At 41.4% G+C, this 144,179-nt stretch overlaps 3 protein-coding genes, 1 non-coding gene and 1 pseudogene across 4 annotated transcripts in view; 3 read left to right on the top strand and 2 right to left on the bottom strand.

Annotated features, from left to right (window-relative positions):
- SLC26A8 (solute carrier family 26 member 8) overlaps positions 1 to 35,054 on the top strand; it is a 73,635-nt gene extending 38,581 nt beyond the window's left edge. Inside the window, exons 7-19 of the mRNA XM_068960857.1 lie at positions 3,934 to 4,016; positions 9,211 to 9,358; positions 10,300 to 10,413; positions 15,640 to 15,717; positions 20,970 to 21,065; positions 22,385 to 22,491; positions 22,573 to 22,642; positions 23,034 to 23,126; positions 23,232 to 23,363; positions 28,661 to 29,026; positions 32,709 to 32,763; positions 32,864 to 33,048; positions 34,338 to 35,054. Coding sequence (XP_068816958.1) covers positions 3,934 to 4,016; positions 9,211 to 9,358; positions 10,300 to 10,413; positions 15,640 to 15,717; positions 20,970 to 21,065; positions 22,385 to 22,491; positions 22,573 to 22,642; positions 23,034 to 23,126; positions 23,232 to 23,363; positions 28,661 to 29,026; positions 32,709 to 32,763; positions 32,864 to 33,048; positions 34,338 to 34,757 — 1,947 coding nt within the window. The 3' untranslated portion in view covers positions 34,758 to 35,054. The remainder of the gene's footprint in view (positions 1 to 3,933; positions 4,017 to 9,210; positions 9,359 to 10,299; positions 10,414 to 15,639; positions 15,718 to 20,969; positions 21,066 to 22,384; positions 22,492 to 22,572; positions 22,643 to 23,033; positions 23,127 to 23,231; positions 23,364 to 28,660; positions 29,027 to 32,708; positions 32,764 to 32,863; positions 33,049 to 34,337) is intronic.
- Positions 35,055 to 38,148: 3,094 nt separating this feature from the next.
- Positions 38,149 to 43,520, bottom strand: LOC138069676 (suppressor of cytokine signaling 5-like; annotated as a pseudogene).
- Positions 43,521 to 53,279: 9,759 nt separating this feature from the next.
- Positions 53,280 to 125,301, top strand: SRPK1 (SRSF protein kinase 1). Its single transcript, XM_068961051.1, is given in 17 exon segments — positions 53,280 to 53,312; positions 53,314 to 53,337; positions 53,339 to 53,883; positions 90,177 to 90,295; positions 91,115 to 91,223; positions 92,411 to 92,498; positions 93,561 to 93,648; positions 101,105 to 101,211; positions 102,183 to 102,348; positions 105,219 to 105,244; positions 105,671 to 105,884; positions 106,266 to 106,685; positions 107,406 to 107,506; positions 112,954 to 113,061; positions 117,800 to 117,869; positions 121,330 to 121,422; positions 122,842 to 125,301. Coding segments are annotated over 17 exon segments (2,496 nt in total). The 3' UTR covers positions 123,027 to 125,301.
- An 8,606-nt stretch (positions 125,302 to 133,907) lies between these two features.
- On the bottom strand, positions 133,908 to 142,485 carry LHFPL5 (LHFPL tetraspan subfamily member 5). Its single transcript, XM_068961010.1, has 5 exons — positions 142,074 to 142,485; positions 137,870 to 138,178; positions 137,552 to 137,715; positions 134,476 to 134,502; positions 133,908 to 133,922 (listed from the first exon to the last, which is right to left on the bottom strand). Exons 1-5 carry the CDS (start codon positions 142,483 to 142,485, stop codon positions 133,908 to 133,910), a joined length of 927 nt encoding a protein of 308 aa, XP_068817111.1.
- Positions 135,492 to 135,563, top strand: TRNAC-ACA (transfer RNA cysteine (anticodon ACA)). The gene has a single exon. It is a non-coding gene; the product is annotated as a tRNA-Cys (tRNA).
- Positions 142,486 to 144,179: the final 1,694 nt, after the last annotated feature.

Here is a 144,179-nt window from a genome sequence, read left to right as displayed (position 1 = left end):
TCTCTGTCCATGGGATTGGTCATGCAAGAACACTGGAGTGGGTTGCCATTCCCTTCTCTAGGGGATCGTCCCGACCCAGGCATCAAACCCAGGTCTCCTGCATTGCAGGCAGATTCTTTACTGCCTGAGCCACCAGGGAGGCCCAAAATGTGCACTGTGAGGCAGCCAGGAGGCAAACCTGGAACCTTCTGATCCGTCCGCAGTCAGACGCATTACCCGTTGCACCGCTGGATAAATATGGCTCTTTTTTCTTTTTGAGAATATATTTTTTTAATGTTGTCTAAATGATAACATTTCTTGTTTCTTTTAAGAAATCTAGGGGATTTCCCTGGCAGTCTGCTGATTAGGATGCCTCGCTTTCACTATGGATGACGCAGGTTCAATCCCTGGTCCAGGGAACTAAGATCCCACAAGCCATGTGGCATGGCCGAAAAAAAAAATTTTTCTTTTTAAAATTTATCTTGTGCAGTTATATTTGACATTTTGACAGTAGTAAAGCCATTTTCATAAATAAAGCTCAGGTTTTTAAAGTCAGCATTTCTTACAAGGATCGCTGAATCTTTGGGCATCCATGAGAATTATTTTCCCTTTAAGAAGTGTTCTGTGACCGAGATATTTAGAATTCACCATGTGCTCGCCTGTATCTTCCAGCTGCCCTTGTAGTTAAGCAGGACCATGTGACTTTGGGGCCAAAGCATATGAAAACAGGCATGAGTCCCCGGTGTTCTTTCTTCCCCTGCTGTAGTGATCGTAGGGGCTATACATTGAGATGATAGAGTCTCCAGGTGGAATTAGCCTAGATCTCCAAGGCACTGTTTGCAAAGAAGCTGCCCTGAAGAGACACTGACCCACAATGGACTTCTCATGGGCAAAAAAATAACTTTCACGTGTTAGGGCACTAAGATCCCATGGTCTGTATATTGCCACAGTATAACTTATTCTATGCGAACTAATCCAGAGCCACACTCTCCATGATTGAAAGAGTATGGGAATTGCTTTGGAAACGGACACCAAGCTCTGTCTCATAACTGTTGTCTACTTCTTGAGGGGTACATTCTTTCTTCCTTGGAATAGTTAAAAAGCTATCAGTTAATAAAGGGCAAAGGTGAATGGCTGCTTTTACAAAAGGCCTTCCCAAACACTGTACACAAAGAGTGGAGCCCTAGAACCCGGGACAGTGTGCATGAGGAGTCTGGGGACTGGAGTCAGGGGCAGCCGCTCCTCACGGAACCCAGACCAGCTGCTGCGTCTTGGGAAGCTGAGGCTTCGGAGTGGCCAGCAGATGGCATCTGTAACACAGGCGTCAGTGCACTCTGTCTATCTCTGTTTCTCTGTCCCTCTTTCTTGCCAGCTTTATTCAGGTATAAAACTGTAAGATATTTGACGTGTGCACCAAGACGTATACATTGTAAAAGGATGTCTTCCATCTAGTGAATTAACACAGCCATACCTCATGTACTGATCCTTTTTTTTTTTTTTCCTGGTGAGAATATTCTCTCTTAGCAAATTTTAAGTATATAGTACAATGTTATCAACAATAGTCACCATGTTTTATGTCAGATCCTTAGATCTTATTCATCCTATAGCTGAAAGTTTGCACTGTTTCTTCAACTTTCTTAATGCCCTTACCCCGCAGTCGCTGGCAACCAACTTCTTGTCTGTTAGCTATATAAAGATCACAGAGCTTCTCTGTTGGTTCAGATCTTCCTTCCATTCTGATCTGTAGGCTTCCTAGGGGTCATCATCTGATCAGAGCATCACAGGTAAACCAACTACTCTTTGTTGGTATGAGTCCAACTGTTTTCTTTTTCTTTTTTCTTTTTAGATTGCACATATAAGTGATTCCATGCAGTATTTGTCTCTCTCTATCATAATGCCCTTAAGGTCTATCCACATTTTCCCAAACCAACCCTTTTTTAAGAGACATCAGCAGCAGGGATCATAGTGATGTCCCTTTAAGCAACCTCAAAGGCTTTAATGTTAACATTCAGTTCAGTTCAGTCGCTCAGTCGTGTCCGACTCTTTGCGACCCCATGAATCAGGGCTATTAGGAAAGGAGAGAAGTAAGTGGATAGAGGATGCTGTAGGTTGACTGTGGCTCACAGACTGGTTTGTGAGCCACAGTTAAGATGTTTCTTTGGGGAATGCTATAAATAATTAGGATGCACCATGAAGTGAAGGGGGGGAATAAACTGAGCTCCAGCCATAAATGTTGGTGGAGACTTTGAATTATTGCAATTTAGGCATCAAACTTTGTTGTGACCTGATTTATACTTGAAGGTTATTGAAGTCTGCAATACATTACTATGCTTCCTTGATGGCTCAGTGGTAAAGAATCTGCCTGCCAATGCAGGACACATAGGTTCAATCCCTGGGTGGGGAAGATCTCCTGGAGAAGGAAATGGCAGCCCACTCCAGTATTCTTGCATGGGAAATCCCATGGACAGAGGAGCCTGGCGGGCTACAGTCCATGGGGTCGCAAAAGAGTCAGACACATCTTAACGACTAAACAATAACATTACTTATACACGTGTCAAGTCAAGTGACAGGGAACATTTTCTGCTACATAGCAGGGATTTAAAATCGGAAAAAGACAAGACCTCCATGTTTCCCCTGGAAATGAAGGAAGTACAGGACAGAGGATGAGAGCTGCTGTGGTGTAGGTGGTGAAAAGCTCACAGCACCCCCTCAGAAACTGCTCAGATGTGCTGGAGGAAACCCAGCAATCTGTCCTTCAGATGGTAGTCTCAAATCTTAAGGGAAAATTTCAAGGCAATATTTGAGATCCAGGTTTAAAAAAAATAACAAAACCTGACAACTCAAGAGTTCCACAGATATGAGAAATTGTATATACTGTATATTCATAATTAATGTATATGTGTGTATTTGCATATGTATATATTCAAGCTGTATAGCAAACACCAAAAACAGCACCACTGGTAGTTGTCTTTGGGTGATTTATTTCTGTTTTTAAACTTTTCATATTTTCTCTATTTTCCTTTATGAGCAAGAGTAACCTTTATACTGGGAATAAGAGTTTCTTGGCCACTTGCCACACTTCTTGTCCCTTAGCTATATAAAGATCACAGAGCTTCTCTGTTGGTTCAGATCTTCCTTCCATTCTGATCTGTAGGCTTCCTAGGGGTCATCATCTGATCAGAGCATCACAGGTAAACCAACTGCTATCCTGGTCAGTATCTGGCTGAACTCTTAGAGTAGATGCTGGGAAAAGATTTATGTGTTAGTAGGGGGAACAACGTAAAGCAACTATATAATTATTATTTTAAAACTGGGGCATTGACTTCTTTTGTCTCTGCCTTAATTTGCTCTAGTGTGAGATCTTTATAAGGTGTAACAGCTTCTAGGTTGTCTGTTTTCATTCTAGATGAAATGGAAGGGACACTTGGCATTTCAGAAGGAAATGAACAGAAAGGAAAAAGCAAGCAAGTAATTGCTTTGCTAAAGCAATTTTTTTTTGTATGTGCTATCAAATGCTGCCACCTTATCGACAATTATTAATGATTATCAATACATGTCAACAATCCCCCGAAGGACTTATGTATATTAAGACAGTGTACCTAGATTTTAGAACTTTTAAAATTGAAGCCTTGGTACAGCTATTACCTGAAAGCATGTTTATACTTGGTCCAGATGTTTAAAGTTGGTGAGGAAAGAGAAGTCCAGGCCATCCATTTGTTCCCGTTATAATACTATGTCAAACGTGCAGTTGCTTTTCATTCTGGTTATGTTGGAGCCAAAAGAGTCAGGAAGGTCTTCTGCATTTGTTGCGCCACAGAACTGGCCCTGCCTCTTTCTCCAGCCTCCATGCACAGGCACTGCCATATATTGCCCTGTCCTGCCAGAGACTGTGGGCACCTCTGCTTTGCATAATATTTAGGTGATCACATGCCTTTTCTTTTTAAACTCCTACAGATTCTTGGCTTTGCTGCATTTTCAAACAAGGTAAACATGGCCACGGAAAACAGCCTGATGCTCATTGAGATGATACCTTATAGGTTGGTAATTCCAGTTTTCAAGACTACTTTCTCCTTCCTGTTACCTCCTCTTAGCCTCTGACCACATAGCCGGATTTGTATCGTTGACCAAAATCAATAGCATGCCAGTTATTTCTCCCGCAGAGACGGGTTTACTTGAGATCAGCAGAGAATTGCAGTTTGGGGTGTGCAAGCACGGCAAGTCACATGCAAGTCCTCCTACAGCAGGGGAAGAGGTTTTCATAGAGGGAAAAAGAAAACTGGGGAGGGGGGGTTGGCCAAGGTAAGCAGAGTCTATGGCTTTTCATTAGCTGAGTCTTTGGCCCCGCAAGGAGTCTTTCTTCTTCCTGTTGGGCTCTGCAGTGGTCTCAGGGTGTGAGTGCTCCCCCTGCTGGTCTCCAACTCTACTTAATTAGTTTCTATGTATTAAAAAAAAAAATTTCTCAGGTAACAAGTCTCTGCTGCTGCTGCTGCTGCTGCTAGGTCACTTCAGTTGTGTTCCACAGGCAAATTTGGGTCATGGACTCAAGTTCACTTTAGAACAGAGGTTCTAAGGGACAAGCCTGTGTTTCTTCTCTGGACAGCCTTTGACTCTCTTCCCATGGTTGAGCCAATCCTCTAACCCAAGTAAACTGGAAAACCAGGGAGACTCCTGTATTTTTCTCGCAGCACATCATGAACCTTCTCAACCTCCAAACCTGTCTGATTACCCTCAGGGATGGGACAAGACATAGCTCTGTTTTCCAAGCCTCTCTCCTGGGGTTCAGAGTTCAGCATCCCTTCTGTCTTCACCTACTTAGACTGACTCAGTGTCCTTGAGCTACATCACTTTATCACTTTCAGTGGAAAGCCTTCTCCAAGTAGTCTGGCATTACAGAGTTCTTAAGGACCTGCAATTAATTTACATTATGGTTCCTACCAGTGAGTATGGGGCCTCACTCTTGCTTCTGTTAGGGAATTATTTCTTTCACCTTGACCAGATGAATCATTTTAGCTAAGAAAGGCAACATAACACAGTTTCTTGACTCATAAGAAGGTTTTTGAGGAGCATTGTTCACTTCCTCATGCTCTTCAACAGAGAATATAGCAACTAGTCAGTGATACCACTTAACCTTCAGCATACAAAACGGATGCTACTTTGATGCAGCCAGATAATCTCATATACTACCACTTCTCAGTGAAATCTGGTGATGACTAAATACATTTAAAATATTGTTCAGTTTTTTTTAAACTGTGAGCAGACAACCTAGGTACCAGGAAATGCTATGGAAAATAAGTCTCTGCCCTCTGCGGAAAAATGACAAGAGCAACAATGAGACTGATGCTTTACATAATTATTTTATTTCATTCGTTCCTTGTAGTATTACTACAAGATATTCTTTTTTGGCTGAGGAAACTAAGAGTTACCAAGTTTAAATTATTCATCTACTTCTCTGAAAGTAGCATTAGAGCTACTTTCTGAACCCATTTCTATTTAATTCCAAAATCTAGTATAATAACCCCTCTACTATACTTAGTATTGCTGCTGTTATTAATGACTTCAAAACCACACAGTTAACCTCTGCTTATATTTTATCATAAGATTCAAGTGTACAGATAGAGAAAAAACATTTCAGAAATTTAATTTTAGGTATTGCTTTTAACCTCTCTTTACTGCTTATCTCGGAGAAGGCGATGGCATCCGTCTCCAGTACTCTTGCCTGGAAAACCCTATGGACAGAGGAGCCTGGTAGGCTGCAGTCCATGGGGTTGCGAAGAGTCTGACACGACTGAGCGACTTCACTTTCACTTTTCACTTTCATGCATTGGAGAAGGAAATGGCAACCCACTCGTGTGTTCTTGCCTGGAGAATCCCAGGGATGGGGGAGACTGGTTGGCTGCCGTCTATGCGGTCGCACAGAGCTGGACACGACTGAAATGACTTAGCAGCAGCAGCAGCAGCATTGCTTGTCTATCCAAGGTTGCTAGAGATTAGGAAAATTGAATAACTTATGTTAGTTCCTTCCACATCCACATCCCTCTTTAAATGGCTAACAAAGAACTGAATGTACAGAGAACACCAGGAAGGAAAAAGCAGTAGGTTTGTACTATTAATGTTACCATACTAAATATTTAAGGTTTACTGACACAAACTTGGGCAATAAATTCATGAAAATTAAAATCTCTTGTGTATAATGAGACACTATCAACAGAGAAAAAAGACAACTCATAGAAGAGGAGAAAATATTTGCAAATTATGTATGATAAGGAATTAATATCCAAAATACATAGAGAACTCCTAAAACACAATAGAAAACAGACAACCTGATTCAAAAAGTGGGGAAGGAATTTGAATACACATTTTTCCAAGGATAATATACAAATGGCCAATGAGCACATAAGATGCTCAACATCACTAATCATTTGGGGAATGCAAATCAAAACTACTGTGAGATACCACCCCATACTCATTAGGATGGCTACTGTTTTAAAAAAGACAGAAAATAACAAATATTTGATGAGGATGTGGAGAAAATGGAACCCGTGTGCACTGTTAGTGGGAGTGTGAAATGTACAGCCACTGTGGAAAGTAGTATGCTGATTCCTCAAAAAATTAAAAATAGAATTGCCATCAGTTCAGTTCAGTCGCTCAGTCATGTCCAGCTCTTTGCGACCCCATGAATCACAGCACACCAGGTCCATCACCAACTCCCGGAGTTCACTCAGACTCACGTCCATTGAGTCGGTGATGCCATCCAGCCATCTCATCCTCGGTCATCCCCTTTTCCTCCTGCCCCCAATCCCTCCCAGCATCAGAGTCTTTTCCAATGAGTCAACTCTTCACATCAGGTGGCCAAAGTATTGGAGTTTCAGCTTTAGCATCATTCCTTCCAAAGAACACCCATGGCTGATCTCCTTCAGAATGGACTGGTTGGATCTCCTTGCAGTCCAGGGGACTCTCAAGAGTCTTCTCCAACACCACAGTTCAAAAGCATCAATTCTTCAGCGTTCAGCCTTCTTCACAGTCCAACTCTCACATCCATACATGACCACAGGAAAAACGACAGCCTTGACTAGACGGACCTTAGTTGGCAAAGTAATGTCTCTGCTTTTCAATATGCTATCTAGGTTGGTCATAACTTTCCTTCCAAGGAGTAAGCGTCTTAATTTCATGGCTGCAATCACCATCTGCAGTGATTTTGGAGCCCCAAAACATAAAGTCTGACACTGTTTTTACTGTTTCCCCATCTATTTCCCATGAAGTGATGGGACCAGATGCCATGATCTTTGTTTTCTGAATGTTGAGCTTTAAGCCAACTTTTTCACTCTCTTCTTTCACTTTCATCAAGAGGCTTTTTAGCTCCTCTTCACTTTCTGCCATAAGGGTGGTGTCATCTGCATATCTCAGGTTATTCATATTTCTCCCGGCAATCTTGATTCCAGCTTGTGCTTCATCCAGCCCAACGTTTCTCATGATGTACTCTGCATATAAGTTAAATAAGCAGGGTGACAATATACAGCCTTGACGTAATCCTTTTCCTATTTGGAACCAGTCTGTTGTTCCATGTCCAGTTCTAACCGTTGCTTCCTGACCCAGCAATTCTACTTCTGGAAATATACTTCCCCCAAATTATACTCCCCCCAAGAGCAGTATCTTGAAGAGATATTTTTGCACCTATATTCATAATAGCGCTACTCACAATGAGAAACAATAAATGTCCATCAGTGGATGAATGAATAAACAGAATGTGTTATATCCATCCAATAGAATATTATTGAACCTTGAAAAGGAAGGAAATTCTGGCATTAACTACAACATAGATGAACCTCAAGGGCATTATTCTAAGTGAAATAAGCCAATCACAAAAAGACAATTACTATTTGAGCCCACTTATCTGGGGTACTTAGTAGTCAAAATCATAAAGACAGAAAGTCAGGTGTTTTTTTGTCAGGCTGGAGGGAGGGGGGAAATGGAGAGTTATTGATTAATAATCATAGAGTTTCAGTTTTACAAGATGAAAGAACTATGGAGTAGATGGTGGTAATGGTTGCATATTATGAATGTATTTAAAAACCGCTGAACTATACATTTAAAAGTGGGTAAAATGGTAAATTTCATGTTATGAGGATTTTACCCAGTTTTTAAAAAACTGGATAAGAACAGAACAATTTTTATAAAGGACAATGACTAAAATTATAATTGGAAAGATTTGAGTCTGACTAGAAGGGAATACATTGAGGTTGTAGCTCTAAACCATCTTAGATATGATATCTGCCTATTGCTAACCCACTGGTACGATCTCAAATAGTGTAAATAAGCCATTTTTCATCAAGGTTTGTAGTTTAGCCTGCTCTATTTGTTGCCACTGGCGCTTAGAGAAACCTCAAACTAGAAGATAAGCACATCATGTTCTCTTAATGGCCTTTGTAACTGGTCTTGATTTGCTGGCAGTTTTGGCAAGCTGCTGCCTCAGTGTCTTTTCTTATCTCTTAATTTTTTGAAAAAAGGTCAGGCCTGGGACTTCCCTGGTGGTCCACTGGTTAAGAATCCTCCTGCCAGCCTGGATGGGAGGGCAGTTTGGGGGCGAAGTGCATGAGTACTCATTCATGTCCAATTCTGCGAATCCATGGACTATAGCCCACCAGGCTCCTCTGTCCATGGGATTTCCCAGACAAGAATACTGGGGTGGGCTGCCATTTCCTACTCCAGGGGATCTTCCCAACCCAGAAACCCAACCCAAATCTCTTGCTTGGCAGGCAGATTCTTTACCATTGAGCCACCAGGGAAGGCCTTAATTGGCTATACCTCAATATAAAATTAAAAGTTAAAAAAAAAAATCCTCCTGCCAATGCAGGGGATACCGTTTCGATCCCGGGTCCAGGAAGATCCCACATGTGGCAGGCCGACTGTGCCCATGGGCCACAACTACCAAACCAGTGCTCTAGAGCCGGAGCGCCGCAGCTACTAAAGCTCCTATGCCTAAAGCCTGAGCTCTGCAACAAGGGAAGCCACCCGGTGAGAAGCCCATGCACCACGCTAGAGAGTAGCTCCCGCTTGCTGGGACTAGAGAAAGCCCACATGCAGCAATGAGAGCCTAGAGCAGCCAAAAATAAATAAATGTTTAAAAGGTGTCAGGCCTTTTGATATGGATGATGAAGGTATGATGAGAATAGAGGGGGGAGGTGCCCATAATGACTCCTGCTACCTAGGAATAATTCCACCATTTTATTCCAGCTTCCTGTTTCCTGTAACGCCAGATATGAGCAATCTTACTGAAGTTCTTGCAGAATCGTTCTCCTTAGCTTTAGTGAGCTCGTTTTTGCTCATATTTCTGGGCAAGAAGATCGCCAGTTTCCATAACTATGATGTCAATTCCAACCAGGTGAGAGGACAAGCCTTTCTATTACTTTCTTGGACCCTTTGATCTTTGTTCTCTAACCTGAGCCTTCTGCTAAAATGAAGACTGTAACCAGAGAGTCACTTGGACCACTATTTGAGCTACAATTAAATAAGGGAGAAGTGTGACATCCTTAACTCTGAAGCTACCTGAAATAATATGCATGTTGTTACTCTAGAATAGATATGGGGTAGGGAGGCATATGTTGTTAAGTTGGCAGGGTTCCTCTCCTCTCCTTTTAGCTTCCTTTCCACCAAGTCCTCAGAAGTCAACCACATACCAAGGCACAACAAGAAACGCAGTGGAATGTCAAAACTAGGCTAATAGCATAATTCAGTTGGTTTCCCAGAAATAGTCATTGTCACTTTTTAAAAAGAGTCTCCAACCATTCTGAGTTTGGCCCATTCCCTAGAAATCAAAAAGGAAACATGGGGACTTCTCTGGCAGTTCAGTGGTTAGGACTTGGTGCTTTCGCTGCTGTGGCCCAAGGTTCAATCCCTGGTCAGGGAACGAAGATCACACAAGCCCCTTGGTGTGGGCTGGTGCCTTGTGGTTAGGATCCCAGGCTTTCACTCCAAGGCCCAGGTTCCATTGGTGTCCCGCTTTGACTTTAGGATAGTATAAAAGGAAGCAAGAAAATAGTACTTTGTGTCTCTCTGTCATCCTAGTGATCATGTGAAAGAGAATAATGAGGCAAAAGTCTCGTTTTCTCACTTTGAGGGCTTTTCTTGTGATCTTCAGCTAAAGTGAAGAAATCAGAGTTGCCATCCTTCAGTTCTTTCCAGTAATCTTTCAGTGTTATTTGAAGTGATATAAACAACCCTATCTTCATATACAAGAAATAACAGTGTAACTTTAGTGCAAACTCAAGTCAGCCTTCTTCGTCGACAAACAGCGGGCCTAAAGTATTTGCCATTTCTTTACAGGATTTAATAGCCATTGGCCTTTGCAATGTCGTCAGTTCATTTTTCAGATCTTACGTGTTTACTGGTGCTGTTGCCAGGACCATTATTCAGGATAAAACTGGAGGAAGACAACAGGTGTGTGCAATAGAATTTGATCTCTAATATAGAGATAATTATATCTGTTTATATGTATATTCACAGAAGGGGATTATATATTAGTTTAACCTTACTGCCGTTTTACAGTTATGCTTGTTGGGAGAGATTTGTATTATGCTTGCTGGATCTCATGCTTGGCTTAATTTTTGCTTAGCTTTTGTCTTAAAAGCTATCTGTCAATGAGGAATTTGAAGATCATTTTCTGTAAAAATATTATTGTTAAAGGCTTCTATATATTAGCCCATAAGAAGCTACTTTCCATGTAGCAAAGCTAAAAGATAATATTTCAGGTAAACCAACTATCACCTATTAACATTTTTTTTCTATGGGGAGATATATTCTCAGTCCTAGTCTGTGAAAGTAATAAGATAACTCTCGCCTTCTTGATAGCAGGACTAGAAACTTTTCTAACTCCTCAAAGGATATGGCAGGAGGCTCTGGTCTTTGTCTAGGTGAGCTTATGGAATTTACGTTCATTCTACCTTTGTGTAAGAGAAAATTGTCTAGGTCAGATCCTCTTCAGGTATCCTGAATTAGTAAACTAAATATACGGGGATATGGAAGGGAAGAGGGAAAGAAGAATGGTGGCAAAGTTTTAAAGGCAAGCTCTCTGTCCAGTTTTCTGGGATGAGATTTTCTAAGTCCAATATTCATGCATTTTAGACTGACCAGATAAAAGTTACAGTTTACAACATGAGAGGTATCCCATCTCAGTTACGTAGCATGAGTAAGTGTCAAAGAACTATCAGAATTGAACCTGGAATAAGCCCATGGACTGAGTCAGGGTTCAGGAGGCAGAGAAGCAGAAGCCAAAGACAAGCTGGGGCCACAGCAGCACAGCGGGGGGCGGGGGGGGGGTCACTGTGGTCAGAAAGGAAAGTGTCAGGGGCTTCCCTGGTGGTCCAGTGGCTGAGACTTTGCCTTCCAATGCAGGGGGTGTGGGATCAGTCTCTGGCTGGGAAGCTAAAATCCCACACATATCTTGGAGCCAAAAAACCAAAACATAATGCAGAAGCAATATTGTAACAAATTCAATAAAGACTTCAAAAATGGACCACATTAAAAAAAAATCTTAAAGTGTCAGAAGAATGGACACAAAACTCGAATGGGGAAAGAGAGTGTCCCAGCTTATGGGTGAACTATCAGGTGAAAGCTAATAAAAGAAGACTGGCCAGTGGTGAGAGCACGGGTCTAGAGTGTGTGATTTTATGTGGACTGAGTTTTGTTGTCAGAGAGTTTCTACCGAACACACTGGCCTTTAAGGGGTAGCGCTTCTGCACTACTGTCTGATCAGAGAAGGAAGATGAGTTTCGTTAAAAAACAATGATGTTCTATGCAAGTGAAGTCAAAATAAGAGGAGTTTATGATAAGAAGAAATGGAAATAGCTTTTCCAAACATCAGTTCCCTTTAACCTGTGACCACACGCTTTGTTTATTTAGTATACAAGCATAACAAATTTGGGGAGAAAAGATGTACATGGTGGGAAAAAAATCACAGTGCAAGTAAAATTAAGTGCAGAATAAATACAATAAATGTTAAAGTGCCATAAATACTTCTGGAAGGAGAACGATGGAGGAAGTGGGGCTTTTCTGGATCCCCATAAGAGGTTTAGAATATGTGTAGATGGAGGGAAGGAAGACGGGCTTCAGTTCAGCTTTGGCTTTGCCTTTAGCCTGTTGGGCAAAGTGACTCTCGTCCTGTTTTCTGCTGTGGCTTCCTTCTCCCCTGCCAAAGACATCTCTCTCTGTGGCGCAGTGGCCCTTCACAGGGAAGCATGTCCCTCAGGATGCTGGTAAGCTCTTCCCCAAGACCCCGACTTGCCCAGGGCAAATCGCCAGTTCAAGCAGAGAATGTCCCTGGCCCCTGACCCTCCACATTTGAGCTTCCCCACCTCCAATCCGAGTTTCTGATCTGGACTCAATCAGCCTTCTTCATCCCCTAGCAGGGGTTCTTCTCTCTCCCCTTCTTCTCTTGGGACTTTTTAATTAAGTCTGACTGAGAACACCCTCATTTTTTCAAAGCTCCCCAGGACTGCAGGAAAGAGAAGCTCAGGGGCTGGCTCTATTTGACATGACCGGCCACCAAGAGCCACTTACGTGTGTGTGTATGTATGTCTGACATACATAAACACTGTGTAAAATGCGTCTGGATTTCACTTTAATTTCTCCCTGTCTAGAAACTTGTCTTCACTGGTTGCAGCAAAACCAATCAGCCCTTCCAGCCCTGGCCTGAACCTTAAGTGATGGCAGGCCAGCCGAACTGCCCTCCCTCTTCTAGCTGGTCCACTTCTGATCCTGTGTTTCCCTCTTCTCTGTGATTGTGCTCCTTTCCTTGTTCCCTGCTTTCCAAAGATGAGCCTTCTCGCCTTGTCCCCAAGCTCCCAGAACTGCTTTACGCTATTCCTTTTTTTTTTTTTAAGTTGGAGCTTTACAATGTTGCGTTAGTTTCTGCTGTACTGTCATGAGTCTGTTTTATGTTTACACATAACCCCTCCCTTTGGGATCGTCCCCAACCCCCTCCCCAACCCCAGGTCATCACAAAGCACTGAGCCAAGCTCCCTGTGCTACAGAGCAGCTCCCCACCAACTATTTTTCATCCAGTATGTATGTAGCATGTGTCAGTCCTACTCTCCCAGTTCGTCCCACCCTCCTCTTCCAGGTCTGTGTCCATGTACGTGTCCATTCTCTACGTCTGTGTCTTTATTCCTGCCCTGCAAATAGGCTCATCTGTACCATTTTTCTAGATTCCACATGTATGCATATGCATTTATGCATTTGTTTTTCTCTTTCTGACTTACTTCATTCCCAGAACTGCTTTTAAAACTGAGTTATTATTTTTAAAAAAGAAAAGAAAGAAATCATCACAAAAGGAAATGAGTTGCATTCTCTTTAGAGAAAACAAATGGGGCTGTGGAGAGAGCCTGGATTTTGGAGTCAGTTGGTCAGGTGGATTGAAACCTGACCCGGTAGCTCCTAGATGTGTGACCCTGGGAAGTTACCTTCACTTTCTGGGGCTCTAGTCCTCATCGATAAGATGGAGATAGGATAACCTTTCAGTTGTGAGAATTAGACTGGATGACAGCAGAGCTTCTACCCCAGGTCCCTAGTGTGCTGGTTGGGGTATGGTAATGTTCTGTCCACTGCTGGTGGAGCAGTTGTTGTCTGAGGCTCTTCATGTCACTTGTGGCTGTGCTTTATGAGAACTCACATTGCGTTGAGTCTCCGGGAAGAAGGTAGGGTCAGTCTTGGTTCAAGAAAGCCTGAAAAAGTGATGGAAAATCAGAGCGGAAAAGCAAAACATGCGTGAGATGTCAAGTTGTATTAATACATGCTTGCTGCCTCTAGGCCCCATTCATGCGCTGAATCTGGGATTCTGAGACTCACCATGCATCCTCCTAAGGCACAACGCCACCAAGGATGGCCCTCTGACCCCAAAGCCCACTCCTCCCGTGTGCAGCCATGAAAGTGAAAGTGAAAATCACTCGGTCGTGTCTGACTTTTTGTGACCCCATGGACTATGCAGTCCATGGAATTCTCCAGGTCAGAATACTGGAGTGGGTAGCCTTTCCCTTCTCCAGAGGATCTTCCCAACCCAGGATTGAACCCAGGTCTCCTGCATTGCAGGCGGGTTCTTTACTAGCTGAGCTATCAGGGAAGCAGCCTTGGGGGACAGACAATTATTGGCAGGCCTCCCTGAGCAGCCAGATTTATGGGATTTCCGTGTTTGGTCTATCGTCATTTTAAACTAGGTTTTATACAGCTAATTTTGGTGTCTGTATGTCTTTGTTCCCCTAAAAGTAATCCAAAGAACTCTGGAGGAAAGGAGTAATAGGAAGGAGAAGTCCTGATATGGTTTCCTGTGCTAAGCAAAGCAGTTTCTTCTATAGTGCGAGATCACCTGAAGCTAGACCCTAAAATTTAGTGTGGCAACAGGCTGAGATATACACTGGCTGGAGAAGCTTATGGTTACCTTTTTCAGTTCCACAGTGTATAAAATGTTTGCCACAAGAACTTCCTGAGTTTCAGTTACAGTGATCCATTTTCCTGAATTCTTCTGCCTACATTCTTCTCTCAGGGTTCAACTTTTCCACATTAGGTTGGTCCCATAGCTGTGAACCAGTCGGGGTGGGAAAAAAAGGAAGCAGAACATTGATTTCATTGCAATTATTTTCAGTGACATGTTTCTATGGCAAATAGCAGTGAGCATTGAGAGAGAACCCAGTAGGAAGTCTTTTTCACACCTAATAAAAAAGAGGAAAAAAATTAGACAATCATTGCCGCATGGTCACTTAATGGTTTAGATTTAAAGTTGCTTGTTTGTGCTAGTATGTGCTGTTGTTTTGATTTGTGGCTACAGTTTTATCCCCCCCTCCACTCTTATCACCATGGGAAATTACACTGCTTTGTATGATTTTTTTCTGTTTAAGTAGGGACTTAACCAATGGAAGTTTATCAACAGAGGATATAATGAGCTCAAGATTATGTCCAGGGAGCCTTAAGGTTATAAAGGGAACTATGTTGTTTTAGCTTTCTACCTGTATCTGACAATCTGAAGCACTGCTTCCCAAGTAGTACGAACCCAGAGGAGTCAACCCAGCTGGAACAGAATCCAGAGCTGCTATCAACAGCCCTGACTCATGTTCATTAAACTTTCTTTTTCTTTTTTTTTAATGGCATTGAGGCAGAGAGAAGCAAAAGTAGGAAAATCAAAAGTGAATATCATGGTATTAAGATGAAGCACCACTGAAGCTGTTAGATGGGAAGCTATCCAAACCCCAAAAGAGCGAAGTGGAACAGTTGGGATTTTAGGGCTTTCAGTGATGGGTCTACCAGGGCTTTTTAAAACTATTCAAAGAAGGTTGAAGTTCGGAGGAAATGAAGGCCAGATTTTAGGAGACTTCAGATTCACAGCACAAAGCAATGGCAAAATAGATTCAGATATCCAAGCCCATCTGGAACTTTTCAGGAAACCTTGATACATGCAGTCAATGAGTATTTATTGAGTACCTGGTGTGTGTTGAGGATTGTGACAACTGACAGTGTCAGCTTTCCGAAAATGCACTGATGTTAGCTGGTCATACATACGCAGCCCCTTCTAAGAAAGAAACAAAAATGACATGCTTGTCACCAAGCAGAAGGCCTCAGTTGCAGACGGGGACCAGTCCATTCCTGATGATCTCTCTCCAACTGGCTCTGTCTCCTCAGTTTGCATCTCTGGTAGGCGCAGGCATCATGCTGCTCCTGATGATGAAGATGGCACACTTTTTCTACAAACTGCCAAACGTAAGTGGACCTGATCAGATGCCTGAGTCAGATCACGTCTTGGTGGGGACATCTCTGAGGGGAACTGCATTCTGCTCATCTCCAGTGGTTGCCCCAGCCTCTTTCTGGTTCCTTTCCTTTAAAATAACTGCCTCTACCATACAGGATTTCCCTGGTGGCTCAGATGGTAAAGAATCCACCTGCGATGCAGGAGACCTAGGTTTGATCTGTGGGTTAGGAAGATCCCTGTGGGAGGCCATGGCAACCCACTCCAGTATTCTTTTTTTTTTTTTAATTGAAGGATAATTGCTTTACAGATTTTTGTTGTTTTCTGTCAAACCTCAACACTCCAGTATTCTTGCCTGGAGAATCCCCATGGACAGGATCACAAAGAGTTGGACACAACTGAGTGACTAAGCACCTCACAGGACTAGGAGTTAAACACGATAATATGTATAATGTAGAGAGAACAGTTTTGAGCTAATCATAAGCGCTCAAGAAACAATTGTGATTCCTCTCATCCTCATTAATCTTTTTTTAAAAATTGCTTTAGCTATAAAGTAAGCTTTTAGAAGTAAGGATTCAGTTAAATATGACCAAAATAGACTTCAGATGCCAGAACGCCCATTACCAACACAGGCTTGGAAACTCATTGTGCATTCATGCCATCTGTTTTCCTAAACAGTTTCCAGAAGTCCTTGTTCTGCATTCATGTGAACTCAATCTCCCTACCGCTCCCACCCTGCCTTTTGGTCAGTTCACAACACTAAAAGTTGAGTTTTAATTCTGTATTCAGCTAGAATGCCTCTATGTACTTACATGCCATTTCTTCCCTTTGTGTGAAAAGAATGATGACTTTACATTTAGAGATGCCAGTTGCATTAATTACTGACTGTAATCAATTTGTTCTAAGTTACAGTATAGGTCAATGCCCAGTGTCCATGATTTCTTTTGAAATTTCCTCCAGGTTCCCTTTAGTCATTTTTAGATAGTACTAAGATGGGGAGGTAGGGCTTCCCTGGTAGCTCAGTGGTAAAGAATCTGCCTGCAATGCAGGAGACCTGGGTTCAATCCCTGGCTTGGGAAGATCCCCTGAAGGAAGGGCATGGCAACCCACTCCAGTACTCTTGCCTGGAGAATAACATGGACAGAGGAACCTGGCGGGCTACAGTCCATAGGGTCACACAGAGCTGGACATGACTGAAGCGACTAAGCAGCAGCAGCAAGGGAGGAGATTTTATTCCTGGTCCAGCAGCTTGGTTACCGACTGATGTAGCAGTCCCTAAGCTGGAGTGGTTGTAAATATTATACCCATCCTTTTGAACATGTTTGGGACTTCCCTGGTGGTTCAGTGGTAAAGAATTCGCCTGCCAAGCAGGAGACGCAGGTTCAATCCCTGGGTCAGGAAGATGCCCTGGAGAAGGAAATGACAACCCACCCCAGCCCAGTATTCTTGCCTGAGAAATCCCATGGACAGAGGAGCCTGGCAAGCTACAGTCCATGGGATTACAAAAGGGTTGGACACGACTTAGCAACTAAACAACATTTCCACCTGGTGACTATCACGTTTCAGTAGAACAGGACCATCTTAAGCCTGTTGCTGCCTTTGGTTCTTGTGATTCAGGAATCTTGGAAACCAGCCATGGAATATATGCATGGTGGGTGGGATTAAGCTTGTGTTTATCACACAAGCTGTCTTTTGATTCCCAGCAGAAGTCATCTCCAGAATGGAGCTTATGCAGCATCTTTGGAGCTATAACTCTTGGGAGTCTATTTTTGGTGGGCCACTCACCAATTTACTTTGGACAGTGATATTTTTCCTTTATAGCCTGAAGAATCAGAATTTTAAAAAAAAGAAATCTCAAACAAAAATCTGTCCGAATTCACTGCAGGATAGTGATAAAAGTAAGGCTTCCCAGATGGTTCAGTGGTAAAGAATCTTCCTGCCAAGGCAGCAGATGCAGGAGATATGGGATCGATCCCTGGGTTGGGAAGATCCCCTGGAGAAGGAGATTGCAACCCACTCCGGTATTCTTGCCTCAAAAATCCCATGGACAGAGGTGGGTTACAGTCCACCTTACAGAGGTGGGTTACAGTGGGGTTCCAAAGAGTCACACATGCATGCATGCACAGTGATAAAAGCAGGTAAGCCCCTCCTTACAATAAATATGTTGGGGATAGAACAGCCCCTGCCTTTGGCCAACCATGTTCTAGCACGTTATTTTTACATCATCTAGTTAGGATGTTGCTGGGTGAGAAAATGCGAACACAATCTGATCAGTGGAATAACCGAATTTCTATAACCGTGGCTCTCTCTGAGGATTAAACTATGAATGATTCCTTCCTGATTTTATTGGAGTATAACTGCTTTACAATGTTCTGTTAGTTTCTGCAGTACAGCATCGTGAATCAGCCATATGTATACATATGTCCCCTCCCTGTTGAGCTTCCCCTCCCATTCCACCCCTCTAGGAAGCACCTATCCTTCCTTCTGTGAATGACTATGGGTAGTTTGTTGCAAAATTCTTGGGAGAGTAATTGGTAGAGCATCCTGGCAAGGATCTCAACTAGTGAGCAAGGGACCCAATATACATTTTTTTAAAATGTAATACAAATAGTGTATTCAATATTGTTCCAATTTTGTGTGGAAAAAAAATACATAGGCTATACCAAAATGTTATCTCTTGTATGATGGGAAATATATATAAATTCAATTCTTCTTTGCACATGAGCATGTTTTATCTTAAATATTCAGAAAGGTAAAATTTTTATTGTATATTTCATGAGAAAGATTTGTTTCCCTGTCATACTCTGTGTGTGTGGTCAGTCTTTCAGCCCTGTCCAACTCTTTGTGACCCCATGAACTGTAGCCCACCAGGCTCCTCTGTCCATGGAATTCCCCAGGCAAGAACACTGCAACAGTGGCCATTTCCTGCTCCAGGGAATCTTCCCGACCCAGGTATCAGACTCACGTCTCCAGTGTCTCCTGCATTGGCAGGTGGATTCTTTACCACTGAGATACCTCAGGAGCCCTCATACTTCATACCTCAAGAGCCCTCGTACTTCATACCTCAAGCCAAAAGTCTTATAAAGTTGAAGTTGAATTTCTTATCTTTCCTACCACATCTCCCTGCTAATTGCAGAAATTTGGGGAGATTCTTGACTGGTAAGAAGATAAAGCTGCAAAACAAGTAATTTCTGCTGACTTCATTTTTGTTCCTCCTGCCTCTGCTGACTTGTTGCATCCAACTGGTCACTGAGTAACCTCAGAGAACCAGAGTCAGCCTGGGTCCAAGCCACTTCCAAAAGTGGGATCAGCTCTAATTGGCTAGATGGCTATGAAAAGGATGAGAAACGTTTCTTAGAGTATGTGAGATTTTACTTTGAGGCCCTGATGATTTTATACCCCTATGAATATTGATCTTCATTTTCTTATACTTAAGACACTGTCTTTCCATTACGAAAGGAGACATGCTTACTTTTTAAACTTTGGAAAATTCATAATAGATAAAAATCTATTTTTTAGATAGATTGGTCACACACTGAGGTGGCAGTCCCTGAAGCCACAATCACAAATAAACCACTATTAACATTTTGGCACATACCTAACCCATATTATTCTCTATAAACGGATAGTATTTACTTTGTATGTTGTTGTTAGTCACTAAATCATGTCTGACTCTTTGCAACCCATGAACTGTAGCCTGCCAGGCTCCTCTGTCCATGGGATTTCCCAGACAAGAACATTGGAGTGGGTTGCCATTTCCTTCTCCAGGGGATCTTCCCAACCACAAGGATCGAACCTGCATTTCCTGCATTGGCAGGCAGATTCTTTACCACTGAACCACCAGGGAAGCAGCCTTTCCATTGTGTAATTGTGATCTAACTGTACACACAATCTGGTATTCTTGTTAACTTCATATATAACATGATACTCTTACTATCACTTATTAGTCAGTTTAAATTAGTTTATCTGAGTTTTTAAATTATAAATAACACAACAATGAGCAATTTTGTACATCTGCCCTTTTCTATATTTAGGATAGATTTCTAAGGGGAAAACAAAAGTTCTGTATGAAAGCATAGCAATCAGTATTTCTTGCTCGGTTCCTTCAGTCATGTCCAAGTCTTTGCAACCCTATGAAACTGTAGCCTGCCAGGCTCCTCTGTCCATGGGCTTTTCCAGGCATATACTGGAGTGGGTTGCCATGTCCTTCTCCAGGGGATCTTCCCAACCCAGGGGTCAAATCTGCATATTTTAAGTCTCCTGCATTGATAGGTGGGTTCTTTACCACTAATGCCCCCCTGGGAAGCCCTAGTATTTCTTAATATATTGCCAAATTATTTTTCAAGAGGGCAATACCCATTTTTAATGGAATGTCCTCAGTGGTTTAAATTTGCTAATTTAATTTGATGGACCAAAACAGTGGTATCTCACTGTTGAAATAATCATAGTACATCAGGATTAGGCTTGGGATAAAAAAAAAACAACACCAAATTGAAACTATTTCAGAATTTCTGTGAGTGGAAATTCTCTTAATTTGTCATCCCATCTGAGAATGGTTTCTAAGCAACATCAGTCACATAGGTTATGTCAAGCAAACTCGACAAAGCAAGGTCAAATAAGCACAGAATAGGACACATGGCCAAAGGCGCCAGCCTTCCTCTGGGCCTTGCCTCATCCTTACACCAAAAGTGACAACATGGAAACGGAAGGGACTAGATGATCGTAACTTGTGGCTACTCTTCCTCCCACCGTCTGTGTAAGTAACCAGCGATCTGACTCTAAAAGGGGCATGTGGGAACTTCCCTTGTGGTCCAGTGGTTAAAACTTCGCCTTCCAATCCAGGGGGGTATGAGTTCAATCCCTGCTCGGGGAGCTAAGATTCCACATGTCTTGCAGCCATAAAAAACCAAACCATAAAACAGAAGCAATATTGTAACAAATTCAATAAGGTTTTTTTTAAATGGTCCACATTCAAAAAAACTCTAAAATAAACGGGGCTTTTGAGAGCTGTCACTGGAAAAATGAGTCACATGGCCTTGCTGTGTCTTGTGTGTCTGACACATTATAAAGGTGAGCAGAGACAAATGTGGAGAATACTTATTTGATTGGACAGTGAGTTGCAGCACAGACCTGGTATTTGTATGCAATATTAGTGCAGAATACCTCTGTGTGGCAAGGCTGACCAAATCTCTGTGGTTCCTTGGTGGAAATTTGGAAGCTTTACCCCTGAAGGGAAAATGAAGCAGGGTTTATTTTTTCCCCACAGGCTATAGTGGCTGGTATTATCCTGAGTAACGTCCTACCCTACCTTGAAGTTGTTTACACCCTACCCAATCTGTGGAGGCAGAACCAGTATGACTGTGTGAGTGTAGATGCACTGGGGAGGTTGGGAAGGATGGAGGGGAAGCCGGCCGAGAGAGGAAGAGAACAAACGGAAGTGATCAACGTGAACCCGCTATCTGATGCGTCTCTGCTGTTGCTCAAAAAACGGGAGTCAAGGTTATTTGGTGCACAGAAATACTGAGACCCTATTCCAACTATATGAAGTTCGATGAAACAGAAGTAATTAAGCAGCTGCAGTTACACACAGATCTAATAAAAAGGGTTCATCATACATGGCATATTTGAATGGCTTTTAATCCGGTTAATAGAACTACATTCCAGGAGAGGGGAAACAAATCCCAACAAGAGAAGAGGGCGTCTTGCCAGGAAGAGTAACTGATGGCAGTGCTCCCCTTTTCTCTAGAGAAGAAAACTAGAGGACATATAGGGGAAATAGCAAGAAGTGAAAGATACGGGATGATGATGCAATGAGAGGAGAGGAACCCGGAAGAGGAAAGAGATCATTTTTGGATCCAGGTCCCTGAGACGTTAAGAGGGGAATGGGGTCCAGTGTACAGTTAGAGCTTCTGGTCTTTGGAGTGGAGACAGCACTTCCAACAGCCCTGGAGAGAACAAGGGAAGGTTGAGTGCAGAGACTAACAAACAAATGGCAGGTGGAGTAAACAGTTAGGGATTTTCAACCCATCTTCTTTTTTAAAAAATTGTCTATTGGGGCCTAGTTGATTCACAATGTCACGCTAGTTTCAGGTGTACAGCAAAGCAAGTCAATTATACATAAACAGGTATCCACTCCTTTAAAAAACTCTTTCCCCATATACGCAGTCGCGTACGAATGTCAGTCCCAACCTTCCAGTTCATCCCGCCTCCTCAGCCTACCTTCTTTATGGAAATGAAAGTCATATCACCTGCTGAGAGACGCAGTAGGTGGTGGGACAGGGGCTTGAAAAGGATGTTAAAGATTCCTAATGATTTTCATGGGTCTTAAAATAGCAACCAGTAATTTGGTGAGTGTTTTGGGTTGCTTTCCAAACAATATGTCTAATCTCAATAAATTCTATAAAGCAGATATTATTACCCCAATTTTTCACAAGCAGAAACTGATGTTTTAAGAGAAAATTAAAGAGAGATGTGGCCGAGAATGCATAACAGAATTGCTAGGCAGCCCTGGGGCCCAGTCGTTTGTGACAGCATCAGTCCACGTGGCTGTGGAATTTGTTCTCTAAATGCTGGGTGTTGGGAGAGAAAGGGGAAAGGTGAATTGAGGAAGAGGACTTGTGATGTTCTCAGGTCTCCTTGTTGTCACGGTCTCCCTTTCTCCTCCTTCCTCTTTTCCGTAAGCTCATTTGGATGGTGACGTTCATGTCTGCAATTTTACTGGGACTGGATATTGGACTAGTCGTTGCAGTAGCTTTTGCCTTCTTCATCATCACTGTTCAGTCACACAGGTACTTTGTCTGGGGTAATAGGAGGTGGGCCACATCAAGGTGAGGCAACTGTGACCTAAAGGCCAACGCATTTCCTTACAGAACTAAGATTCTCCTCCTGGGTCAGATCCCTAACACCAATATTTATAGAAGCTTCCAAGACTATCGGGAGGTAAGAATCCAAATGAGTCCCATCCTTTGCCCAAAGGATGGGATGGACCAGGCCTGCTGCTTAGTTTTTCTACCAAAAAAAAAACCTAAGCGCCTTTGTTCCTCTCTGCTGCACTGCAGATACGCATTTACAAAGGCGGGGAAAGTGACGCAGCCAGTTAAGGATAATTTTAAATGTACTTCAGAGGGAGGAGGGCCAAGAAAAAGAGAGGTGTGAAGAAATAAGAGGGGAAAAGAAGAAAGCAGGGGGTGAAAACCAGAGGGAGGAATTTGTTAGTTCTTGATGCTTATAAAGAACACAGATTCTCCAGGATGCTCTAAGGATTATTTTTCCCTTACTCCATAAAAGAGCTGAAAAATTGCCCTCAAGGGTACATTGATTTGTCTTGCAGGTTGCAAACATTCCAGGGGTGAAGATCTTCCAGTGCTGCAACGCCATCACATTTGTCAATGTCCACTACCTCAAGCGCAAGGTGTTAGAGGAGGTGAGGGCTGTCCTCTGCTTCTCCCCACCTGCTTCCCTCTCCGTCCCAGAGTGTTCTCCCCTCCCCTACTCACCACTTGAATTAGACCCAGCATTTGTCTTTCAGATTGAAATGGTAAAGATGCCTCTTACAGAAGAGGAAATTTATACCCTGTTCAGTCCAAATGAAGAGGGCGCACAGCGAGGAAAGATTTGCCGGTGTTACTGCAACTGTGATGAACCAGAGCCATCGCCCAGGGTTAGAAACACCTCTTCCTTTCTCCTACATTTTATAAAGAAATGCACTGGTAGAGTTTTTTCTTAAATTATTTATTTGTTTATTTGTATCGTTGCACTGGGTCTTCGTTGCTGTGAGCAGACTTTCTCTAGTTGCAGCAAGCGGCTGCTATCTAGTGCACAGGCTTCTCATTGCAGTGATTTCTTTTGTTGCGGAGCACAGACTCTAGTGTTCTTGCCTGGAGAATCCCATGGACAGAGGAGCCTGGTGGACTACAGTCCATGGGCTTGCAAGAGTTGGACACTGCTTAGCGGCTAAACCACCACCACCACAGACTTTAGGGAACACAGGCTTCAGCAGATGTGGCACATGGGCTTAGCTGCCCTGTGGCAGGTGGGATCTTCCCAGACCAGTGATTGAACCAGGCAGGAGGATTCTTATCCACTGTACCACCAGGGAAGCCCCGCACTAATAGTTTTCTAAAAAAAGAATGAAAAGAAAATCTAAACCCCTCCAGGGATTTTAACTCATAGATGAACCATGAATAATCAGAAATCTCCGTTTCTACTCAGAAATGGAGACAGAGGTTCCCTTTCAGGATCTTGCCCTGAGAGTAGGAGGCGGGAGGAGATGTCTCAAGCTCTGACTCCCTTCTCGACGACCAGTGGCTTATCTGAGCTCAGAGCACAGTCTGCTTGTTGGGATCGTCACTAGTTCCCTGGTTGTCCCTGTTTTCCTTGACTTCAATGTTAGCTCCCTGGCTGTAGATTTCTGAGAATGAGTGACTGAAAGATTGTTTCCTAATTTGCAGCAGGGTTAAGGGCAGGGTCAAGCTGGCTGGGGTTCCCAAGGATCTGTCAGGGTCTCCTGATAGCACCCTGTGACCAGGGAAATGATGATGTGGTGGGGAGGGCAGAGAAGAAGACAGGCTTCAGAAGATTATTCTAGCAGCTGAGTTAAAGTGCTCATTCATTTCCAACTCAGACTTGGTCTAAATATTCCCTTTCCCCAGAGCAGGGCTGTTCATTTCCATCTTTGAGGACTTCATGTGTACCTACACCCCGGAGTGGCTGTATCTACACACACACACACATCCATGCACCCACACACATTTCCCATCCCCCTCCTCACATGGGCACCGACAAATACAGAGCATGAGCTTGTGTGTGTGTGAGAGAGAGACGCAGCATGGACTGTAGCCCATCAGGCTCCTCTGTCCATTGGATTTTCTAGGCAAGAATACTCGAGTGGGTTGCCATTTCCTTCTCCAGGGGATCTTCCCATTCCGGAAATTGAACCCACATCTCCTGCGTCTCCTGCTTTGGCAGGTGGATATTGAGCCACTCTGGGAAGCCCATTCGCATTCCCATACAGCTGAATGGAGCATGCTTCTCCTGAGCTCCTGGAAAATACGAACTTCACTGCCGAGAGGACTAACTCTACTAGTAGAATTAACACTGTCTCTGATTTTTATTTTGCATCCACATTGCACTGAATATGGTAGAGAGTGTTTATAGGGCATCGGAGAATATATTTCAGAGTAGGGTACAATCATCTAGTATTTGTTGGGCTTATACTAGGTACCCCAGAACTATGACACTATGAAAAAGAAAACCAAATGTTTAGGGGCCTCTGCCTCTAAGTCTTTCTTCTTAGTTGTGGTATAAAGCAGATAACATAAAATCTAGCAGCTGAACCATTTTTCAGTGTACAGTTCAGCAGTGTTAAATACATTCACATTGTTGTGCAATCATTACCACCATGTATCTCCAGAACTTTTTCATCTCGAAAAACTGGAACTCTGACCCATTCTACAACTTGGCATTTCCCCTCCTTTCCAGCCCCTGGCAACCACCATTAGACTTGCTGCTTCTGTGAATTTGACTATTCCAGATACCTCATATAAGTGGAATCATACAGTATTTGTCTTTTTGCAACTGGCTTATTCCATTTAGCATAATCTCCTCAAGGTTCCTTTGGGTTGTTCTTTATTTTAAAAGTTTTTCGTGGAAAAATCTGAACAGATACAAAAGTAGAAACAAGTCTAATGAGCCTCTATGTGCCCACCAACCACTTTAAGATTTATCACATTATATTCAATCATTTCATCAATACCCCTACCCACCTATAATCCATCAAAATCACAGGATTATTTTGAAGCGATTCATGGAATTTTAGGTCAACTGAGGGAATTCCCTGGCAGTCCAGTGGTTAGGACTCTGCGCTTTCACTGCTGCGGGCCCAGGTTCAATCCCCGATCAGGGATCTAAGATTCCACAAGCTGTGCCGTATGGCCAAAAAAAAAAAAGAAACAAACTGGAGAGACAACACTCTATTAATGTGACATTTAAGGGTTATTATTGTATTTTTTCCATCCAAAAATATACATTATTTCCCATCTCTGAGATTTAGATGTATGATATAATCAATGGCAATATTATAGTTTAATTTGCAGTGTTTTCTTTCTTGATAGCACGAAAAGTAGTGGTGATGAAAACAGGGTGGTGAAGCACAGTGAAGCATATTGCTGTGTTCTAAATTGTGTGTCTGTATTCTCACAACTCTAAGACTCCAGGTGAAGAAAGATGGGCATGCACTCAAAGAGGCAGGGAAACATCACGGTAGTGATGGACTTAACCGGGCAGGAGAGAGAAAATTGGATTTACGTCAGGTAGGAGAAAAGAGGACTCCCAGTCCATGAATAGGCTTGGGCAGAGACCCTGAGGTAAAAGTGAGCACGGGGTTGTCAGGGTAGGGGCTTCCCCAAACACTCAGCAGTAAAGAGTCCTCCTGAAATGCAGGAGACATGGGTTTGATCTCTGGGTCGGGATGATGCCCAAACACTCCAGTTTTTTGGGTTTTTCTTTTTGGCCTGAAAAATCTCATGGACAAAGCCACCTGGCAGGCTACAGTCCAAAGGATCACACAGAGTCAGACACGACTGAACTACTGATCACAAGCACGTCAGAGTAAGAGGCTTGGCCTGGGCAGTAAGTTCAGGCAGACCCAGAGGGAGTGGATTGTGAAAGCTCTTGAAGGAGTGTAGAGCAGATGGAGAGGAGTGGGGAGGCTCTCGGAGGTTTATTTTTTAGTATTTATTTTTCTGTATTTATTTGGCTGCCCTGGGTCTTCATTGCAGCACGCGAACTCTCAGTTGCAGCATGTGGGATCTAGTTCCCTGACCAAGGATAGAACCCAGGGTCCCTGCATTGGGAGAGTGGAGTCTTAGCCACTGGACCACCCAGGAAGTCCCTCAGAGGTTTATTCTGCCTGGAGAACCTTGAATCTCCCCACCACTGAACCCCACCATCAGCTGTCCCCCCAAGGCCTGGCCTCAGTGACTGTCAAGACTTGGGGAACATCTCTCTTCTTTGAACTGTAATATTATCACTTGTCCACACCATTTTTAGCAATACAGTATATACTATCATGTATAATTATCTTTACATTTTCCCCTATTTTTAAAGTTTATTTCACAAGCAGCATTATTAGATTTTTCTTGAAGAAACATCATCCCAATGTATACTTCTGTAGCAAACAAATTCTTCATTTTCCCACACGCCTTCCAGTTCTTGTCCATATTTGCTGTTTTTGCTCAGTCGCCAAGTTGTGTCCAACTCTTCGAGACCCCATGGACTGCAGCACACCAGGCTTCCGTGTTCCTCACTATCTCCTGGAGTTGGCCCAAGTTCATGTCCATTGCATTGGTGATGCCATCCAACCATCCCATCTTCTGTTGCCCTCTTTTCCTTCTGCCTTCAATCTTTCCAAGCATCAGGGGTTTTTTTCCCAATGAGTCAGCTGTTTGCATCAGGTGGGCCCAAGTATTGGAGCTTCCGCTTCAGCATCAGTCCTTCCAATGAGTATTCAGGGTTGATTTCCTTTATAGGTTTTTACTCATCCTTTAAATGGACATATGCCCTCTCCCCAGGTAGAGTCTGGCCGCCATGACCGCAGAGTCAACATTCACCTCTTTCTTACCATTGTATTCCTGAGGCTTGGTTCTGTCCTTAAGCAATGCCAAGCACCCCAGGCCCATTAGGAGGGTGAGAGGAGTGGAAGGTAAATACAGCCATGCTTTAGGAACTTCTGTCTTCTTGAGGAAGTTTGACAGACAACAGTTTCACTGATAAAAAAAGGAGGGTTGAGAAAAGGGACTGATGGAAGACATACTGGCTTGGCCAAAAAGTTTGTTCAACTTTTCCATAAGCAGTTACAATCCAATACTTCAAAGTTATAGTAGGTGCTAGAGACTAATTAGAACCCAGGGATGAGGGAAAAGAATAAATCAAAGATGATTTAAAGTCTGGCTCACTAGGACAATGATAATGTCACTGAGGCACGTGGGGGAAGTTGGTGGGGAGAGGGGGATGCTGTGAGTGGTGAGGATCAGGGAAGATGAATGTGGCTTTATAGACATTGTTGTCGTTTAGTAGCTAAGTTGTGTCCGAATCTTGTGACCCCATAGATTGTAGCCCATCAGGCTCCTCTGTCCATGGGATTTCCCAGGCAAGAATACCGGAGTGGGCAGCCATTCCCTTCTCCAAGGGATCTTCCCAACCCAGGGATCGAACTTGCATCTCCTGCTTGGCAGGCAGATTCTTTACCACTGAGCCACCAGGAAAGCCCATGCGTAAACAGATGGCTGATGGGAAGCTGCTGGATAGCACATGGAGCTCAACTCTGTGCTCTGTGACAACCTAGAGGGATGGGAGGGATTGGGGGTAGGGAGATTCAAGAGGGAGGGGATGTGTATACTGCTGCTGCTGCTGCTGCTGCTGCTGCTAAGTCGCTTCAGTCGTGTCCGACTCTGCGCAACCCCATAGACGGCCTCCCACTAGGCTCCCCCGTCCCTGGGATTCTCCAGGCAAGAACACTGGAGTGGGTTGCCATTTCCTTCTCCAATGCATGAAAGTGAAAAGTGAAGTCGCTCAGTCGTGTCTGCCTCTTAGCAACCCCATGGACTGCACCCTACCAGGCTCCTCCGTCCATGGGATTTTCCAGGCAAGAGTACTGGAGTGGGGTGCCATTGCCTTCTCCAACGTGTATACTACTTGTGGCTGATTCACGTTGTTGTATGGCAGAAGCCAATATAATATTGTAAAGCAATTATCCTCCAATTAAGAAAAAGATCAACATGGTTTTAGTCACAGGCTAGAAGTGACAATGAAATATCTAAGGAGAAAGGTATAGTGCGTGGTCTGTGAAGTTTTCCAAGAGCAAGGGAAGTGAGTTAGTAGATAGAAACAGCATAGTGGCAAATACTTCCAGCCTTATTGGAGTCTTATCGTAGTCCTCCCCTAACTCTGTTGTCCCAGGTTATTTACACAGAACGATATGAAGTTCAACGGGGCCGAGAGTCCTCCTTCATTAACCTGGTCCGCTGCTCACGTTTCGAGAGCGTGGACACAGGCCAAAGTATGTCTGAAGACCAAGTACCGTACATAACATCTTCCTCGTCTCAGAGAAACCCAAACTATGAGGAGGTGGAGAAAGTCTGGCTTTCTGATGACCCCTCCAGGAGCATGACGGTCACACTCCCTGAGGCTTCTGATACTCAGGTCAGGGCTACAAAACTCCTGCCTTACTCAACTTCAACTGTTCTACCCAGCGTCCACACCATCATCTTGGACTTCTCCATGGTACATCTTGTGGACGCACAGGCTTTGGTCGTATTAAGGCAGGTAAGTACTAAGAAGGTGTTCACAAGAGCTCTGATCCCTGACTGAATCCTGTTAGTCACTGATCAGCTGCTCTGTGATTCCTAGGCCACTAGAAACTTGCATACCAAAGACAGTTTAAGGTCAACCAGAATAAAAAGAAAATGAAGCAACTCTGATTTACTAAACAAGGGTTGGTTTCCCCAAGCATGGCATGTTGTTTCTCAAGGACTAAAAATGGGAAAACTCTTAACGCCACTGAAACAACAATCTGTGCCACGCCCAGCAACTCTTTGCACATCCTGGGAGTTAGCTACAAAAAATTTCAAGGAATAGGTTCAAATGCTACAGAAAAGAGTTCACACAGAGTTCTTACTATTCAGCTGCCCTAAAAGGCCCTCAGGAGGTTTGAAGAAGTTGTGATGAAGGGACACAAGCGTGAGGTTGCCCAGCCCAGTACCCAAGTCCAGACCCATAAGGATCTTCCCCGGTTCCCTCTTCATCGCCTGCCTCTTTGGGTGAAAAAGGCAGGAAAGATTTTTCCTTCAAAAGCAGTGTTCCCTGAGTCCTGATTTCTCTCCCACCTTCTGGTTTCTCAAGACAGTTTTCATTTCTCTCCTTCTTGTACAAATATGGACAGTTTAGGGGCACAACCAACCATACTGTTTTTATTGTTTAATGTCTCATAAGCACAAAATGGGCTTTCCTGGTTGCTCAGATGGTAAACAATCCGCCTGCAGTGCAGGATACCTGGGTTTGATCTCTGGGTTGGGAAGATCCCCTGGAGAGGGGCATGGCAACCCACTCCAGTATTCTTGCCTGGAGAATCCCCATGGATAGAGGAGCCTGGCGGGCTACAGTCCATGGGGTCGCAGGAATCGGACACAACTAAACAACTAAGCACGGCACACAGCAAGCACAGAACAGTGCTTGTGGGAAGCTGCTAGTGGGAAGCTGCCAGTAAAACACAGGGAGCTCAGCTCAGTGCCCTGGGCTGACCTAGAGGGGTGGGGTGCAGGGAGAGGAGAAGGGAGGTCCAAGAGAGAGGGGATGTGTTATACACATAGCTGATTCACTTCACTGTACAGCAGAAACTAATGCAACATTGTAAAGCAATCATATCCCAATTTTAAAATCTCCTAAGTATCTTTTCCTCAGGCAGCTTTTCTCTTTTCATTCTCTCTCGCTATTGCTCCTGCTGGCTCAGTTTCACATATCCTGAATCCACTCGCTTCCTGGCTCTGACTGCACCCACCTTTTTTTTTTTTTTTTTTTGAGAGCTGCTCCTTCAGCTGACTTTCCTTCTTTTATGCTCAAATTCTATGTAACAAAATATTTATAAATATTTTATCCTATTTCTTATTCCCAAGCAAATATGATTCTGTTTTAAGTGAATCCAGCTCCTCTTTGGTCTAAGGCAATAGGAAGCTTGTCACAGCAGAAAGTGGTCTGTGGATGTGTGCTCTGTCCTGGCTTGACTGCCACCCCCTGTCCCTTGGACCCAAGGTAACTTATTAAATTGCACTGGGTCTTGGTTTCCTCATCTATGAAATGAGAGACTGAGAAGAGGTTTACATTAAGGGTTTTCCCATCCATGAGACCTCCCCCCCAACCCCCCCCAACTCCGTTTGTAGACTCAGATATAGTTGATTATATCTTATCTTTGGGACTTCCCCGTTTTAGGTTGTAGTACTGGGCTATGTTCTCTTCTCCCAGTCTTACACTGTAGTTGTACCTTTAGATTTCATTGACCTTACATTATTGAATGTCTCTTACATGCCAGCCTGAGTTGAACACATTTATATACACTGTTTCATTTAGTTCTCACAACAGCCCTGAGAGACAAGCCATATTTCCCCCTAAGAGACCTGGGCTCACAGCCAGGAAGGGACCTGTCCAGCACTGGAACTTAAAGCCTCTGACTTGATATCACTCTTCCCCCTGTCCTGTAGCTGTGCCATCCTCTCCTCCCTCTCTCTCTCGTCTTTCATTTTTGTGGAGGCACCATGTGTTCTGGTCCTTGGCATGACCCTTCCACACCTGGCCTGTGCTGATGACTCTCTGCCCCAGGTCATGTCTGGCACCTTCATTTTGCAGCTGTCAGAGACTCAGCGCGCACTCTCACACTTTAAAAAAATTGCAGGTTACTCCCCAGGGGCCTGACCCTGTGTTTCCGGTTTGGTTTGTAGCTTCCTCGGTCAGGGCATTTGAGAGGAGTGATATCTTTGATGCTAGCATCACCAAGGCCCAGCAGTTCTCTGTCCTCCCTGACACTGTGCTGTTTTGCTCTGTACTGCTTTGTTGGAGGAAATCATTGCTTTGTTCACTTCATAATTGATAACTTACACTCACTAAGAAAAATCCCAGTGGTTGGTCTTATTAGAGATAATTACTCCATTTAAGCTTCTTTAAAAAAAAAAAACTTTTATTTATTTGTTTACTTTTGGCCGCACTGAGTCTTCACTGCTGAGCTTGGCTTCCTTCAGGTGTGGTGAGCAGGGGCTACTCTTTATTGAGGTGCAAGGGCCTCAACAAGTGCAAAGAACTCTCAGTGCTGAAACTTAAAAGCCACTGCAGCGGCTCTTCTCGTTGCAGAGCATGGACGGGCTCTAGGCGCACGGCTTCAGTAGTTGCAGCTCACAGGCTCCGGAGCTTGGGCTCAGTAGTTGCGGCACATGGGCTTAGTTGCCCCACAGCGCGTAGGACCTTCCTGAACCAAGGATCAAACCCATGTCCCCTGCATTGCAAGGCGGATTCTTAATCACTGGATCACCAGGGAATTCCTCAGCTACATGCATGAGATTTGAGTCTCCCGCTGCTTATCATTTAGAGTCTGTCTATGATGGCTGTTTACCAGATCACTTTGTAATGTACCATTTGATCAAGAATGACTTTCTTATTTCTTCCTGGTAGTGAAAGAAGTAGAGTCTGTCTATTCTGTTTCTTTTGACACTTCAACTTAGACGCCAGGGTTAGAACCTGTTAAGTCTTAAGAGTATTAAGGTTCGTGGTGACTTGTTTTGAGTTGAACATTACGATTTATAGTCCCAGAGCATAGGTATGTGTGTATGTATGTGTGTGTTTGTGTGTGTGCATGGGCTGAAATGTATACTTGAGGTCAGTATTTGATGTTTATTAATCTGAAGTTAAATATCTGATGTTTTACTAAATTCAAATACAGGTTTGCAGAGCAGTTCTGAATATGACCGTTAGGGTCCCTGAATACCGTTCCCAACTGCGTCGCTTGACCGTCTCTTGGCCACAGCTTGCCCCCTCTGTCCAGTGAATTCCAGAGAGAAGGGAGTCACGTGCAAACACTAAGCAATACTACCAAGTTGTGGTTGTTTGTGAGGACTGTCCAGTGTGTCCCTGTCATGCCTGTGCCCATGGCTAGCCTAGCACCATCTTCACTTGAACACTGTCTCTTTATGTGAACTGTTTCCCCACTTCAGACCACAGACAACCCTCCCTCTCACTCCCCACCCCACACGAGACCATCTGATTCTCTTCTGTGTTCCTGGCACTTTGGCCATTTCCTGGCCTATTGCAGTTTGCTCATCAGATGTTTACGGAGCTGAATGGGTATGAGGTACATATACCCCAGACAAGTGAATGACCAAAGAGATTCAAAAATTCAGTGAATTCAAAGACCCTGTCCTCTCCTGAGTGTGAAGACCTCTATCACTGGTTTACTCTCTCCTCACAGATGTTCTGTGCTTTCCAAAACGCCAACATCTTGGTGCTCATTGCAGGGTGTCACTGTGAGTATCCTTCCTCCCATGCAGAGGGCTGCGTTCTGAATCCTGGGTCCTCACCTCCCCAGGTATCTGACCCTGTGTGTGCTCCTGGTTTGGTCTGTAGCTTTTGTGGTCAGGTCACTTGAGAAGAATGATTTCTTTGACGCTGGCATCACTAAGGCCCGGCTGTTCCTCACCCTCCACGATGCTGTGCTGTTCGCTTTGTCAAGGAAGCTGCCAGAGTCCTCCGAGTTAAGTGTGGACGAATCAGAGACCGTCATACAGGAAACCTTCTCAGAGACAGACGAGGTTGGATGATGTGAGGCAGCGGGGGTGGCGGGGGGGAGGTAGGAGGAACGTCTAATTAGAGAGAGATGAGCAATGCGCAGGGAAGGTTTGAGTGCGGCTGTCCCAGAACGTGAGATGCTGAAGGGTTCCCTTACCAGTTGGTAAAGAGCAGTCAACCTGGTCCCCAGGTTCCCACACTGCCATGACATCTGCTTGTCATTCAGGATCCTTTCCCAACCGAAGAAGGGTTACCCCACCCAGAAGGGGCCTCGAGAATCCTTTCACAGCAAGCTCGGTTACTGCCAGCGCCATACCGATTAATACCTATTTTAAATATCTCCCTTAGCTATACCCCTACCCTACCCTTAGGATGAATAATAAAACTGAGAAACTAGCAGATGTAAAGATCTGGCTGTCTATTTATGACTGGAGCAAAAGGTAGGGATTATGGACAGACGCAAAGCTGAAGAAGATAGCAAGGGTCCAGGTCGTGAAGGGCCTTACACACAGTGCCGGGGATTATACTAAGTCCCCTACATACAAATGAGTTCTGCTTCAAGAGTGTGTTCATAAGTCCAACAAAGCTAGCCTAGGTACCCAACTAACACAATTGGCTGTATAGTACTGTACTGTAATAGGTTTATAATACTTTTCACACAAATAGCACATAAAAACAAACACAAAAAAATTAACATGTTAAGTCTTACAATACAGCACCTTGAAAAGTTCAGTAGTACAGGGCAACAGCTGGCATCCAGGGGCTGGCATCGAATGAACAGGTAAGAAGAGTCACTGACTGGAGTGGGGGAAGAGAAGTAGAGATGGGAGAGCTGAAGGGTCGCCAGCAATAGGAGATGGAGGGCAAGCTGCAGTGTCACTCACGCCTGACACTGACGGCAGAGGTTCTGGTTCCTTGCTGGAACCAGATGCGCATTCACGTCTTTGAAACCTCGCAACGTGAAGGTGTGTATGTAGGGGACATACTATACATTAGGAGGTTGGAAAGACAAGTAAAATCAAGAAGACAAGACATTCGGGAATGCTGACAAGACCACTGTTGTTTAAATGGATGATCGTGAAATCCAGGCTGGCTTAGAAAAACTAGAGAAGTGGGAAGTTATGGATTAATGGAGCCTGAAGCATAGTAAGTAACTGGGAAACTAGAGAGTGCCAAGAAGATGAAAAGCAAATTTAGGCCAGAAATATTTTCTACTTTGGAACCCATGCTTTCTGATACTATTAAGTCCTACTATATTCTGAAATTCCTTGACTGTTCAAAAATTAAATGCACCCATCTGTGTGTATTTCAGAAAGAAGAATCAAGACATAAAACAAGCAGAAGTTTTATAGAAGCCCCCAGAAGTAAGAGTCCAGCCTTCTCCTTACTCCCAGACCCAGAGATGGAGGAGGAATCAGACTTGGATCTGTATTCCACAATACAGATGTCTAAAGACCATGGGCTGGAACTGGACCTAGACCTGAATCGTGAGGTGGAGCCTGAGTCAGAGCTGGAGCCTGAATCTGAGCTGGATCAAGAGACAGAGCTCGAGCCTGACCCAGAGGCCAGTCACAAGCCGACTAGGCAGAAGTACTGGTCTCTGTTTAGGGCTATCATTCCCAGATCCCCAACTCACACTCAGGCTAGGACACAGTCGGTAGACAGGAGGCATCAAAATGTGAAACCATATGCATCCAAGGCTGACACCAGTGAGGATGCCTTGGAGGTCTAAGAGTAAGGCATCACATTTCCTTGGCAAGTCCTCCCCACCCAAAGGGGGCCACTTGGTCCGGAGATGCAGGCTAGTTACAAACTAGCAGTACTTGCTTGCCGACTCCTCCACCTGCTGGCCTCCTCCCTTGCTCAGCACTGGGATTGCACTCCCAGATCACAATGCTAACCAAGAATCATCTCTGAATTCCTTATCCAGGCTCACTTCATCTCACCACCAGATGTGCCACTGAAGGACTTCCTTCTTCATACCCCTCACTGTTGAGATTTTTTTCAGACCACCTCTAACTTATCCCCCTCATCTCTGTTCCCCTTCCTCCAAAGAGATGAGGCGCAAATAAAATACATAACTCTAGTTATATCTGGCCCTTCCTGCATCTTCTCTCTTCTCTGAATTCTGTATGCCGAAGAAAATGTCAGGTGGAAGAAATTCCGGAAGTAGGTAGACGTGGGGAAGAAAGGAGCAATAAAAAGGAAAACTGCGTAGCATCTGTACTTTATATGTAAGTGATCTCCACTGTGGCTTCCCTAGTGGCTCAGATGGGAAAGATCCACCTGCAGTGCAGGAGACTCAGGTTCTAATCCCTGGGTTGGAAAGACCCCTTGGAGTAGGAAATGGCCATCCACTCCAGGATTCTTGCTGGAGAATTCCACGGACAGAGAATCGGACACGACTGAGAGACTGACACTCTACCATCTCCACTGTACTGGGGAAAATAGGTTAAGTTAGGCCAGCCTGTGAAGGTCTGTAGTACAAAGAACTGTTAAGCTGAAAGCAGTTTTGCTGTCACTCCAAGGTCAGGATCTTGACAGTTTTAGAAGGCCAATAAACTGGACCACCTGATGTGAATGTTAGCTCTATACAACTCCCCGTGGTCTTCAGATGACCTTCACCGTTACTTCTTTCTTACAGGTTTTTAAGATACAGGCAACCTAGAATCTGTACTGTCAGTGGGCCAAATTTAGTTAAAATCTGCGACAGACATAAACTCCTTAGGAATGGGGAAAGTCAATCAGGTCACTAGTTTGGTCCAAATTCATTAAAGAAAATTTCCCCTCCTCCATTAAAAAATTATAGTATTAAGGTACAACCTGAAGAGAAATAGAATCTCCTAGGCAAAGGCATATGGAATACTGAATTTTATTTCCCACTCAGTAAATAAGATTCCCCTTGCTTAGAAAATCAACTTCTCTCACCTGTTAGATGAAAGAAATACTTGTTAAAGTGTGTCTCTTATCACAGAGCTAGCAGGTGCATTTACTCATTCTGCAGACATTTACTGCACCTCAAGCTGTGGGGTAAGTAAAATAGTAATATCCCTCCCTACTTGACACATGTATAAAGCGAGACAAAAGTTTTGTAACTAGCCCAAGGTCATACACAATCATAGACAACCTTAAAAGAGGTGGGAGCCCAAGTCACAAGCTTTGTTTGTTCCTGTTTACTCAGCACATTTACTGAACTCCTACTATGTGCCACCCATCATCCCAAGTGCTGAAGACACAAAACAAGCAGGATAGATGACAAAAATAAATTGTGATAAGTACCTTGAAGGTAAAATGCCAGAAACCCAGAGAGCATAACATCAGGAGGACCTGCACCTATCTTGGGTGTCAAAGAAGCTCTTCCTATGGTGATGGCATGTGGCCATGCATCTGATGGACAAGAAAGAGACTTAAAGCAGGACCCAATGACTGCTAGGAAAGCAGAAGCAGATGGGTGACCAAGAGTGGTGACCGTGGGCAAGTACAGAAGCTGGGCACTCAGGGACACCCACAGGTGGAGCCTCAGGGTGATTACCATGGCCCCAAGGGTTCAACCAGAAACTGGGTCAGACCAGGAATGAACTGTCAGAAACATTGAACTGTGGCAGGAACAGGCACAGAAACGTTTCAAAACCAAGAAAACATTTCACATTTAAAACAGGAGACTAGGAAGTGCATGGAGAGCCCAGTTTCTGTGAATGGCTGCCCTCTCATTCCAGCTCCCTTTCATGCCCACATTTCCATCAGAGGAAGGTCTTTCAACACAGAACCAATGGCTTCTGACACTAGTAGAGTTTAGACTTTGGTCCTTTCTGTTATAACTGCAACAGAGCTAAAAATTGACTTTCATGCATGACCTCAGAAAGACCAACCTGATGCTTGGACTACAGTCTATCTTCAAAGAACATTATTTGTAAACCCAGAGCATCCATCCCAACCCAAAATAAGAATAAAAATGGTCAACTGATTGTAAATAGTTCAGCATTAAAGAAAGAATAAAGTGAGCAACAATTCAAAGGCTGAGTCTTCTTCCAAAATGCAGGTCACCTGAAATTCTGACATTTCAGACTTTACAAAATGCCATGGTTTGGATTGGTTGGCTCACTTTTCATTGCATGGTCATCATTGCAGATTCTATATCTCTCATGGGAAACTGGATAAAAATTCTAAAGCCAAAAAAACTAGTTTAGGCCAGATCTGACAGTATAATTATTTTAGCACAAATCCCTGATGGCTCAGTTGGTAAAGAATCTGCCTGCAATGCAGGAGACCCCAGTTCGATCCCTGGGTTGGGAAGATCCCCTGGAGAAGGGAAAGACTACCCACACCAGTATTCTGGCCTGGAGAATTCCATAGACTGCATAGTCTATGGGGTCGCAAAGAGTTGGACACGACTGAGTGACTTTTTTCACTTTCACTGAAAAAAAAAAGACCTCAAAGTGGCTATGTTCTACAGTAAATGGATTATAGGGGTATGATTTATATTAATACATATTAAAAACTAGGTGAAATCAATAGAACTGTAGAAAAGTAGGTTTGGAAAAAAAATTGGTCGAAATAGGTGGCCCTAGGTAGCTGTCTTTAAATCCATTAAATATCACAAAGTCCAGTGGATTGTAACTTGATCTTACCCATATCTTATTTAGATGATGTTTAGATGAGACTTTGCACTTGGACCTTTGAGTTGCTGCTATGTGAGGTCATGAAGTTTGGGGAGCCAGAGATGGAATGCTATGGTCTAAATGTGTTGTCCCAAATTCATATGTTGAAATCCTAATCCCCAAGATAATGGTGTTAGGAGATGGGGCCTTTGGGAGGTAATTAGGTCACCCTTATAATTATTTATGGGATTACTGGCCTTATATAAGAGGCCTCTGAGAGATCCCTCCTCCCACTATATGAGAACACAGCAAGGAAACAGCCATCTATGAGCTAGGAAGTGGGTTCCCACCAGACACCTAACCTGCCAGCACTTTGATCTTGGACTTTCCAGCCTCCAAAACTGAGGGAAATAAATTTCTGTTATTTATAAGCCGCTCATTCTATTGTATTCTATTGCATGTTAGTCCCAAATGGACTAACATGCCCAAGGACTTAATGCATCCAGACTCAGTGCTCGTTTATCACTAGAAATACAGGAAGTAGTGGCAAAACCCATAACCCATGGTGGCGCCATAATCTTGAGATGATAGAATCTCAGCGCTAAAAAGGACCATGAGGGTCATCTAGACCAATTCTACCCATCCAGGCTCCTACAATTAAATTTAATTAAACACATACTTACTGGAAGACTCACTGTATCCCAAATACTCCATGTTTCCATAATCTATTACTGCATAACAATGGACCCAAAATTTAGTGGCTTAAACAATACTCATATATTTGCTCACAGTCCTGCAATCTGGGTTGGGTTTACCTGGGCCCATTCATGAGGCTGTAGTCATCTAGAGATCCGCCTGGGGCTAGAAATTGCAGATGGCTTTGCTCACAAGTCGTGGTGTCTCTGCTGAGATGGCAGTAAGAGCTGGAGACTGGCCAGGCAGTGATCTCTCTCTCTGCAAGATTTCTCCAGAAGGGTACCTGGGCTTCACATGGTGGCTCAAGGCAGCGTGTCCTCTGCCACATTCTGCTAATCAAAGTAAAGTGACAAGGCCAGCCTTGATTCAGTGTGAGGGCAAATACACGCTACTAATTTTTTAACAAGTCTTTATTACAATATCACTTCTGTTTTATGTTTTGGTTTTTTGGCTGAAAGGCATGTGGGATCCTAGCTCCTCAACCAGGGATCAAATCCACACCTCCTTCATTGGAAGTCAAAGTCTTAAGCACTGGACTGCCAGGGAAGTCCCATATTCTCCACTCCTTGTAGGGGAAATAATTTATGGCCATTTTTAAACCACCACACTATGAGAAGCATGAGGATAAAAGAATGAATAAAATATGATGTCTCCCCTCAAGAAGCTCCTAGGCTTACAAATAGGCTGTGTAGGGAGGGAGTGTCATGCCTCCTAAATGAAACGATGATGATAATGAGAAGTATGGAAATATAGATGATAGGAAGGGTTAGAAAGAAAATGAGTCAGAGAAAACTGCTGTGAAGGAATGACACCTGAGCTGGGCTCAATTGAGACTAAGTGGGATAAACCCGAGGTTCTCGATGGGCCAAGGATGAGCAGGGGCGCTACATCTGCTGTGGAGCAAGTGTCCGGCTGGGGTGGACACCAAGAAAAATCTTGAGTTTTGTTCTGGGAAACAGTTTGATCACTTCAGGTATGACTTGTATGCATTGTTAGGTGAGACTAGAGCGTCATTTGTATAGGGCTAAATTATTCCCCCAAATTGAGACAAAGTCTTTCTAAAAACTCTCTGAATACTGCTCTGAATATTGGACTTAACAAAGGAGCCTCATGCTTGAATTAGTTTTGTCTTATCTTAAAAATCTGCTGATGGAGACGTTTTTGAGCTTGTGATATAGTTTTGAAGTGAAAGTGAAAGTCACTCAATTGTGTTCGACTCTGCGAATTATAGCTTTTTGTGTTTTTCTCTGGTTGCATCAGACAACATGCAGGATCTTAATTCCCACCCAGGGAATGAACCCTGGCCCCAGCGATGGAAACGTGGAATCCTAACCACTGGACCTCCAGGGAAGTCCTCAAAATACAGTTTTTCATTATAAGAGTAATACTCTTTAATGAAAATCTATAAAATACAGAAAAGCAGGGAGTAGAGGGGAAAAATTTTTGAACTGTGCTTTTGAACTGTGGTGTTGGTGAAGACTCTTGAGAGTCCCTTGGACTGCAAGGAGATCCAACCAGTCCATCCTAAAGGAAATTAGTCCTGAATATTCACTGGAAGGACTGATGCTGAAGCTGAAGCTCCAATACTTTGGCCACCTGATGCGAAGAGCTGACTCATTGGAAAATACCCTGATGCGGGGAAAGATTGAAGACGGGAGGAGAAGGGGACAACAGAGGATGAGATGGTTGGATGGCATCACCGACTCAATGGACATGAGTTTGAGTAAACTCCGGGAGTTGGTGATGGACAGGAAGGCCTGGCATGCTGCAGTCTGTGGGGTCGTAAAGAGTCGGACATGACTGAGTCACTGAACTGAACTGAACTGAGAGAGGAAGAAATCTCCTGTACTTTCATTCCCTAGCGATAAATCCTGTGAACATTCTAGAGAGTTTCTTTTGCTTTGCTAGAAAGCATGGAGTTGTCATATAATAAAGGAATTCTTCCCTCCCAAAGTTATAGAACTCTAAAACTTTACCAAATTCGTGGGTGCTCTGATTAAATCTAAAATACCCTCATCCCAGCATGCATTGAGTTCTCAATGACTTAGTTCTCAAGAACTAAGATAAACAACCTGGAACTCTGCCGGATGCTCCCACCTGGCCTCAGCCCTCTAGGCAGCTCCAGGCCCACAAGTTTGTTTCCAGTATCCTTTCTTCAATGTCATAAATTTAAGGAAACACTACGGAGTTGACAGAAATCTGGTTTACTTAACAGTAACTTTTATGAAAGCAACTAGGAGACTGAATAAACTACAGCAACACTTAAATGCACTATGCCCTTGTGCCAGAAATTAGCCTTTTTTTTTCCTGAAAGGAAGGCAGTCTTTATTTTGGGGGGCTCCCAAATCTTGATTTATAGTAACTACAAACATTGCTACTTTTGAAAGTTTATAGAAAAATTCTTAGAAAAATTTCAAACATTAGTCACACTGTTGTAATATTCATCCAGTGTTAGTAATTTGTTCTTCAGTAAGAATGGAATTCTTCATAGCAAATGCCCCAGAGCAGCCATTAAAAACTTGCATGCATGCGTGCTAAATCACTTCAGTTGTGTTCAACTCTTTGTGACCCTATGGACTATATAGCCCACCAGGTTCCTCTGTCCATGGGATTCCCAAAGCAAGAATACTGGAAGAGGTTGCCATGCCCTCCTCCAGAGGATCTTCCTGACCCAGGGATTGATCCCAGGTCTCTTGAGTCCCCTGCATTGGCAGGCAGGTTCTTTACTACTAATGCCACCTGGGAAGCCTATTGAAAACTGCTGCTGCTGCTGCTGCTGCTGCTGCTAAGTCACTTCAGTCGTGTCCGACTCTGTGCGACCCCATAGACGGCAGCCCACCAGGCTTCCCCGTCCCTGGGATTCTCCAGGCAAGAACACTGGAGTGGGTTGCCATTTCCTTCTCCAATGCATGAAAGTAAAAACTGTTAACTAAATCAGCTAAATATTAGTGAAGCCTTCCTGAACACCTGAGCTCTATCCTCTGTCGTCTCCATAAGCACCACGTTTATCTAAGTAACAGCCAATCACGTCCAACAGGTACTAACACTAAGCTCACTTACTGTACAAAAGAAGCCTAACACAGATATGTGTGCTTATGTAGCTGTGCTGTTCGATGCTCATAAAAGTAGATCTAAGTAATGCCCTTTGGGGATGAGAGAGTTTACTTGGCCTTGACTGTTTCTCATTCTAGCCAGCGAACTCTTTGTTTATAATAACACTTCAAAAAAAACCCTGTAGAGGACTTTCCTGGTGGTCCACTGGCTAAGACTCTGCACTCCTAATACAGAGCACCTGGTCAGGAAACTAGATCCCACATGCCACAACTAAAGATCCTGCATGCCACAACGAAGACTGAAGGTCCCACATGCTGCAGCTAAGACCTGCCTCAGCCAAATAAACATAAACATAAATAAGTAAGTAAATAACCCTGTAACACTGAGGGAAGTAAAGGGAGCCCAGCAGTTCCATGATTTGTGGGGCACCTGCAGATGAATGCACGGCAGATACGTTGCAGCCTTAAAGCAAATTCCTATTTGCTGATATAGTAAGCAACGGTTCAAAAACCATGCGAGAACTGGGATCTTCATCAAAAGTCCTGTTACAGTGAATCATGTAAGGGTCGTGAGCATTAAAACTAAAGTTGGGATTCCACTGTTCAATTCAAGTAGGCAGGGATGTATTGTCACAATGGAGGCTCACAGAGAAGAGAACTCTTCATTGAGCCCCTGAGCACAAACGGGCCTTTGGTTTCTCTTCAAGAACAGCTTCTGCTTAGAAATGGTCCATCACTCACTAGTGACAGGGACTGCCTGTAATCTGAAGCAAATCAGGCATGAGGGCAGTGTAAATAATCAGCCTATTTATTGGTGTAATCAACTCTGTATATCCCAAGCTCCTTGATTGCAAACATGGGCATGGCTGTCTCCAGATACTAATACCTGACGTTGCCTCTGCCTACGTGTCTGTGAACATTGGGTGGTTGTATCCTCTTCTGAGTCACAATTAGCTTGTGAAATTGCAGAATCATTCTGATTTATTTCAGTCGTTCCAGGAGCTGACTTTGGGTCCCATTTATATAACAAATTAACCTGTGAAAGGTCTTAAAATGCATGTATTTGTGCATTGAGAAGGGGATCAACCTCTTTTTCAATACTAAGCTGCCTTCTCTCTCTAAGCTTATCCTCTTTATCTTCTGTAGAAGCCAAGGATGGAGCAAATGTATCAAAAAATGCTGAATGTGGGCTCACAGGAATATGCTGGGTTTTTTATTTTAAAATTAATTAATTTGTATATTTGGCTGCACTGGGTCTCAGCTGCAGCATGTGGGATCTAGTTCTCCAAACAGGGGTCTAACCTGGACCCCCTGCATTGGGAGCCCAGAATCTTAGTCACTGGACCACCAGGGAAGTTCCAGGAATGTGTTGTTTACTCAAAGTCCATTTGGGGGTTTAACCTGAGCCAGCAGGAAAAGGACATTTCTCAAGCATTAATCTAGAAAGGTATATTTTTCTTTTATTAGAAAAGAGGAGATTCGACTATTAGTAAGCTTTCATGGGAAAACCCCACCCCACAGTATCCTGCAACTTCTGTCTCAGAATGACTTTCTATAGTGCTGCTGGAAGTGATGTTCATATCACGTACAGAGCTTATGCCATTTCGCCCCTCTCTCCTTTGAAGTCCAGTTTGAGTACCACCAAACCTTTTCATTTCTTTTTGCCATGAGAATTGTGGGATCTTAGTTCACCAACCAAGGACTGACCCCAGGCCCTGGCCACGAGAGCACTGAGTCCCAACCACTGGACACCAGGAAATTCCCTCCATCAAGCTTTCTGCAGAACATATCCTGTGGAGCATGCCAGTAGCAGAAATCTCCTCTTGCAAGTCTTGTTCCTGGTGTGATGCATGAATTATTACCCATTTCAATGCTTATTTCAACAACCTGAGGAGTTTCAGTGGCACAATTTTGGTTTCTCCTTGAAGAATTCTTTGAAGGGGTTAATCCCTATTGTAAGGCAACATTTCCTCTTCAGGGACTGCTCTGTGGCTGAGAAGTGTCTCCTATACTGATTTTTTTCTCTTTGCCAGGCAAGCATCTGTTGGAGCTCAGGCCCACATTTTCACTACAGCTTCCTCTTTCATGGCTGAAGAGATTCTGACACCTGGACTGGAAGTTACTCCATATTTCCCCCACTTTACCCATTGATTATAAGATTGTGACCAATAGCAGGCAGGGCTTTGGAGCGGTGGGAGCCTTGACGGAAGTACGCTGTTCTTATGGCCACAGATATACATGGTGCCCTTAACCTGCCATACTCACTGAAACTCGCCCCACTGGTGTTCATTCCTCCATAGAACCCGACTCTAAAACATTCTGATTAACAGTACGTGGGAGGGACTTGCCTGGTGGTCCAGTGGCTAAGCCTCCGGACTCTCAATGCAGGGGGCCTGGGTTCGATCCCTGATCACAGAAATAGACCCCCTCATGCCGGAACTAAGAGTCCGCGTCCCACAATTAAGATCAAAGATCCCAAATGTCACAACGAAGACCCAGTGTGGCCAAATAAAATATCAAAAAAATAAAGACAGGGCAACTCAGATGGTCTCCACTCTTCCACTCTATGATCAGGGTGCACCTTCTCTCCCAGGTAGCACTCATTTATTAACTCTTTATTGCGTGTCAGTTTCTGTTCTAAGCACGCTGCAAAAGTTAACACATTATTCTGCACAACAACCCTATGAGGCAGGGCTGTTAGGACCCCCGTTTCCTAGATGAAGAAACTGAGCACAGGAGTCCCCCTGCCCTGGACTCCAGCTAAAGCCTCAACTCTAGCATCTTGTCTACTGCTTTACATCTGCGGCAGTGAAGCTTCAGAATAAGTCCAAATGAAGGAAGACGCCTGTTGACTGAGTGCGTGAAGTGCTGCGGGTACTTGACGGTAATACCATATTTAACTGTCATTTCCTCCAAAGCCTCTCCTTGGGCGGAACAGTTACTCTTTTTATCCAGGGTAAGACTCTAAGACCAAGAGTTTGCCCAAAGTCATAGCTAGTCAATGTCAAAGCTGAAATTCAACCCCAAGTGAGATACCAGAGAGGAGGTGTGTTTGTTGTTGCTGTTGTTGTTGCATCGTTTGGCTTTTAAGATCTTAGTTCCCCCACCACGGATTAAACCCGGGCCTCTGACATGAGGGCACCAAGCCCCAACCCCTGAATCGCCGAGGAATTCCCAGGCTTTCTCTTTACTCAGTGCTGCTTCCATTTGGGGAAAGGTGGCTTCCTGATGCCTTTAAACTGAAAAATGCACATCAGTACACTGAGTGCCTCTGTGTCTCTGCCTCTTCTCCCTGTCCCCGCTCACCCCCACCCGGCCCACCATACGCACACCCAGACACCCATGGGTTTTACATTCTTCCATGTTGTTGTTGTTGTTCAGTCACCAAGTCAAGTCCAGCTCTTTGAGACCCCATGAACTGCAGCACGCCAGGCCTCCCTGTCCCTCACACTTTCCCAGAGCTCGCTCAAACTCATCTCCATTGAATCGGTGATGCCATCCAACCATCTTGCCCTCTGTCACCCTCTTCTCCCACCCTCAATCTTTCCCAGCATCAGGGTCTTTTCCAGTGAGTCAGCGGTTCGCATCAGGTGGCCCAAGTATTGACTCTTCAGCTTCAGCATCAGTCCTTCTAATGCATATTCAGGCTTGATTTCCTTTAGGATTAACTGGTTTGATCTCCTTGCTATTCAAGGACTCTCAAGAGTCTTCTCCAACACCACAGTTCAAAGACATTAACTCTTCGGCGCTCGACTTTCTTTATGGTCCAATTCTCACATCCATACATGATTACTAGAGGAGGGAATGGCAAACCGCTAGTACTCTTTCCGTGAGAAGTCCATGAACTATATCAAAAGATATTTTTTTCATAACATTCCTGAAGATAATTTACTGAGCACCTACTATGTATCTGACACTTTTCTTTTAGGCCCTGGAGATACAGCAGTGAACAAAAGTCACTGTCATTCCAAGGAGCAGTGAGGCAATCAAACAAAAAGCCCTCTCCCTCTGCCAAAAAATGCTCAGGTACACTGGCTGAGGGTGTATAAACCTCTCAAGGGTCCAAACGAAGGAATACGTTGAAATACTGCCTTTTGGATTGAGACAGTAAATAACTTTAACAACTGGATAACACATCTTTTTGCAAGTCAGATGGTTTCCAATTACCTGCTTTCAACAAAATTGAATAAGGACCTCTTGGAATTGTCTGTTGATGGCCATGAATATAAATTTTGATGATTACCATGTGATTTTTGGCACATTTGGAAGGAAATGTTTTAAACTATATTGCTGTGCCAAACCCTTTCTATTCCCATATATAAAAATTTTTATTTTATGTGACCAAGTTTTCTCACCCATTACCAAAAGAAATGAATAGAATGATGCAGGCCTCATTAAGAAACGTCATCTACCTTTGCACTGATGTATATTTGCAACAAAATTTAATCTATCACAAGATGATCCTGTATGTTATTTTGATTCATCATGCAGTGATATTCATAATGATAGGTAAGAGAGTTTTTAGAGGACCATGATCTTAGGAAATGTCTTTGCAAACTAAATTAAAATGTTAATGCACATGTATGTGGTGAGGGATGACAGGATGAGCAAGACTTTTTCTTAAAATTTATTTGACTTTGCCAGGTCTTAGTTGTGGCATTTGAATCTTTGGTGCGGCATCCAGGATCTTTTTTTCTTTTTGGTTGTGATATTTAAACTTTTAGTTGCAGCACGTGAGATCTAGTTCCTTGACCAAGGATTGGACTCAGAGCCCTGCATTGGGAACGTGGCGTCTTAGCCACAAGACCACCAGGGAAGTCTCAATACAAGACTTTTAAGCATAAAATTGTATTACCTGAGGATGAACTTCTCTGAGAGTAAAATGAAATAGAAATACAAGTTCGAGGAGAAAAGGAGGTAATGTAAAATTTCTTATAATTAACAAAATGATTTTACTTTTTTACATATAAAAGTGTATGACGATGGGCATCAAATTGCTATTGTATTTAAATTCCGTTGAATGGGATTCAACACTGTGATGTAACACTTTTAAACTGTCAATTTCCTTTCCAGTTTGTATGCCTTTTATGTAATTTTCTTGTCTAGCGACCCTGGCTAAAACCTTCAGCACGTGACTGAATACCCATGGTGAGAGTGGACATCCTTTTCTTGTTCCTGATCTTAGGGAGAAAGTTTTCAGTCTTTCATCATTAAATATGCTGAGGGTGTTTTCCTCAGCCTTTATCAGGTTGAGGAAGTTCTATTTCTAGTTTGTTGAGTGTGTTGCACAGGGATAATTTCAAAAACTTATTTTAGTAGGAGACAAAAGTGTTTTTGTGTCTTGGGCTGTGCTGGGTCTTCGATGCTGTGCACGGGCTTACTCTAGTTGTGGCGAGCAGAGGCTTCTCTCGAGCTGCGGTGCGAGGGCCTCTCATTCCAGAGGCTTCTCTGTTGTGAAGCATGGGCTCTAGGGCTCGTGGGGTCAGTAGCTGTGGCACGAGCTTAGTTTCTCTGAGGTATGTGGAATCTTCCTGGACCAGGGATCGAACCTGAGTCCCCTGCATTGGTAGGTGGATTCTTTACCACTGAGTCACCAGGGAAGTCCAAGGAAGTAAAATGTTGGAAAGCTCAAGTTCAAGTTCCTTAGAAGCTCTAAGCTCCCTGCTATACCCCCCCCACCCCCCGCACCGAACATAGTGCCTGCATAAAGAAAGGGCCCGATCAGCATTTGTGGAGCAAACTACCTCCCACCTTCCCCCTTGCACTTTATACTCCAGCGATGCTAAGCTGTTTATGGTTCCCTCACATACCAGGTGGGGCTTCATCCCTGCCTTCTGTTCCCAGCTGACATTTATTCGATGCTCTCCAGTGCTGCACAGTGTCATCTCATTCAGGAGATGTCTCTCTCCTTATCCCTCCTCAAATCCTGAGCTGAGAGGGCCTCTTTTTTGTGTGTGCTCCTGTGCTACTTCATGCATCTACTGTATTTATAATATGGTGTGTGATGAAGAGTAGGAATTTTTGAGAGCCTGGCTGCTCTGATTCAAAACTCTACCTCTTACTATATAGTTTGTGTGACTTTGGTTGTACCTCAGCTTCCTCATCTGTCAAACACAGATGATAATAATAGTGTTGACTGCATAGAGTTGTTTGAGGGATGAGGGACAACAGTGTCCAGGAAACAATCATTACTATATAAGGATTAGCAGATATCTGCATAAATATAAACGGCTCACTTGGCTGTACACCTGAAACTAACACAACATTGTAAGTGAACTATATCCCTCCCACCAAAAATTTTTTTTTTAATAATTAACTATTAAGTCCTACTGGGCAAGGTCTATGTTTTTCTCTTTTTTTTATTTTTTTTAATTTATTTTTTTATTTTTATTTTTATTTTTTTTTTAATGTTTTTTTCTTCTCTGCTTCTTGAAGCCCTTAGTCTCATGCCTGGGCTGCAGCAGGTACTTGATAAATGCTTGTCCTGAGGGTGGGCCTGGTGGAAAGGATTTGAAAGAAGGAAAAGAAAAACAGATCTGATATTGCATAGCAGGTAGAAATCAGAACTCATATGTCTAAACCATGTTGCCCATTTTTATGTGTTTCTCAAACTGTCTTTATTTTGGCCCTGGGACTGCCAAACTTTAGAAATTAAACCTGCAGTCAGAGCCTCCAAAAGGGCAGAAATCTCAAAGAACATACACAGGTCATAGAAGCTGTTCTGTGCCTGCCTGCCAGTGAAGGTTAACAAACATGTGTGGCAGATTTTAGTCAAAACTTGCTTCCTTTATATCCCAGGAGTGAGGATGTGGGGCAGACAAATCCTCGTCACTCAGACTCGTCTGGTAGAAGTTCGTTACTAAGTATAAAGACCTTAGAGTTGGACCCGATCAGCTTAGGTCAGTTTGTAACACCCTACTGCCTCCCCAGCGCACCTCCAGGGAGCAGAAAAGGGGCTCCACCTGCCTCCAGAACTGCCAGTCTCTGCAACCTCTTCATTGCTAGAGAACCCACACCCCCAACCTTCGTGCCATGGCCAGAGGAGGCCATCTAAGAGGAGGCAAGAGTTTCCCACTCCACCAAGCCAAGGCTTTTATTCTTATATCTGCTCTACCTACTCCCCTCAACTCTTCAGTCCAGCACAATTTCCTTGTGGAGTTTAAGATTTTTCTTTTTTTAATTTTTTGGTTGTACCACACAGCCTTTTAGTTACCCAAGCAGGGATCAAACCTGTGTTGCTTGCGCTGGCAGCGCAGTCTTAACCACTGGACTGCCAGGGAAGTCTCAAAAGTGAAAGTTGCTTAGTCCTGTCCAACTCTTTGCAACCCCAAAGGCTATATAGTCCATGGAATTCTCCAGGCCAGCATACTGGAGTGGGTAGCCTTTCCCTTCTCCAGGGGATCTTCCCAACTCAGGGATCGAGCCCAGGTCTCCTGCATTGTGGACAGACTCTTTACCAGCTGAGCCACCAGGGAAGCTTTTATAGAACAAAGCCAGAAAGGGGTTTATATCTCCAAGCAACTTCAGTTCTCAAGCCTCTCCAGGGACCAGGGAACCCAAGAGGCTGACTTACTCGCTTGGAAACTGCGGTCTGCTTTGGGTGGAGCCTGCTAAGTGCCCAGACAGGCTGTGCTGGATATTCTGTTTGCCCCTCCAGACTCACCCTCCGCCCTTTCCACCCTGCTCTGTGCCTTGGGAGGCTGGCTGGACTGTATCACCCAGGCACCCCTGTCTTCTAACTTCCAGTTGGGTTTTGTGAATGGGAGGCACTAGCCAGAGAGGATGATTAGATAAAGAAGCTGGGTATTAATTTCCCTGCTGGGTGACAGCTGGAGCTTCCCCGGTGGCCCCAATATAAAAGCATCTGCCTGTCAACGCAGGAGACAGAAGAGACGCATGCTCAATCCCTGGGTCGGGAAGATTCCCTGGAGGAGGGCATGGCAACCTACTCCAGTATTCTTCCCTGGAGAATCCCATGGACAGAGGAGTCTGGTGGGCTACCATCCATAGGGTCACACAGTCAGACACGACTGAAGTGACTTAGCACACACACACAAGTGATGGTTTTATCCCTTTATCAAAGGGCACAGCTGTATTCAGGCAGTGCTTTCTTACCACTACAGCTCTGTTATGGGTTGAATTGTACCCCCTCCCCAAAGACGTATTGGTATCCTATCCCCCAGGACTTCAGAAGGTGACCTTTTGGAGACAGGGTCTTTACAGAGGTAATCAAGTTAAAATGAGCTCTTGAGAACGGGTCCTAATCCAATATGGCTGATGCCCTTATGAAAAGGGGCAATCTGGACATGAATCAAGACACACATAAAGAGAAGATGACCTGAAGAGACACGGAACAGGAAGTCACCCCCAAGCCAAGGGAAGAGGACAAATCCTTCCCTCATAATTTTCAGAAGTAACCAACCTTGCTGACACCTGGATTTCAGACTTCTAGCCTCTAGAGTTGTGAGACAATACATATCTGTTGTTGAAGCCACCTGGTCTGTGATACTTTTTGTATGGCCTCATGGCAGGTGGGATCTTAGTTCCCCTAACTAGTGATCGAACCTGTGCCCCCTGGATAGGAAGTGCAGAGTCTTAACCACTGGACCACCAGGGAAGTCCCTCTGGTACTTTGTTAAGGTAACCCTAGCTAACTAATACAAGCCCTCATTGGGTTCTGGTAACACCTCCACCCCTTGTTTCTTCAGGCCTAGGGTGGTAAACACTCCCACCATTGCTAGTCCCTGGATGCCTCGCCATCCCTAGCTGGTTTCCCTTAAGCCCCTCAATCCCTTTCTTCAGTTCTCTCCAATTATTCTGTTGACTGTGCCATGTTTCAAGCCTACAATGTAATTATATTTTCCCAACATACTTCACAAAATTATCACAAAGGCAAGAGAAAGTTCTGTTGGGGTTCTCCAATCATGCAGATGTCTACTGGGAATCTTATTCAAATAAAGCATCCGTTTTTTTCTCACTTTCTTCTTCTCTTGTCTATTTCATCCCCCAGGACACAGGGAAATCCATAAGGGGAAGTGATACTTTGGATTTAATTCAGATCAAAACTTTGAGAGTTTGTGGTAACCAAGCCAGGGAATGTTGGGTGTGATTAAATAAGTATACACTTAGGTGCTCATATTTCAAAATTCCAAAGAAGCATTAGGGAAGATCCAGGACAGTCTTAAAAAATAAATTAGCTCATAAGGAAAGGGATCTTTGCAGAAATTAAATTCTCACACTGCCCATAAGCAACAAAACCACAATGATTTATGTTCTCTGAATTCTACTTTTAAAAGAACTTGCAGAAAAACAGTTGTGGGAGAGGAGTATGCATTTAATTGAGAATAAATACCAAAGAATGGCCACCACTTTTAAGAATAACTTCTGGAAGGGTAAAATCCAAAATAGATTAAGCCTTGTGAAATGGGGTGGGGGTGATTTTTAAGGTTACATTTAAAGCAAGAAGCATAAAAAAATGATATAGGCTTTAGAATAGGGGAAAACCCAAGCAAGCTAGCTTATGTGAACAATTATAGAAACTGTAGAAAAAGTGTGAAGAACGGAAGCATGCTGGGAGATTGGGGAAAACAGAAGAAAGAATAAGAAGAAATGGTCAATTCTGGGAACTCAGTCCAATAAACCTGACATTGACTCTGGAAAAATTCTCAAATGAGTTATTATACAGAGGACTGATGAGCTCTTAAGAGAGAGAAGAAACAGTCACCCAGGGTCAGAATAGGTGCGACTGATTCACCCCAAGCTACACATTCCTTTTTGATAGATCTATACTAACCTATTTGGGTTTTAGCACAGCTCTCCAATTGTCCCTCTCAGTGTTTTCTCTCCCTCATCCAGACCGTTCTCATAAACTGCACGTCATTTGTTTTTTTGGCCACACCCTGAGGCATCTGGGATTTTTAGTTCTCTGACCTGGGATCGAACCTGGGACGTTGGCAGTGAGAGCTTGGCGTCTTATCCGCTGGACAACCAGGGAATTCCCACATCATTTCTTCTTTGATTAGACAAATATTTGAGCACCTAGTAAGTGTCAGACACCCTAAGTGCTTGTTAGGATACACCAAGGAAAACCCAAGCAGCACTCCAACTCCCATAGAGTTTACTTTCTGTGGGAAGTAATTTCCCCATTCTGGGACTTTTCCTGAGCCACCGGCACTCTCCTGTCTTTTCTAAATCCTGAGCAGGCAGAATCCTCAGACTCCAGGGTTTCAATGTCTGCCCCAAATCTCCTTTTGTTTTCAAGGATAGAACTCAGAGGAAACTGGGTTGTAGTTTTCCTTGGACAACAGGTGCTGTCCTCTTTTGCAATCTGCCTGGAAATGCTATCATTCAGGTTCCCTGCAACAGATATTAATTATCTAAATTTCAAATTTGGCAAACCTACATTTCCAGCCTCACATTCTACTTCATCTCTTCAGTCATTACCAGCCTCAGTCCCCACCTGTAGGTGTCCAAGCCTGCATCTTTTTGCTCAATTGATTTTCTCATTCAGGAATGTGTGACATCTCCTCCACCTCTGGAAATCCTACACGTTTCCCAAGACCCAGCACAAATGCTGTCTCCTCCCTGGCTGGACTTAATGACCTACTTTGCTCAATAAAATCCTGCCCAAGCCCCCATGCTTGACCTGTGCAGCATTATTGTACTTTCATCTTCCCCTCTCGGTTAATTAATTACTTCTCGGTCTTCCCCACTAGAGTAACTTCTAGAAAAGCATGGATCTGCAGGCTTCCACCTGTCCTGCTGTAGTACTTTACAAAGGGGTTGGCAAACTAAGGCCCGAACCAAGAATGGTTGAAATCATGGGAAAAGATCAACAGGAAAATACCATTTCATGATACCGGAAAATTACATGAAATTCAAGTTTCAGGGACCATAAATAAGGCTTGGTTTGAGCACTGAGAAGCTTTTGAGCTCTAGTGGCAGAGCTGAATAGTTAACAGATCTTATGATCCCCAAGCCTTTAAGTTTACTACATGGCCCTTTACAGAAAAACTTTTCTAACCCTGCTATACAACAAGTATTTGATGACTGATCACTGTGTCAGGACACCAAGGTCCTGAGTACATATCCCCTCCGAGTTAGCTTATTTGTGTAGTGGAAGTAATTACTATCTTGCCTTTAAGCTGTCATGAACATCAAATGAGACCGTGCGCTTAGAAAAGTGTAAAACTATTCTATGAAGAAAACTGCGTGTATCTGTACTGAAAAGTTGATAAAGTGGTAAAACAAGAAAATACTAAGTTTTATTCTCCCGCTTCTTTCCTTTAACAGTCTTCATTTGACTTTGAAATTGTACGAGAAAACTCACTTTTAAAGTCTTTGCTTTTCAAGTAACGATAAAGTCACAGGTTCCTTGTTTCCAGTCCTTGTGTTGCTCCTACTCCTTTTTCTTTCTTGTAATTTCTCCCTCACTTTTCCTCAGAGTTTCTCAACTGGCCCTCACAACAGCGCAGTGGAGGGACTGGGATACACCTGATTACTCCCTTTTACAGACCAGGAAACCAAGGCAGGTTACAGTCGGCTACGGAGCTCTGACTCAGCACGCACGGAACCCTCTATGCCACCCTGTTCGCTATTCCTCAGGGGACGACCGCCCGGCGAACAGAGTAAAGCTCGCACTGTGAGGCTTCCGAGGCTCGCTTCTCAAACACCCCGCGCGCGCTCACCCTCGGCTTCTTCCCCTCCCCTCCTCTCCGGTTCTTCACGCCCTCCCCTCCTCGCGAGCAGGTGGTAGGCTCCGCGCTCAGCGCGCAGGCGCGCGCCGTCGTGGGCGGGGCGGGCGGGCGCCGGGGGGCGGGGCGTTCGCGGGCTGGGTTTGGGGCCGCGGCGGGAGCGGGAGTCACCGCCACTCGAGTGCGCAGGCGCCTGGCGGTTACCGGTCTTGCCATGGAGCGGAAAGGTGAGCGGTGGAGCGGCCTCCCGCCACGAGGGGCAACGGCCGCCGGGGGCGAGGCCCGGGTCACCGCCGGGAGCTTCGCCTAACCGTCGCCGTCCGGTCCCCGGGCGTGCGGCACCCCTCCACTGAGGTGGCGCCGCCCCTCACCCCCAGCTTCTGGGCTGCGGGTCCGCGCCCCTCAGCTCGGGCGTCCTTCCGCGCCGGCAGTCATCGCCCCTTGTTCCCCGCCAGGCCGGCCCGCGGCTTGGGGCCGCTCCAGGGCCCGGCCCTCGCCCGGCGAGGCCGACCACTGCTCGCCAGCTCCCTGACCCGGCCCGAGCCCCCTCCGGCGCGCCCCGCCTGGTCGCTGCTTTGCGCCCCGTGGGCCGCCAGCCCCCCGAGCGGCCGCCCAGCAAACGCCGCGGCCCTCGGCCTGGAGCCGCCCCTCAGGCAGGCCCGGCGCCCGGGCCTCGCACCCGTGCTGGGTCTCCACCCTCACCTTGGTCGCCTCCTTTTCTCCCCATTCGCCCTTCATCCATCCCTCTCTCCTGCAGTGCTTGCGCTCCAGGCCCGAAAGAAAAGGACCAAGGCCAAGAAGGACAAAGCCCAGAGGAAGTGAGTTTCGCACCCCGACATCCCGTTCTCTGGGTCTATCCCTGCACTTCCTCTCCTCCGGTTTCACGCCTGGAACGTTCACGGGGTCTGGGGCACCCGGGCGGCCCCGGCCACATGGCCTCCGGGCGGCCGTGGAGGGTTGCGCCCCTGGAACCATGTGGGAGGGAGCTCCGGTTGCTGAAGGTCTGGTTCTGAGAAGCCCGGCGCCTGCTGGAAAAGGGCTATTGGTGGAGGACCGGAGCAGCCCGGACCATTACCTTCCCAACTATGGATGAGGCACCGGCTCCCCGAGTTTGGGCCTTCGCACTGAGCTGTTGGATCATGATCAGTTTGTGAACTGTTCTCTTTCCATACCTGCTTCTCAGCGTCTTAACTTACCTCCTACGTGTGCAGGGTAGGCAGCCAGGAATTCTTGAATGAATTTTCCGTCTTTCGGTCTGCCAGCCTACACGCTCCCTTTTTTAGAGGAGGGCAGGAGCTTCCCCCCTGGGTTAGGCAACTTCCTGAGTCTGCAGGCGTCTCGCCTTCCTCGCGGTGTGCAGGCAGCCCCCTGGTCTGCAGCCGGTTTCGGTTGCTGCTTGTCTTGCGCTGAATGCAGAGGCCTTCTGGAGTGGGCATCGCAGCAGTGGCGGGGGAGTTGTTTAGCCAGCGCCGTTACGGATTCTGGCATGGTTTGTTCAGTGCCACAGGCCCGTTTTTATCAGCAGGATGCATAATCGTGGTTTAGCGCTATTGTGGGAAACACAAAAGTTGGTCAGAGCTGCATAAAAACGCCCAGTAGAGGGCTTCGCAAGTGAGTCTTAGTCTGAAGAACTTTTATCTTATACTCACGTTTAATTGCAGAGGGCCTTGGGAAAAAAATGCATTATTTTCTGGACACTTTTCCATGTACTTGGGTCTCCCTGGAGTTGTTAGACCATCTGCGTCTTTCTGAGCTGATGAAATTCATTTCCGAGGCTTCCCTAGGTTTCCTTTCTGAGTGATAATACAAGATCCGGGTATGTGTGCGTGTGTGTACGTATGTGTATTGTTTTTGGCGGCTACCTAATGTTTCAGGAGAACAAATAATGACTTCTATCAATAGAGCTAAAGAAGACGAACTCAACTCTTAACTTCTTGACAAACTCAAGAAGTTAAGTTAACGAACTCTTGGCTTCGTTTCCGTCAACTGTTTCATGAAATTTTTTATTTTGTGAAGTGCCTGGTAACCAGTGTATTTAAATTGTATGTATTTGATTTGCCTCTTGATTATCCATATATGGATGATTCAAAAACCAATTTTTACTCAGATAGGTTTAATAGAAGCAACAAGGAGCTAACCTGGTTCTCCTGTGCAGTGGGGATTTAAATGTTTCTGTGTGTGTTCTCTGTGGTTCTCCTGTATGTGTGTGTGTGTGTTTTGTTACTCTCTCTGGAGTTGATATGAAAGTGTTATAAACCAATGTGTTTTCTGCTCTTGTAAGGAGGTGGTGATTTTATTACTCACTGTATTATTTAGAATTCTTCTTTGTTCTCTCCATAAGGAAATTAATATTAGCCTGAATCAACCTATAATTTGGGAGGTAAATATAGTAGGGGTGATCATATACTTTATTTTTAACCAGATATTCATTACTTTGGATTATCTATTTAGACCATATGTTTTATTCGTAAAGCTGAGTATATGTATTTTGGATTATCTGTTACTCCTCCATTCACTACCGTGGGTAACTTAGAGTTAAACTTGCACAAAAACAAGTGAATACTACATATAATTAGCAGTTACTGTACAACCTTGATTCTTTGAACCACCCTCATCTACTTGTAGTTTCAGAGGTGCTTTATTTTTTTATTTTAATATTTTTTTGAAGGGTACAGGTTTCTCCATCCTCCTTTTAAATACCTGAGGTGTCTAATTAATTAGCTTGGTTAGGGAACTATGTCAGAAGTTCAAGCCCCATTTGACTCAGGTAACCTCTGACTATTCCATAACTTCTGCCTGCACTCCTGATTTCCAGTCATTTTGCAAAGGCAGGCTGCTAGTTACCAGATTAGTGAGGGAGAAAGTCTGAGAAAAAGCATGCCATAGTTTAGTCTTTAGACTTTGGATTACTTAGGGCAACAGTCTTATATGTTAACGACTGGTAGCTCAGTCATAATGAAAACTGATCAGGACTTGTTTTTAAAAAAGCAAGCATTTAAATTAATAATTTTAGAAATTTTTCATTTAAAACAGTAAATAACATCCTAGTCATTTAGTCCTGGTGTGGTACAGGTAGAAAGGATTTTTAGTCTCTTTATTTTGTGGATCTTTATACTGGAATCGACATACTTTAGAGAATATGCCCAGGGAGCTGCACCTGTTTGTAGCAGTGTCAAAACTGGAATCCAGTGTTCCTATCTTCCAGTTCAGTGCTCTTTAGGATTTGTTTCCTTTCTGTTCTTTTAACTCTGCTGAAAGATCTGACTTGGGGATCTTTAGTTGTCTTACTTGGAGAATTCCTTCTTCATTTCACTTCTTCACACACTGTACTCTCATTTACTAATGTTAACTAGTTGGTGACAGTCTCTATTTTATTTACAGATAAGAAAATTGAGATTCACCAGATTACCCACCTAGAAAATTTGAAGCTAGGGTTTTAACCCAGATCTTACACACCCCGAAGTCCTGGTATATCTCCCAGTGACAATTCCGTTTGGTGTATCTAAGGACAATTATGATAGAGGCCAAGTGAACAGAGGCTTCTGCATAAGGGAACTCAGAATGCCTTGGTGTTGAGGTATACATTCATCGCCCCCTGGATATGTCTGTTTCTAAAGGATAGTGTTCTATCTCTCTTTGTGCATTCAGTTTTCAATGTGTATATCAAAAGCTGTGTGCCTCTGTTTATTATAATTTTATAATTTAATGCGATATACATCTGCATTTGAAATTGGAATAGAAACATATATAGATGTACGTATATATTATATATATGTGTGTTTCTATTCCACAGAATCATATAATTCCAGAATAGATTTCATAACATTATTATGTAGCTTAGGAAGTTAGTTTGGACAGTAATTTACGCTGTATTTGCAGTTAAAAAACTTTATGGAGTTAGTATAAATTTGGTAGTAAAATTTTTTGAGCTGGAGAAGTGCTTTTGCTCATTTTAGCACTCATATATGAAATCAGAGGGCAGGAGGTTTTATTTCTTAATTTTCCAAAAATGTAATTGAAAACTCAGAAGGGACAATACTTTGAAAAAAAATTTTCAACATTTTTATCCAGTAAAGGGTAGAGTACATAAACTTGAAACAATTTTTTTTTAATTAAATGGTATTAGATGTGTTTTATGTTTAACAACGTACCTTGAAAATTGGTTCTGCCCCAGTTCCATATAGTGCAGGATTACCATTTTTTTTAAAGGTCTGCCTTTTTCATCATCTTAGGAATGGTTCCATATCAAGATGCTAGACAGTAGCTTCATTTAGCATTCCATCAAATGGATGGACCATAATTTATTTTAGTTTCTATTAATAAACATGCATATACTTTTTAAGACAAAAATAGAATTATATTTATTGAATATATTTTTCCCTAGTAAACATTACCAGGAACATTTTGTACAACTTAAGTATTTCACATCATTTTAAACATTCCACTATAGGCTATTAATTCACAGCTAAGATGAATAGTCCTTTGGATTACCATTGCTTCCATCAGTGATTATTTCTTTAGGATAAATTCTTAGAAGTGATATTACTAGTGTGTACATTTAAAAAATTTTAAGTTCATATTGTAAAAGTTTTCTCCAGAAAAAGTTAACCAGCTCCTATTCATAAAATATTTCAGTTCAGTCGCTCAGTTGTGTCTGACTCTTTGCGACCCCATGAATCGCAGCACGCCAGGCCTCCCTGTCCATCACCAACTCCCGGAGTTTACTTAAACTCATGTCCATTGAGTCGGTGATGCCATCCAGCCATCTCATCCTCTGCGGTCCCCTTGTCTTCCTGCCCCCAATCCTCCCAGCATCAGAGTCTTTTCCAATGAGTCAACTCTTCGCATGAGGTGGCCAAAGTACTGGAGCTTCAGCTGTAGCATCAGTCCTTCCAAAGAACTGCCAGGACTGATCTCCTTCAGAATGGACTGGTTACATCTCCTTGCAGTCCAAGGGACTCTCAAGAGTCTTCTCCAACACCACAGTTCAAAAGCATCAATTCTTCAGCGCTCAGCTTTCTTCACAGTCCAACTCTCACATCCCTACATGACTGCTGGAAAAACCATAGCCTTGACTAGACGGATCTTTGTTGGCAAAGTAATGTCTCTGCTTTTCAATATGCTATCTAGGTTGGTCATAACTTTCCTTCCAAGGAGTAAGCGTCTTTTAATTTCATGGCTGCAGTCACCATCTGCAGTGATCTTGGAGCCCAAAAGAATAAAGTCTGCCACTGTTTCCACTGTTTCCCCATCTATTTCCCATGAAGTGATGGGACCAGATGCCATGATCTTCGTTTCCTAAATGATGAGCTTTAGGCCAACTTTTTCACTCTCCTCTTTTACTTTCATCAAGAGGCTTTTTAGCTCCTCTTCACTTTCTGCCATAAGGGTGGTATCATCTGCATATCTGAGGTTATTGATATTTCTCCTGGCAATCTTGATTCCAGCTTGTGCTTCATCCAGCCCAGCATTTCTCATGAAGTACTCTGCATACAAGTTAATAAGCAGGGTGACAATATACAGCCTTGACAGACTCCTTTTCCTGTTTGGAACCAGTCTGTTGTTCCATGTCCAGTTCTAACTGTTGCTTCCTGAGCTGCATATAGGTTTCTCAGGAGGCAGGTCAGGTGGTCTGGTATTCCCATCTTTTCAAGAATTTTCCACAGTTTATTGTGATCCACACAGTCAAAGGCTTTGGCATAGTCTTCTGCATAATAAAGCAGAAATAGATGTTTTTCTGGAACTCTCTTGCTTTTTCCTTGATCCATTGGATGTTGGCAATTTGATCTCTGGTTCCTCTGCCTTTGCCAAAACCAGCTTGAACATCTGGAAGTTCACGGTTCATTGCTGAAGCCTGGCTTGGAGAATTTTGAGCATTACTTTACTAGCATGTGAGATGAGTGCAATTGTGTGGTAGTTTGAGCATTCTTTGGCATTGCCTTTCTTTGGGATTGAAATGAAATCTGACCTTTTCTAATCCTGTGGCCACTGCTGAGTTTTCCAAATTTGCTGGCATATTGAGTGCAGCACTTTCACAGCATCATCTTTCAGGATTTGAAACAGCTCAACTGGAATTCCATCACCTCCACTAACTTTGTTCGTAGTGATGCTTCCTAAGACTGACCTGACCTCACATTCCAGGAATTCTGGCTCTAGATGAGTGATCCACACCATCGTGATTATCTGGGTCGTGAAGATCCCTTTTGTACAGTTCTTCTGTGTATTCTTGCCACCGTTTCTTAATAGCCTCTGCTTCTGTTAGGTCCAGACCATTTCTGTCCTTTATTGAGCCCATCTTTGCATGAAATGTTCCCTTGGTATCTCTGATTTTCTTGAAGATATCTCTAGCCTTTCCCATTCTGTTGTTTTCCTCTATTTCTTTGCATTGATCACTGAGGAAGGCTTTCTTTGGAACTCTGCATTCAGATGCTTATATCTTTACTTTTCTCCTTTGCTTTTCGCTTCTCTGCTGCTGCTAAGTCGCTTCAGTCATGTCCAACTCTGCGACGGCAGCCCACCAGGCTCCCCCGTCCCTGGGATTCTCCAGGCAAGAACACTGAAGTGGGTTGCTATTTCCTTCTCCAATGCATGAAAGTGAAAAGTGAAAGTGAAGTTGCTCAGTCGTCTCTGACTCTTGGCGACCCCATGGACCGCAGCCTACCAGACTCCTCCGTCCATGGGATTTCCAGGCAAGAGTACTGGAGTGGGGTGCCATTGCCTTCTCTGTTCGCGTCTCTAGAAGCAGTTTATTTTAATGAGAGGATGCAAAGAATGAACAATAGACATCATAAGTAAATTACATAGTATGTTAAGTGATAAGGTGGAAAATAGAGGAAGATAAGAGGGATTGAGAAGCTGGGATGGGGGTGCAGTTTTGAATAGGGTGAAGGAAGCCCCATTACTAAGGTGACACTTGAAGGAGGACGGGTGCCGGCGGAGTGTTAGGAATAGGAATGTTCTTCCAGCCCCTGCTTAGCCTTCAGGACTGGGCAGTATGACTTGAAAAGCTTCTCAAAACTGGTAATCTACGAGATATCTTAATTTCTTTTATTGCTAACAAAGTTGACCATTTGGAGGATATTATTGGCCATCTACTATCTTTTGCCCATTTTTATATTGGATGTTGATTCTTTTCTTAATCTTAAGAGCTACTTGATAAGAATATAGTTTTTGTTATGGGGCAGGTTTGTATTTTAACATCATAGCCTTTCAAATTGCATTTATAGTGTGTTTTTGACATAAATTGACTTTTTTAAATGTGGCTAATCTATCTTTTTCTTTGCTTTTTGACGTTTTCAAAGGTAATTGTCAACTGTCTGATGTTTAAAAAACAGTGGCATTTTAAATTTTGTGTGATTCCATTAAAATATGTACTTCGAAAATTATATACTACTAAAATTTCACTTTTAGAATGCTGTTGTCAGAAATGTTTTCTTGTCTTCTTTCTCAGTAAGTATATATATGTTACTAAATTTTATTTCTGTTAGTGTTTCTTCTATAGCAAGACCCAGAAACTTTACCTTTACCATGTTCCTTTAGATTGCTTGAAACCAGCAACTTGTTGAAATGCTAAAAGTGACTGTTGCTTAGGAACTCCTTTGTTAAAAATGAAGAAAAGACAGGATGGTCAACAAAAATTCATTTTTACCGTATTTTTTAGACCTGGTAGAATAACTGTAGCAAACATTTTTTTCCTCCCACCTCATATAGACTTTTGCCTAGTGTTTCCCAGATCCTGTCTACCACCAATGCTGGTTTGGGGACTAAGTTCATTTTTATATTAACTAAAGTACTTTTATGCTTCTCTCACTGTGTCTGAAGTAATCCAAGCATACAAAAAAAATTCAGATAGCTAGTAGTTTTAATGATTTAGCAGAAGAGATATACGTATCTAAATATATTTTTTACAGTTTTTCTTTGAATTTAAGATGCTATTAGTTTTTAATTCACCATATTATTAAATACTCCCAATTAACCTGATAGCACCATTCACTATAAGATCTATCTTTATTTCAGAGATGTGAATTGGTGGGAAACGTTTCCATGTTTGAATTTGTGAAATGCAGTAATTCCGAGGTTGTGCAGAATTGACAGCTTGATTGTCAAGAGAAAATGGGAAAATCCACCTCAACTTTAACAGTTATCAACTATGGCTGATGTTATTTCATCTATGTCTTCTGCTTCCTTCCATCTTATTTTAAAGCAAACCCCAGACATATCATTTGGTAAGATTGGGACTCCTTTTTTTTTTTTTAGGCCACATCATGTGGCATGAGGTATCTTAGTTCCCTGGTCAGGGATTGAACATATACCCTCTGCGCTGGGACCACAGGAGTCTTACCCTCTGCGCTGGGACCACAGGAGTCTTAACTACTGAACTGCCAGGGAAGTCGTGGACTCTTTGTTTTTAAATACATAACTACAGTACTATTATCACACCTAAAAATTTTGTCACACACGAAATTTTTATTCAGTTCAGTTCAGTTGCTCAGTCGTGTCCGACACTTTGCAACCCCATGAATCACAGCACACCAGGCCTCCCTGTCCGTCACCAACTCCCGGAGTTTACTCAGACTCACGTCCATCGAGTCAATGATGCCATCCAGCCATCTCATCCTCTGTCATCCCCTTCTCCTCCTGCCCCCAATCCCTCCCAGCATCAGAATCTTTTCCAGTGAGTCAACTCTTCGCATGACGTGGCCAAAGTACTGGAGTTTCAGCTTTAGCATCATTCCTTCTAAAGAAATCCCAGGGCTCATCTCCTTCAGAATGGACTGGTTACATCTCCTTGCAGTCCAAGGAACTCTCAAGAGTCTTCTCCAACACCACAGTTCAAAAGCATCAATTCTTTGGCGCTCAGCCTTCTTCACAGTCCAACTCTCACATGCATACATGACCACAGGAAAAACCATAGCCTTGACTAGATGGACCTTTGCTGGCAAAGTAATGTCTCTGCTTTTGAATATGCTATCTAGCTTGGTCATAACTTTCCTTCCAAGGAGTAAGTGTCTTTTAATTTCATGGCTGCAGTCACCATCTGCAGTGATTTTGGAGCCCCCAAAAATAAAGTCTGACACTGTTTCCACTGTTTCCCCATCTATTTCCCATGAAGTGATGGGACCATGATCTTCGGTTTCTGAATGTTGAGCTTTAAGCCAACCTTTTCACTCTCCTCTTTTCACTTTCGTCAAGAGGCTTTTGAGTTCCTTTTCACTTTCTGCCATAAGGGTGATGTCATCTGCATATCAGAGGTTATTGATATTTCTCCTGGCAGTCTTGATTCCAGCTTGTGTTTCTTCCAGTTCAGCGTTTCTCTTGATGTACTCTGCATATAAGTTAAATAAGCAGGGTGACAATAGACAGCCTTGACATACTCCTTTTCCTATTTGGAACCAGTCTGTTGTTCCATGTCCAGTTCTAACTGTTGCTTCCTGACCTGCATACAGGTTTCTCAAGAGGCAGGTTAGGTGGTCTGGTATTCCCATCTCTTCAAGAATTTTCCACAGTTTATTGTGATCCACACAGTCAAAGGCTTTGGCATAGTCAGTAAAGCAGAAATAGATGTTTCTCTGGAACTCTCTTGCTTTTTCCATGATCCATTGGATGTTGGCAATTTGATCTCTGGTTCCTCTGCCTTTTCTAAAACCAGCTTGAACATAAGGGAGTTCACGGTTCACGTATTGCTGAAGCCTGGCTTGGAGAATTTTGAGCATTACTTTACTAGCATGTGAGATGAGTGCAATTGTGTGGTAGTTTGAGCATTCTTTGGCATTGCCTTTCTTTGGGATTGGAATGAAAACGGACCTTTTCCAGTCCTGTGGCCACTGCTGAGTTTCCCAAATTTGCTGGCATATTGAGTGCAGCACTTTCACAGCATCATCTTTCAGGATTTGAAACAGCTCAACTGGAATTCCATCACCTCCACTAGCTTTGTTCGTAGTGATGCTTTCTAAGGCCCACTTGATTTCACATTCCAGGATGTCTGGCTCTAGATGAATGATCACACCATCGTGATTATCTGGGTCGTGAAGATCTTTTTTGTACAGTTCTGTGTATTCTTGCCACCTTTTCTTAATATCTTCTGCTTCTGTTAGGTCCATACCATTTCTGTCCTTTATCGAGCCCATGTTTGCATGAAATGTTCCCTTGGTATCTCTAATTTTCTTAAAGAGACCTCTAGTCTTTCCCATTCTGTTGTTTTCCTGTATTTCTTTACATTGATCGCTGAAGAAGGGTTTCTTATCTCTTCTTGCTATTCTTTGGAACTCTGCATTCAGATGCTTATATCTTTCCTTTTCTCCTTTGCTTTTCACCTCTCTTCTTTTCACAGCTATTTGTAAGCCCTCCCCAGACAGCCATTTTGCTTTTTTGCATTTCTTTTCCATGGGGATGGTCTTGATCCCTGTCTCCTGTACAATGTCACGAACCTCATTCCATAGTTCATCAGGCACTCTTATCTTTCAGATCTAGGGCCTTAAATCTATTTCTCACTTCCATTGTATAATCATAAGGGATTTGATTTAGGTCATTCCTGAATGGTCTAGTGGTTTCTCTACTTTCTTCAGTTTAAGTCTGAATCTGGTAATAAGGAGTTCATGATCTGAGCCACAGTCAGCTCCTGGTCTTGTTTTTGCTGACTGTATAGAGCTTCTCCATCTTTGGCTGCAAAGGATATAATCAGTCTGATTTCGGTGTTGACCATCTGGTGATGTCCACGTGCAGTCTTCTCTTGTGTTGTTGGAAGAGGGTGTTTGCTATGACCAGTGCGTTTTCTTGACAAAACTCTTATTAGTCTTTGCCCTGCTTCATTCTACATTCCAAGGCCAAATTTTTATTAGGTTGGTGCAAACGTAATGGCCATTTCAGACTGTGGATTTTAAATCATTATAATCAGGCTCAAACATCTTTATTACTCAAAACAGGAACCACTATAATCAACCTATTTTTGCCAACAAAAATTAAGTTTGTTTATTCCTGTAGTGTAAAAATCCATGCTTTGGGGTTTGACGAACTCTTAGAAAGCATTTTCTGCCTTCTGGCTGTGGAAGTGTTTTCCCTGAAAAAAGTTTTCTCGATGCTTGAAGAAGTGGTAGTCGGTTAGGGGGAGGTCAGATGAATATGGCAGATGAGGCAGAACTTGGTAGCCCAATTTGTTAAACTTTTGACGCGGTCAGGTGTTGTAGTGTAGAAGCATTGGGCCCTTTCTGTTGATCAGTGCCGGCTCTAGGCATTGCAGTTTTCGGTGCATCTCATCAATTTGTTGAGCATACTTCTCAGATGTAGTGGCTTCGCCGGGATTCAGAAGCTGTAGTGGGTCAGGTGGGCAGCTGACCACCGAACAGTGACCATGACCTGTGCTTTGCAGCCCTTCTCGGTCCAGCTGCTGAGCTGGTCGTTGCCAGTTGTCATATAAAACCCACTTTTGGTCGCACATCATGATCTGATTGAGGAATGATTTGTTGTTGTTGCATAGAGTAAGAGAAGACAACACTTCAAAATAATGATTTTTTTTTTGATTTTCGGTCAGCTCAGCTTACTGAGCTTTTTCATCTTTCCAATTTGCTTGAAGTGCCAAACGGTTGTAGAATGGTTGACACTGAGTTCTCCAGCAACTTCTTGTGTAGTTGTAGGAAGATCAGCTTCAACGATGGCTCTCAGTTAGTCATTGTAACTTCCTCTGGCCAGCCACTATGCTCCTCATCGTGCAGTCTCTAATCTCCTTTGCAAAACCTCTTGAGGCAGCCCTGCACTGTTGGCAGTTCCTGGGCCAAATGCATTGTTGATGTTGTGAGTTGTCTCTGCTGCTTTATGACTCATTTTGAACTCAAATAAAATCGCTTGAGGGACTCCCCTGGTGATACAGTGGATAAGAATACACTTGCCAATGCTGGGAACATGGGTTCAGTCCCTGGTCTAGGAAGATTGCACACGCCTCAGAGCAGCTAAGTCCGTGCACAACAACTACTGAGCCCAGGCTCTAGAGCCTGTGAGCCGCAACTGCTAAGCCCTTACTCGTAGAGCCTGTGCTCCACGACGAGAGAAGCCTGGGCACCGCAACGAAGAGTAGGCCCCGCTCGCTGCAACTGAGAAAAGCCTGTGAGCAGCAGTGAAGACCCAGGGCAACCAAAAATAGTAAATAGAAGTATAGAAAGATAAGAAAATTGTTCAGATTTGCTTTTTGTCTAACATCATTTCCATAATCCAAAATAAATATGAAACAAGTATTGTCATTAGCAGCAAGTAATAAATCATTAGCAAAAAACACCCATAAAGTGAGAAATGCACATTGAAATGATCTATGACATAACCACATTTATTTAAGAATGTATTCCAACATCAGATGGCAAATTTCAACAGTGCAAAAACTGCAGTTACTTTTGCACCAGCCTGTTAGTTGTGGCATGGAAGTCATGGCATGGGGGATCTAGCTTTCCAACCAGGGATGAAACCTGGGCTCCCTGCATGGGAAGTGCAGAATCTTAGCCGCTGGACCGCTAGGGAAGTCCCTGTTTTGTGCAGTTTTATGGAGGTATAGTTTATATACCATAAAATTCACCTGTGTAAAGTGCATAGTTCAGTGATTTTCAGTATGTTCACAGTCTTGCAAGCATCACCACTCTCTGGTAAGTTTGAAATATTTCCATCACCTCAAAAAGAAATGCTGTACCCATTTACAGCCACTCCTCGTTACCTCCCAATCTATCTGACCTCCCCCCGTCGGCAACCACTAATTTACTTACTTTCTCCGTAGATTTGCCTAGGCTAGACATTGTGTATAAATAGAATCATACTATATGTGGGTCTTTTGTGACTGACCCCTTTCATTTAGCATGTTTTTAATGTTCGTGCATTTTGTAGCGTGTATAGTTGTTATTTCTATTGATTGTCCTCTTTTTGGCCAATGGGAGTCCCTTCATGATGGCTCCTGAGTAGTTTTGACTCGACCTGAGGCATTTTTGATAGTTTTTGGTGTCTGGTGTGACAGTTTGTTCAGACTTGTACATTTTCTGCCCCAGACTAGGAAGTAGCCCTTTCTCTAAGAATACTCTTCTAGTGAGAAATGACATTTAGAAATCACAATCAGGGCACTTATTTCTACTAAATTTAGTCATTGTTTCTAGGACTTATCTGTGGTTAGGAAGTAAGTTATGTTTTTCTCTTTAAAAAAATAATGAGTTTATGTTATACTTAAAAATAAAATTGAATGACCCAGGGATTTTCCTTAGATTTTACATCTGTATCTTCTTTCTCTCAAATTGAAAACCCCAGTTCTCAACAGCATCAACATGATTATTAATTTTTGTTCCTCGCAGCATGAATACAAAATAGTCTGAGAATGACAATGTCAATACTACCACCAGTAATAGGATTACTGAAGAAAGCTGATGATTTCTTCAGATTGTTGTTCTTAGGGCACAGTTTTTCACTAGGGGTGTAGAGTCAAATTCCTGAGTTTTAAAGTTATGTGAGCTAGTTTCTTGCTGTGTGATTATGTTACCACCTGGTACAAAGATTCATTTGTTTAACTTTTGCTTCATTTTACATCATCTTTGGCTTTTTAAAAATCTAATAGAGTTTGGGTCATCTGTGTTCTTAGTTGAGAATGAATATTGTATGTACAATAATTTGTGATTGTGTTAATTTATTTTTAGAATATGGCTTCTGAAGCATATGATTAATAAGCCCAAAGGGAATGGTGATTATTAGAATATGGGGTGGGCTTTCTCATTTGCTCTGTGAGAAGATGAGTCATGTTACCAGGTCTTCCGATTTTTTGAGAGACCCTGGAAATTTTTGTTTTAATGTGACTTTTAATTTTTTAAAAACTATTATAAAAGTTAGAGGCAGGATTTTACAGCCTGCAGTTTGTTCAGTCGCTCCGTCATGTCCGACTCTTTGCGACCCCATGAACCGCAGCATGCCAGGCTTTTCTGTCCATCACCAACTCTGGAATCCACCCAAACTCATGTCCATTGAGTTGATGATGCCATCCAACCATCTCATCCTCTGTCGTCCCCTTCTCCTCCTGCCCTCAATCCCTCCCAGCCTCAGGGTCTTTTCAAATGAGTCAGCTCTTCGCATCAGGTGGCCAAAGTATTGGAGTTTCAGCTTCAACATCAGTCCTTCCAATGAACACCCAGGACTGATCTCTTTAGGATGGACTGGTTGGATCTCCTTGCAGTCCAAGGAACTCTCAAGAGTCTTCTCCAACACCACAGTTCAAAAGCATCAGTTCTTTGGCACTCAGCTTTCTTTATAGTCCAACTCTCACATCCATACATGACCACTGGAAAAACCATAGCCTTGACTAGACAGACCTTTGTTGACAAAGTAATGTCTCTGCTTTTGAATATGGTATCTAGGTTGGTCATAACTTTCCTTCCAAGGAATAAGTGTCTTTTAATTTCATGGCTGCAATCACCATCTGTAGTGATTTTGGAGCCCAGAAAAATAAAGTCAGCCACTGTTTCCCCATCTCTTTGCCATGAAATGATGGGACCAGATGCCATGATCTTAGTTTTCTGAATGTTTAGCTTTAAGCCAACTTTTTCTTTGCTCTCCTCTTTCACTTTCATCAAGAGGCTCTTTAGTTCTTCTTTACTTTCTGCCATAAGGGTGGTGTCATTGCATATCTGAGGTTATTGATATTTCTCCTGGCAGTCTTGATTCCAGCTTGTGCTTCATCCAGCCCAGCATTTTGCATGATGTACTCTGTATATAAGTTAAATAAGCAGGGTGACAATATACAGCCTTGACATACTCCTTTCCCAATTTGGAACCAGTCTGTTGTTCCATGTCCAGTTCTAACTGTTGCTTCCTGACCTGCATATAGGTTTCTCAAGAGGCAGGTCAGGTGGCCTGGTATTCCCATCTCTTTCAGAATTTTCCAGTTTGTAATCTCTGCCGTAGAGTCTTCAGGGTGAGAGTTATCATTAATTGGCCTATTCATTAGGCTTGCTACTGTCTTTAGCACTTCTCCCTAAAGTTATAGTAAGCACAGTTGTGGAAAAACCCTGTGGTTCTGTGTGCCTCTTCCTAGAGGATTAACTTGGAGTTTGAAAAGGATCCATGAGATTAGCTATGAAGACCACAATATCTAGTTTTTTCAACTCCCTAAATAAGTGGTTTCAGAAAGTTGTCAGAAACCACAAAATAAGTGGTTTATACACAAAATATACACAAAATAAGTGAAATAAACTTCATTTTCAGAAAAGTATAGTAGCACTGGACAGAGAAGTCAGCTGGCGGGAGGTAGACAAATACAAATCATACCCATTTGTACAATGATGAGCCTGTGGTTATATAGATGAAGGTTAAGGTCAGATGTAATTCATTGCTATTGGGTAATTTATTGGTGGCTTAAATGCTTTGCACAGTAGATACTTAAAGATTGCCTATCAAAAAGTTTGAGAACATTTGATATATATTTTAACTAGTATGTAAGAATTGTCACTAGTAGTGGTGAAGAGTCATCAGTGACATGAAGTTTGGTAGTGGTATCGTGAGTCATGTTGATGACCTTTATATATTGTTTAATTTACTCAAGTTCTAAATTCTTTGTTTTGAGTGACTAGGCATTTTGAACAATGCTACCTGTCCTTTTGGGGGTGGACTTATGGAGAACCTGAAATACTAAAGTAGTCTTATTTTGTAACTAATAATAAAGGTAATTTGGGGGCAACTGTATCTTCTCATTCACTTTGCTGTTGATTGTGGTACTCCCCTTCAGCATGTGAAGGATCTTGAATGTCTTTTCAGCCAAGCTGTTCAACCACAGATGTCGGGTCCTTTCTATACATGAGCTTGGTGGCAAGATCCCTTGATACTTTTTTTCTCTTCCGTGACTACCTTTGCTTTTGAGAATAGATTTTGCAAGAATTGTATGTTGCATATTTCTTTGCTAGTGTTAAGAATATAATGACATAAATTAGGTAACATGCTTGTGTTGCTTCCCTTCCCTGGTGGCTCAGCAGTAAAGAATCTTGCCTGCAGTGCAGTAGACCCCGTTTCAGTCCCTTTGTTGGGAAGATCCCCTGGAGGAGGGCATGGCAACCCACTCCAGTGTTCTTGTCTTGAGAATCCTATGGACAGAGGAGCCTGCCGGGCTGCGGTCCATGGGGTTGTACAGAGTCGGACACGACTGAAGCAGCTCAGCAGCAGCAGCATGCTTGTGTTGTAGGTGGAAAGGTAGCAGAGGTATGTGCTCTCCTGTGCGCACGCACACGCGCTGAGTTGTGTCTGACTCTTTGCGACCCCATGGATTATAGCCCGCTAGGTTCTTCTGTCCATGGAAATTTCCAGGCAAGTATGCAGGAGTGGGTTGCCATTTCCTGCTCCAGGGGATCTTCCTGACCCAGGGATAGAACCCACGTCTCTTAAGTCCCCTGCATTGGCAGATGAATTCTTTACCACTGTGCCACTTGGGAAACTCATATTCACATACTGTTTACCAAAAAGAGCTCGTCTTTTTGAATCCCATAGTCCTAGGTTCCACCTTGCCTCTAATGTGGTCGTGGGGTGAACTTGGACTCCCTGAAGTCTGTGTTGCCGTGTCAGCTGCGGGTGAGGCTCTGATGATGACATTGTGCGTGCGTGCCTTGCTCAGTACTCAGCTGGAGTAACGTGCTTTGGTGACTACTCCCGTGTTCATGGGGTCTCCCTTACCTTAAATGGGTTTACCTTTGACGGTTAATGTAACATTTCTTACTGCTGTTCATGTGTTGAGCTGATGCTTTTAACTCATCTGTTGGTATTTCTCACATGTATATGTATGAATCAAGTCTAGATTGGAGTAGAATTGCCAAAGATCAGGGATAGTTTGTTTAATTTTGTGTACATATTATGTTAAACTTAGGCACTCAGATTTTTGTTTCATTGTTGCCAAACCCTTTTTTGAGGGGGATACAGTTGAGCCCATAAAGTGGTTCCTTGATGGTAGTTCTCTGCCATAGGAGCGCCTGCAATTATTCATTCCCCAAGGCAGAAAGAAATAGAAGGACTAAAGTTTGCATGTAAGTAAACTAGTTTCTGAGGTGCTTTTTCCAGTCAGCTTTTAGTTTGTCTTTTGAAGCCAGAGCTAAATCATTTCTAAGACCCCAAATAACATCATCTTCAAATCAGTTCTTCCTCCTGACTTTTGTTTTATTTTTGAATCTTTCCAGGTGAAATTCTAGCATCTCTCACCTCTTTACTCAAATGTCACAACCTTATTTAAAATAATGTCAGCATACTCTTGTCTCCTTACCCTACTTACGTGTTTTTAATAGCCCTTCTCATAGCCTGACATAATAGAACATGTATCTCCTTGAGAGACGTTAAGAGAGAAGACTTTGATGGGACTTCTGTCCTCCCAAGTTTAGCAGTTCACCAGCTGAAGCTCAAAAAACAGACAGTTCAGATAAATTCGGGCTCTTTTTGTCACCTTGTGCTAGCATGTGAACATAACGAAGACCCAGAACCCTTTTTTCCTCACAGCTGCATTTCCAGTGCCTAGGAAGGTACCCGACATACCTGTTGGCACTCAGTAAAAATTAAATGAACAAATGTTTGCTTGCTTCTTTTCCCTTATTTCATATATGTAATGCTAAAATTTATGTATCAGCCACTGATAACAGGATAAAAAGAACCACTGTGTTCCTAGTGGGTAGGTATTTCTCTGCCCTCATTTTAGGTACTGAGCAACTGAAGCCCAGAGAGCTTCTTGCGTTAGCAGTTCATCCAAAGTCGTGGGGCTCTGGCAGACTATAGAACCAGGATCAAACCTAAGTCTCCTAACACCAGAGACCTTGACTGTGTCTCCTGCATCTTTGGTTTCCAGGCCTCATACACTTTTACCATCTTCTTGTCAGAAGAATTTTTCTAAAGCACCGCTTCTACTGCTTAAGTTTCTTGATTTCCTTCCACATAAAACACTTCAATATTTGACATTTAATAACTCTTCACAGTCTGATTTCATTAGGTGATTGCTGGGGTTGGGCTGGGGTGTAATGGTTTTCAGTTGAGTGATGCTGCTGCTGCTGCTAAGTCACTTCAGTCGTGTCTGACTCTGTGTGACCCCATAGACGACAGCCCACCAGGCTCCCCCGTCCCTGGGATTCTCCAGGCAAGAACACTGGAGTGGGTTGCCATTTCCTTCTCCAATGCATGAAAGTGAAAAGTGAAAGTGAACTCGCTCAGTCGTGTCCGACTGTTCGCGACCCCATGGACTGTGGGGTGCCATCGCCTTGAGTGATTAGTAACAGCTAAAAAGGAGAGAAGATACTTGCCTTGTATATATACCTTTCCTAGGTATTTATATCCCATTTTACAGGCAGTGAGCAAAATAAAGTCTGTCCTTATGAAACTGGGAGTATGTAGGAAAAAACATCAATTGCTGAAGAAAAATGAAGTGGGGTGAAAGGGCAGGGGAGGGCATGCCCCTAACTACTATTTTATGTAGGAGGGTTGAGGAAGTTTTCTGAAACGGCAGCCCGTTAACATGGATCTAAAGAGATATATGGTCAGTAAGGTGGGTTTGAAGGGCAAAGCTGGACAGAGAAAAGATTATGTAAGGCTTTGTTTAAGCCATTATGAAAACATCTATTTTGAGTGTAGTGGTTACCTAATACATAATATGTTATTATATATTAGTGCTTTATTAAAGATTGCCAGTTGTTTTTTGGTTTTGTTTTTTAAGTAGAAGTCCAAGATGCTCCCTGTAGAAGCCTAGGCTGCTGAGATTGAGAGATCACTATTGCCATCTAGTGGCTGTTTAATCATAAATGTCAGTAAACCTTCCAGAAAATAAGCATGCTCTACAGAAGTTTGTGTTGCCATCTTAGGTGTATCAGTGCAAAATGTGGATGCCTGAGGGGGGGGAAAAAAACCTTTATATATGAACTATTATGTACCTCTGCCCTCAAACACTTTACATAGTCCCTTTGAACAAAGACATTCATTTATATATTCACAATATAATTATCAAAATAGGAAATAAAGTGTTAATACAGTATTTAATTTAGATCTTATTCAATTTTTGAATTTTCGTCACTTGTCTCAATGTCTTTTGTAGAAAAAGGGTTTTTTTCTGGTGTATCTAACCCAGGATCATGCACTGATTTAGTTTCTGTGTCTCCTAAATCTACAGCAGTTCCTTGCCTGCCTTTGTGTTTCCCGACATTGGTGCTTTTTAAGAATATAGGCCATTTGTTTCTGAAATTTCTCTCAATTTGCTTTTTTCTGTTTCCTTGTGATTCGGCTTAGAAGCCGAATATATGTGTTGGCACTGCCTAAGTGAAATGTATCTTCCTTGGGGCACCACATCAGGAAGACAATTGTTACCTGTCTCAGTATTGGTGATGTTATCTTTGCTAAGTTAACGTAATGACTACCATGTTTCTTTACCATAAAATTATGATTTTTTCCTCTTGGCAATTCATAAATTATTTCTGGGGAGATATTTTGACCTGTATGTATAATTTTTTCCTTATCAAAATTTCACTGTTTCAGCATTCATTATTGATTCTCACCTAAAGCAGTTATTGATATGATGGTTACAAAATGATAATTACCTAATTCTACGATTTCCTTCTATGTAGTTAATTGGTCAGCGTTGTGTTACTAGAAAACTTGCCCTTTACTCCATTCATTTGTTTATCATTCTAGCCATCAACATTAGCATACATTTTTGGGGTCTCTTTTATTCAGTAGAGTCTAATCAATTGCACTCATTATTATGATGCTCACATTCTTTCATATTTCGCCATTGGGACTCCTTCACACTGGCTTTTGGTTCTGTGACATGTCTCCTTTATTCTTTGAGCACTTCTGTACTTTCTGGTACAAGATAATTCTGTGTTTATCTTGTGCTTTTTCTGCCCCAACCCCGGAATCAGTCATTTCTTTGAGGAGCCCTGGTTCCTGTTAGTGAGGACTGGTGTTTAGAAGCCAAGATTTGGGTATGATTTTAAGTAAACTTTTAAAGTATGATTTTAAAACTTCTATATCACAATATGTTGGGATAGTCGGTTTCTGTGATATCACAGTTCTTTATTTCTGATGAAAAACCTAGATGGCAGAAGCTGTAATAACTCTTGGGCCCATTCTTTGACATTGCTCCAGTAACCTACTTTAGTGTAAGGCAATGATAATTAATGTTGTATTGTTGTAATTGAAGCTCCATATTTCCATTTTGAAATAATACCACTGTACACTGTGTAACTAAGTAAAGTACTGAATGCATGAAGACATGTAAATTTCCTATCCCTGTAATAATCTGTAAAGCCAATTCTAAACTTTATGTAAAATATGAGCATAATAATCTAAAAATTTCCAGAAGAGTATATTTCATTTTGAGGCTTTTTTGTTATATGGTGTGAGAAAATGTTCTAATTTGATTTTTTTACAAGTAGCTGGTCCAGTTTTTCTAGCACCGCTTTTTTAAAATTGACCCGTGTCCCCTAGCATACACATAGGCTATTATTTCTCTTGTTTTATATATATAATTTTATTTGTTTATGTTTGGCTGTGCTGGGTCTTTGTTGCTGGGTGGGCTTTCCTCTAGTTGTGCGTGGGGGCTACTCTAGTTGTAGGTGCAGGCTCTCGATGTGGTGGCTTTTCTCGTTGCAGAGCATGGGCTCCAGGGCATGTGGGCTCAGTAGTTGCAGCTCCCAGGCTCTAGAGCACCAGCTCAACAGTTGTGGCATATGGGCTTAGTTGCTCTGCAGCACCTGGGATCTTCCAAGATCAGGGATCAAACCCATGTTTCCTGTGTTGGCAGGCAGATTCTGTACCACTGAACCACCAGGGTAGCCCCAACACCACTTCTTGAAGAGACTGTCTTTTCCCCATTGTATATTCTTGCCTCCTTTGTCATAGGTTAATTACAAAAGTGTATGAGTTTATTTCTGGGCTCCTAGTTCTGTTCCATTTATCTGTGTTTCCATTTTTGTTCCATTATCATACTGTTTTGATAATTGTAGCTTTGTGGTATAATTTAAAATCAGGACACCTGATACCTCCAACTCTTATTCTTTCTCGGGATTGTTTTGGCTCTTAAGAATCTTTTGTGTTGCTATACAGACTTTAGAATTACTAGTTCTATAGAAAATACTATTGGTATTTTTAATAGGAACTGCATTGAATCTATAGATTACCTTGAGTAGCATGGTCATTTTAACAGTATTAATTCTTCCAGTTTGTGAACACAGCTAATTTTTCCATCTGTGTTGTCTTCAGTTTCTTTCATCTGTGTATTATAGTTTTCTGAGTACAGATCTTTTTCTTTAGTTAGATTTATTCCTAAGTATTTTATTCTTTTAGATGTGATGGTTATTTGGGTTGTTTTTAAATTTCTCTTTCTGATAGTTTATTAGTATATAGAAATGCAACAAAGTTTTGTGTATTGATTTTGTATTCTGCAATTTTACCTATTCATTGATGACATCCAGTAGTATTTGGGTGTTATCTCTAGGATCTTCTGTGAATAGTATCATGTTATCTGGAGACAATGACAGTTTTACTTCTTCCTTTCCAATTTGGACTCCTTTTATTTATTAGTCCTAATGGGTTTTTGATGGAGTTTTTAGGATTTCTAGATGTAGTGTAATGTCATATGCAAATAGTAACAGTTATACTTTTTCCTTTTTAATTTGGATGCCTTTTATTTCTCTTTCTTGCCTAATTGTTCTGGCTGGGACTTCAGTCCTATATTGAATACAAGTGGTGAGAGTGGGCATCCTGTCTTGTTCCTGATTTTAGGGAAAAAGCCTCCAGCTTTTCACCGTTGAGCATGATGGTCATTGTGGGCTTGTCACATCTGACCTTAATGATACTGAGATATATTTCCTCTATAGCCGCTTTGTTGAGAGTTTTTAATCATAAATGGATGCTGAATTTTGTCAAATGCTTTTTTTGCATCTATTGAGAAGGTCATATGATTTTTATCCTTCATTTTTTAATGTGGTATATCATGTTAACTGATTTGCAGATGTTGAACCATTCTTCATCCTTTGAGTAAACCTTACTTGATCATGATATATGATCTTTTCAATGTATTATTTAATTTGGTTTACTAATGTTTTGTTGAGGATTTTTGCATGTATATTCATCAGTGATACTGGCCTGTAATTTTCTTTTCTTGTGGCATATTGTCTAGTTTTGGGATTGGGGTAATGCTATCCTCAAAATGAATTTGGAAGAGTTCCCTTCTCTACTGTTTTTTGGAAGAGTTTGTGAAGGATTGGTATTAATTCTTATTTGAATATTTATTAGAATTCACCAGTGAAGCTGACTGATCCTGGACTTTGGTTGTTAAGAGATTTTTGACTGCTGATTTAATCTCTTTACTAGTAATCAGTCTGTGTTCAGATTTTGTATTTCACCATGATTCAGTGTTGATAAGTTGTATGTTTCTAGAAATTTATCCATTTCTTATAGGTTGTCAAATTTGTTGGCATGTAATTGTTCATAATATCAGTTACAATCCTTTGTATTTCTGTTGCATCAGCTGTAACATTTCTTTCATTTCTGATTTTGAGTCTTCTCTTTTTGGTGAGTCTAGCTAAAGGTTTGTCAGTTTTGTTTACCTTTTCAAAGAACTAGCTCTTAGTTCCGTTGATCTTCTCTCGTCTTTTCAGTCTATTTCATTTCTTCTAGTAATTTTGGGCTTTGTTTATTCTTTTTCTAGTTCCTTGAGGTGGAAAGGTAGGATGTTTACTTGGGACTTATTTCTTCAGGTAGGCGTTTATCACTCTCAACTTCCCTCTTGGAATTGCTTTTACTTCATCCCACAAATTTTGGTATGTTACTCTTCCATTTTCATTTGTCTCAAGGTATTTATTTTTCTTTTGATTTTTTCTAAAGAAGAAACAGCCCATTTGTTGTTCAGCAGCATATTGATTTTTGTTTTTAATTTATTCTGGTTGCACTGGGTCTCCATTGTAGCGCATGGGCTTCTCGTTTGTGTGGCTTCTCTTGTTGTGGAGCACAGGCTCTAGGCACGGGCCTCAGTAGCTGCAGCATGCAGACTCAGTAGTTGTGGCTCGCAGGCCTAGTTGCTCCTTGTTATGTGGGATCTTCCTGGACCAGGGATTGAACCCGTGTTCCCTGCATTGGCAGGTGGATTTTTATCCTCTGTCCTACCAGGAAAGTCCAGCATGTTATTTTATCTCCACATACTTGTGAAATTTTTCAGTTTTCTCCATGTACTTGATTTTAGTTTCATATCATATGGTCAGAAAAGATGCCTGATATAATTTCAGTCCTCTTAAATTTATTAAGACTTATTTTGTGGCCTAACATATGATCTGTCTTGGAAAATCTTCCATGTATACTTTAGAAGAATGTGTTTTCTATTGGTTTGGATGGGATGTATCTGTTAAGTCCATCTGGTCTAATGCATCATTCAGTGCTTATTTTTCCTAATTGATTGTCTGGATGGTGTCTCCATTGACTTCAGTGGGTTACTAAAATCCCTGCTGCTATTGTATTGGTATCTGTTTCTTTAATGATATGTCTGCTTTATACCTTCAGCTCTCCTTTGTTGGGTGCGTGCGTGCTGCATGTTTAGTTGCTCAGTCATTCTGACTCTTTTTGGCCCTTTGAACTACAGCCTGCCAGGCTCCTCTGTCCATGGAATTGTTCAGGCAAGAATACTGGAATGGGTTGCCATTTCCTTTTCTAGAGGATCTTCCTAACCCAGGGATTGAATGCATGTCTCCTCTGTCTCCTTTATTTCAGGCAGATTCTTTACCCCCTTAGCCATCAAGGAAGCCTGTTGGGTGCATTAGTTCAGTTCAGTCGCTCAGTCGTGTCCAACTCTTTGCGACCCCATGAATCACAGCACGCCAGGCCTCCCTGTCCATCACCAACTCCCGGAGTTCACTCAGACTCACGTCCATCGGGTCAGTGATGCCATCCAGCCATCTCATCCTGGGTCGTCCCCTTCTCCTCCTGCCCCCAATCCCTCCCAGCATCAGAGTCTTTTCCAATGAGTCAACTCTTAGCATGAGGAGGCCAGAGTACTGGAGCTTCAGCTTTAGCATCATTCCTTCTAAAGAAATCCCAGGGTTGATCTCCTTCAGAACGGACTGGTTGGATCTCCTTGCAGTCCAAGGGACTCTCAAGAGTCTTCTCCAACACCACAGTTCAACGCATCAATTCTTCGGCACTCAGCCTTCTTCACAGTCCAACTCTCACATCCATACGTGACCACAGGAAAAACCATAGCCTTGACTAGGCGTACCTTAGTCGGCAAAGTAATGTCTCTGCTTTTCAATATGCTATCTAGGTTGGTCATAACTTTTCTTCCAAGGAGTAAGCGTCTCTTAATTTCATGGCTGCAGTCACCATCTGCAGTGATTTGGGAGCCCCAAAAAATAAAGTCTGACACTGTTTCTACTGTTTCCCATCTATTTCCCATGAAGTGATGGGACCGGATGCCATGAACTTCATTTTCTGAATGTTGAGCTTTAAGCCAACTTTTTCACTCTCCTCTTCACTTTCATCAAGAGGCTTTTTAGCTCCTCTTCACTTTCTGCCATAAGGGTGGTGTCATCTGCATATCTGAGGTTACTGATATTTCTCCCAGCAATGTTGATTCCAGCTTGTGTTTCTTCCAGTCCAGCGTTTCTCTTGATGTACTCTACATAGAAGTTAAATAAGCAGGGTGACAATATACAGCCTTGATGTACTCCTTTTCCTATTTGGAACCAGTCTATTGTTCCATGTCCAGTTCTAACTGTTGTTTCCTAACCTGCATACAGATTTCTCAAGAGGCAGGTTAGGTGGTCTGGTATTCCCATCTCTTTCAGAATTTTCCACAGTTTATTGTGATCCACACAGTCAAAGGCTTTGGCATAGTCAATAAGGCAGAAATGGATGTTTTTCTGGAACTCTCTTGCTTTTTCCATGATCCATTGGATGTTGGCAATTTGATCTCTGGTTCCTCTGCCTTTTCTAAAACCAGCTTGAACATCAGGGAGTTCACGGTTCACGTATTGCTGAAGCCTGGCTTGGAGAATTTTGAGCATTACTTTACTAGGATGTGAGATGAGTGCAATTGTGTGGTAGTTTGAGCATTCTTTGGCATTGCCTTTGTTTGGAATTGGAATGAAAACTGACCTTTAATACTTATAAATATTATATTTCATAAAGGATTGTCTTCTTTCTCATTTTGTAATACCCATATTTGTCTGTTTAATACAGTCTTAGGTTTAAAGCCTCTTTTGTCTGATACAGTTACAGCTACTCCAGCTTTATTTTGGTTTCCATTTGGATGGAATATCTTTCTATCCCTTTACTTTCAATCTGTATGTATTGTTTCATCTGAAGTCAGTCTAGTTGCTTGTAGATGGGTCGTGTTTTTTTCTTTTTTTTCTTTTTAAATTTACTCAGCCATTCTGTTGACTTTTGATTGGAACATTTAGTCTGTTTACATTTAAAGTAATTATTGGTAAGTATGTGCTTATTGCCATTTTGTTAATTGTTTACTGGCTGTTTCTGTAGTTCCTCTCTTAATTTCTTTTCTCCTGCTCTTCCTTTGTGGTTTGATGATTTCTTTTAGTGAGTTATTTGCATTTTTTTTCTCTTTATCTTTTTAAATGTTCTGGGTTTTGCTTTGTGGTTACTGTGAGGCGTACATATGTAACAGTCTATTTTATAAAGTTAGTAGCAACTAAGTTTGATCCTCCCCAGGTCATTAGGTGCCCAATATGCTACTGGAGATCAGTGGAGAAATAACTCCAGAAAGAATGAAGGGATGGAGCCAAAGCAAAAACAATACCCAGTTGTGGATGTAACTGGTGATAGAAGCAAGATCCGATGCTGTAAAGAGCAATATTGCATAGGAACCTGGAATGTCAGGTCCATGAATCAAGGCAAATTGGAAGTGGTCAAACAAGAGATGGCAAGGGTGAACGTTAACATTCTAGGAATCAACGAACTAAAATGGACTGGAATGGGTGAATTTAACTCAGATGACCATTATATCTACTACTGTGGGCAGGAATCCCTCAGAAGAAATGGAGTAGCCATCATGGTCAACAAGAGAGTCCGAAATGCAGTACTTAGATGCAATCTCAAAAACGACACAATGATCTCTGTTCGTCTCCAAGGCAAACCATTCAATATCACAGTTATCCAAGTCTATGCCCCAACCAGTAACGCTGAAGAAACTGAAGTTGAACGGTTTTATGAAGACCTACAAGACCTTTTAGAACTAACACCCAAAAAAGATGTCCTTTTCATTATAGGGGACTGAAATGCAAAAGTAGGAAGTCAAGAAACACCTGGAGTAACAGGCGAATTTGGCCTTGGAACGCGGAATGAAGCAGGGCAAAGACTAATAGAGTTTTGCCAAGAAAATGCACTGGTCATAGCAAACACCCTCTTCCAACAACACAAGAGAAGACTCTACACATGGACATCACCAGATGGTCAACACCGAAATCAGACTGATTATATCCTTTGCAGCCAAAGATGGAGAAGCTGTCTACAGTCAACAAAAACAAGACCAGGAGCTGACTGTGGCTCAGATCATGAACTCCTTATTACCAGATTCAGACTTAAATTGAAGAAAGTAGGGAAACCGCTAGACCATTCAGGTATGACCTAAATCAAATCCCTTATGATTATACAGTGGAAGTGAGAAATAGATTTAAGGGCCTAGATCTGATAGATAGAGTGCCTGATGAACTATGGAATGAGGTTCGTGACATTGTACAGGAGACAGGGATCAAGACCATCCCCATGGAAAAGAAATGCAAAAAAGCAAAATGGCTGTCTGGGGAGGCCATACAAATAGCTGTGAAAAGAAGAGAGGCGAAGAGCAAAGGAGAAAAGGAAAGATATAAGCATCTGAATGCAGAGTTCCAAAGAATAGCAAGAAGAGATAAGAAACCCTTCTTCAGCGATCAATGCAAAGAAATAGAGGAAAACAACAGAATGGGAAAGACTAGAGGTCTCTTTAAGAAAATTAGAGATACCAAGGGAACATTTCATGCAAACATGGGCTCGATAAAGGACAGAAATGGTCTGGACCTAACAGAAGCAGAAGATATTAAGAAGAGGTGGCAAGAATACACAGAAGAACTGTACAAAAAAGATCTTCACAACCCAGATAATCATGATGATGTGATCACTAATCAAGAGCCAGACATCTTGGAATGTGAAGTCAAGTGGGCCTTAGAAAGCATCACTACGAACAAAGCTAGTGGAGGTGATGGAATTCCAGTTGAGCTGTTTCAAATCCTGAAAGATGATGCTGTGAAAGTACTGCACTCAATATGCCAGCAAATTTGGGAAACTCAGCAGTGGCCACAGGACTGGAAAAGGTCCGTTTTCATTCCAATTCCAAACAAAGGCAATGCCAAAGAATGCTCAAACTACCACACAATTGCACTCATCTCACATGCTAGTAAAGTAATGCTCAAAATTCTCCAAGCCAGGCTTCAGCAATACGTGAACCGTGAACTCCCTGATGTTCAAGCTGGTTTTAGAAAAGGCAGAGGAACCAGAGATCAAATTGCCAACATCCAATGGATCATGGAAAAAGCAAGAGAGTTCCAGAAAAACATCCATTTCTGCCTTATTGACTATGCCAAAGCCTTTGACTGTGTGGATCACAATAAACTGTGGAAAATTCTGAAAGAGATGGGAATACCAGACCACCTAACCTGCCTCTTGAGAAATCTGTATGCAGGTTAGGAAACAACAGTTAGAACTGGACATGGAACAACAGACTGGTTCCAAATAGGAAAAGGAGTACGTCAAGGCTGTATATTGTCACTCTGCTTATTTAACTTCTATGTAGAGTACATCAAGAGAAACGCTGGACTGGAAGAAACACAAGCTGGAATCAACATTGCTGGGAGAAATATCAGTAACCTCAGATATGCAGATGACACCACCCTTATGGCAGAAAGTGAAGAGGAGCTAAAAAGCCTCGTGATGCAAGTGAAAGAGGAGAGTGAAAAAGTTGGCTTAAAGCTCAACATTCAGAAAATGAAGATCATGGCATCTGGTCCCATCACTTCATGGGAAATAGATGGAGAAACAGTGGAAACAGTTTCAGACTTTATTTTTTGGGGCTCCCAAATCACTGCAGATGGTGACTGCAGCCATGAAATTAAGAGACGCTTACTCCTTGGAAGAAAAGTTATGACCAACCTAGATAGCATATTGAAAAGCAGAGACATTACTTTGCCGACTAAGGTACGCCTAGTCAAGGCTATGGTTTTTCCAGTGGTCATGTATGGATGTGAGAGTTGGACTGTGAAGAAGGCTGAGTGCCAAAGAATTGATCCTTTTGAACTGTGGTGTTGGAGAAGACTTGAGAGTCCCTCGGACTGCAAGGAGATCCCAACCAGTCCGTTCTGAAGGAGATCAACCCTGGGATTTCTTTGGAAGGAATGATGCTAAAGCTGAAGCTCCAGTACTTTGGCCACCTCATGCGAAGAGTTGACTCATTGGAAAAGACTCTGATGCTGGGAGGGATTGGGGGCAGGAGGAGAAGGGGACGACCCAGGATGAGATGGCTGGATGGCATCACGGACTCGATGGACAGGGAGGCCTGGTGTGCTGCAATTCATCGGGTCACAAAGAGTCGGACACGACTGAGCAACTGAACTGAACTGAAGTTTGATCCTGTTCTGAAGCTCAGCATTTCCTTTTCTTCCCTCATTTTATGTTTTTGATCTCACATTTTACTTCTGTATCCGTTAATTATTGTTACCATAATTATTTTTACAACTTTTGGCTTTTAACCCTCATACTGTTAGTAGCTATAATAGTGATTAGTCCACTTTATTTTTACTTTTCCAGTGAAATTTCTTGTTTCATATATATTCTTATTACCAATTAGCACTCTTTCTTTCCAGCTTAAAGAAATCCCTTTAACATTTCTTTTTAAGGCCAGTTTGGTAGTGGTGAACAATTTTAGATTTTGTTTGTCTGAAAGACTCTTATCTCCTTGAATTCTGAATCACTTTCCTAGGTAGAGTATCCTTCATTAGAAGGTTTTGTCCTTTTGGTTTTTCTTTTAGAAGTTGGAGTATATTGGCCATTTCCTTCTAACCTGCAAAGTTTTTGCTGAAGAATCTACTGATAATCTTATGAGGGTTCCCTTGCCACATAACAAGTTGCTTTCTTCTTGCTGCTTTTAGTATTTTCTCCTTGTCCTTAACTTTTGAGATTTCAGCTATAATGTTTTGGTGTGCATCTCTTTGGGTCTGTCTTCCTTGGAACCTTCTGGGATTCCTGGATCTGGATGTCTGCTCTGTGGAGTGTCAACTTTATTATACAGACTTTCAGTTAACCTCCCTCTTTACCATCCCTCTTCTCAACCTGCGTTCCAGTCCCCCTTCTCCACTTTAGGTCACCTTACACTTTTCTTTTTCCCTAGATTGCCAGAGCATTTCTTTCTCTCCCTGTCTCTACATTATAGTAGATTTATCATTTTATTTTAGTTTTTTGGCTTTGAGTGAAGAGATGATATAAATGTAATTGTACAGTCTATTATAGTTTCTGTTTCTAGCTTTTTGCTTTTAATTAATGCTGTCATAGCCATTGTTATACCTAAATCTTTGTGTATGTGTTAATTTTTCTATAATAAAAAACTCTTTTTGTTTTAAAATAATTACAGATTCACAGGAAGTTGCAAAGACAGGACAGGGAGATCCCAGGGAGCCTTTGTCCAGTTTCCCCCAGTGGTTGCTTCTTAACAATATGTAAGAAATTGACCTTGGTATAAAGTGTGTGGTGTGTGTGCTTATCTTAATTTTTAGGATAAATATAAGTGAAATCATTCAAAATTACTGTTACTGTTACCTAATTATGCAAATAACCTATTTAGAATGCTTCTTGTTGTAAGTAACCAAATTCAGACTCACTTCCTAGGCTGTATCTAAAGGGGTTAATGGGGCTTCCCTGATGACTCAGTGGTAAAGAGTCCACCTGCAGTGCAGGAGACATGGGTTCGATCCCTGGGTTGGCAAGATTCCCTGGGGAAGGAAATGCCAACCTACTCCAGTATTCTTGCCTGAAAAATTCCATGGACAGAGAAGCCTGGTGGGCTACAGTCCATGGGGTCGCAAAAGAGTCAGATACTACTTAACAACTAAACAACAAAAAGGAGTTAATCTGTGAGGCTAGACTCTGAATGTATCTCCATGGATTTGCCTGTTTTTCTCCACTCCTAGCCAGTAAATGGCTTAGCTTAGTTTTTCTGTGTTTTAGCATCATTTTCAGACATTTGCCTCGTATTTCGTGGTAGTACTCCCCTCTGACGATTGCTTGGTTCTTGTTGCTTAAAATTTCAGAAGTAGAGCTTTCAACATCCATTCTTTCTTTCCCTAAAGATTTCTAGATCTTGCTTGGATCATGCAAGGGAGGTGTTTTACCTATGGGAAGGAAGGGTAGTTAGGGCTAGGGGATTGGCAGCCTTGCCAAGTTGTGGAGGGTTATTTCCGAAAAGTAAATGATACCAGACAGAAGAAGCAGCTGAGCATGAGAGAAGTCCAGTCTCCCTGCACTCTTCCCAACCTAACAGTAAGTTGTATTTTTTAAAAAATTTTGCCTGTTTTTGAAATGATGTGGCTATTTCCTGAGTAATTCTCATAGGAAAAGATGCCGACAATTCAGAATTGTACTATATAAGACAAAATTTTTTATTTCTTCACTCTTTTCCAAGAGGGGAACCAACCCTGTTAACAATTGTCTGTATCCTTGCAATTCTTAGTTTAACTGTTTACTAATATATGTACCTGTATACATTTTTTTAAAAATCAAAGCACACACACACACACACACACACACACACACATATATTATCCAGTTACTTGCCTTTTTCATCATAATGGTGTGTCTTAACTTTCCTTGAATAGTACTTCTCCAGTTATATGAATGTGCTGTAAATTACTTAATTGCTACTATTGATTACAAATTATATTCATTTATTTTACACTAACAATAAAGTGGTGACTTCTTTTGCTTTAGTCTTTATTTCCTGCTTCGTTAAAAGATCTGGGAGTCTAGCTATTGTTGTGACATCACAGCATCATGCTAAGGCACTGTTACAAGTTCTCATAATGTTTTGGGGATTGGTTTTTTTCCTATGTTGATTTTTTTTTAATCCCCAAATTGTGGTAAAGTACACATAACAAAATCTACCACCTTAACCATTTTACCTGTACAGTTCAGTCATGTTAAATACATTCACACTGTTGTACAACTATTACCACCATCCATCCCCATAACACTTCTCATCTCATGGAACCGAAACTCTGTATCCGTTAAACGTTTTGAGTCTTTGCTTTCAACTCTTTAGGTGTATACCCGAGTAGAATTGTTGAATTATATAGTGATTCTGTTTTTAATCGGGGCGGGGGGGAGGACCCACCATACTGCTTTTCACGGCACCTGCACCATTTTTACATTCTCAGCAGCAAAGCACAAAGGTTCCGGTTTCTCCATACTGTTGTCAACGTAGTTATTTTTAAATATGTACCTGTACTTTAAAATGCATTAATAATAAGTAATATATATTAATCAATACCTATGTAAAGGTGACTCAGTGATGAAGAATCCACCTGCCAATGCAGGAGACATGGGTTTGATCCCTGATTCTTGAAGATCCCCTGCAGGAGAAAATGGCAACCCGCTCCAGTATTCTTGCATGAAAAATCCCATAGATGGATGAGCCTGGTGAGCTACAGTCCATAGGGTCGCAAAGAGTTAGATACGACTGAGCACACACACATACATAATAAGATTATGCTAATTATTATATTAAATGTCAAGTTCTCACAGCAGCTAGTATCCTCATTCTGTAGATGACTTGCTTGTGACTGCTTTGGATGTCAGGGTTTCTGCTCTGAATGTCAGTTTATGCTAGTGCTCTCAAATTAACTGGAGAGCTTTTCTAGCTCTTAGAGATACACTGGTACACTTTAGTTTGAAAGAATTTTTTAAAAAGAACTACTCAATTAACTCTTCATTGAAAATGTAGTAGCACTTGACCTTACTGTCTGGACTTGTTGCTTTTTAGGAGTGCTTCTTCAATTTTTTAATCTACATGATTGTTATATCCATGTAGGTATTTTGTTTTTTTGTTCAGTAAAACTGAGTATATCATAGATTTTAACATGTAATGCACTCATATCTAAATACTCTGAAATTTTATATTTCATTTCCTCTTTAAATCAAGATCTACCAAGATATTTTCATTTTATTCTATAGTATGCCAGGTTTTTTTAATGGATATAAAGTTATGTATATGAAGGTATCAATTTAGATCAAGCTTGTTTGTTATTTAAATTCTGTGTACACTTTTTATTTATTTGAATTTTTTATTCTCCATAAAAAGCAGAAACTATAGAAAAATTTTTTGCAAGTACCTTTTTCTCCCCCATGAATTAGGCATGCAATTGAATCTCTCCCCATTGCTGCCATTTGTATTTTGTGATAAAAACATGATTAACCTCAGGCCAGAGAAGGTGATGGCAACCCACTTAAGTACTCTTGCCTGGAAAATCCCATGGAAGGAGGAGCCTGGTAGGCTGCAGTCCATGGGGTTGCGAAAGGTCGGACACGACTGAGCGACTTCCCTTTCACTTTTCACTTTCATGCATTGGAGAAGGAAATGGCAACCCACTCCAGTGTTCTTGCCTGGAGAATCCCAGGGCTGGCAAAGCCTGGTGGGCTGCTGTCTATGGGGTTGCAGAGTCGGACACAACTGAAGTGACTTAGCAGCAGCAGCAACCTCAGGCAGTGTTTAAAGGCACTTTTGAGGGTAGTTTGATGGGTAAGGTCAATAAGATTTCCAAATGTATGATAATGATTTAGCCAAATGGCATTAAGCCAGCCATGTGTTGGAGTCATACTTAAAAGCAATCAGAGCCAATAGTTTTTAAATAAAACATTTGAACTATAAACAAAAATAAAATAACAAATAAATAATAGTAGCTCCTACTCAGCCTAAGAAAATCTCATTGCCGTATATGATGCCATGTGTACTCCTCCTTGATCATATCTCTATATTAGTAGTTCACTTGTGGAATATAGCTATCCTGAATTTGTCTTGTATTTCTTTTGTGTTGTTACTTTATTCATTCTTTTTACTCAGCTTTTTAAAAACTGAGATATGATTGGCATATAATATTGTGTAAGTTTAATGTTATATCTCATTATTTCTTCCAGTGGTAGGAGCAGTTAAGATCTAGCCTCTCAGAAAGTTTGATGTTTGTAATATAGTTTTATTGTCTATAATTTCTGTACTATGTGTCAGAGCTCCAGCAATTATTTACTGACTAGTTGGAGTAGTGCAATTATTTATATTTTAACTACACATTGGCAGTTTTGTATGTTTTTAACCTATGAAGGTGGGATGCATTGTATGTATTCTACAGCTTGCTGTTTGCACTCCATCTTATGTTTGTACAATTCATTCATGCTGATGGATGTAACTTTTTCATCTTTACTGTTGGATATATTTTATCAAAATACTATAGCTTACCTGTCTCTCCTCTTGATGGACATTTAGTTGTTTCCTGCTTTTCCTTATTTCAGACAGTGCTACTGTGAACACGATTGCATATGCTTCTTGTGGAGCATTCATAGCAGCAAGATTCATAATAGCTAAATAGTAGAAACAGAGATGTCCATCAACGGATTAATGGGTAAATTACAGTCTGGCCTATCTATATAATGGAATATTATTCAGCCATAAAAAGTAATGAAGTACTGATAACACCCTATGGCATGGATAAACCTTGAAAACATGCTAAGTGAAAATAGTCACAAAAGACCACATAATATGTGATTTTCTGTATCTGAAATATGCAGAATAGGCAAATTCATAGAGACATAAAGTAGACCAGTGTTTTCCAGAGTCTGGGGGAAGAGTGTAATAGTGAGTAGCTGTTGATGGGTTGGTTGGAGGGAGGGGGGTAAAAATGTCCTAAATTTTGATTGTAATGAGATTATACAACTCTGAATATACTTTAGCTAGTGAAGTGTACACTTTAGATTGGTGAACTTATGACATGTGAATTATATCTTCTCTGGTGGCTCAGATGGTAAAGAATTTGCCTACAGTGTGGGAGACCCAGGTTTGATCCCTGGGTTGGGAAGATCCCCTGGAGAAGGAAATGGCAACCCACTCCAGTACTCTTGCCTGGAGAATCCTGTGGATGAAGGAGCCTGGTGGGCTACAATCCATGGGATCACAGAGTCAGACACAACTGAGCAACTCACACACACACACACACACACAAAGAAGTTAAAGTAACTTCCAGGAAAGTGTTTTCAAATCCAACCCACTAGTAGGTTATAAACCAATGTAGTGAGTCAGAATGGACTTAACAGTTTCTTTGGTTTAACTTTTTGTTTTAAACTACAGGAATTTCTTCATCATTTATTCTTTAGAAATTGTAGGGGTGGGGAGTTTGTGTGGCTAATTTGAGTATATGAATTCATGAAATGTGTAAGTGAACATTCATAAATAGCATATGATGATTATTAATATATAGTATTTGACTACAAAAGACTCAGTAAATTTTTGTTTAGTACTTTGGTTTGCTATTGAGTGATTAGTGATGATTATACCAGAAATGGAATCTTGAGTTGAAAGGATCCTTTGAGATCAGAGAAAACATTCTAACTTGGCTTTTATTACCTCTTGATTCACACTCCAGACTTTGTGTCAGAACAAGCTTGGAAGTATAAGGAGAGCAAAACTGTCCAGCTTTTCCACTGCTTTCTGCTTTCTTCCCAAATTTTTGCCTTGATTCTGCTCTATACCACAGCCAAGTGTATTCCTATTTCTAATATTACTAGTGTTTTAATTGGGTTATAAATTATTTGACTTCTTCAGAAGCATACTACTATTAAATTTTGATCTGTTGTTCATTTCAGTTTATACTGGAGATTTTGTAGATGTACTGGGTTAAATTTTGTATGCTTTGAGAGCTTTAAACTACTGATAACAATGGTTTTTCTTCTAAATATAAATAGCATATACTTGTGACATGAAATATTGATAGGTATGATAAGTTTTAAAGCACAGACTGAAACTAATTTAGAACTCTTCCTTTTAGTTCTAGGAAGACTGGTTTTTAGGTTCAAGTGTTAATAAGCTGAAATTCTTTCTGTAGTATTTCTTCAGAAATTTTATGCTATTATAACAACCATCAATCAAAGTTACAGTGATATTGAACTCTTTAATCATGTTATCATCTTTTCCTCACTATCTAATAGTAACTGTCTGTTTTCTCAAATTTTCTTTCTTTTTTGGGTTTTTGTCTTTCTGGCAGAGGCTTTTATTCAGTTGTCTGATGTTCATTGATTGACATCGTGTGTAAAAGCATGGGTTAGTAAAACATGAGCGGTTTGAGAAAGCCAAGATAATACAAGGATCTCAAGGAACCTAAAGATCAAAGAAGGCAGTACATCATTGAAACAATACAAGAGTCTGTAGAAAAGGAACATTCAAGAGAAAAAACAGTGGGAATTTCATGTCTGTTTTTCACAACTTAATATTTCACTGCTTTTCAAAAATTTCTCAATTACAGTTCTTAAAATAAAAATTGTAAGATAACAAGTTTGAAATCAGAGAATTTGTTTTAGAAACATGTCTTAATAAATTTGGAAATGTTCATTCAGACTCATTCCCACTTAGGAAAGTAGGCCAGGTAAGTTTCCCAAAAACATGCTTTCACTAAGAATTGAATCATGCAGTTTTGTAACTACTTTTGTATCCTCTGAGGGACAGAAAGTACCAAGAGTTGAGGCAAGTTGGAATGGCCACCAAAAATCCAAATCTAGTCATGCTTGCCACTGTAGTTAGGTCTCAGCAGCCCATTAATTTTGCTATTAAATTTTTTTCTGTTGAATTGAATCTTTTGAAAAAAAAAAAAAAACAGTGTGATGAAAAAGGTTTGGAAATGCAAATAAAATACTAGGAAATGGGAATTATAATTCCTTTTCCTGCAACTGCTGAAAAGAGTGATGTGGACACTGCTTCTTTTGCTCAAAGCTTCATGAAGCAGGCAGCTTTTTTTTTTTTGGTATGTTTGTGATTTTTCTGGCCACATCATGCAGTATGTGGGATCTTAGTTCCCTGACCAGGGATTGAACCTGCATCCCCTGTAGTGGAAGTACAGAGTCTTAACCACTGAACCACCAGGGCAGTCCCAAAGCAGGCAGCTTTTAAGTGTCAGAGCCTGAATGCAAATCCACGTTTTTCTGCCTCCTGAACTACTTACTCAGTGCTCAAAAGTTTTGATATAACTAATTGATGGCATGTAGAGAAAGGAATCAGTTTTAAGTGTTTAGCACATTATAAAATAACATTTTAACCTGTCAAACCAAGTTTTTGAAATTTAATAATACTTGAATACTCGGAGCCCATATGTGGCTGGAGATGTAGTTCATTACAGCTCTTTCAGAAAAGTCATACCATATAAAAAACATTTGTGGGCACAGACTGGGAAGAAATAATCCAAAATGTTAATATGTTCAGAGTAGAGATGTTTTAGAACAAAATAATTATTTTTCAAATTTCCTATATTTAACGTGTTATTTTTATAAACGGAAATGTTTCTATCTTTATCTGGTAGTTTAGGGGAATAATTCTAAATGCAGAATAAAAATTGTCTAAAAATACTCAACAGCTTTCATTTTTAGTACTGAAAAATTAGAAACAAGTGTCCAGCTGAACAGAATGTACCTGAGGAGATAGTGATACCACTAAGGGAAGTAAGATTTTAGAGACTGTGTAGGAATGAGAGGGAAAGTTAACAATATAATAGGGAAAGCAGGATACAAATTTGTTTATAAAGTATGTTTTTTTATAAAAATAACAGGAAATTACTGGAGGAAGATCTAGTTTTACCAGCAGTTTTGTTTGAATATTGAGATTCACGTAATTTTTCCCCTTTATACTTTTCGTGTATATTTTCCAGGTTTTATTTAATCATGTACTGACTTTTTAAAACTAGGCTTTTCCTAGCACGAGGTAAAGTGATAGGTAGTGTTTTCCCAGGCTGCCACTGCATAGCATTCTGTTGTGTTGTCTGTTCATGGGTCCTGTTTTCTTCTGCTCACATGGGATGAACATGTTTGTGTTATTTCTTAGATCCGAACCTCAGCCCCGAGGCTCTGCTCCACACTCTGAGAGTGACCCGCCTGAGCAGGAAGAGGAGATCCTGGGGTCTGATGATGATGAGCAGGAAGATCCCAATGATTACTGCAAAGGTAAGGCTTTCTGTGAGGAGATACCAAGGAAAATGTAATTCATGTGTACACTCTTTGATTTGAATATTTGATCTGTCAGCATAAATGGTGTTAATGCTTTCTGCTTATTGCATCCTTTTCTCTAAGTATAGGAATTAGTATTTCCTTTCAGTTTGACTTAATTAAAGCTTAGTTTAAATTAAATGTATCTACTCCCTTTTTCCTTAAAAAATGATGGTGCATATTTTCCTTAGAAAATTTCAGAAATATATTAATCAAAAAGAAAACAAAAGTCATCTATAATGCTGTCATCCAGAAGTGAACAGTGATAAGAGTTGGTATGTAGACTTTTGAAAAACACATTTTCACTACTCTTTTCTCAAAGTGATGATTGCTAAGCTACATTATATTAGAATTACAGATACTTAAAAACCATGGCATAAGATTGCCTGATGTATTTTGTTTCTTTTACAAAACGTTCCAGGATTCTTGGGTAGGATCGGATCTTATAACAGAATGTATCTTACCGTTGAGGAGAACTTGGTTCTTCTCAGCAGGCAGAGATAGATGTTTAAATCCTTTGATTCCTGCCACTGTTGTCACCCTTTTCTGGTCTTCTGGTTTCTGTTTTGTTGTGCTGTGTTTTGGAAAAGTAATTTTTTTTTCAAGTTAACATGAGCTCAATAATACTATGTTGCTGACTTGCTTTAAAATTTTCTTTTGTTGAATTGATTGTATTAAAAGAAACCATTTTTATTTGCTGAAGATGTATAAATGTTGGAAAATGTAAGATTTTTTTTTTTTTCCTAAGTGATTCTTTCCCTCTATTGTTTCTTCCAGGAGGTTATCATCTTGTGAAAATTGGAGATCTGTTCAATGGGAGATATCATGTGATCCGAAAGTTGGGCTGGGGACACTTTTCAACTGTGTGGCTATCATGGGATATTCAGTAAGTTTTAGTACAGGAAAATTAGGTGATGCCTAAATGTTGTGTTTAATTTTCCACCTTTAGTCTAGCTCTAGACTGATTTCTTAATAAAAATCTTATAGTTGAAATCTTTATATTCTTGGGCAAATGACTTTCCTCTGGTGAAGCAGCACCTTAGAGGAGACACAAGATTGATTGAATTATTATCAGTAAGGCTCTTGAAACTCCCAAATTCAAAACATTACAGATACTCAAAGAAAGTATAGTATATTAGTTCATAGTTTTTCCCACTGGAATAGAGCTAAATTTTTAGATGGTATCCTAGACCAACCTGTGTGAAATTATTTTCTTGTGTTTTGTTTCTATAACAGATTTGCTCAGCCATACAGTCTAAAACCTCTACATAAAAATCACAGGCAGTTAACATTGGATGTTTACCTTAAAGTATATCTTCTGTCTTTGATGAGACAGTAGTTGCTATCTATGCACTATTTTTATCAGTTTTTCACCCAAGTATTTCTTCTGGCTTCTTGCTACTGCTAAGTCGCTTCAGTTGTGTCCGACTCTGTGCGACCCCATAGACGGCAGCCCACCAGGCTCCCCCGTCCCTGGGATTCTCCAGGCAAGAACACTGGAGTGGGTTGCCATTTCCTTCTCCAATGCATGAAAGTGAAAAGTGAAAGTGAAGTCGCTCAGTCATGTCCAACCCTCAGCGACCCCATGGACTGCAGCCTTCCAGGCTCCTCCATCCATGGGATTTTCCAGGCAAGAGTACTGGAGGTGGGGTGCCATTGCCTTCTCTGGCTTCTTAGAGGAAAGTGTAATATTATAGCTTTTAACCTTTTAGGTTTTGCTATATAAGTATACAGAATACTTCTGATTTGGTGAAGTTTCCCCCCTTACTTATCTCCATTTCATGGTTTTACATGGGTTCATGGAGCATTCAGAAAGTAGATTTTAACTCAGAGAAAATGTTTGATGACTGACATTATCTAGGAACAGATTTTCTTCTTCTTAAAAGTTTAGTTTGGCCAGTTAGTGCTGTTAACAGGTGTGGATGATCCCACAGAAGTAGTAGTTTGTGTTTGAGTACCAGGGAAACATGAAATCAGTATTCATTCTATCACTGTCTCCCAGTTATGGTTAAATCTTAGCTTCATAACTGAAAGGTAAGACGTTTAGTCTTAATTGCCTGCATTTGTTCTTAGGGGAAAGAAGTTCGTGGCAATGAAAGTAGTTAAAAGTGCTGAACATTATACTGAAACTGCACTTGATGAAATCCGGTTGCTGAAATCAGTAAGTATTAGATTGTATGTGTGAGCTGCATTATAAATAAATAAAGTTTTATTCAAGTTAAGACATACCAAGTATATACTTTTTGATATGGCTAAGTTTTACTGTAAAGTTCCAGTATTCTTAAAGAGGTAGAAGAAGACAGTATTTACACGTTCTGTGTATTCGGTAGGGAACTGGCAGAATATGCTGTGATGGCAACTCTCCCTATACATGCACACTGAAAAAACCTTGCAAATAAAAATGGTTATTGAGCATGTTTTATGTGCCAGGTGACACAGTGTTTTTCTTTCCTGTCATGGTTAAAAGGAGTGTGAATAAATATATAACTTCTATTTTGTTTTAAAATCTTTAAAAATATTTAATATAAAAATAAGCACTGTAGTTATTAATTCCCTTATGTTACCTGGAAACTTAGGTAAATATTTTCAAAAACTTATTTTCAGTTTTCTTAAAAATTAGGACATGTCAGTGAGGTAGAAGAAGCTTGAATCCCAAGTGAGAAGACATGAGTTTTTAGGACCGGCTCTATCTGAATATATCCTCAACTCATCTTTTTATTTCCTCTGAGCCTTAGATTTTCATTCAGAAAAGTGAGGATGCTAGACCAAGAGAGCTTCAGGGAAGTACTTGCAATGTGCTAGTCTGTAACAAGATGAGCTCATGCCCCAAAGTAAATCAGGGTACTGCTTCCTTCCCTGAGAGGTTTTTCTATGAAAAAAATGAAGGCTGAATAAGCAGTATGGTTAGTGCTGTGGTTGATTTGCATCATGCAAAAGCCCCTGAATTCTTCCTGGCCTGGTAACTAGCAGTTAATTTGGGAGTAAGTAGAAAAATGTTATAATTAGAACAGTAACTATACAATCTTTGTTGATTGTATTTTCTTTTGTGAACTGTTTTTATTAAGCTCTTCAAGCTATTAAACTTTTATGTTTGTCTTATAGATTTGTATAAGCTCTTTTCTGAAGTAATCCTTTGTTACATATGCTGCTGGTATCCCCTCCCACACCATTTGGTTTATTTCTATGCTTTCCCTTTTTTTAAATATTGTCTTCCCTATTACAGGTTCGTAATTCAGATCCTAATGATCCAAACAGAGAAATGGTTGTTCAGCTACTAGATGACTTTAAAATATCAGGAGTTAATGGAACACGTATCCTTTTTAGAACCTATTTTGAAAACAAATCATGAAATAACTTTATTTCAAAGAAAAGAATGAGATTTGCATTGGTCTCTTTTCTCAAAACTATAATCAAAATGTTTTTATTTTATTGTAAACTTTTGAACACATTATGAATCATATCTGTCTTTTGTATGTTGTGTTTTTTAAAGCTATTGCTTTACACTTTTTCCTTTTTTCAGGCAAATTAAAACTGAAGTCAAAAGAAACTTTAAGAAGACATGTAGTACTAATACTAAGTAAAGTTTCTATTTTATCAATTAACACAGATTTTAATGGAATTATTGAGAAATAGTAGGTTAAATAAGAATTCAGTGTACTTTATTATCTCAGTATTTAAGAGGCTGTACATGTAGATTATGCTTAGAATCTAAATGTAATTGTTCATATTCTGTTGTAATGAAAAAAAACCGACTGGTTTTATGTTTTGATCTGAAATTTTAGAATTTTAAAGTTGGAAGGAATGTTAGCTGTTTTTTTTTTCCCCCATAAGTTAATATCCATGTGACATTCAAAGAGCTGATTGAAAGATTGTTGTAACAGCTATGCTTGTAAAGGCCTATCAAATTTTTCAGAATAAAAGATGAAGAATTTCACTTGGATTGGAGAGTCTAAAACTGTTTTTAAAAGTGTTTAAAAATGTGTAAGGAAAGATTTCATGTATTATTCTACTTTCCCTGCATGTTTAGCTTCTCTTAACACACACTGTAGCCAGTGATTTGTTAAAGGAAATGGGCTACATAGGGCTCTGTAGTATCATGTGGACTGTGGTTTAAGAGATTTGAACTAAAACACATGGAGAAAGGATAAGAAAGGAGAGAGAACAAGTGATAACATGAAGACTTTATCTATCACTCTGAAGTTAGTTTTCAGTTATTTCCTTGGAGAAGTGTAAATCATATCCCCCTGCCCTCCATCTGTAAGGAATACAGATACAGGAATCATGCCATATGAATCATCAGTCTTATGTCTGTTGTGGTCATTTCATAGGTGACTTACTGTGTGTATGGGTACACACACATTTTTTCAAAGAATTAGGGAGGCTAACCAAGAAATAAACCATATAGGATATTGTGATGGCTGTTAGATTCTGTTTCCCTATTACTTGACCTTGTAATGTTTGTCATTGTGCCAAATTTCTCTCTTAATTTGGGAACATTATAGTAAAACTGTAGAAATAGTCTGTATAATCTCCTTAGCAATTTTGACCCTAAACAAGAACAGTTTGTTTTTTTTAACTATTGAAATATCTTAATAGATTTTGAACTTCAAGTTCTAAGATGTTTTCCAAACATCACTGTATGCTTTCTCTGTAGTTTCTGTCCACTGAGTTCCTATTTTACTCATTTCTCCCTTTATCCTTAGCCATTTCTCTCTGCCCTTCCTCCTACTTGTCTCCCAACTGTCTCGGTTAACAGCATTATTTGCTGCTTCTAGAGATTGAAAAAGATAAAATGCAGAGCACTGAGTTAAGGTTTAAAGAGTTATGGCATTCTCCTGCCTCTCTTCTCTTTTCACAACACAGGCATAACTGTATGGAGCTACTTATCTGTGATTTTCTTTGTATCTGGGTATACTGCTTTTTCTCTGGAGCACTGTCCTTTCTCATTTCGAAGTATCACAAGGACTCTGAACTAGAAGTTAGTCATAGACTTCAGTATAAATGGGTTCGTTCTACTTCCATGGGTGGTGAGGGGAAAAGAGTGATTAAGAAGGAACAGCTGATCTTTACATAATATTAACATAAGTCAGTGTCGTTTTTGGCCACCTATGTGACCTACTGTGTTTTTAGGATCCTTTTTTTTCCTGGTGTGTATTTTACCTCTTTCGCTAGCTTTTCTTGTTCATAAGGCACTCTAAATGTGGCTCTTGATTAATTTTCAGCCTTTTTTCTTTATACCGTCTCCCACCAAATTTTTTTTTCACATATCCTTTTGCTGTTTCACCCAGTTCTTTTTGTTTTTAAGCTATTAAATGTTTGATCATTTTTATATTACTAGTTGCAAATTAATACAACATTGTTGTTAAATTGTAATGCTTCTCTCATAGGAAAGTTAATAATAAAGCTAGGAACTTGAGAATAACTTAAAATTCTCTTTTCTGGTGTGTTTGTTTAAGCAATCTGCATGCTAAAATATCTTATTTTGGTATATTTCATATATACAGAAATAGAATAGTTTGAATCCTCAGAGATCCGTTACCCATTCCCAGATTTATCAACTCATAACCAATGTTGTTTTGTCTGTATCTCCTGATAATTTTGTGACCAGTCTTAAATATATTATTTCATCTATAATTATTTTAGAAAGTATTTCCAAAAGACAGAGACTCTTAAAATACAACCCCAACATAGTTGTTATTCCTAAAAAAATTGGGGACCAGTTTCTTAGTCCCTTTATGTAGTCAGTGTTTCAGTCTCTCTAGATGTCTCTTTTTATTTTTATTTTTTAAATTCTTTAGTCAAGAGTCACATAAAGTTTTTAACAGTTCGTTTATTATTTGGTACATCAAAATGTTGCAGGCTCATTTTGTATATTTACTATCCCAGACCTGGGGTCAGCCATTTATCTGCAAAGCCCTAATTCCTTTTAGTGGGAAATGGAGGACAGAATCTAAGCACAGCACACAGTTTGCCACTGGGTTGGTTACGGCCGTCACTTTTATGATTTTTCAATCTTCTGCAAAGAGCAAGTACCTTCATTCTCTTCCTCCCCTCCCTTTTTTGTGCCACTTGGAAGTTGCCCTTACAGCTTACTCTTGTGGGTCTGTGGGTTTGTTTGGACTATTTTTTCTTTGTGTGTTTCATTTTGGATAGTTTCTATTGCTGTGCTTTTGAGTTTACTAATCTCATTCTGCAGTGCCTGATCTGCCATTTATCCCATCCACGGTATTTTTCATCTCTCACTTGCTGCTTTTCATCTCAGAAGTTCAATTTGGGTCTCTCTTTTTCTTCCAGTTTTATTGAAATATAATTTGATAATTATCACACACACTGTGATAAGTCTACTAAAGTTATATTATCATACCGAGATGTTAAAAGTTGACTATGTTCTCCACACTGTACATTTCACACCCATGACTCATTTATTTTGCAACTGGAAGTGTGTTCTTAATGGGTCTCACCTATTTCTTTCCTCCTCCAACCATCCTCCCTCTGGCAACCACCTGTTTTTTCTCTGTATCTATAACTCTGTTTTCTGGTGTTTATTTGTTTTTGTCTTTCATATCCCACATTATTAAGTGAAACTGTACCGTGTTTGTCTTTCTCTCTCTCATTTATTTCACTTAGAAGCATACCCTTTAGGTTCATCTGTTTCACAAATGGCAAGGTTTCATTGTTTTCATATTAATATGTATACACCACCTCTTCTCTGCGTCTGTCTCTTTTTTAAAATTTTTTGCATCTCTTCAACATATGGAATACTGCTATTTAATTTCCTTGTCCGCTAATGCTAGCAAGTGGGTCAGTTCTGGGTCAGTTCTAAATGATTGATAATTCTAATTTTCAGATACATTTTCTTGCATCTTTGTTGCCTGGTAGTCTTTCATTGAGACATTGTGATTTTTACCTTGTTGGCTGTTGGATATTTTGTATTCCTTTAAATCTTGAGCTTTGTTCTACAATGCAGTTATTGCCAGGAAACAGTTTGATCCTTTTCAGATTTTACCTTTATGATTTGTTAGATGGCTAGGACTAATCATTGCTTCCACTGAGGCAAGGTTTTCCTAAATATTCTGCCAAATGCCCCATAACTATGATTTTTTTCCAGGTTTTCTTTTTTTTTAATTGGACTTTCCTCTGCCTGCAGTGTAGGAGACCTGGGTTTGACCCCTGGGTCAGGAGAAGGGAATGGCTACCCACTCCAGTTTCTTGCCTGGAAAATCCCATGAACAGAGGAGCCTCGTTGGCTGTGGTCCATGGGGTTTCAAAGCTGACAAGACTGAGTGACTTTGACTTTCTGTTCATAATTGATACACAGCATTGTACAGCATGATGATTTAATAGATGGATGCATTGCAGAATGACTGCCATAGTAAGCTAACAGCCATCACCACGCAGTTACCTGTCTTTCTTGAGTTGAGGACTCTCAGCAACTCTCACATATACAGTATTATATTATTAAGTACAGTCACCATCCTGTACCTTACATACTCAGTACTTACTCATCTTAGAACCAGAAGTTTGTACCTCTGAACACCATCACCCACTTGCCCCACCTCCCACCTTTGGCAACCACTAGTCTGTTTACTGTGTCTGAGTTTGTTGTCTTATTTTGGTTTTAGATTCCAAATATAAGTGAGATCATATAGTTGTCTTATTTGGCATAACAACCTCAAGGTCCATCCATGTTGTCAGAAATGGCAGTGTTTCCGTCTTACGGCTGAATAATATTCCATTGTCTATGTAGACCACATTTTCTTTATATTCATCCATCAGTGGACACTTAGGTTGCTTCTGTGTCTTGCTATTTGTTTTGCATTTCCCTGGTGATTAGTGATGTCAAACTAATCTTTTTGAAAAAAACTGTCTTTTTCATGTACCTGTTGGCCATCTGTATGTCTTCTCCAGAAAACTGTGTTCAGATTCTTTGTTCTTGTTTTAATCAGACTGAGATCTTTTCCCCCTGTTGAGTCATATGAGTTTTTAAAATACTTTTTATTAACTCCTTGTCAGATCTTTGATTTTTAAGTATTTTTCCCATTCCATAGATGGCCTATTCATTTTCATTTTGTTTCCTTTTTTTCTGCAGAAGATTTTTAGTTTGAAATAGTTCTTGTTCATTTTTGCTTTTGTTGACTTTGTTTTTGGTGTCAGATCCAAAATATCATCGCCAAGACCAATGTCAAGGAGCTTACCACCTGTGTATTCTTTTAACAGTTTTATTGTTTCAGGTCTTATGTTCAGGTCTTTAATACATTTTGAGTTGATTTGGGGATATAGTGTAAGATAACAGTTTAGTTTCATCCTTTTTCAGGTGGCTGTTCAGTTTTCCCAGCATGACTTATTGACGTTACTGTCCTCATTGTATATTCTTGGCTCCTTCGTTGTAAGTTAATTGATCACATATGTGTGGATTTATTTCTCACCTATAACTGAAGTTTCCTAGTCTTCCTGGTTGGAGCCCTGTGGGGATGCTGGGCACTGTTCCCTCTAGCCCTTTCAGATGGTTCCCCCCCCAGTGGTTTCCTCATATGCCTGTGCTGATTACCTCTCTGCTGAGTGTTTGAGGCGGGCTGCATTGCAGATCTTCAGGGCTCTCTTTCTCTACAGCTCTCTCCTCTCTAATGCCTTGTTCTGTGAACCATAGCTGCTGCCTTGATCTCCCAAGACTAGTTCCATCTGTTTAACTCAAGGGGCTTGCCTGGAAAGTCTCAAGGCAGTAAGAAGACAGTAATCTGTCAGAGATCACTGTCTTCTTTGCCTCATATCCAAGGTCATTAAATCTGTTGTTTTATGTATTTTGCTTGATTTTGTTGTTGTAGCTTAAAGCAAGAGGGTAAACCCAGACCCTGTTGCTCTAACTTGACTAAAGAACTTTCTAGACGTATGTTTAACTCTGAGAAATTACCGACCAGTTTTCCAAAGCGGTTGTACCATTTTACACTTTTGTTAGTGTAGCATGGGAGCTCCAGTTGCTCCATATCCTCACCTACATTTAATCGTGTTTTTCACCCTGCTGGCTCTTCTTTGCTACACAGGTGTTTCTGTAGCTGGTGGCAAGCAGGGCCTTCTCTTTGTTGCAGTGTCCAGGCTTCTCATTGCCGTGGCCTCTTATTGTGGAGAACAGGTTCTGGGGCATGCACGCTTCAGTAGTTGTGGTTCCCAGGCTGCAGAGTACAGGCTGAATAGTTGTGACGCTTGGGCTCAGTTGCTCCACAGCATGTGGGATCTTCCTCGACCAGGAACTGAGCTCATGTCTCCTGCATTGGCAGGCAGATTCTTTACCACTGAGCCACCAGAAAAACCCTAATCTTTTTAATTTGAGAACAGTTTCTTTCATGCATTCACCACCACCACCCCCTACTGACCTCAAAGAATCCAGGCCAGTTGTATTGTTCCTTAATTTGGTTTGCCTGATTGTTTGCTCATGATTAAGTTCATTAATCATTTTTGTCAGGTATACTACATTCTTTCTCATTGTATTATATCGGAGGGTACATGATGTGAATTTGTGCTTATCATTGGTGATAATATGTTTGATCACTTGGTTAAGGCAGTCTTCTGGATTTCCCTGTTTAAAAGTACCTTTTTCCTTTTATAATTAGTAAGTAGTCTGTGGGGTGATAGTGTAACTCCATGAGAATTCTTTCTCCCCAGCAGACTTTATCAATAGTTTTAGTATTCATTGATTCCTACCTTAAACAGTTCAGTTATTACTGTAGTGATTGTAAAATGGTAACTTTTATTTCTATCATACTTTATATATTTATTAATTGACTTTTTCTCTAAAGAAGACATTTTTCTGCCCCGAACACACCCTTATTTTAGTATCTTGTTTGGATTCATTTTGTTTTTAGTTTAAGCGAATTCATAACTTCACTCTGCAAAATGTTCTCAACTTAGGCCCATGGTTTCTTCAAGCTGGTTTCTATTTTCTCTTGATGTGTTCCCTTACTGTTGGCACAGCAAGGTATTCCAGGTTGCCAAAGGCCCTGGATTTGGCCTTGTTAAGGAGTCCAGGTTTCCCTTTAGTGGAGAATCTTATTTAAAACAGAAGTCTGTTTTAAAACACTGGATCATTATTGCATACAAATGTCTTGACTTTCCAACTTATATAGAAACTTCTGTCGAAAATACAACTTCTTCCTACTAAAATCCCTGCAGTGCCCTGGCCCTAGCACTGCAGGTCCGCAGAGTATTCCTGTCGTGAAGTGGGATTCTGGGAGCTCACACAGAGCACACGTGGCGGCGGCAGCACCGAGGCCAGCTTTGCGCACTGCAGAGGGCGAAGCAAGTCAGCTTCTTGTTCTTTGAAAATGCTGACATTTACACTTTGTAGGTTGTTCTGGTGTATTGTTTTCTGTAGCTAAAGCAGAATTTATTTTTCCTTGCTCTGATACTAGGAGAGTTGGAGTTGTTACCTGGACATTAGGGAAGAAGCTAATCAACACCTCAAGCCTAGTGCTTTCACTAGCTTTATGTACATATTTCACTCTTATTTTTATCACTGTTTAGATGCATAGTTTTATTGATAAACCAGCCCGCCCCCACCCCACCCCCCTGCCGAGTTTTCCATATTTTGGGTGATAAAACATTAATTAACCTTTGAAATTTCAGAATATTGACAGCTAGATTTTTTTTCAGGTAAACCACTGTAACTTTTAATGCTGAAAGAATATAATAATAATTTCCTTGGGGTGGAACACAGCTTGTCTTGCCCTTTTCTTCTCCATTTCCTCTCCATTTTCCTCCTTAACAAACTCCTAGATATCTGCATGGTATTTGAAGTTCTGGGGCATCATCTACTCAAGTGGATCATCAAGTCCAATTATCAAGGGCTTCCTCTGCCTTGTGTCAAAAAAATTATTCAGCAAGTATGTATCCTACTATTTTCTATTTTTTCAAGGTTGTACACCATTTATAGTTACTACAAAATATTTGCTATATTCCCTGTGTTGTACAATATATTGTACTTGTAGCTTATTTATTTTATACATAATAGTTTGCATGTGGTAATTTTTTTAGTTTCTTAAAGTGTCTGGAGTTTCCTATTTCCAATAGAATTTTTACTTCTAAAACTTAAGTTTTTTAAATTGCTGAAATTGTTTATTCAGCCTCTAGGGTTTATTGTGTTTGTTTTTAAATGTTTTAGCACAACCATTTCCCCCAGGTTCATCTTCTGTATTAATTATTAGATGGGGAGCTGTGTTTAATGCCTGATTTTAGAATTTTGGACCCTTATCTAGAAGTTCTGGTTGCAAAAATGGATTGTATATTGATAAAGAATACTTTGTCAAATTACTTCCAGCTCTTTATATAACATTATTCATGAGCATTTTCTCATAAACAGCTTTCAATATACAGTAAAGGAGTTTTTATCATCAGGAAAGTAGTAATACTTCAATGGCAAACAGTTTGCTTAACTAATGTGTTTTGTTGGACAGAGCGCCAAACTGAGAAGCACAAGACTTCAGTTCTTCAATAAGGAAATTAAAATTTAAACATACCTAAATCTCTTTCATTGTCACCTACATTTCAGTAGTTAAAGGACATGTCAACCATTTATTCTCAGTCTCTATAATGTACTTAATATCTTCAAATAGAATTAACTCTGTAAAACTTGAAAGACCATTTCATTGCAAATAAACTCTTTCCTTTGTTTATAGTTTAAAATTAATCTCTCTGGGAAAGTTCTTTTTAAAAAAAGAAAAAGCTTTCTTCTCTGTAGGAAACTACCATATCATTTTTATATCTTTATTTTTCCCAGTGTTGTACTGTAGCTTTTTCCTTCTCCAGGAAGGCTTGTATTCCATGTTTGCAAGTCTGCTGCTCTGTTCCCATTCAGGTGTTACAGGGTCTGGATTACTTGCACACCAAGTGCCGTATCATCCACACTGACATTAAACCAGAAAACATCCTGTTGTCAGTGAATGAACAATACATCCGGAGGCTGGCTGCAGAAGCGACAGAATGGCAGCGCTCTGGAGCTCCTCCACCTTCCGGATCTGCAGGTATATTTTCTTTGGGGACTTGGTTTTCATTAGAAGTTAAAAGTTCCTGTTTTTATTCTATTACCTGGCAGTTAAGTAAAGCACCACTAATTCACTTAATAGTAAGGTACAGTAAGTACTTATGTAAGAAATAATTCCAGACTTCGAAAGACTTTTTTATACTGAGTATTATTTCCAAAGGGGAAGAATACTATGCCTTTTAGGTTCAAATATGTTGTGTATTATAAAACCTGATTCATGTTAAAATGTTTTCTCTTGTGATTTGATGGTCTTTTTTTTTTGGTGTTCATATATGCTGACCTGTGTGAATCAATGATTCTTGTCTTGTGCAGTGGCATGATAGCATTGCTGTTAAAAGTATGGGTTTGAGCACTGGAGTGGACATACCTGTTTTGAATCCTTGCTTCATTAGTTAATGACCTTGGGCAAGGGATTTGACTGCATTTTTCCTCATGCATAACTTATTGGGATTAAATTTCACATGAAGCAATTAGTAGTATGCCACACAGTATTATGTGTAAAATAAATGGTGGCTACTATGATTACGATTGATATTTTTTTTCTGTTTGTGGTATAGATTTTAATTTTAATAATTTAATTATATTTGAGGAACTCTCTTGATCCTCAAGGTAAAGTATCAATTGTCCATACATATCCCTTAAAAAAAAGAATACCTCCACAGGGGCAAGGGGCAGCTGTTCAGTGGGCATAGAGTTTTCATTTTTACAAAATGAAAAAGTTCTAGAAATGTTCTGCAACTATGTGAAATGAACACTGCTGAACTGTATACATTACAGTGGTTAAAAGGGAAATTTTATGAGTTTCAGTTCAGTTCAGTCGCTCAGTTGTGTCCGACTCTTTGTGACCCCATGAATCACAGCACACCAAGCCTCCCTGTCCATCACCAACACCCGGAGTTTACTCAAACTAATGTCCATCAAGTCGGTGATGCCATCCAGCCATCTCATCCTCTGTCATCCCCTTCTCCTGCCCCCCATCCCTCCCAGCATCAGGGTCTTTTCAAATGAGTCAACTCTTTGCATGAGTTTCAGCTTCAGCATCAGTCCCTCCAGTGAACACCCAGGACTGATCTCCTTCAGAAGGGACTGGTTGGATCTCCTTGCAGTCCAAGTAACTCTCAAGAGGCTTCTCCAACACCACAGTTCAAAAGGATCAATTCTTTGGCTCTCAGCTTTCTTCACAGTCAACTCTCACATCCATACATGACCACAGGAAAAACCATAGCCTTGACTAGACGGACCTTTGTTGGCAAAGTAATGTCTCTGCTTTTGAATTCGCTATCTAGGTTGGTCATAACTTTTCTTCCAAGGAGTAAGCATCTTTTAATTTCATGGCTGCAGTCACCATCTGCAGTGATTTTGGAGCCCCAAAAAATAAAGTCTGACACTGTTTCCATTGTTTCCCCATCTATTTCCCATGAAGTGATGGGACCAGATGCCATGATCTTCGTTTTCTGAATATTGAGCTTTAAGCCAGCTTTTCCACTCTCCTCTTTCACTTTCATCAAGAGGCTTTTTAGTTCCTCTTCACTTTCTGCCATAAGGGTGGTGTCATCTACATATCTGAGGTTACTGATATTTCTCCTGGCCATCTTGATTCCAGCTTCTGCTTCTTCCAGCCCAGCGTTTCTCATGATGTACTCTGCATGTAAGTTAAATAAGCAGGGTGACAATATACAGCCTTGACGTACTCCTTTTCCTATTTGGAACCAGTCTGTTGTTCCATGTCCAGTTCTAACTGTTGCTTCCTGACCTGCATACAGATTTCTCAGGAGGCAGGCCAGGTGGTCTGGTATTCCCATCTCTTTCAGAATTTTCCACAGTTTATTGTGATCCACACAGTCAAAGGCTTTGGCATAGTCAATAAAGCAGAAATGGATGTTTTTCTGGAACTCTCTTGCTTTTTCCATGATGCAGTGGATGTTGGCAATTTGATCTCTGGTTCCTCTGCCTTTTTGAACATCTGGAAGTTTGTGGTTCACGTATTGCTGAAGCCTGGCTTGGAGAATTTTGACCATTAGTTTACTAGTGTATGAGATGAGTGCGATTGTGCAGTACTTTGAGCATTCTTTGGCATTGCCTTTCTTTGGGATTGGAATGAAAACTGACCTTTTCCAATCCTGTGGCCACTGCTGAGTTTTCCAAATTTATGAGTTTATTTTACCACAATTTAAAAAAAAAATTTTTTTTAAGGAAGACTGAAGAGTCTACCTTCCAGCTAAACTAAACTAATATCTATTACATACTATGTAAAAAATTACTGTAACTGTTGATACCACTTTCCTTTTAAAACTGACAAGTGCCAAGAGGAACTAGTCTTAGGTAAGAGATGAGATGGTTGTTGGCTATCATTTTCCATTCTAAGCACTACATGGGAATGGGATTTTAGCAACATTAATAGTGTGAATTGGGCTACCCTGTGGATCAGTGGTGAAGAATCCGCTTGCCAGTGAAGGAGAGGCAGGTTCAATCTCTGGGTTGGGAAGATCCACTGGAGAAGGAAATGGCAACCCACTCCAATATTCTTGCCTGGGAAATCCCATGCCTGGTGGGCTGCAGTCCATGGGGTCACAAAAGAGTCAAACACGACAGCAACTAAACAATAGTATAAATCAGAAACGGGAACTTGGTTCTTTGCATATACTGATGCTATCTGGAGAAGAGTTTATTTAAATTTATTTTAAATGTGTCAGCTTTTCTGTGCATTGTTCTTTAAATGCTATTTTTTTAATGTTGTTTCTAACAGTTGCTTAACAAACTATACAAAAAAGACTTCACTCTGGTAGGGTGTCTTAGTTTATATTGCCTGCTGAATGCCAAGATTCTGACTTAGTTTTCTTTTCTTTTCAGTCAGTACTGCACCCCAACCTAAACCAGTAAGTATAATGTGTTTCTACATTTAATTCTGATCTACGGGTAATGGGCAGGGGTTCTTCTGTTATGGATCAGTTTATTTAGAGTTTGGAAAACAAAGAAAAAATGTTCCTGTGCTTCTGTAATTTTCCCCAGTAAATTCCTATGTGTCTTCAGCAAGTTTGTACTGGTGAGGCCTCCATAAATTTGAACGTGTATGAGAGTGAACCAGCCCCACAGACTGTTCTGAGGACCGAGATTTGTTGTGTATTTTGTTTTAATTTGGTTTCATAAGAGTATCTGCATTTTTTTAGTTAATGAAAAACTTAAGTGTTGTGTTAGGGAAATAGTGGAATTTAATCAGGAAGTAATTAAAATTAATAGTTATCTCCAACTAGGGTAATGGATTAGCCACCTGAAGGCTTTATCTGTTTGTAATCTCCGCCCAGGCTGACAAAATGTCAAAGAATAAGAAGAAGAAATTGAAGAAGAAGCAGAAGCGCCAGGCAGAATTACTAGAGAAGCGAATGCAGGAGATTGAGGAAATGGAAAAAGAGTCGGGCCCCGGGCAGAAAAGGCCAAACCAGCAAGAAGAATCAGAGAGGCCTGTTGAAAGACCCTTGAAAGAGAACCCACCTAATAAAATGACCCAAGAGAAACTTGGTATAAATAGAGCATCACAAATTACTTTATAGCAAACTTTAATTTATCATTGTTATATCATGTAGTGGTTTCATGTGTACACAGCATCTCTGGGGGTGTCCTTACACAGTAAGAATACAGAACTTGTCATAAATGTTAGGGAGGTAATATTCAGATGTAATTTCTAAGTTTTCTCAGGAAATGCAACATAGACCTTTTTTAGCAGTTGGGTAAGAATTAGAAGATCTTTGTCCTTCCATGAATAGGCTTTCGATATGCAGTCATGTTTTTATGTCACTCTGTATAAGTTCTGGAAAATGTTTTAATCTTATGGAGAGATTTTTTTTTCCTCTTTCATGCATATGCATACATGTACATCCTTTTTGTCTGTTTGTTCCTTAGAAGAGTCAAGTACCATTCACCAGGATCAGACACTTACAGGACGTGGTATAGAGGGTGGTGCAGCAGAAATTAATTGCAATGGCGTAATTGAAATCATTAATTATACTGAGAACAGTAATAAAGAAACATTGAGGCTTAAAGAGGATCTACGTAATGCTAATGACTGTGATATCCAAAATTTGAAGCAGGAACCTAGTTTACTAAGTTCCCAAAATGGAGACAGCAGCACATCTCAAGAAACAGACTCTTGTACACCTGTAACCTCTGAGGTGTCCGATACCATGATGTGCCAGTCTTCATCAAATGTAGACCAGTCATTCAGTGAACAGGACATCAGCCAACTTCAGGAAAGCATTCGGGCAGAGATACCCTGTGAAGATGAACAAGAGCAAGAGCATAATGGACCACTAGACAACAAAGGTAGTTTCCCATTACTCCTTCCCTCTATAAGATATTCATGAATTTCTGATATGTCAGACAAAGACAAATAATGTATGTTACCACTTCTATGTGGAACCCAAAAAATAAATGAATTAGCAAAACAGAAATTGACTTACAGGTATAGATACAAATGAGAAGAGAGAGAAGGGGAAGGAAAGATGGAGGTGGGGACTGAGAAGAACAAGCTACTATGTATAATAAAATAGACAGGCTAAGGGATATATTTTACAATCCAGGGAAATACAGCATTATTTGTGGTTACTTTAAATGGAGTATAATCTATAAAAATGCTGAGTTGCTATGTTGTATACTGAAACTAATATGTTGTAAATCAACTATACAATTTTTTTTAATTACCACATAGAAAAAAATCATGGGTTTCTAAAATAAAAGTATTCCTTTGTTATCATAAATACAGCTTTACAGCAGGTGTCCGAGTTACCTTCCATGTATAGATGTGCAGTTCAGTTTGATCTTTATTGGTCATATAGTGAGTACACAGCATTTTTACTTGTTGCTTTGAAGGCAGAGGTTTTATTTCTGGAAACTTGAGGTGTTGCTTTTACTTATTTTCAGTCTTAGAAAATGTATTAATAGGTGGCCAGTTTGGGGCCTGGGTGTGTTACCTCAGAGTTTTATTAACCTTTGGATATTTCTGTGTTCATTGAACAGTCTTATTGATGATACTGTTGTCTATAGGAAAATCCACTGCTGGAAATTTTCTTGTTAACCCCCTTGAGCCAAAAAATGCAGAAAAGCTCCAAGTGAAGATCGCTGATCTTGGAAATGCCTGTTGGGTGGTAAGTTAAGCTTGTCTCAGTGTTTTGAAGGACTGGGGATAAATAAGAATTTGGACTTTGTCGTGCGAAAAGAAGAAAACATCTGCAGTTCTCCACCTAGATTGCCAGTGACCATTTTAACTTTCTCTTAACCTTTGCATGAGTAGAGAGAATGGTATGCTGGAACAGTCCCCTCTTGCCCCTACACCAGGTACCTGTCACTGACATTCAATGATAGCCACTCTTGGCCAGTTTTATCTGTATCCTCTTTGACTTTCATAGTCTAAATGCCCACGTTCAGACTTTCCCTTCTGTTTTTTAAATCAGCATCTAACCAACTTACTAATTGTAACCTTTTAATTCATTTAATATATTTTGGACACTTTCTGTCAACCACAGATTTATATCAAATTCAGTTTTATGTGATACTTGCTAATATACTACAACCCTCACATATTCTTGACAGTTCTTTGTGATGAACAGTCTTTGCTCATGAGTCTTCTGTAGTTGACCTAGAACATGCCCTAGACATGAAATTGCTAAGTCAGAAGTTGAGTGTTTTTTTTTAAAGGGGGGTTTTGATACATAGTATCTTATTAATACTGTTGTTTACCAAGGTAGTGCTTTTGTGTTATTTTTAATGAATATCTTTTTAAAAATCTACAAAGATTTGTACATAAACAGTACTATTCAAAGAGCCATATGCTTTATAAACAGGGATACTGGAGACTATTGAGGTGAAATTCATTTTAATAGATCCTGTTTATTTTTATATTTCAAATTCTCTATTCCACATGACATCCTATATCTAATGGTTCATAACCAAGTAGGATCTCAATTTCAGTACTGATTCCGGAATATTGTGGTAACATTTTAACATGAAGTAAAAGTACTTAGCACTAATTGATAGGAATATAGAAAAGCTTTTTAGGTAATTGGAATTATTTCACCAGGCCACCATATTTTTACCTGCATGACTACAGTGCCTCCTCACTTCTCTTCATTGTCCTTGCCTCTTACTGACCGTTCTCAACACAAGTATCAGAGTGATCCTTTCAAATGCATGTCAGATATTCTCAAAACTTTGTGGTGGCTTCCTTTAGAATGAATAGAAAGTCCTTACTGTGGCCCACATACCACCACACCAAGCAAAAAACTTAGTTCCTGTTCAGATGGCATCTTTCCAGGGGGATCTTTGCCTGAACATCTACCTGACATAAACCACTACTCTTTACACCCATGCATCTTTTATATTCACTCACGTATTTCCTTTTTTTCCCTCTTGCCCTCTCCCCTAAGTTTTCTTTCTCCACGGCACTTAACCCAATCTGATTCTATATATTTGTTTAATATCCCTTTCGCTATCATATATGTCCCATCACAGCAGAGATTTTTTTTCATTCATTGCTGTATCTATAGTGCTTAGAATAGTACCTGGTACATAGGAGGTGCTTATTAAGTATTTAAAACAATTATAGAGGAAAACATTGACTCTGTAACAAAAATCACGTGGTATAAACTTCAAATGTTTGTCAGTTTTCTGCTCACGTCATTTCAGGCACCTTTGCCTTTGTGTTTGGAACACCTTCCGTCATGCCTGCCTTGTGCATTTGGCATACTCTGTCTTACTTGGGTACAGTCTTTCCTGTCATTTTTCTACAACAGAATTAATGTCTTTTTTCTTTAGTTGTCGCATACATTTCTGTTTTTAATGAGTCTCTATGCTAAAATGACTTTACCTTCTTTTCATGTGTTCACTCATTAGGCAAACGTGTGGGCGCAGACTTGACCTGGGCACTAGGACGGCGGTGACTAGACAAGGTGCCTGTCCTGCCAGATCCTGGTCTGAGCTCACATCTTGTTGGTCTCTTAAGCACAGCAGCATCTGGCATTCTGTAATGGAATTTTATATTATTTTCAAAGAGCTTGGTTGTTTAAAATATTATACTTTTGCTCATCACTTATGCACATACATATATAGCTTAGGGTCACTTACATAGATTTTTAGTTCAAAAATCCATGCCCTTCCTTTGCCAGTTTTTCACTCCCCCATGTAATGGTATTTACCTTCATTATTGTTAATAAATAACTTAGGTATATTGCTTCCAATTCTTTTCAGTTTTAGCTATTTCTTCCTTTCCAGTAGGACTTATCTGCCATTACACCTATTCCCTATCTTGTCAATTTAGTAGGACTTTGGGTTAAATAATTTCATGTTTGTATTATTAGGACTAATGCTATCTTCAGCTGAACTAAGTATATATTGTGTTATGATTCCTTTTCCCTTTTTGCCTAACACTCTTGTTTCATTATTTAGTTGTTTGTTGTTGTTGTTGTTGTTGTTTTTAACTTTTTATCATTTGATTCCACCCCATACTTTGACCCATTGCTTTGAATAGATACACTTTAATACACATGGACACCCTGGGTGTTGGTCAACTTTTTCTTCCTAAAGCGCTCTGTCCTGGAACTTGTTGTCTGTGTTCATCTCTTTGGCTGCCCTGTGGGCCTGCTGCCTCACTGCCATTTGAGATTTCCTTTCATAGTCATCTTCGAGATTATTGTTAATTCTCTCTCTCTATCCATTTGTGTCTCTCTGATCTTCTTTTGGTTTACTCCTTCATGGTTTTTGTTTGAAATATGTACAACTTCTGGTGGCTTCCTAAAGGAGTGAGCATCCTTGCACATCTAATGTCTTTATTCTGGTTTTACTGCATGTAAAATTCTAGGATGAAAATCATTTTCCCTCAGAATGTTTGTCATTGCTTCATGTTTTTCTAGTTTCCTGTCATTGCTGCTAAAAGACTAGAGTCATTCTGATTTTTGGACCTTTGTATGAAATCTTTTCCACTGAGGAAGTCTGTGGGATCATTTAACAGCCATGTGCCTCATGACATCTATTTTCATCCATTAGCTAAGAACCCAGAGTGCACTGTCAGTATTGAAACACTGGTTCTTTGGTTTTGTTTCTCGATTTTTTTTTTCTTTAATTCTCTTCTTTTCTAGCTCTGGTACCTCATTATTCAAATGTTAGATTTTATTCAGGTTCTCTAATTTTCTTACATATCTCTTCTATTTTCTAACACTTCCTTTTCCAGGAGATTTCTCAGCTTGTGCTTTTAAGCTTTATATTTTATTTCTTTTATTATATTCTTACTTTCTAAGAGTTCCTTGGTTCCATGATTATCTGTGAGAGGATTTTATTTTTCCATTTTCTTCTTTATGTGGTGTCTTCCTTGCCTTCTTTGTTTAGGGTCATTAAACAAAAGACTGACTGACTATTTGAATGGAGTGCCAGAAAGCTGTTTAGAAGCTTTGCGTCTGGTGGATCTTGTTGAATTATTCACTATAAAATGATCTGTCTGAGCTGTTTCATTTCATCCTCAGATGTCAAGGTCTTAGATTGGTCATATTTCCCACAGAAAACTTAAGTCTTCCTCAAATCTCTTAACCAGAGAGTAAATGCCTGACTGCTAGTGTTTTGAAAACTGAGTTAAGCTAGAAAACTGGGGGTTCAGCATACAATTACATATAGTCACTTAATTGCCCTGTATTCAGAATAGTACTCTCCCGTCAACCATCCCGAGCATCCTCCAGGAACTGTTCTACCTGCTTCAGACAAAAGCTCTGTGTCGGGTCAAGGAAGGGCTGTTACACTGCATCATGCCCGTGTTCTGAGCTCTGTTTCTTTAAAAGGTGTTCTAAAGCAATGTTCATTTGTTAAATCCCACTTACCCACCTACTTCCAGAAATAACCTGATACCTCTAAATCCTTATCCTTGGGAGGGGGAATACTGTGATATTTATCACCATGCTTCTCAGCTTTCACTAGTGGCTTATTATTCAGCTTCCTTGGATCCATTAAGACATTTAACAACGATCTCTCTGCTTTCCAGCTCCTAAATTGTATTGCTGTGACTTCTTTGCCATTCTCTGTCTTTGTCAGTTTATTCTTTCTTTCTTTATTTTTTAAAATGTATTTATTTATTTGAATGTGCCAAGTCTTAGTTGCAGCATGTGGGATCTAGTTCCCTGACCAGGCCCCCTGCATTGGGAGCACATGTCTTAACTACAACCTACAGGGAAGTCCCTGTCAGTTTATTCTTTTAAAATTTAACACTGGATTCTCTACAGAAGTGGAGTTTCAGGGATAAGTGGATGTGTGTGTTTCCAGTTCAACTTCTTTTGATGATTCTTGGCCTCATCATTTAGAGTCTGCGTAAGGCAGTAGTAAGGCACCATGCGAAAAGACAGCTCCCTTGAAAACAGCATGTCCATTTTTCTAAGTGTATCACCTGTAGCACATTTCCACTTCAAACTCAGTATCTGAACCCATTGTTTTCCTGTGAAACCACTTCTCTCTCTAAGTCTTTCCACCCGTTTTTGTTGACAGCCTCTACCACAGAGTTCCTTGTAACTCTTCTTCCTGTCTCCCGCTTCTAACCATTGAATTTTTAAATTGTGCTTATTCTTCCTGTGAATGTCCTTGGTTCTAACTCTTCTCTCCTGTTTTCACAGTCATTGTTCAGATGTTCATTACTAAGCCTAAATCTGGCCATAAACCAGAAGAAAATTACCGGAATGGTGTTCTCAGAGGTCCTGTCAGTATTCTTACAGGATGCTCTCCTGTTTCCTAACATGCAGTGGTCTTTTGTCACCAGATGAAATCTGAACTCTTCAACCTAGCAGTTAGCTGTTTGGCTTTTGCAAATGTCTTTCCATGCCTTTGTGATGTCCCCTTGACCTGAAGTACTTTTGGTCAAACTTGTTCCCTTTGGAGCTCCTCTCAGTGATGGTTTTCTGCCTGAAGCTTACTCTGCCTAAACTCCGCTGTTCACAAATCGCTGTTTTCTTTATTTTTAGATGTTTTCCCTTTTCACCCATACATATCTTAGAGAAACTGGTTGTTTTGATGCTTGCATCCCCATAGTGGTTAACATGGTCCCCAAGATAAATGTTTTGTATTTTTGGAGTGGTGAGGTAGCAAAAGGAGACTGAAGGCAAGAAGTCTTTTTATGGGTGGTGTTTGTAAGGTTCTTAAAACTTGAAACCTACATCTTTTATTTTCTCATAATGAGGACACAGCAAGGAAAAGTTTGAATGGAACCTAAATTGGTAACATTTATATGTTGAAATGCAAATTATTTTAGACAAACAAACAACTTAACTTTTGTTTGGGATAATAGTTTTCCATTTCTTACAAAACAGTTTGTTATTGCCTAACCTGTGTATCTATATATAAGTTCAGGCTCATGTTTGCAGAAATAATTTGGAGCAGATGGCATGTAAAGAAAAGTGCTATTTAAAGCCAATAGCATAAAAATGATACTTAAGAAATGAGCTACATGAGAACTTTCATTTAGGAAAAACTTTGGTGAATTTATCGTAATCTCCGTCATTAAGCAATTATGACTTGTTACTTCTTAGAATAAATGAATTTTAAAATACTGTTTCCTTCATTTACTCAGCATAAACATTTCACCGAAGATATTCAAACAAGGCAGTATCGCTCCTTGGAAGTTTTGATAGGATCTGGCTATAATACCCCTGCTGACATTTGGAGCACAGCGTGCATGGTAATGTTTTTCCTGTCGACTTTAACTTGTTATGTGGTAATTTGCTAATTTCAGTAGACCAGCAAATTTTAAAAATAGGAATGTTTTTCTGACGATGCTAAAGCTGAAACTCCAGTACTTTGGCCACCTCATGCAAAGAGCTGACTCATTGGAAAAGACTTTGATGCTGGGAGGGATTGAGGGCAGGAGGAGAAGGGGACTACAGAGGATGGGATGGCTGGATGGGATCACTGACTCGATGGACGTGAGTCTGAGTGAACTCCAGGGGTTGGTGATGGACAGGGAGGCCTGGCCTGCTGCGATTCATGGGGTCGCAAAGAGTTGGACACAACTGAGCGACTGAACTGAACTAAACTGGCACTCTAAATCCCATGTCTGGAGATGTCTGAATTCAAAACCTTAGGTATAAACATCTGGCATTCCATTCGGTTCCTGCCCAATTCCTATTAGGTGAAGGAACCAAATGTTTCTTATTACAGATGGGGGCTGGGGGTAGGCATTAAAAACAACTGCTCAGAAGTGGTATTGCTTTTGCAAGTTACAGGTACCCCTTTCCCTTTCAGCTCTATTATCAGATAGGAAAAACCCTCAAAATTGATGCATTTTATACAGTTCTATATATTCAGCAGTTCTTCAGACATCTTTGCACCTCACAAGATGACTGAAGCTCAGTTATCCATGGATTCTTAAGTTGCTGCTTTCTCCTTGTCAAGCAACTACTCAAGTGATCAGATTTAGTTGCTATTAAATGACTTCCCACAAATAGCCGCATGTTGCTGCTAAGTCGCTTCAGTCATGTCCGACTCTGTGCGACCCCAGAGACAGCAGCCCACCAGGCTCGGCCGTCCCTGGGATTCTCCAGGCAAGAACGCTGGAGTGGGTTGCCATTTCCTTCTTCAATGCATGAAAGTGAAAAGTGAAAGTGAAGTCGCTCAGTCATGTCTGACTCTTCGCAACCCCATGGGCTGCATGCAGCCTACCAGGCTCCTCCGTCCATGGGATTTTCCAGGCAAGAGTACTGGAGTGGGGTGCCATTGCCTTCTCCGAGCCTCATGTTGGAACATATGAAATTGTTTCCTGAAATGGAGGTACTCTTTGATTTGTAGTTGTGTGTTTTACTTTTTTTCTCCCCTACTTGTAAGTACCGTACTGGCAGGAGCCATGTCTGTTCTTATGTATAGCTAAATGTCTGGTTCAGGGCCTGAGACCTTTTGAGGGGGTGCTTACAGTGCATTTCTAATGCTCACTACCCAGAGTCATCACAGACTTCACAGATTAAAGGCATAGTTTTCCACAAGACTGTTCTCTCTTCAGACACCAGCTGCAAGCTCTGGGGTCCACAGGCACCTACACTCCTGACCATCTGGCTACAAATTGGCGATTTCCACTATCCTTTCAGATTCAATAATTTGCTAGAATCATTCACAGAACTCAAGAAAGTGCTAAAATATTACAGTTCTGATATAAAGGATATAAATCAGGACCATCCAAATGAAAACATGCGTATATTGAGGCCTGAGAGGGTACTAGAGATGAAGAAACTTCTGTGTGCTTAGCGTACTTGACTTTCCTGACAAATCAATGTGTATCACCAACCAGGGAAGTTCACCCACGCTTTGAGTGCCCAGAGTTTTCATTGAGATTTCATTACAGTCTCTAGCCTCCTTATCCTTCCAGGAGATTAGGAGGTCAGTTATGACAACACTCAGTTCAACACCTCAACCTTCTGATTGTACAGTTGGTCTTACCCACCCTGGGGGCATGTCCATCCCCCCTCTTGAAACTGTGTCTAGGGGCCCACTATGAGTCACCTCATTAGTATAAACTGAAGTGTGGTCCTGAGGGGCCCACCATGAATAAGAGTCACTTTTATGACTTGGAAATCCCAAGAGTTTAGAGGCGCCCTCCCAGGAAACAAGAACAAGATCAAACAAATTCATTAGTATACAGTAATAATTAATATTTGTGGGTCATCAAATGACTGAACTAAACCAAAGACATATTAAACTATAATTTCAGCTGCTATTTTGTTTTGACACATCAGTGGTCTTTTAAGCAGGGGGGCTACCTGAAATGAAGATGGTTTGGTATTGTGTGCACAAGATGAAAAACATCGGGGAAAAAACTTCTTTCTTGCCATACTTTAAAGTTTGTATTGGGGGATTTGATTTGGTAGAGGAAATAACTGATAGAGATGCCCCCATACAAATTATAGCTAGTTTGTAGGTGGCCTTTGATTTACTATAATGTGGTTTTTAATAGTTTAGTTGAGGGCAGTAAGTCCTGCTTGCTGATTAAAATGGTACAATGTCAGGCTTAAGAAGTAAGGCAAAAAAGATGAAAGGAGGGGTTGGTTAACCTAGGCCCCTCTTTGGACCAGCTCACATACAGGAATTTTGTTGACTAAGGAAGGAAAAGCACTTAACTGACTTGAGACAGTACCATGAAAACTTGAGCCCCATTTATTACCGCAAATTTCTCTCATTTGCTAATAGACGTAGAAATATTGCTTTAAATATCACTATACTCAGAGAATAAAAATAAATCTTGGAATATCAGAAGTGTCTTGGAGACATGGATCCTCCTTCATCCAGTGCAATTAATTGATGGAAAGATTGGGACCCTTTCTGAGAAGTAAAAAGGCAAGTTGTGAGATTGCCTGCCACTTTAGTGATTGGTACTACAAAGTTAGAAACAGTTATAAGAAGGGAATGTTCTGTGAAGAGCATTAAGAATGAATAAAGAATAGATACTGTCTCCATAGTTTTATCTTTCCCAGAATATCGTATAGTTGAAATCATACAACATGATTCGTTAGCTTTTTTTTTTACTTTGTAATACTCATTTATGGTTCCTCCGTGTCTTTTCATGACTTGATAGTTCATTGCTTTTTCGCACTGAATAGTATTCCATTATCCGGAGGTACCAGCACACTGGATTTAATAACTGGTTTTGCCTGTGTCTGTTAGCATGACCCTGACGGGCACAGAATAGGCCCTTTGGTCAGCGTGAGACAAGGACAGGAGTGGAGGCACCAGAGTCCTGGATTCTGGGATGGGCTTGGCCTTTCCCTTTTGGTCAGTTTTCTCATCTGTAAAGGAAAGATGTTCAACTAGGTGTTTTGTAATCAAGTTTCTAGGGGTTTTTAGTTCTGTTGTGATCTTTTGGTTTGGGTTGGGTTTTTTGTACTGTTAATTATAAAATTGTAACTAATAAGCAACTACCTTATGTTCCAAAAATAAAGTTCTTTTAGAGAACTTTAAGTATCTAGGTGGAAAGATTTAGTTTTTTTTATCTGTTTTTGTTTTGCCATACCACATGGCATGTGGAAGGAACTTTAGTTCCCCAACCAGGAATTGAACCTATGCCTCCTGCATTGGAAGAGTGGAGACTTAACCACTGGACTTCCAGGAAAGTGCCTAGAGTATTTTTAATTTTTAGAAAACCATCTTCTTTTTTAACTTGTAATATTTTCACTGAGTCCCAACATGAGATGGAAAAATTAAAGTACTGGTTTTAGGAGAGATTGACAAATTTTGATGAAGAAGCAGCTGTTTGTTTCTGTTCTGCTTTGAGGGTGTAACAAGTATTTGCTTTATCAGTGTAGTTCAGTAACGAACTGCTAGCATGTAAAACAAGCTGTGCTGAGCAAGAAGCCACACAGCATTGCTGACATTTTAGAGACAATCCTGAAACTTCTGGTTTTGTGGTTTTGTTCTGGGCAGTAGTATAGCCCAGGTGATACATTTTTGAAAAAGACTCTTCTTTTGTGACAATGGCAGACCACCAAGACCTAGACCTGGGTCTAAATTGAGAATGTGCCCCAACTAAATCCACCCCACATTCCTGAGATTGTCTGGGATACTTGGCACCATTGAGTCAGTCAAAATTAACCTGTGGTTACTAGCGCTTGACTGATAACTGTACTTTTTATATCAATAAGGTCCTTTTTAAAACTGCTGTTAAATTACTTGCTCTCTTGTTAATCATTGAAAAATTAATACAGCCCCATCATTCAGATGCTGTCCTCTATACTGACACTTACTCCTAAGGAAATCACTTTTTCAGACCCTCTTAAACTCTGCTTACAAGTTTTCTTGTTATAGGAGACATACCTCTCTTTTTCTGATTGGTGAATGCATACCTGCTGATCAGTATTAGTGGCTCCTGACTCCATTTATACTTCATCTTTTTCTGATTCTCTATAGACCAAGGAGTTGGAACTCTCTATCTGGGACAGTTTAACAAGTGCTTTCCAAAGCAAAACTTACTTTAAAAGTGCTTTCTACCAAACTCTAAATCCTAAGTAGAAAAATTTCTGAATTTTTTTGGTTTTGATTTTAGATACAAAATCTTAATTTCTAGCTGTGTGAATTTATTAAAAATACTCACCTCATGAATAATTTAATAACTTAGAATCACCTTAGATATGTCCCTCTCTGAGCAAAAAGAGAAACGTAAGAGAGTTGAGTTAATGGTTAAGAGACTGGGACGCAGGGAGCTTGGAATAATCCACATGTTAATGTTAACTGAGCTTTTGCAGTTTTCCTGCTCCATTTTATTAAGGTGCAGGTGTGAAAGGAAAGCTCTTTATGAGTAATTTTAGACAATGTTTTAAATAATCATTTGCAGGTTTTTCCAAAAAAAAAAAATTATTAAAATTGAGCCAAATAGCAGTAAACTTCCCAGAGGTCTTTTTTTTTTTAATGCTTTCATAAGCTTTTCATCTTTTTCTTAGGCCTTTGAACTGGCCACAGGTGACTATTTATTTGAACCTCATTCGGGGGAGGAGTACACTCGAGATGAAGGTAGGTCCTCTCACCTGAGGTTGTCTGTGCATGGTGGCTGTCATCTGTTAGTACTAAAGAGACTTAGTCTTCTTAGTGTGCTAAGTATATATAAATCCCAGAAAAGAAATATATTTTATATTAAGTATTAGATATAGTATATATTTTATGATAGATATTAAAGAATTCTATGTAAAGATTAGAGAAAAGGGCACAGTTACAGTTGGTTGAACTGAAACTTGTATTTGCCAGATTTCTTCTAAAGAATCTAGTTGTCTTCCTCTATAATAGTAAACCAGCAATTCATTCTTAACCCAGTTTGGATCTACCTGTTCATCATTTTGTTGCCTAGTTATGCTTCCAACTTTATCTGGAAGTCAATTTCAACATACATACACTCCTTGAATGCAGAGAATATATCCTCTTTGTCTATATAAATTATACAGCATTTAGTGTTCTTTTTTTTTTTGTCCTTTCTGAAAATGAAAGCTATATATTTTTTCTTTTTAAAGGATACTAACATTTAGAATTCCATTTTAAAAGAAAATACTACAGGTTTATATTTTACAATACCAGTAGGAAAAGCCCAAGCTGTCAGTTGCTCTGAGAGGCTGTGAAACCAGACAACTAAATGTGTGATTACATTTTTAATCACGGTGGCATTCAAGTAACTAGATGATAGCATGAATTTAAGAACTTTATTAAAGGAACGTTTTACCTTCTTTATTACATGATTTTGGCGCTTTTGTTTTCAGAATCAGTGGGGATTGCTTTGAGAGAGTACTGCCGCTGGACCCACCCAGGGTGCAAAATAGGTCTTTTACTTTCTGTGCTTTCCTCAATTCTTTAAGAAAACAGGTTCTGTGCTGTATGGAACTGACAGTGCTATTTTCTCAAACTGGAATGTCAATAGGCAGTGTTAGTAGAATCTCCTAACAAGTACTGTTTGGAAAATGCTCTGCTAACTAATCTCCATAGCCATATACCTATTTTAATGGGTACAATTTGGACATAATTTCAGTACATAAGCCCCTTTTAAGAATATACTATAATTACTACCTCTGTACCCACTTGATTTTCCCTATTACCTGCTTGCTTCTTTTCTGGGGGCAAGAAAAGAAGTTTGGGGGCATAGACTTAACACTGTTTTAGAAATGCCCTACTAGGGACTTCCCTGGTAGTCCAGTGGTTAAGATTTCGTGCTCCCAATGCAGGGGGCCCAGGTTCAATCCCTGGTCAAGGTATTAAGATCCCACATGTTGCGCTGCACAGCACAGCAAAAAAAGAAAGCCCTACTGTATCTGTTTGGTATGGGTAATTAATTTTTTTTTCTTTATTTCCCTAGATTCCCTATAAATAGTCTGTGGTACAAAACTCATATAGTGGCTAGAATTATATTGTATGGGGTATTATGCTATCAAACCTGAAAAGTGAAATGTAAATGAAAGTTTCAAGAGACACAAGAGAACCAGTTACCCTAGATATTTAGATCATAACTTACTCCCTTCTGTTCCAGTCAATACTAATAGTCCTGAGATAAAACCTCAGAGTACTAACTACTATTTGACCTATAGGAGCAGAAAAAGTAAACGCTTACCCCTCGCTAGTGTAGGCATAGAGTTAGGAGTCATGGTAGGACTGGGGCCTAAGTAGCGTGTCTTCTGCTATTAGTGACATGCCACAGCCCTGAACCTTAAAATAATACTTAATAATTTTGCCTGTCAGGTATATTAATCCTATTATTAATTGATAAACGAGAGGTAGGTTGCTGCAACTAAAAGTAATGTTCGATTTCAAGGGAAAAATAATTCCTTCTCTAAGAAAAGTACTAAAAGAACCAGTATTTTACTTGGAAGTTTACAGTAAGATAAATTATAGTCGCATTTATAATTAATTTATACAAAGATACTTATTTGCAGATCCCCTAAAATTGGCAAAAATTTCATGTCAGTGAAATACTTGTTACCAGATCATAAATTCAGTCAGACCGTCCAAAGGTTATAGTGAGTTCATGAATATAAACTTTTAAATATAATATAAACTGCCTTTAAATGACACCAGTGAGTCCTTTACATGAAAAATAGGAAGCACTTGAAACCTTTCCAAATTCCCAGATATGTGAATGTCCCTAGCATATTATTCCCCTCTGAGATACATTATTAGAAGTTGTCAGTGATTCCTTTTGACCTTGATTCTATAACTGCAAAATTTAAGTCATTTTAAAAACTGTTCTGTAGCTAGGAGCCATCGCCTTTTAAATCTCTTCATATGTTTCCTTCTGGCACCTGCAGGGAAAGCTAGTAGGGCTGTCTGTAGGTGTGGGCGCTGGTTAGTCCAAGCTCACCTCCTGGCAACAGACTGCACGTCTCCCTAGCAGCACTCACAGGCCATAGTCCTGCTGTGACAGTTATAAGGCACTGCGTGACTTGAACACTTTAGAGCCAAATGTAGTCAGGTATAATAGCTGTGCTTTAAATGTTGTTGCCAATTTTTTCTTTAAAAATATGATTTATTACAAAAAAACCCTCCGGACAAGACATGATGTGATAGGGGCTTTTATCTGAGCTCTAGCTCTTAATAGCTGTATAGCTCAAGTAGTCCATTCTCCTTGAGGTTTTAGTTTCTCACCTTTAAAATGGGGTATTAATTTTTGGCCTGTTCTACAAGGTGATTGTGAAAACTTAATCATATGTGAGTGCTTTGTCATGAACATTCTTAAATAAAGTGATATTATTTCCCGCAGAGCCCTATTGAACAGTTATAAATATCTGATATCAGTATCTATCCTAGAATGTCTGAAGCATATTGGCATACTTTTTACCTTACTTGTAAAACCCACCTGAACCTAGACATATAGACAAAATAGAAATAAAATAGATAAGCCTCCAAACTTTAGAATGGGACTTGCCAACTATAGGTGATCAATCACCTGAAATAATTCTTGGCCTTCCCAGTCTTCCCTTGAGTATCCTGGGTTTTATTTGTAGTTACTTTTAAGTAGCTAGTTCTTGAAAAAGCTATTCATAGAAAAACCTCTTTTACAGCTTGTCCTTGATCCTGTTCTTCTTACCCTTCTATTTTAGACCACATTGCGCACATTATAGAGCTGATAGGCAGAATTCCAAGACGCTTTGCCCTCAGTGGGAAATATTCACAGGACTTCTTCAATCGCAGAGGTAGTATTGTTAACATGAGTTTTCATCTAGGTCCCAGGGATGCAGCTTCAGGAAGCAGAGCATTCACACCAAGATGGTTTTTAGTTACCACTCAAGTCCCACTGGAGTGGTTATCTGATTTGTAATGGTTTTCTGGATTCTCCATTAGATGGATAGAGTCCTCTTCTCATTTAGGACAGAAAGCAAGCGGAAATGCTTTACAAAGAGGTGTGCATGCTACTCTTTCTGCCGGTGTTTAGAACTGCATTCGTTATTCCTATTATGTATGTCTTTTTCCCCCCTCTTGAAATGTTTGAAACATACAGATCACATTGCATTGATCATAGAACTTCTGGGGAAGGTGCCTCGCAAGCTCATTGTGGCAGGAAAATATTCCAAGGAATTTTTCACCAAAAAAGGTAAAAGAAGTGTGTTTGTTCCCAGACATTGAGGGGACAAAAGTGTTTGACAATGAAGAGGTAAGTACTGCTGGGTAAAGTGTCCTCAACACCTAAAGAAGGATGCTTCTGCCTTGAATGTGGAGCTGTGACTTAGCAGAGACTGGAGCCAGACCATCTGGGTTCAGATTCCAACTGCTGTACTACTGATGTGGTCTTTGACCCAAACTCAGTCTCCTGATTTCTAAATGGGGATTACTTCATATTAAATTAATTAGTAGCTGGCACATAGTTCTATGATTACTCCTACTATAGCACTTCTGAAAAATGGGCAGATTTTGCTGAGGCAGTTCTATCAAAAGACAAGTAGAATTAATTAACTTTTATACTTTCAATTTCATGAGTTTATATTATCATTTATTAGTAAGGAAAACAAAGATAAAATTCACCTTAAGTTTTTTACTGGATAATATTATGTTGGCATATTTAAATATGTATTTTTTATGCATTTCAAATACTGAAATGTGAAAATCTGATCTTACAAGGGGCTAGAAAACTGTCTTAACCTTTTTTCCTTTTTTGTCATGGTTCCCTTTTTCCTCAAAATCTCTACACTTGGGCTGAGAAAAATCTCTCTTTGTCAGCACTTGAGAGCAAGTATTTCTTAATGTTTCTATTTGGGGCAAGAAAATGGTGAAGTGCTTCCTGAGGGTTCTTCCTTGTGTGCAAAGTCAGGTTAATGGCATGCATGTACCAAGTAGGTAATCAGGCACTCACTGCCCACAGAAGAGACTTCAAATAAGTGTTATATAAGAAAAAATTTTTAAAGCAGCATTAACCTTAACAAGTCACTGATAATTGACTACCTTTAAAAAAAAATTTTTGTTTCGAGGAGGCAAAAGGAGATTGATGTTCCAAAATGGTAGAGTGTGATACAGCTGTATCTGAAAATTTGTGTTTTTTTAGTTTTGTTGCTTTTATACATGTTGGACGTGGTTTTTAGCTCTTTATTTTTTAATTACTGCCTTATTTTGAAGCAACATTTACTAGATTATTGAGCCAAAAATAGAGTACAAGCAAACTGTGTATGTGGTAATAAATTGCCTCTGAATACCATGAGACCATGCTGAGTATATCAGCTTTTAATTTTCAGTTTCGTGAATACCTAGTTCCTGACAGGCCTACCCAACTTGCTCAGGACGAAAAGTCCTAGAATGGTGGATCAAAATACTGTTATAAATTTTTAGGCCTCGTGGAAAAATGGAGACACTTCTTTCCAAGGAATGCATTAGATAAGAGAGGTGCTTTATGAATGGAGAAGGATTAGATTCTGGTGGCAGTTTGATTTCTTGATAGACTGCCTGGATTAGTTCCTGGATTTCCACAGAACAGTGTCACTTACCAATGTTGGTCAGTTTCTTTGTACTGTCTTTACCGTAGGTGACCTGAAACACATCACGAAGCTGAAACCCTGGGGCCTTTTTGAGGTTCTAGTGGAGAAGTATGAGTGGCCTCAGGAAGAGGCAGCTGGCTTCACAGATTTCTTACTGCCCATGTTGGAGCTGATCCCCGAGAAGAGGGCCACTGCCGCCGACTGTCTCCGGCACCCTTGGCTCAACTCTTAAGCCCGGTCCAGCACCGCAGCAGAGATCACAGGCTGGCCCTCTACCCCTCCCCTCCAAGCATTTCCCTCTTCCCTTTTCAGGGTGAAGCTCTGCCTTCAAGGGTTTCTAGGGTGTTGTGTCTTTTGTCTAATCCAACATGTTCATTTGGGTTTGCTTACTTGACCCTGTGGAGATCCTCCCACAGCCATTGGGCATCCTAGGTGAATTTGGCCTTGATTGGGCTCTGCCAAAGACTAATGGACTAAAATGTGAAACAGCCTCACACCCTGTACCCTTGTCTTTCCATTAGGACATCCTTTAAATTATAAGCATCCTTTTAAAAAGAGCTGTGAAGATGTATGAGCTCATCCTTTTATTCACTGACTCTGAGAGTCAAACATTCTAGTGCATATCGTGTTGCCAGCATAAGGATGAGAAGGGGAAAGGGTGTCACTTCCGTGTACAGCAGAGACATTAAACTTGCTGTATCCAGGCTGCATCATCTTCCTGGATTGTTTCTGTTGTCCTCTTATCTTCACATTTTTTCTGCGACTTTTAAGCTACTGTGTTTTTAAATGAGCTGTATAAACACCAAATTTAGGTAACATTTATCGCTGTTCGAAGCACTGTCAAATTCCTTTCATCCTTTAATAACCCTAAAGTCCTCGAATCTTCAGTCTGATTTTTGATGGAAACAAAACTGGAACCATTGACTAGTAATTTCTTCAGAACCACATATGTTCTGCAAACAGTCCTTTCCTGTGTCTTTTCTGTACCCTAATAGCAGAAATACTTTGATTGGCTGTTTATTTTTTTTGTTTTTTTTAAATCCCTGGCTGGCACTTTACTCATTGCACTTGAGTTTATTGCCCCATAATTAAAGAATTCAGGATGACTCTGGAAAAGAGAACTAAGTTTCAGAGATTTTCCCATCTGAGAAGAAACCATCCTAGAGTTCTTGGTTTGTTTTTTGTTTTTGTTTTTTTACAAACAGTCCCCAATTTTTATTTAGGGCCTTTGCTTTACCTCGTCCAGAATTCAGCCGTGAAGCAGTTTCCCCTTATGGCTTTGCCCTTCTCATTTTCTCAGAGGCTTCAGGTCTTAAATGAAATCCCAGGATACAAGAATCAAGGGGAGGGGGTGGGATGGCACTTTTTTCATTGTAGTTTATTTTGAGGGTTGTGTTTGTTTTTATTATTTTTCTTTCTCGATTGGTTTAAGATTAGCCATTCTCTGCTGCTATTTCCTTGTATAATGTAAGTTTTAAATTTTGAGATGATTGAAAATGTACTTGAGGCTTTTTTTTTTTTTTTAATGGGAAAAGGCTTTGTGAATCTTATTTTAGAATGAGCCTCTCCTAGACTTGCCCTAGACATTACATATATTCCTCGGGTCATACTGAAAAGCAAAAGAGGGGCAGGATTGGGGTCACAGCTGCTTGTTCTGCACGGACCAAGTGGGCCTCGGGGATTCAGCATTCTCCAGAAGTGGCTACGGGACTGATTTACAGAAAGCCAAGGAGGTGCAACTCGAGGCTCTGCTAACAAAGCGGCGATGAGACTGCTGGGTGGCCAACTCTCTGTACAGAAAATTGGAATCTAGATTCTGTCATTTACCAACAAAGGCAAAGGAAAAAGGGGTGCAATTATGCAATCCGTTTAACTCACAAACATATTACCCTGAATAACTGGCCAGCCATTTCATCGGATCCTTGATGGTAATCCTGAAATCAGACATGTTCCTGTAGAAAGAATTTTAAGTGAGGCTCTCTATGCACCTATCAAGAATAAAGAAAATAGATTGTATCAAACAACGGCAGGGAAAATCCTTCAGCAGTTCTAATCCACTTTTGGTTTTCAGCGATATATACATCTAAAGCAATACCAGACTAGAACTGAATTCTTTCCTACACTGTAAAATCACAATTGTGGAATGATAGGAACTCTGGTGATGACATTAAGGTGAACTAAGCAAGACATACACAAATAGAAGGCCCTGTTTTAACAACTAACATGAAGAGACATGTAATGAGAGAACCTGTAACTTCATTTTGGAAATGTTTTCCCACCAAATAAGGGCTTTCCCCCCATCTCTTAAGGAGCCAGATGAATTCAAAGCCGTAGAAAGAGGCAGCTGTAGAATTTGATCTTCCAAGTATCCCATGTACCTTTATTGAACTTACTGTCAAATTGCCAGGATCTCACTAAAGGATTTCTATTTGCTCTCAGTAAAAAATAAAACCCCAAACACATTTTTATTCTTTCTACTGGGTGCATTGTCTGTTTTCTTTGTAAATGCAGTACAATAAAATTATTTAATAACCTATGTGTTTCCAGAAGATTTCTGTTTGTTGCCAAGTTAATCTGACATAGCTTCAGAATGGAGGAACGGATTGGTTGAGTTGCTTTTTGAACTTAAATATACCATGAAACTGTATAACTTCAACACATTATTTTGAGGGGTTTGTAGCTTTGCTTCTATCTTTAAGTTGGAGCTGAAGTGGGATTAACAAAGTACATTTTGGAAAATTCTAAGAAAATTGTTATTCCTATAACTCCACCATTTTTCCTGAATATTTGTGGGTTGTCTTTTTTTTCTCTTTCTAAAGATCACAAAGTGCAAAATACCAAAATTTTGTGAATCTCAAGGCACTGGAATACACAGGCTTTCATATATTTGTCTCATTCACCCCTCAGTATAAATTCTTAGAAATGGATTGGCTGGGGCAGAGAGTAAGCACATTCTAAAGGCATTTAGTAAATGTTGCCTAACTTAAGCAGAGAACAGTTGGACTGGTTTGTGGTGACCAACAGTGTTTGAATGAGCCTGTTGTAATCTCTCTCATTTTATTCCTAATAGCCAGTTTGAATGCCCCAAAGGGGAGTATCTTGTTTTAATTTGCATATTGGATGACTAGTACGGTCAGAAGCTTGTTTCATAGGTTTTATTGGCCCTTTTTTGGTCATTTGCCTACGTTACCCAACTTTTCTTTTGGCATGCTTCCTTGTTTGATGATTTGGTAACATTTTTGCCATTTTTCTGTTGCATTTTCCATTTTTTTTAATTTGCCTTTCATTTTTGTGATAATGTTTATTCATAAAGCCCTTCTCTAGCCCTGAACTCTCTGTAAACTGCTTAATTATTTTGTTTTAATTGAACTATGCTTTAAGGTATACGCAATGTGTTCGTATTGTAGTATTGACCAGAATGTAACCTGTTTAAAAAAACAACCAAAAATTAAATTGGAATTCTTCAAATCAGCATGTTCATCAGACTGACAATTCTAGGCAGTCCCTCGAAGTCTTGTGTTAAGCTATCTCAAAAGAACCATCAAACTGAGTTGCAGTTACAACCCTTAGTATCCACAGGGCAACCATTAAGCTGTTCCAGAGGTGAAATTCAAAAACTACTTAGATGATATGTATTTATCCTTTTAAGTCATTGCACAAATATTAACCCACACCACCTCATGATATCAGAAACATCTCAGTTAAAAAACCATAAAGCTTGAGATCATGTGTTTAGAAGCTTTAACTAAGCAAGTTTACATTAGTACCTACTTCTGTTACTGACGAGGGTTTTCCATACATAGATTATCTGGTTTTATATCCTACCAAGTTCACTCTTATCATAATCTCTTTTGTCCTTAATTCATATCTAGTTATTGCCCATTTTAATACCGTAACAGTAATAAGCCTTGCTCTCCATTTGGCAGAACTGGACCATGTTATGAAAGTATCAGCTGCCTGCAATTTGAACTATATTCTTAGAAGTTGTGCCCTTAAGACATTTCATTGGTTGCTTTGGATTTATTAAATACAGAGAAAAGTATGGTCAGTGTTGGCAATTAGAGGACCTTACTATAAATCCTTGAGGTTGGATAGCAAAAGTAGGACGAATTTGAGGGTTAGGGCCTGTCATCTTCAGCAGTTTATTACAAAACAGACATATCCATCAGCATGTAAGGTTACTAGAATCTCATCTTTGTTGCAGTAAGGCATTCTGGTAAATGCCCATTTCAGCAGAAAATAATTTTTAATAACTATGAGACAACTTTTTAAAGGACCCCAATGATTCTTACCTGGTATTCAAGCACTTACACAATTCCCTCACCTTTAACGTGGGCTGGACTTTGTGACTGTTCAAAAGTAACAGGATGTCAGTTTTTGGTTACAAAGGGGCCATGGCTTCTGTCTGTGCACTCTGTAGGAACCCTTGCTGTGGGGAAGCAAGCTGCCAGGTGTATAAGCCTTTGGAGAGGCCCTCAGCTAGCAAGGAACTTAGGCCCTTGGCCCAACTACCTGTAAAAGCTGAGTCCTACACCCCTGAGCTTGGAAGCAGATCCAACACCTTAGTTGCAACACTGAGAAACCTTGATGCAAAGTCACCTGGCTAATCCTTGCCAATTCTTAACCTGAAGGAGGGCTTCCCTGATACCTCAGTTGGTAAAGAATCCAACTGCAGGAGACCCCAGTTTGATTGCTGGGTCTGGAAGATCCCCTGGAGAAAGGATAGGTTACCCACTTTAGTATTCTTGGGCTTGCCTGGTGACTCCACTGGTAAAGAATCCACCTGCAATTTGGGTAGACCTGGGTTCGATCCCTGGGTTGGGAAGATCCCCTGGAGAAGAGAAAGGCTACTGGCATGGAGAATTTGCAGAGTCAGACACAACAGCAACTTTCACTTTCAACCTGTAGAAATTGAAATGTTTTAAGCCACTGAGTCCTGGGGTAATTTGTTATGCAGCAACAGGTAGCTAATACAGAGATGTAAGATAATGAAAGCATTTAGGAAGGACATCCTTCTGGTTCACATTTCAGATATAAATCGTAAGGCCTTCCTCTGTTGACCTGCTCAGTGCTAGTCACTGTTCAAGCTTGGGCATCACAACCATTCCTGTGTCCCAGCCAAAGGCAGAGGAAGGAGCATAGTAAGCTTGGTTAGAGGAGTACTGATTTTACTGATTTTTCTGTATACTTTCAAAGATGAAATCTGAATTTTAAGGTCAAACCACTTGAGAAAGGCTGATGATGCAGTTACTGTCAACGAAAATCATCACTTTATTGGAGAGGTTGAATTCTGAGTTTTGAAGATAAAGCAAAAGATGAAATGCTGACTCATGTGACTCAGATTTGCAGATCTTCTCCAGGTTGGTAAACATTCACTCCTTCTTTGGTGAAACTCACTGTTCTTGAGGGCAAGATGAAGGCTATTGGCAGATGTACCTGAAGCCCCCAGAAGCTTCTCTGGACGTTCATAGTTGCCATTCTAGTGAGAAATCTTTTAAAGACAAGGAGGCCTTAGAAATTTTTCTTTTGCCTTTTATAAAAAGTTACAAGAAATAACAAACCTAGCTAAAAATGTCACTAAAGTGCAGAATTGGCCAAATTCTGTTACTCGCGGGTGGTCCAGTGGTTAAGATTGCTTTCACTGCTGTGGGCCAGGGTTTGATCCCTGGTTGGGGAACTAAGATCCCACACAGGCTGTGTGGCAAAAAAAAAAAAAAAAAAAAAAAAGCTTGCATAAAGTAGATGCCTGACAGTGAAATCATTTTATCAGCACAAGAAAACATGAATGTGATCACTCCTAAGTCCCATCCCAATGGTTCCCATCATCAACAACTGGGATGATGCTGAGATACTCATGCTTAGCCTATCTGAGCTAGAGGAGACACTGCATTGACCGGGCAGGTGTCCGAGTACATTGGTTAAAAACACGCCCTGCAGCCCAGAATAAGCCTGTTTTCCATGTCACTGCTGGTTGATCAAGATCCATTACGGTTTTGTTCAGCATTTACCCACTTTCTACCTGTGAAAGAACAGCACCCATACGTTACTGAGGAAATGTACCAAGGTCAGAAAAAGAACACTTGTTCTTCCTGGATCACTCACTGCAGGTAATCAGCAAAACCCTGCTTTAACATACCATCCTGAGAACAGGGAATAGCCTAAAGAGCCTGTCTTTGTCTTGGCATCTGCTATGATGAGGTATTACCTAAATTGAGTTCCCCTCAGGAAACTGGTAAGATTCACCAATTAACGTACCAAACCTAAAGTTTGTTTTTTGTTTTTTTTTTTTTTTAACAAGAGATAGTCATCTCTACTGTAACAAATTACTTGGCTACTAATAACTTTCTGAAACTGTTAGCCCGTTCTGTTTGGGTCAGTGTGGGCACTGAAGAAATAAGATTTTTGGTTCCCAAAGGGAAAAGTCAATTTAGTCTTGAAAATTTTTACATCCTAAAGTCACCCAGTCTTTATATGAGACTTCCTGATGAATTCAGGTTCTGGTAACCCCTCTAGTCGTTTCCTCTGTGCATCAATTAAAAAAAAAAAAAAAAAAACCTGAGGAAAAAAGCAAAGGACTCCCTAAACCTCAACCTAAAACAACCCAGCATGGTTACAGCCACCTCTTTTTAATTGCCCTCTGAGAGCTGGATGGCAGTTTCTGGGTGCTTTCAAACAAGCATCCTCAGTGAATTAGACTGTCGGGGACTCACCCTAGACACATTGATTTTGCTGTCATTTTACAGAGAGGCCTTGAGATGGTAAAGCGAGTTGCTGGGGTAAAGGGATAGGAAGAGAGGGTGGGTTCCTAGTCAGGAGAGTTAAACCATCACTCTGAACGTCTTGGATGTGGTCACTGCATTTCTGCCTCACTGGAGTTTTCTGAGTATAGTAGGTCTTATTTTGAAACTGTCAGTTCCTAATCCTATAATGAAAGGCTTCAGGACTTCAGGCCTAGACTAGCAGACACAGGGAAGCATGGAACAAGTTTTCTGAAGAATTTGATTTGCTCATTTTTCCATTTTCAGGGAAATAGATGACCTGTCATATTAAAAAAAAAAAAAGCAAGATTATAGAATTTGACATTGTTAAGCAAATAAAAATGCCCAGTACTCACATTTTAATTCAGTTCTACACCAGACATGCGAGCTTCCTCATTAGTATATAATATCAGTGTCCCTCAACTAAAAATTCATCAATGTCTTAAGATGTAAAAAAATATATAGGGCAAGAAAAAAGACAGCTAGTTTGGCTTTGATTCAGTAATGCCACCTCAGAATTTATCAACAGGAGCAAAAAGTTTTCCGTGATAGCAGTGCTAAATGGCTAACTAAGGTCTGGTTTAGCAATGAAATGGTACAACAGTGCTGTGGCGTTTGGGGCTTTAAAAAAATTTAATAAGGAACATTGCAAAGACATGAGACAGTGTTTATACTCTAACAGTTTGCTACTCAAAGTGTAACCCCTAACTGGTAGCTTATCACTGGGGGGCTGGTTAGAAACACAGTGCTTGGATTTCTGAACTTCAGCTAAATTAGTCTCAATTTTAACAAGATTCCTGAGTTAATTTATGCATATTAAAATTTGTTGTTCAGTTGCTCAGTCATGTCTGACTCTTTGAGACCCCATGGACTGCAAGCATGTTAGGCTTCCCTGTCCTTCACCATCTGCTAGAGCTTGCTCAAACTCATGTCCATTGAGTCGGTGATGCCATCCAACCATCTCATCCTCTGTCATCCCCTTCTCCTCCCGCCTTCAGTCTTTCCCAGCATCAGGGTCTTTTCCAGTGAGTCAGCTCTTCGCATCATGTAGACAAAGTATTGGAGCGTCAACGTCAGCCTCAGTCCTTTCAATGAAAGATATTCAGGGTTGATTTCCTTTAGGATGGACTGATTTTATTTCCTTGCAGTCCAAGGGACTCTCAAGAGTCTTCTCCAACACCACAGTTCAAAAGCATCAATTCTTCAGCACTCAGCCTCCTTTATGGTCCAACTCTCACATCCATACATGACCATTGGAAAAACCATAGCTTTGACTACATGGACCTTTGTTGGCAAAGCAATGTCTGCTTTTTAATAGTCTGTCTAGGTTTATTGTAGCTTTCCTTCCAAAGAGCAAGTCTCTTAATTTCGTGGCTGCAGCCACCATCTGTGGTGATTCTGGAGCCCAAGAAAATAGACCTTCTCACTGTTTCCATAGCTTCTCTATCTATTTCCCATGAAGTGATGGGACCAGATGCCATGATCTCAGTTTTTTGAATGTTGAGCTTTAAGCCAGCTTTTTCACTCTCCTCTTTCACCTTTAGTTCCTCTTCACTTTCTGCCATAAGGGTGGTGTCATCTGCATATCTGAGGTTATTGATGTTTCTCCTGGCAATCTTGATTCCAGCTTGTGCTTCATCCAGGCCAGCACTTCCTATGATGTACTCTGTGTATAAGTTTAAAAAGTAGGGTGACAATATACAACTTTGACATGCTCCTTTCCCAATTTTGAACTAGTCTGTTGTTCATTGTACAGTACTAACTGTTGCTTCTTGACCTGAATATAGGTTTCTCAGGAGGCAGGTAAGGTGGTCTGGTATTCCCATCTCTTTAAGACTTTTCCACAGTTTGTTTTCCACAGTCAAAGGCTTTAGCATAGTCAAAGAAGCAGAAGTGGATGTTTTTCTGGAATTCTCTTGATTTTTCTGTGATCCAACGGATGTTGGCAATTTGATCTCTGGTTCCTCTGCCTGTTCTAAATCCAGCTTGAACATCTGGAAGTTCACAGTTCACATACTGTTGAAACCAAGCTTGGAGAATTTTGAGCATTACTTTGCTAGCATGTGAAATGAGTGCAATTGTGTAGTAGTTTGAACATTCTTTGGCATTGCCCTTCCTTGGGATTGAAATGAAAATTGACATTTTCCAGTCTTGTGGCCACTGCTGAGTTTTCCAAATTTGCTGGCATATTGAGTGCAACACTTTCACAGCTTCATCTTTCAGGATTTGAAATAGCTCAGCTGGAATTCCATCACCTCCACTAGCTTTGTTCATAGTGATGCTTCCTAAGGCCCACTGGACTTCACATTCCAGGATGCCTGTCTCTAGGTGAGTGATCACACCATCGTGGTTACCTGGGTCATGAAGATCTTTTTTGGTATAGTTCTTGTGTATTTTTGTATAGATCTTGTGTATTCTTGCCACCTCTTAATATCTTCTGCTTCTGTTAGGTCCATACCATTTCTGTCCTTTATCGAGCCCATCTTTGCTTGAAGTGTTCCCTTGGTATCTCTAATTTTCTTGAAGAGATCTCTAGTCTTTCCCATTGTGTTGTTTTCCTCTATTTCTTTGCATTGTTCACTGAGGAAGGCTTTCTTATCTCTCCTTGCTATTCTCTAGAACTCTGGATTGAGATGGATGTATCTTTCCTTTTCTCCTTTACCTGTCACTTCTCTTCTTTTCTCAGCTATTTGTAAGGCCTCCTCAGACAACTGTTTTGCCTTTTTGCATTTCTTTTTCTTGGGGATGGTCTTGACTATGTTGACTATGAGGGCTATTCCATTTCTTCTAAGGGATTTTTGCCCACAGGAGTAGATATAATGGTTATCTGAATTAAATTCGCCCATTCCAGTCCATTTTAGTTCACTGATTCCTAAAATGTTGATGTTCACTCTTGCCATCTCCTGTTTGACCACTTCCAATTTACCTTGATTCAGGGACCTAACATTCCAGGTTCCTATGCAATATTCTTTACAGCATCAGACTTTACTTTCACCACCAGAGACATCCACAGTGGGGCATTGTTTCCCTTTTGGCTCAGCCTCTTCATTCCTTCTGGAGCTATTTCTCTGCTCTTCTCTGGTAGCATATTGGGCATTACCAACCTGGGGAGTTCATCTTTCAGTGTCATATCTTTTTGCCTTTTTATACCGTTCGTGGGGTTCTCAAGGCAAGAAGACTGAAGTGGTTTGCCATTCCCTTCTTCAGTGAACCACGTTTTGTCAGAACTCTCCACCATGACCCGTCTGTCTTGGGTGACCCTACATGTAATGGCTCATGGTTTCATTGAGTTAGATGAGGCTGTGATCCATGTGATCAGTCTGGTTAGTTTCCTGTGATTGTGGTCTTCATTCTTTCCACCCTTGAGGGATGACTACAGGCTCGTGGAAACTTTCTGATCCAGGGGACTGGCTGTGGGGAAAACTGGGTCTTGCCCTGATGGGCAATGCCACGCTCAGTAAGTCTTTAATCCAATTTTCTGCTGATGGACGGGGCTGTGTTCCCTCCCTATAGTTTGGCCTGAGGTCAAACTATAGTAGGGATAATGGCAGTAATGGTGACCTCCTTCAAAAGGACTTATGTCAGCATACCACGGATCCCAGGACTGTGGTATTCAGCGCCCCTGACCCTGCAGCAGGCGACTGTCAACTCACGCCTCTGCCGGAGACTCCCGGACACTCACAGGCAAGTCTGGCTCCCTCTCTTGGGGGGGTCACTGCTCCTTTTTCCTGGGTCCTGATGCACACAAGGTTCTGTTGTGTCCTCCAAGAGTCTGTTTCCTCAGTCCTGGGGAAGTTCTATCATCAAATCCCACTGGTCTTCAAAGTCAGATTCCCTGGAGGTTCTCCCTTTGCCTGATCCCCAGGTTTGGAAATCTGTTGTGGACCCTAGAACTTATGCAACAGTGCAAGAACTTCTCTGGTATAATTGTGCTCCAGTCTGTGGGTCGTCTGCGGCAGCTCTATTGTGGGGCTGACGGCAGCCTCCTCCAAGAGGACTTCTGCCACACACCACGCCTCCCAGGTCTGCTGCAGCCAGAGCCCCTGTCCCCGTGGCAGGTTACATCATCTAATAAGTTTGTTGGGGGGAGGGCAGTACTGATTTACTGTTTTTCAAAAAAGTATGTTTATGTGGTCAAGGATTTGAAGGTTCTTAGAAAAAATTAAAATAGTTAAACTGGAGATATCTCTCCTATCCACACACACTGCCTGAGCAGTTCTGAGTCCTCAGTAAGTGACAGCTGTCAGGAATATGATGCCACTGTGGGCTGCTCCTTCCCTTCCTTCCTCTCTCCCTCCTTCCTTCCCCTCCCCTTTCTTTCTTTTTAAAAGGTCTTCCTTCATGTTCTTGTTAATTCACATCTTAGAAACCTAAAAGACAATAAGGGAATTAACATGTTATGTTTCCTTTTCAACCAGATATTAAAATTGATTAAGTCGTGTTTTGCTTTTTGCTTCAGCTATCAGGAAGCAGGGAACTAAATTTAATACCTAGTACACTAATTCTATTAGCCCAGATTTCTGTAATATTTGTTTTCCTTTCTGTGTCTTTTATGTTTCATTAGGTTTTCCACTATGTCTGTTATAAATCTTCTGAAAATAAGGGTCCAAATTAAACAATAATGACTTCTTAAAACAGTCAACAGTTCTTGTTGGCCAGGCTCCACAAAAAGAAGAGTTTATGAAACCACCTGCCTGTTTTAAATTATTTCTTCTCTCCTTGTGTTTTTCCCACTTGTCAAGACACAAGTAAAACTAGAGGATTCCTGTTTGCCCCTTAGCCCATGCCCCCTCCTACCCCACACTCCACACTCATCCCCCTGCTCCTCTCTCCCTAGGTCCTACAGCACAGCCTCATGAGTCATTCTGCGAGGCTACAGCTCTTCCAAAGGCACACAGACCACCCTCCAGTGGAATTACTCACCAATGCTCCAGCTGCTTCAGACTTCCTCTGCAATGAAAGAGAGAACAAACAGGATGTGTTCACAATCAAGCCTTGTTTCCAGGCTAATTGCCTGCACACTATTCCCTCTTTTATTCTCTATCAAGAAAGCTTGCACTTTTTGTTCATAATGTTTATCAGCTTGTGCTTCCATATTGCATGATCATCTCCCTTAATAGACTTGAGGTCCAAATGTAGACGTCCTCCCTTGTTGGACCTCTGGGCCAGAAGGTGTCAGGGGAGATGGCGGGGCAGATGGATGATATAACGAGTGGAGGCACTAGAAAGACAGAACGTGGAGAGCACTAACATTTAGCCATCACCTACAATATGCGGGTATTGCTGGTGCTTTATATACACTATCTAATCCAGCACAATTTTTTTTTAAGATCTATTTTATTTTTGGCTGTGTTGTGTCCTCCTAGCTGCACATGGGCTTTCTCCCGTTGTGGTGAGTGGGGGCTACTCGTCCCTATAGGATGCGGGCTTCTCACAGAGGTGGTTTCAGAGCATGCGCTGTAGGTGCACGGGCTTCAGTAGTTGCGGCTGTCGGGCCTTCAAGTGTGGGCTCAGTAACCGTGGCGCATGGGCTTAGTTAGTTAGTTGCTCCACAGCATGTGGGATCTTCCTGGATCAGGGATCAAACCAGTGTCCTTAGCATTGGCAGGTGGATTCTTAACCACTAGGCCACCAGGGAAGCCCTTTTATTTTTTTTATTGAGATATGATTTACTAACATAAAATTTACTCATTTAAAGTGTACAGGATGGTGGGTGTTAGCGTATTCACTACATTATGCAACTATCACCACTGATTCTAGAAATTTTCATCACCCCCGCAAAAAACCCTGTGACTTTTAGTGATAACTTCCAATTCCCCTCCCTTCCCAGCCCCAGGGAATTACTAAAATTTACTTTCTGTCTCTTTGGATTTGCCTATTCTGAACATTTTATATAAATCGGATCATACAATATCTAGTCTTTTTTTAATCTGGCTTCTTCCCTTGTGGCTCAGACGGTAAAGCATCTGCCTACAATGCAGGAGACCCAGGTTCGATCCCTGGGTTGGGAAGTTCCCCTGGAGATGGAAATGTATTCTTATCTGGAAAATCCCATGGACGGAGGAGCCCGGTAGGCTACAGTCCGTGGGGTCGCAAAGAGTCAGACACGACTGAGCAACCTCACTTCTTCTTCACTTCACTTCTCTCACTTAACAATGTTTTCTCCCACATTGTAGCAATGACCAGTACATCATTTCTTTTCATGGCTGAAGAATAACTCAGTGTACGGATATACACATTTTGTCATTCAGTCATCAGTAGATACATGAATCTTACAACTACTAGGAACATTTGCACATAAGTTTTTGTGGGCACATATGTTTTCAATTTCCTTGCATATATGCCTAGGAGTGGAATTGCTGGGTCACATGGTAACTGTTTAATCATTTGAAGAGCTGTCATTCTGCTTTCCACAGCAACTGCACAATTTTACATTTTCTCTAGCAGTGTGTGAGGATTCCAATTTCTTCACATGCTCATCAATACTCGATATTATTCACCTTTTCTGTTACAGGCATCCTAATGGGTATAAAATGATATCTTGTTGTTTTGACTTGCATTTTCCTAATGGTTAAGGATGTCAACTATTTTTTCATATGCTTTTTAGCCATTTGTGTATCTTATTTGATGAAAAGTCTATTCAAATCCTTTGCCTATTTAAAAAATTGGGTTATTTTTATTGTTATTGATGAGTTACAAGAGTTTTTAATATATTCTGGATACTAGAATTATGATTATGACTTACAAATATTTTCTCCCTACCCATAGGTTGCCTTGTCACTTTCATTATGATATCCTTTGAAGCACAGAGTTTTCATTTTGAGGAAATCTAGTTTATTTTTTTTTTTCCTTTTGGTACTTGTGCATTAGATGTCAAATATAAGAAATCATTGCCTAATCCAAGGTCTTCTCTAGGAATTTTATAATTTTATATCTTACGTTTAGGTCTTTGATCCATTTTGAGTTAATTTCTGTATATGATGTGTGGTAGGTGGCCCAACTTTATTCTTTCGCATATAAATATCTGGTTATCCCAGCACCATTTATTGAGAAGAGTATTCTTTTCCCCATTAAATGGTCTTGGCACCCTTGTTGAAAATCAATCAGTCGTAGATGCCTGATTTTATTTCTGGACTCTATTTCATTCCATTGTCTATCCTATGCCAGCGCCACACTGACGTGATCATTGTAACTTTCTAGTGAATTTTGAAACCAGGACATGTGTGGCCTCCAACTTTGTTTTTCTTTAAGATTATTTTGGCTATTCTGGGTCTCTTGCATTTCCAAATGACAAGCAGATCCTAAAATCAAGCCAGCTGGGATTTTGATAAAAATTGCATTAAGTCTGTAGACCGGTTTGTGGAGTATTGCCATCTCAACAACATTAAGTCCTCTGATCCATGAACATGGATATTTCCATTTATTTAGGCCTTTAAACGTTTTTTTTAATTTTCACATACAAGTTTTACTTTTTTATTAAATTTATTCCTAAGTATTCTTTTTGTTGCTATCATAAATGAAATTTTTTTAATGTCAAATTCAGATTGTTCATTGCTAATGTATCCAAATACAGTATATTTTTGTATATTATTCTTATATTCTGCAACCTTGCTGAAGTTGTGTATTAGCTTTAATAGTTTTTTAGTGGATTATTTAGGATTTTCCATATACAAAATCATGTCATCTGCTAACAGAGGTGGTTTTACTTCCTCTCCAAACTAGATTTATTTTATTTCATTTTCTTGTCCAGTTTCCCTGGCTATAATCTCTGGTACAATCTTCAGTAGAAGAGCAGACAGCCTTATCTTGTTCTTGAGTACAATCTTGTAAAGTAGGTATTTTTTACAAATGAGGAAAACCCTGCCTCCTACCCCCTAATGAGGGGAAATGAAGCTCAGATCAGAAAACGGATATATGGAGAATCCCAAGGTGACTCTAATCCGAGGGAGCTAGGCTCCCATCACCTGGAGTCCAGGAGCCGTTGCATCTGCGCCCTCACCTGCCTTTCCTCCTTCCAGAGCAACTCATCTCTCTGCTCCCTGTTGCTCCTCTCTCCACCAGCAGACTCCTCTGTTGTTGCAAGACCCAGCCTCAGTACTGCCTTCCACGGGAAGGCCACACCTAGCTCCCCAGGCTGGACCAGGGCTCTCTCCCCTGGAGACCCTGAGAATGCAGGGGGACGAGAGATACTCTTCTATCACAGACAGCCTCTGCCACGTAGGTCTGTCCATGCCTCACCACATGCCAGCCTATAGCCCTCCACTGACCCCTGGGCTCTGGGACAAGAGCTGTGTTTGATTGGTCTGGGTGTCCCTACCCTTGGCCTGGGGACACACCTCAGGCAACTGGCAGAGAGGAAGCCTCAGCTCCCTGGGGTGGAGAGAATTACCTTTTCCATCAGCCTTATAGTCATCAGGGAGCAGCTTGTCCTGGCGGTAGCCCAGCACAAAGGCCAAGAAGGAGAGGATGAGAGCGTCTCCAATGCTGAGGATGGCAAGCATGAAGGCCCAGCGGATGGTGCAGTGACCCAGCGTGTATTTGCCTGTCTGCTCCCCACACATGCGCCGTACCTCACTTGAGTCCCAGCCGTCTGGGTAGACCAGGCAGCCGATCATCAGGCCTGTGGCTGAGGGGGCAGGGGAGGTGCACATGGCGTCAGGCTGGGGAAGCTCGGTCTGCTCCCTCCCACCTTGCACTGCTGTTACCGTGCCACCTCCCTTCTTGTGTTAACAGCCTTGAGAGGCACAAGAGGCAAGCTGCTGCCACCCTTGTAGAACAAAGAGGAGAAAACTGAGGCTCCAAGAGCTCAAGCCATCTGCCCCTGGGAGCCACTGGTCAGGGATGAAGGTCAGCAGATCAAACAAAAAGCACAACAAAGTATAAAGATCAATATACCAGATCCCACCTTCCCACCTAGATGAATGCCTCCTTTGTTTTTTTCTAGGAGGAGCTGATTTATTAATACAGACTTCTCTTACAGATCACAAAATACTTTATATACCATTTTTCTGTCAATCCTTACAACAGTTCTGTGAAGTAGGCCATGTGTTAATATCCCATTTTACAGACTAGAAAACTGAGGTCCCAGAGAAACCAAGTGAGTTACCCAGTCCTTTAGCGATGGCAGAGCCAAGACCTGCACCTGCAACTCCTGACTTTCTTGGCTTCAAAGTTAATTCCCCCAGACTCCCAGACAAACATCTCTCCAAAGAGCTGAATGTATTTAGCGGTGACATTTCAGACCCAGTGACAAACAGGAAGATACTTAGGGTGGTTACTCTAGGGATTACCCTCCCTGAACCCTTTGGTAAAACCTGTGGCCTCCCCTACTTGGTGTGTGATGAGTCCTCTGGCGCCTGGCGTGGCCTCCTTCTCCTATAGCACCTCCCTATAGCGGTTTCAGAAGAGAGCCCAGGGTCTCTGGCTTGGAAACAGGCTCCTTCTGTGGTGCCACAGTGCTGTATGAGCACCGCACCCATCCGCCTAGTAGGGGGAGCCACCCCACTGTAGGGTCTCAGGGCTCTAAGCAGAGGCCGGCGTGGTATTCTCAAGCAAGCTTCCTTACCACTTCTGACTTCCAGTCTCTTGCTGGAAAAATAAGAATAATAATACCTGACTCAGAGCAGGGTTATGAGGATTAAATGTGATTCAGTGTTTACTGCAGTGTCTGGTCATGACTGAGCGACTTCACTTTCGCTTTTCACTTTCATGCACTGGAGAAGGAAATGGCACCCCACTCCAGTGTTCTTGCCTGGAGGATCCCAGGGACGGGGGAGCCTGGTGGGCTGCCGTCTATGGGGTCGCACAGAGTCGGACACGACTGACGCAACTTAGCAGCAGCAGCAGCAGCAGTGTCTGGTATATGGTAAGTGGCCAGTTAATGTTAGTTGTTGCTACTATTATTGTCACTCAAGTCAGATGGAAGCACCCTCAATGGATGTCGCTGTCATTGGAGCTGTTCACAAATATTCAAGGTACATAACAGGATTATACTTCCTTGCCTCCCTCCCTTGAAGTTGTGTGCATGCGTGCGTGCATTCTCAGTTGCTCAGTCCAACTCTTTGTGACCCCATGGAGTATAGCCTACCGGGCTCCTCCGTCCATGGAATTTTCCAGGCAAGGATACTGGTGCAGGTTGCCATTTCCTGCTCCAGAGGATCTTCCTGACCCAGGAATCAAACTCATGTTTCCTGCATCTCCTGCATTGGTAAGCAGATTCTTAACTACTGAGCAACCTAGGAAGTCCTCCTTGAAGTTAGGCTAGGTCATAAAGATTCCTTAAGCCAATAAGTGAACAGAGATGCTGTGTGCTTTTCCAGGCCAGAGCATTTAACTGCTGTTGGAGACTTTCCAGAGCTCTTTCTCTTTGCAATGATGACAGCCAGATGACAGCTGATGCTCCACCAGACTGGGCTCTGGAAGAGAACAGTGAGAGCCAAACCCTTCACTGATCCTCAACGAGTGTGTACCGTGATCAAGAAATAAACCTTTGTCCTAACTCACGAAGATCTGGGAATTGTTACTGTGGCATCATCCCATCCATCCCTGACTGAAAAAGCTGTTTTGGGTTTTCACATTTACCGAGCACCTACCACATGTCAGGCCTTGTGCAAGATGCATTATAACATCCCATTCCTGCAAGAGCCCTGTATTTCTGCCGTCTTCGACAGATGAAGTCACCAGAACTCAGAGAGATGTGTACCGTGCTCTAGTTGTGTTTTTAGGAGCTGGGATCACCCTCAGCCTACACCTGGCATCCAGAAGTTCAATTAACTTTAAGCGGCAGCTCCTCACTGCCCCACTCATCAGTCCCCTTTCCCTTCTCCTGCGCCCTTCTCTGGTCCTTAATTTTGTCAAGATTAAGCTAACTGGTTTAGGGCTCCTCTAATGGAGGAAGCTCTCAGTGACTGGCTGTGGGACACACCTCCTCCTCATCCCTCCCTTTGCCGCCCCCTCCTTTCCCCAGCACCAAAGAATGGAACACAACACCACCTTTGTTCTCCCCCAACATAAATGTTTCATGGGATGGCACCCGGCCACCTGTGCTATCAGTGTCTTCAGCTCCATGACCCAGACAAGGATCTGACTCAAATAGCCTGGTGATCCCTCCCTGACCCAGGCCCTCCCAGCACTGCTCGTTCAGCAAATGGCACCTGTTGCAGGAGGTTGGGGGAGTGGGACAATGCAGAGAATGAGAGAGGGAGGGTGGTGTTTCCAGCATCCCATTGCTCTGGAGGACCAGCTGGCAAGCATGCCAGGGTCCATTCTCCTCCTCTTTGTCACAAAACTGCTAAATCTTCATCCTCCCTTCTCTCTCCCCACTGCCCACTCAAGCCCACCAAGACTTGGCTCATCTCTGCCCCTGCCTCTTCCTCACCGTTTAGATAGACTACAGAGAAAGGGAGATGGCAAGAGGATTGGGAAGGCAGCTGTGGAACCAGGTCAGTAGCCTGAGTACAAGATTCAGAGTTTGAAGGTTCTGTCTCTCACGACTTGTGTGCTAAAATGCAAGTTACCCGGTAGGAGCCTCATCTATCAGATGGGAGGAAAACCCACCTCACTGGGTCATGATGAGGCTCCTCATCTAGTTCTTGGGACTCACTGCCATAATTCTCCTATTTCCTTCGTTGCCAGGTGATCTATTACACAGTCTTGGCCAAGTCTTGTCTTCTCTCATCCCCAGATCCCTCATTTATAGTTGGGGGGAGGATGCTCTAGCTCTCTAGAGCCCCCTCCAACTCTGACTGTCCTAAGTTTGTGTGTTTGGTGGTCTGGGATTCAGTTCCCTGTTCCATTCCCCCTGCTAAGGAGAACACTGCTTCTCATTCTAACCAATGATGTCAAGATGATTTCATTCTAGTCTGCAGTCCCCAACAAGGCTCCTGGACATGTCCCTCGTATGGACAGTCTGTGTGTGGTGCTTGGAGTGCGGAGGGACCAAGGGCGGCAGGACAAGGTCTTAGGTAGGCATCCCTTCCTGGGCTCTAGAGGACAGCAGGACCAGCTGACCCCCAGGACCCAGATGCCCATCTGTAGCCAGAAGCAGGAAAAGAGGGGCAGAGAAGGCCTTGCGTCTGAGCACCACAAGTAGCCACCCATCCCACATAGTTCTAAAAGACCCTACTTCCCTCCCCCACCACAAAATATCACCTCCACTCACTGCCTCAAGTGCTCACACTTGCTGTATCAAGGATGGAATCCTGGAATTAGGGAACAAAGACTTTCACTCTACCATGAGTGATTTGCTCCTGGGCAAGTCACTTCCCCTCTCTGGACCTCAGTTCCTGATCTATAAGATGAGAGAGTTGAACCATTTGACCTTTAAAGTCGTTTTGGTCTCGGCCATCCTGAGACTTGTTACTCTTCAGAAGCATCTGAAGAGCACAGAGTATGGCTGGGCTATACAGGACAACAGCTGAGTTGGAGACTCAGCAACTCCAGGGAAGGAGGGATGCTGCACCTGCTCCTGTGGCCTTGGGGCGGGGCGAGGGGCTCCCTGCCCTCCCACCATCCCTGCTCACCCGCAGCCAGCTGCATCCACGCACAGATCTTGTAGACAGTGGCCGTGTTGCAGACGAAGAACAGGCTGAAGCAGATGATGGAGCCAATGACGAGGAACATGGCCAAGGCCACAAAGAACATGGCAGTCTTGAAGGCTCTAGAAGGGATAGAGGAGAAGTCCAGCGGGCCACCCTTGCAGATAAGCTCAGAAGAGAGCACGTTGCCCACGCAGTAGGAGAAAAGGCCAAAATAGCCCGCCTGGGGCGTGTTGACGCTGTCACCGATCCAGTAGGGCTGGATGAAGAGCGCCATGACCAGCACGGAGAAGCAGATGGTGAGCGTGCCCCACATCACGCCCACGGCCCTCGAGTTACGCACGTAGTTGGTGTGGTAGATCTTGGCTGCCTCCTGGGCAGGCAGCAACTTTACCATCGTGAGGGCGCTGGGTCCTGGGGTGGGGACTTGGGGGCTGGAAGTGGCTTTGCGAACGGATAGAGGCCCAGAAGTGGGTCACCCCCTTAGCTGGGTGTGGGGAGGAGGCTGAGGTCAGGGAGTGTGACCTTGGCTTCTCCTAGGGAAGCTTGTCCAGGGGCTGTGTCTGCTCTGCTCGAGCCGGCCTGCCTCGGGTCTCCTGCCTCCCCTCAAACCCGCCGGGGTCCCGGGCCTGCGGGTGCCGCCCTGCCCCGCCCCCTTCCAGCCGAGAGCCCCAGGGAGCTCCGCCCCCTTCGCTTGTCCCGGCTCCGCCCCGCTCCCTCCACCGCGCGCGCAGCTTTCAGCACCGTGGCCAGCGCCTCGGGCCCCGCGGCAGAGGAGAGGGCAGAGCGGCCGCCCCACCCACTCCACAAGCCTGCGCCTTGGAATCAAGGCCCCTCTTCACCCTCCGGAGCCGGGCTGGCAAGGACCGAAAGGGCGGGGCGGTGGTTGTCACCTTCCTTTCGCTCGGTGTCCTGCCGCCAAACCACTTCTAGAGCGCAGTCCCCAGCCCAGCCCATCCTTCCCTGATTCCCTGTATGTTCTCCTGGAACCTCCAATCCCTCTGAGGCCAGCAAAGTCTTCCGGGTCACTGGTTTCCCCTCCCTATATCATTCAGGGGACAATTACTAAGAGCCTTCTGCGTATTGAGCCCTGTGTTGGAGGCAAGAACCATATACTAAAAAGAACGGGGCCCCTGCTCTCAAGGACAGTGAGGTATTTACATATATGTAAATATATATATGAAATGCAGACTGATAGTGTGATAATAGAACCGACTACACAAAGAACGGTCCTTATGAGTCTTCTCAGACTTTAACATATGCTTTTTGTTCAATACAATGTCTTTCATTTCTTGTGTATGTTTTTGTTGCATATTTCTTTTTTTATTTACTTTTATAAGCATAGTTGATTTACAATGTTGTGTTAATTTCTGCTGTCACTCAAGGTACATATGTACATTCTTTTTTATAGTCTTTTCCATTATGGTTTATCCCAGGAGATATATAGATATGGATATGTATATGTGTGTATATATATTTATATATATATTTTTTAATTTACTTATTTGGCTGTACCAGGACTTAGTTGAGACACGTGAGATCTTTTCGGTGTGGCACACAGAATCTTTAGTTGCAGCATTCAAACTCTTTGTTTTGGCATGCGGGAGCAGGGATCCAACCCAGGCCCCCTGCATTCAGAGAATGGAGTCTTAGCCACTGGACCACCAGGGAAGTCCCTATCCCAGGATATTGAACATAGTTTCCTCCCTATATCATTCAGGGGACAATTACTATGAGCCTTCTGCATACTGAGCCCTATGTTGGAGGCAAGAACCATAAACTAAAAAGAATGGGGCCCCTGCTCTCAAGGACAGTGAGGATTTACATATATGTAAATATATATTTGAAATGCAGACTGATAGTGTGATAATAGAACCGACTACACAAAGAACGGTCCTTATGAGTCTTCTCAGACTTTAACATATGCTTTTGTACAGTAGGACCTTCTTGTTTATCCATTCTATATAAATAGTTTTCCTCTAGTAACTCCAAATTCCCAGTCCATCCCTGCTCCTCCACACCTTTGCTTATTCCTTTTCCCCCTTCTTTTTCAAAATACCTGTATTTTTCCTAAATGTATAGGCAAATTCA

This window comes from Capricornis sumatraensis, chromosome 22 (genome assembly GCF_032405125.1).
Source record: "Capricornis sumatraensis isolate serow.1 chromosome 22, serow.2, whole genome shotgun sequence".
NCBI classification, from domain to species: Eukaryota; Metazoa; Chordata; class Mammalia; order Artiodactyla; family Bovidae; genus Capricornis; species Capricornis sumatraensis.
The sequence above is the reverse complement of the archived record's forward strand: the minus strand, read 5'-3'. Positions and strand labels throughout refer to the sequence as shown.

Excerpts from the sequence above, each read along its gene's own strand:
- LHFPL5 (XM_068961010.1), bottom strand. The coding sequence starts at position 142,485 with ATGGTAAAGTTGCTGCCTGCCCAGGAGGCAGCCAAGATCTACCACACC. Across the intron at positions 137,716-137,869 it reads GGTGTGTCCCCAGGCCAAGG|GGTCTCCAGGGGAGAGAGCC; the intron begins GTAGGGACACCC and ends CTGCATTCTCAG. Across the intron at positions 134,503-137,551 it reads TCTGGAAGGAGGAAAGGCAG|AGGAAGTCTGAAGCAGCTGG; the intron begins GTGAGGGCGCAG and ends CTTTCATTGCAG.